The 142,632-nt window shown below is 46.4% G+C and overlaps 3 protein-coding genes across 3 annotated transcripts in view; all 3 read left to right on the top strand.

Moving 5' to 3' along the window:
- MYD88 (MYD88 innate immune signal transduction adaptor) overlaps positions 1-11,807 on the top strand; it is an 18,627-nt gene extending 6,820 nt beyond the window's left edge. Inside the window, exons 2-5 of the mRNA XM_036738635.1 lie at positions 3,638-3,772; positions 5,179-5,359; positions 6,364-6,455; positions 8,407-11,807. Coding sequence (XP_036594530.1) covers positions 3,638-3,772; positions 5,179-5,359; positions 6,364-6,455; positions 8,407-8,561 — 563 coding nt within the window. The 3' untranslated portion in view covers positions 8,562-11,807. The remainder of the gene's footprint in view (positions 1-3,637; positions 3,773-5,178; positions 5,360-6,363; positions 6,456-8,406) is intronic.
- Positions 11,808-34,834: 23,027 nt separating this feature from the next.
- Positions 34,835-138,077, top strand: OXSR1 (oxidative stress responsive kinase 1). Its single transcript, XM_036738489.1, has 18 exons — positions 34,835-35,078; positions 48,888-49,000; positions 53,965-54,073; positions 84,501-84,642; positions 86,722-86,777; positions 99,949-100,058; positions 103,992-104,093; positions 109,137-109,270; positions 111,408-111,456; positions 113,189-113,254; positions 118,203-118,325; positions 119,266-119,301; positions 120,376-120,537; positions 125,046-125,113; positions 128,443-128,495; positions 134,194-134,262; positions 134,895-134,959; positions 135,650-138,077. Exons 1-18 carry the CDS (start codon positions 35,009-35,011, stop codon positions 135,722-135,724), a joined length of 1,602 nt encoding a protein of 533 aa, XP_036594384.1. The 5' UTR covers positions 34,835-35,008; the 3' UTR covers positions 135,725-138,077.
- Positions 138,078-139,581: 1,504 nt separating this feature from the next.
- LOC118832328 (solute carrier family 22 member 13-like) overlaps positions 139,582-142,632 on the top strand; it is a 20,060-nt gene continuing 17,009 nt past the window's right edge. Inside the window, exon 1 of the mRNA XM_036739686.1 lies at positions 139,582-139,965. Coding sequence (XP_036595581.1) covers positions 139,582-139,965 — 384 coding nt within the window. The remainder of the gene's footprint in view (positions 139,966-142,632) is intronic.

Genomic DNA, 142,632 nt, shown 5'->3' with positions numbered 1-142,632 from the left:
CAGCAACCGTAAGACTAAAAATTCCAAAACAATTACTAGATCTTCCTTGGTAGAGGGAGTTTCCTCACTGAGAGTTGCCCACATCGATGTAATCTCAAGTCTAGTTAAATGATAATAATAAAGTAATACTAAGGTTGGCCTGCAGGGCTGGGAATTTGCCCAGGAATGGAGAGCCATTGAATATTGTTGACTAGGGGAGTATTTGAGGTGGATCAGTGTGAAGGATGGCCAACGGGCAGGAGACAAAGGTAGAGCTGACAGTGGCCTCAGAGACCACAGAATCCAGAGCCAAGTCCCGAAGACGATGAGATTGGGGAGAGAGATGAGAGGCAGCAAGACCAACAAAGTTGCCTCTGGCAAGAACCAGACAGAGAAGGTGGCAATCCCAGCTGTGAGAATTTGGGGCAGCTGGGGTAAGCAGCACCAACCAGGGCCAGCCCTCAGATCTCCTGTGTGATGTTATCATCGCTTAAAACCCAATAAGAAGTCATTGTCATTGAGTTACTTCAGTCATGTCCAATTCTTCAAGACCTCATTGGAGGTTTTCTTGGCAAAGATACTGCAGCGGTTTGCCGTTTCCTTCTCCAGCTCATTTTACAGATGAGGAAACTGAGGCAAACAGGGTGAAGTGACTCGCCCAGGGTCACACAGCTAGGAAGTGTCTGAGGTCAGATTTGAACTCAGGAAAAGGAGTCTTCCTGACTCCAGGCTTGGAGATCTATCTACTGTAGCAGCACCTAGCTTCCCATGAAGTAATTAAGACATAATCAAATAGTAATGAAGACAAATGCTATTGAGTGGGAGACAGTGATACCCAAGGGATCTTCTCCTTTATTTGTGACATGGGCTCTTTGGGCAACAGCCTAGTGAAGGTCATGGACCCCTTCTCAGAATCATGCATGCACAAAACACTTAGAATTACCAAGGAAAATAATTATATTGAAATATGGTGCTCAAAAGATTGTTTAAAAAACACAAGTTTGTGGATCCCGCCCCCAGTGAAGCAGGAGTTGATAACCACTTGGTGTTGGCTAGGCCCTTGGTGGTCATTTACCCAGTACACAGTATTTGGGGGCCCATGTTCCTTCTGCTCAGCCAGAGAGGCCTTGTCAAGAGAGAAGATAAATCACAGATAAATGCGCAGATAAATCAGAGCAGGGCTGCTGCTTCTGGGGAGGCGGGGAGAGAGGCTGGTCCACCTGAAGGGTCAGAAGCAAAGCCAGGCTTATCCCAGGCTCCTTAGAGCTCCCATATATGGCAGTAGTAACAGAGAAATGGAAATGAGGTTACTTTGAGAGGCCTTGCTGAGGCCCAAACAGCAGGACTTAGTTACTGGTTGCTTGCCTGGGGTGAAGGAGAAGCTTGAGTCACAATTGTCTCCCAGGTTCTGAACGAGGGCCTGGGAGGCTGGCTCCTGATTTCTCAGTAAAAATAAGGACTTTCCGAGGAGCAGTTGGGAGGGGCATGGGGCCTAGAGGCTGAGTTCAGTCTTCTTTATCACTGCCCACCAACTGCTGCCTGGGCTTAGAGGAAGAGAGATGAATCGATCCAGCCTGCCCACCCTCAGGGGGCCCCATCAGTCCTAGAGACCTGGAGTGGCACAAACAGGCATCTGGTCACATACACAATGGTTACCAGGGCAGCTCACACAGACGAAACAAAGCGGCAGACTGTGAATAGAGAAGGGTGAATGTCTCCATATAGGCAGAGGGAGGGCCTGGCGTGTGTGTGTGTGTGTGTGTGTGTGTGTGTGTGTGTGTGTGTGTGTGTGTGTGTGTGTGTGTGTGTCTGGGTTGGGAAAGCTAAGTAGGAGTCCCCTACCCTGGAGTGGGGGCCCCCCAGCTGCCTCAGGTTTTCATTAAGCTTCTTTCACTCTATGTAGAATTAACTTTTGATTATGCAGAGCAAAAAGAAAAGTTAACTGAAGTAATTAGAAAACTTCTGACAGATAAAAGCCTGGCCAAAAAGCTGATCTATGATTCTCCCCATTAGCTGAAGGGGATGTGGGTTTGTTCATTCCTCAAGTCACTGACTTCTTGTGCCTTTCAGTCCTCCCTTCCCCCATTCATTCGGCTTCCCCCCAGACCACCCTCTGTTTGCCGCTCCCCCCCATTCCAAATGGCCTTTGCCAGCTTGCCACACTCGCTCATTCAGTCACACTTATTAAGCCCCTTCCTCAGGCTAAGTTCTGTGTAGGCCCTTGATTTTCAAAGGCCAAAGCACAACAATCCTGCCTTCAGAGACCTTCCATTCTATGGTCCTATATATGGACCCATATGTAAGTTTAGGCAAAATCCATGGAAAGTGAATGGGAAAGGGGAAGAAGGAAATTCTTGAGCTGAGTCACAGAGGTGGGGAGGAGGTGGCAGGGGGGCAGGGGAGCAGGAGGCCATGGCCTCGTCCTGATTTGGCTACCCAATTGGCCCTGGCACTTTCCTGGGTTCCCTGCCCTCTCTTCTGTGGTCAGTTTCTCTTTCTGATTCTGGTCGATAGTAGCCCATCTGCCCTTTTGGAGTTGTGTCTGGGCAGTGACAGGAGACGTGTTTCAGGACCAGAGAAATGTAATCCAGGATTTTTATGAGAAATCCCGGTGAGAGGCTCATTCTGGGGCTCAGAATGTTAGAAGTGGAAAGATGCTTAGAGACTAGTGAATTCATTTTACAGCTCAGGCCCAGGGAGGGGAGGTGACTTGCCTAAGGTCTCACTGACATCTCTTTTCAAGAAGCCTCCTAGCCTCCCAATAGAGAGGTCACATCTCTGTCAGCTCTGCTGTGTCAATGTGTTTGTCCTGAGGCTGAGAGGAGGGCAGAATTAAGACCAGTGGGATCTGGAGCCAATCCTGCCTCTGACCCTTACCAACTGTGTGACAATAATGGATGAGTCATGGAACCTCTCCTTGTCTCAGGCAGTGGGGTAGTGCCAAAGCCACATTGCCTCTGGAACTGAAGATTAGAGATTTGCACCTCAGCCCTGCCACTTCCTGCCTCAGTAGACAGTTTGTCAAGAACCTCCCCAATGATGACATTCTGATAGGGCAAATTCATCCACTTGGTTCCAAAGCTTTCTGGAACCCTATGGACTTTCCCCGAACTACATTGTTAATGACCCAGGAGAGGGGTTGGTCATTTGTTCAATCCTATATGCCAGGCACTTGCTGGGAATACAAAGAAAGATAAAAACAGCCCTTGTCTTCCAGGAACGGAATGGGGGTAGACAGCATCCAAGTAACTGGGAACATCCAAGGTGGGTCCGGTGTAAATGGGAGGTGAGCTCAGAGTGCTATCTGTGAGGTGGAGGAGAGGCTGGGAGAAGTTTCCTGCAGGAGGTGGGGTTTGGGCTGAATCATGAAGCTTCAGTAACCTAGCACTGTGCTAAGGATACAAAGGAGGCAAAAACAAAACAAAACAAAAAATCCCAAACCAGCCTCTGCCCTCAGGAAGCGCGAATTCTCTTAGGGGAGACCACATGCAAACAGCTCTGTAAAAGTGAGATCATTGGACATAACCACCAGAGAAGGCACTAAGCTTAAGGAGGGCTGGGAAAGGAGTACTGCGTCGGGAGGGCCAGGATCCAGTCATGGAGTCCAAAGAGGGAAAAGCGGGGAAGTTGCAGTGTCCTGTTGTCTCTCTCCTCACAGACGAGGACTGCAAGAAGTACCTGAAGAAGCAGCGGGAGGAAGAAGCGGAGAAGCCTCTGCAGGTGCCCGCTGTGGATAGCAGCAACCCTCAAACACCTGAGCTGGCGGGCATCACCATTCTGGATGACCCACGGGGTAATGGGGCAGAGGGAAACAGGAGGAGAGGCAGGGAAGAAAGCCTTGGAGGATGCAGGGGGGCTTATATTTTTACAGCTGGGATGGCTGGGACTGGACCGTCCTAGCAACTGCCACTCAGTCACATGTGGTCTGCTGTCTTGGCACATAATCTTTGACAAAGCCAAGCCAACTTCTCCCCTCACCCTCCTCTGGCCACCATGTGTCCTCAGGGAATATAGACTTCTTTTAACAATGACCTGAACAGAATGGAATTAATGGATGAATCAGAAGAAGGGTTCCAGAACGAACATGATTCCTGGATTAGCTGCAGTTTTTAACTGGCTTTTTTCCATTTAGTATTTTAGTTTTCCACCATGTAAAAATAATTTTTAACATTTATTTTAAAATTTGGAGTTCCATTCCCTCTGTCCCTCCCCACCCCCCCTCATTGAGAAGGCAAGCAATTTGACATAGGTTATACATGTGTAGGCATGCAAAACGTATTTCCATATTAGTCATGTTATGAAAGAAAACATAGACTTAAAGAAAGTAAACAAAGTATGCTTCTATCTGCATTCAGACTTCTCCATCACTTTCTCTGGGGATGAATAGCAATTTTCATCATAACTCCTGCAGACTTGTCTGGATCATTGTATCGATTATCTTTTGATTGACCCATCATTGTATTGACTAGCTAAAGTTTTTAATTGACCCACCACTTATATATAATGGATAATTTATTTTCATTGTTTTTTTAAAGACGACTTTATCAAATTTTATTGTAGTAGATGTAAGGTCTGAGAATTCCCCCACCTAGGAAATCCTTTACCTCCCCCAAACAGTGGGGCAAGTGTGATGCTGAAGAAAGAGGCTTCCAGTATGATTTTATAAGAAGTTTTAATGATTATGTGGATACTTACAAACAGGCAGTCTGGGGAGGTGGCCAGACCAATGGTGGGTCCCCACAAAGATCCTGAAAAAGGCCCATGCTAATTATAGAAATCAGACAAAGGGAGGAGTCATAGAGGGCTTCACTGCAGATTGGGGGATATTTGGGGATTTTTGCTTAGTTAATATTTTAATCTATACCTAGTATTGAGGCAGCTCCCAGACATCTAGTATCATACCAGTGCTGTTGGGTAAATGCCCAGGAACTCAAAGTTGTGTGCTGCTCACAGTGTCGTTGTTATGGCTTTCACCAGTTGCTACCCTACAGTAGCTGATATTGAGAGAGATTAAAGATTTGCTTGAGGTCAAAAGGAATGTCTGTCTGCCTGTCTCTATCCCTGTGACCTCAGAAGCAGGGCTGACGGGAAGATGGCAGTGGGGATCTGGGTTTGCCTTCAACCTTCTCTGTTCACCACCTCCTGGGTTCCTGACCCTTGACCTCTGGCCTCCTCTCACTCCCACCCCCACTCCCTCAGGACAAATGCCAGAACTCTTTGATGCCTTCATCTGCTACTGTCCCAGTGACATCCAGTTTGTTCATGAGATGATCCAGCACTTGGAGCAAACCGACTGCCGGCTGAAGCTGTGTGTGTCGGATCGGGATGTCCTGCCTGGCACCTGTATCTGGTCCATCACCAGTGAGCTCATTGAGAAGAGGTCAGTGGGAAGGGGGAAGGATCTAGAAGATTGAAAAGAGCCCTGTTTCAGAAGTCAAGAGACTTACCTTCAGGTCTCTGCTCTGCCATGAACTCACTGTATGACTGTGAATACCATTATAGCCCCTCTGAGCCTCAGTATCCCTATCTGTAAAATGAGGACAGTCATACATGCCCCACCCATTTCAGATGGTCACAGAACATCACTTTTAGAAGAGACCTCAGGGGCCACGGAGTCCAACCCCTCCCCCTTGCCACAAAACCACTAAATGGCCTTTTAGCCTTGAGAAAAAGGGAATCCTTGATCCCCCAAGGCAGCTGCTTTGCTCCACTTTGGACAGCTCTAAACCTCCCGTTTTACAGTCTTTACGGTTTGTTCCTAGTTGTAAGGGTCATGAGAACATCTGTGGAGTTACAGATCAGATAAGCATAGAAAGCGGAGCCAAGAGGATTTGGAGGCAAACGAGTCAGATGCTTGTCTTGCTGCTAACACTGCTGTTAATGCATTAATGCTGTGTGCACATCACAGCCTGTCTTGGCCTAAGGGTCCTCCTCCATAAATAAAGGGGCTGGCCCAGATAACCACTGAGATTCCTTTCAGTTCTAAATCTGTGACTCTGAAGAAAGGCAGTGTGGCCTAGTGGCTAGAGAGCTGGTCTTGGAGTCAGGAAAACCCATACTGGCTGTGTGACTAGGGGAGAGTCACCGAACCTCTCAGTGCTAGGCAAAGACTTCAAAGCTGCAGGTCAGTTGGTTTTTATTTAACATTTAGTAAGCTCCTACTATGTGCTAAGCATTTTACAATTATTATCTCATTTAACCCTTGCAACAACCTTGTGACTTTTATTGTCCCCACTTTACAGTTAAGGAAACTGAGACAAACAAAGGTTCAGGGACTTGCCCAGGGTCACAGAACTAGTTTGTATCTGAGGCCAGATTTGACTAGGGTCTTCCTGAACACCTGGCTGCAATCGTTGCTTCCAAACTACCTCTGCCTCTCTCCAGGTGTCGACGGATGGTTGTTGTCATTTCTGATGAGTACCTGCAGAGCAATGAATGTGACTTCCAGACCAAATTTGCTCTTAGCCTATGTCCAGGTGAGCAGCCCCTGTGAGCAACCTGAAGGGTGGAGCTTTCTGGGCTCTGAGAGCCTGCGATTGGGTAGGGGCAGGGCACCAATATGGAAGACGAAGATGAAGGGAGGGAAGGAGGAAGGGAGGCAGAGGGGGGGAGGGAGGGAGGAGGAGGGGAGAGAGAGACAGAGACAGAGACAAAGAGACAGAGACAGACAGAGGGACAGAGACAAAGAGACAGAGGGGAGGAAGGGAGAGAGAGACACGGGGGGGGGAGGGGGGAGGGAGACGGGAGGGAGGGAGAGACAGACAGACAGAGACAGAGAGATAGAGACAGAGAGAAGGAGCAGAGGAAGAAGGACAATGGGAGACAGAGGTGGGGAGGAAGAGAGGAAAAGAGAGAAAGAGAGAGGTTGTCTGTTCCCCTCCATAAAAATGTCCTTGGGGATCCCCCCACACAGACCTCCCACCACCCTACTTTCCACCTCCCATTTTTATGTTGTCTTCCTCCATTAGAATCTAAGCACCTAGAGGGCACTTATAGGACTCTTTATTGGTCACATCTGGGTCCTCAGCTCTTAGCACAGTCCCTGGACCATCCTGTCGCATACAAGATCCTAGCCTAGGTGACAGCATTGACTGGCTGGCTGGAAGCCACGAGAATTAGCTTTTATGAAACAATGCCTTGTCCACATTCTCCTCTTGCACCTGATTCGGCCTCCGGCTGCCAGTCACCAGAGCGACCCTGTGGAGAGAGGAATGGGTTAGGTCAGGCCCCAAACAAGTGCATTCAGGTTTTTGAATGTCTCCAAATGCTGCCAAAAGCCAGACTGGGCTACTTTTCATACTTTCTTGGTTTGTATTCTTGATCTCCTGCTGCCTCACCTTCTCTAAACAGTGAATGAATGAAAGAATAAGTGAGTGAAAAAGCATTGATTGAGCCCCTCTTAGGGGAGAGCAGTACAGGTCCTAATAGAAAAGCAAGAGAGTGTCTCCCCTCATGGAGTTCTAATGGGGGACAGAGAGAAGACAGGTCTGGCCTGGGAAGACCAGAAGTCAGACCAGGAGCAATGGGAGCATTGATTTAGCTACTGTTCCCAGGGAAAGAGCTAGAAAGTGGTAGGTGGCAGGGTGGGTGGAGAATGCCTGGATTGGTCTGGACTTCCTGGTGGATGAATGGAGGAGACATGGACATGATGTAGGCTGGCCAGACACAGTGAGTTAGGCAAGTTGGTGCCTGGCATTTTGCCTTAGTGGTAGTGGTGGTGGCAGGAGCCGCAGCACCAGCAGTAGCAGCAGCAATAAAGTAGCAGTAAAAGCAGTAACAGTACCAGCGGCAGCAGCGGTGACACTAGCCTATGTGACAGCAGTAACAGTCCCAGCAATGTTAGCCGCCGCCGCGGTGCCCTTCTCTCTGCCAGGAGGGGCAGGGCGTCCTCGTGTGATCTCACGATCAATGATGCTCTCTGGCATCATTGCTGGTTTTTCATTACTTGGAGTCCAGCTTCATCTCCTAACTCTTCATTTGCTCACTCACTCTGGCCCGGCCAGCCCCAGGCTGAGGTCCTCCGTGGAGCACCTTAGCAACTCCCCCATGGAGGGAGGCATGATTTCTGGAGGTCTGGTCCAGGGGCTGCTATTCCATGGGAGAAGCAGGGCTGCAGAAGGGCAGATGTCAAGACTGCTGGGTGAAGCAATGGAAACAGAGGCCAAAGTCAGGGAGCCAGGGTTTGTATGTGCTTCCTCTCCCCTTTTGAGTCAGGATTCTGGTTGTGCCTGGCCACACCCACACATGGGCATGCCTGCCTTGAGTTGTGCCCACCCTCCGTTGCCTTTCAGACAGACGCATCTACAAGGGAACAACCGTTAGGCCCCTGCTGTATGCCAGTCCTGTAGGAGGTGCTGGGGGGAGGCACAGAACTGGAGGACCCTCAGCTCTGGTCCTCACAGTTTCCTGACCCTGCCTCTTTTGCAGGGGCTCGCCAGAAGCGTCTCATTCCTGTCAAGTACAAGGCAATGAAGAAGGAATTCCCCAGCATCCTGCGCTTCATCACAGTCTGTGACTACACCAACCCCTGCACCAAGAGCTGGTTTTGGCCACGACTCGCCAAAGCCCTCTCCCAGCCCTGAGGTGCTCTCTCTCAGATGTGATGTCACCTGCAGCCTCTCTCTTGGACCAAAGACTGCCTGATTCTATAGGGAAGGGGCAAAGCCAGGCTTCCCTCTTTAGCCAAAACGACCACCTACAGACACAGCTGACATCTGTATCGCATGCTATGTCATGTGTACAGCCTGTGTTGGGTTTCATACATGTAATACTTGAGATCTATCATGGCAGTAGGTAAGCCCTAGGGAGTCACATGAGTGTCAGAGGCAGGTTTTGAACCCAGGTCACCTTGGATTCAAACCCTGCACTCTCCCCACTACACCATGATGCCCACTGGTTGAATAGCCCTAAAGAGAACAGAAGTTCTGCATGACTTGTTTCAAAGAACAAGTCCTGTAGATACCTGGTGTGGAAATAATGGTGACTGGCTTTTTCTCTAAGTGCCTACAAACTACCCCTTTAATAGTCTCTTAGAGAACTTTACAGGAAATTGAGATCAAGCTCCCCAGTCCAGAGTTGGAAGCATCTATCTTCTTCCCCTTTCCTGAAAATCTCCAGGATGGCATCACCTCTCATTCCCCATGATTCTGCCAATTTTTTGCAATCATGTCCACAAATTATCTCATTGTCTTCGGCTACAGCTCATCTGGGCAGCTGGGGAGTGGCAGGGTGGGGAAGGGAGGTCACTCTCACTAGGTAGTTTCCTATTGTAAATAATTCTTCCTAACTAGGTCCAAAGCTCTGCTGTTTATAGCCTCACAAGGACTTCAAGTATTTATGTTTAAGTTCAGCATCCTGGGACAGAGTTCTGATCACCCCACCTTACTTACATGCTATAGGTTCAGTGTGTTGCATTTCAGTGCCTGAAGAGCTGTGATCCCTCAGGAACCCCTCATGTGAATATTTCACTACCCTATTATTGCTACCAACTGTCCTGTCTCAGCACTAAGATACTTACTTTTTCCTCTACTCCCTGGGTAAGTGGGCTCCAACTCAGGGAGTGTATCCCTTGCTTCTAGAACAAGCCTGGAGTCCACACTGGGGCAAACCAGACTTTTCTTTGGCTACTCCATTAAGAGCTAAGAGACAGAATGGTAACAAGAAATTTTTAACCAGGGCAAGTAGCAGAGAACAGGCCCAGAGCAGGAGACCCAAAATGTTTCTGCAAAAGCTGCTGGGGAAGCCAAAGAGAGGGAAGGGTCAGCTAGACCAATGGGTGGAGCAAGAGCCCACCTGTGACAGGGTGGCTGCTGGGGGAAAGGAAGCTTCTTTTTTAGTTACTTATTCTTACTAGCTAAGCTCAGTTGGTTCTATGCTGTTGAAGAACTAAAAGTGTTCTAATTTCATCACCACGGTAGAAAGCCCTTGTTGCCCTACCTTAGTTGTGGCTCTGGTGGAAGGTTTGTTGGGAGTGATTGGGTTCCACATTGAGAACATTCTGAAAGCCGTCAGGAGGAGGCCATGTCATCAGCAGCACTTGCTCTGAGGCACTCTCTGTATTTAAGCTGTTGGCTTCTGCCTCATGAGAGCTGCCTCATGGCTCACCAAGTCAGAAATGGGAGTTCGGGCTCCACCCTTGCCAGGAAGCTCAAAGGCTGGCTATACTGGTTTTTCTGATTAAGACTCTAGAACACAAGTGGACTGCAGATTTAAAAGAGACTATAGAAAGTAATGGAAAGAGCTCCAGACTAAGACTCAGGAGTGCAGTGTCCTAGCCTTGGCTTCATAGGCAACAAGTATTTATTAAGTACCAAGCATGTGCCAGGCACTGTGCTAAGCCCTGGGCATGTGAATACAAGCAAACAGAAAGACCATTTCCTGTTCTCAAGGACCTTGAATCCTAAGAGGGGAAGCCAACTCATAAAAGGGAGCTGGAAGGAGGGAAGGAAGGGAGAATAATGGCCACTCACATGGAGGATTGGGGGTGAAATCTAGAGAGTCAGCAACATAGCAAGAGGTGGGTGAGACATGGCCATCTTGGGCCATCCCCCAAATGCAGGCACTCACCAATGGAAGAAGGGAGCGTTGGTGGGAAAGGAACATTGCAGATGGAGAAGGACAGTTCTAGGGAAGGCAGAAACTGAGACATGGTGGTAAAGTCCTTATGAGTAAGAATTGGAGCTGCCTGCATCTTTGTCCCCAAAGTGGAGATGCTCAAAGGAACTCATCAATGGGAAAAGAGGGACTGACATGGCAGAGGGATATCAAAGGGTGAGAAACCTCCAGGCACTGATGTAAGCTCCAGGATGGAGGGCAGCTGAGTCACCAGGACTGGCCATGTCACTTTGAACAACTTACTTTTCCTCCCTGGGCCTCAGTTTCTCCATTTGTAAAATGACATAGCCTGTGTTAGCTAGTGCCTTGGGGAGACCTGTGTCTGTTTTTAGGGCTCTGTACAAATTGGGGAACCTTCAACTTGGTTCAAGCTGTGGTCACAAAAGCAGAAGGATATTGGTGGGACAGATATACCTAAGGTTTAGCTAGCTTGGACTCTCATCTTAAAAAAAAAAAACTACTTCTGTTTTTGTTTCCTACATCATAGTCATTTCTGGAAAGATCCACCTTTCATTTGCTCCTCCCCCTCCCCTCCAAAAGTAAAACCCCGTTCTAAGAAAAATGGTTAAGTAAAAGCCTCTCCCCCACCGAGCACATCTGGTAGTGTCCACAGCATTCTGTCCTAGTAGGTCCCACCTATCAGAGAAGGGAGGTATGTGTTCCCAGGTCTGGCTTCCTTATGGAAACACTTTCTTCTCCATTGTTGTAGTCACTTTCACCTGCTTTTATAAATAACAATAGATTCATTAAATGCTGGATGCCAACCAGAAGAGAAAAAGCTAAGGCCCCAAAAGTTGAAATAACTAATCGTTCCTTCTGTGTATAAATTGTTCTGTCTACTTCTCCAAAAACTTTCTCATTCTTTTCTCATTGGACAGGGAGGGGGCTGCTTAACTCTGCCCTTTCTATTCCCAGTGGCTACTAGAGCATTCAGTAGGCACTTAATAAGTGCTTGTTGGTTGATCTGTAAACAGCAGCAGGAGGTTGTCAGGGAAGACACTGTCACACTTATTTTATAGGTGAAGTCGAGTAGAAAGTGGTAAAGAATGTATTATATACTTAAAAAATAAAAGCTAAGCTGTACATTATGGCTATTTGGGGCTCCATGTACCAACCTCTTTGCCTGTTCTTTGTGTATGGAAATGCTCTTTTGAGCTGGTGTTTGTCAAAGTCATAATCAATTTTTAAAAAAAATAATAAATCATTTAAAAATATATAATGATAATAAAATGTAAGATGTGGCCTCGGTGTAAGGGTGAAAAACCAGCTGTTGTTCACATGGCACTTTAAGCAGTTTATGTCCTTATCGCATAGAATAGAGGAAGTTACACCGTTCCCATGTTGCAGATTTGATAAAGAGGCACAGGGAGAAGTGGCAGAAGCAGAACCTTTCCTGGGGTTCTCTGCCCCTCCCCCATGTCAGACGCCCCAGGCCTCCTGGCCTTGTTAACTCTGCTCTTGGGGGCTCTCAGTACCCATGTCCTCATGTACTGAGCAGGGGTTCTGGGGTGCTGGTTGTGAGCACTTTGTAACTTAATAGAAGGCCAAGTTAGTACTATTAAAGTTCCCACAATGCTGCATCTGCCTGCTGGGTGTGGCTTCTCACCAAGTCAAATCTGCTAGAGAACAGCACCTAGTGGGTCTGCTATGGAAAACAGACTGGATTTGGAGTCAAAGGAACAGGGCTCGAATCCTGACTCTTTGACTTCCTACCCACTTGTCCATGGGAGTTTTTGACCTTCTCTGCCCTCCATTTTCCTCACCATTAGTTGAAGGGGCTGAACCAGACAGATGACTCTGAGGTTTCATCCAGTTCCTGTTCTGGGACTCCATGAGCTGACCGGTTAAGCTGATGGGTCACCTGAAGGTTCTCTTGGTGGTGCAGGTGAAATAAGTTACTGAACTCCTTCCAGATAATATCTTCATGCCTCAGACTGGGCCTTTGCCCAGGAGTTGCTCTTCCTTGCAGATGGAATCATATATTAGAACTGGAAGGGACCTTGGATACTCTTGCGGTTAGATTCTCTTTTTACAGAAGATTAGAGAAGTTAAGTGATTTACCCAAGGTCACACAGCTTTTAAGTGGGAGAGCTGAGATTTGAACCAAGGCCCTTCTAATTACAAATCCAAGACTCTTTCCAATGGATCATGCCACTGCCACACAGTGATTTGCTGAGATCCACTGACTAGGGAAATACAAGTCTGTGGCAGAGTAGAGGGTGCCATGACCCCATGGGACAATGGTCTCTACTGTGATGTTGGCTACTTTGATCTCTATGATGAGGTCATTGTTTGTGAAGGTCTGGGCAGCTGAAGACAGGAGTCAGGATAAAGGATGTTTTGTGCTCCTAGATATATTGTCCACCTCCAGCAGCTCATGAGATGCCTTGGGATGCTGTGGCATGTCTCTGAAAGGTACTAGTGAGCTGAAAATCTGGAAACAAAGCAGGGATGAAATCCCACCCCACTGAGGACCTGCTGTAGGTCTTTCCCCAGTGTTGGAGAAGGCCCATGGTGGGCTGGTGTTCCCCTTGGGTCCTCCTCCCCACAACCATTCGTGTGGCTCAGGAATCTTGAACGGGTTCTTCTCTCATTTGGCAAATAGCCAATATTGGCAAATGTGTCAGACCAATTCATCATGCCAGTTGGGGCTCTGATACTGGATAGGAAAGTTACATAGTTCAGCAACTCTGTGATGATGGGATTTATGGATTCCCTAAAGACCACAGGAGCATTTCTACCTATTGCTTTCAGAACTGAAATCAAATTGCCTCCCTCATTGTCTCTGGGGTTTACTCAAGATCACAGAATTAGAACACAGCAGGGATTTGAACACAGGTCCTCTGACTTCAAATCTCAAGCACTTCACCCCATATTACATATGTGCAACATCAACCAACAGGCACAAACCATTGTGGGAAAACCCACTGAAGCATTTTGAACATTCTTATGTGCTTCATTGCCAGCTGTCAAGGTCCTCTTAGAACGTGGCTCTCTTCCCATCACCCAAGACTATGTCCAGATGACCTCAAACACAGAGAATTCTTTCCAAGACAGGTTCTTTCTTGAGGGACAGGGAAGTTGGCTAAGCCTGAGTGGACAAGTCTGGTGAACATGGTTGCTGGATAATCTTAGAGAGGTCAAGGAGAAGCTGGGTGACCACACAATTCTGAGCGGGAAAGGGCTTGGGGGGGTGTCACTTCACCTAAGCCCCTCTAGTCCTGCTTTTGACTAGGGTGTCTCCTAGATGGTTTTGTATATATTTGTGTGTATATGTACATAGATAAGGCACATATGGCTGTGTATATACACACAGATATATAGCCATACATTATGTCATATTTATTTTGTTTTTTCCCTAAATGGAATGTAAACGCCTTCAGAGGAGCTTGTATTTCCAGTGCCCAGCCCAGTGCCTGGCACATAGTAAGCACTTATTGAATGCTTGATTGGTTGACTTTAGTTTAATCAACCAAAGATCAGGGCCCTTTGGATCTGGCACTGATTTAACTTATGGATTGGATAAATGGCTGATGGTATTGGTCTCCAGTTAGAGAAGGATTACCTAACAATGCCCTGAGCCAGAAAGAAAGCTTCCCAGTCAATGTCCTTCTGTGTGGCTAAAACTACCAGCACCGTCTCCGCTGCACACTCACACCCCAAATAAAGGGACACAGTGACACAGTGAATATACATGTCTAAGTTGACTATACGTGTTTATGACAAATAAAAATGAGGTTAATTAAAAAACCAAACCAACAACAGATCACAGAGTAATGAGCTCAGAAAAGTGCTTCCATCATGTTCTTTCAAAAGGAGGTCAAGAGGAAAGGGATTCGGGAAATCAGTTTCTCCACATTCCCTGCCACATCTTTTTTCTCCTATGTACCAATGACACAGATGAGCCACAGCCATAAAGAGCAGTTTTTACAGCCCATCCATTACTCCTTTCCTGTCTTCTCCCTTTGGACCTGGGAGGGGCAAGTCAACAGCTACCCACAGCACTGCTGCTATTAGCATAGCTGGGTAGCTCAGTGGCTAGAGCTCTGGATCTTCATGGAGTTAGGAAGTTGTTGTTCAGTCTTGTCTGACTCTTCATGACCTCATTTGAGGTTTTCTTGGCAAAGATACTGCAGTGGTTTGCCATTTCCTTCTCCAGCTCATTTTACAGATGGGGAACTGAGGTAAACAGGGTTCAGTGACTTGCCCAGGGTCACACAGCTAGGAAGTGCAAAACCACTCCAGTATCTTTGCCAAGAAAACCCCAAATGAGGTCACAAGGAGTTGGATGCAACAAAATGACTGAACAACAACAAAGCCCTTCGCTTACTTACACTCATCACCTTAGTTCTTTCCCATCACAAGCTGGTTACACAAAAGATCACCATCAAGAGCAAACAAGTTCATCCAAGCAAATAGGCCACAAGAATTAGAGTAATTATACAGATTAGAATGCACCAAAGAACACACGAGAGTGAATGAGTTCTTCATCTTGGAGCAAGATGAATCTCAGACCAAGCCAAGAGAGAAAGAACAGTCTCTCTCAGAGGTCAGTTACAGCAGGCTTTAGAATTTCAAGTTCAGACATGATGGGAATGACTTCCCATGGGCATCTGCCATTTGGAAAGACTCTCCTCCCTAGAGTGTCCTTGGTTCACATCTGTCTCCTTCAAGAACCTCAGGAGCCTAATCAGTAAACTCGAAACACAGAGGCACATCCAGTATTCACTCCAACAACCAGGAGTCACATCTCTCTATCTATACGGCAGCAGGCAAAAATCCTCTGGCTTGTGTGGAAGCTGGATTATAAAAACCTCACTCCATAAATATAGTGTTTGAAGAACCATGAGGTAAGACTTGGCGTTTCGCAGTTGCCCTCTCAATTTTCACTATTGTTAAGTTTGAAAATGAAGGTGAACTGAGAGGCAATGGTTTGAGCATGGTCAATTTATTAGTTAGGCTAGCAGTAACCAATAAATTCAATCATGGAATCTCTCAATGACCAAAGACCCTGAGTGAGGGCTGACAGGGTCTTTTAAAGTCATTTAAAGTCTTAAAGTTACATGTGTTTTTCTTTTGATTGGCCTGACAGTACATCATCTGAACCTCCCCTGGCAAAAGTAAGACAATCCACATTGGTGGACATTTTAAAGAGGAGGCAGGTTAAGAGTTATTTCAGTTCCTTCCCATTACTTCCTCACTGCAAGATGGGAATAACCTTCAGGTATAGGATTAACCTCGATCCAGGAGTGTATTCTGCACCTACTTTGATTGAATGAACTTGAATTTGAATTAAATGGGTCATGGGTGAGGTTACAAAAGTGGACAATGCAAAGGATATGAACAGGCAAAGAATCAGACAAAGAAATCAAAGCTAGTCATAATCATATGAAAAAATACTCTAAAACTATTGATTAGAGAAAGGCAGATTAAAACAACTCTGAGGCACTATCTCACACCTATCAGATTGGCTAATATGACAAAAAAGGAAAATGTTGGATGTTGGAAGGGATATGGGAAAACTGGGACACTAATGCACTGTTGGTGGAGTTGTGAACTGATCCAACCATTCTCTAGAAGGCAATTTGGAACTATGCCCAAAGAGTTATAAAATTGTGCATACCTCTTGATTCAGGAATACCACTGCTAGTTTGATGTCTCAAAGACATCCAAAAATAGGGAAAAGGATGTATTTGCACAAAAATACTTATAGCAGTTCTTTTTGTGGTGGCTAAGAATTTGAAATTAAGGGGATACCCATCAACTGGGGAATGCCTAAACAAGCTGTGGTGTATGATTGCAATGGAATATTATTGTGCTATGAGAAATGACAAGCTGGATGACTTCAGAAAATCTGGAAAGACTTACATGAACTGATGCATAGTGGAGTGAACAGAACCAGGAGAATGTTGTACACAGTAACAGCAATGTTGTTCAACGAAGAATTGTGAATAACTCAGCTATACAACGATCCAAGTTAGTCCCAAAGGACTAATGATGAAGCATGCTATCCGACTCCAGAGAAAGAACTGGTATTGATTGAACTGAACTGAAGCATGCTATTTTTCACTTTCATTCTTTTCCATTTGTACCCTCCCCTCCCCTCTCTTAGTATAGTGCTTAGCACATAGTAAGCATTCAAGAAAAGCTTTTTTTATTCATTCATTCAAAAATAATGAAGTATATTAAATGGCATTGTTCTCACTAAAATACCATATTTTTTAATGAGAGCAAAAAAATTTTTGTATCATTAACAAATCAAATAAAAACTATGGAACTTTCTAAACGGGACCAGGAAAGGATTTTCTCAAAACCTAACACTTTTACAAAAATGGATCATGGATTAGGGCACCAGAGAAATTGCAAATAAATGTAAAATGTCAGAAACAGACACATCCTTTACAGATCATGAAGCAATAAAAATATTAACCAATTCAGGAAGCACAAGTAAAGCATACAAAATAAAATGAAGATGTCACAATGAAAGCAAAGATAGCTAGCGAGGGCCAAAGAATAAATCATAGAAACTACCAACAAACAAAAGAATACAATGATTATTGAAAGACAATAGAGATACATCAATAAAAAATTTTAAATTGTTTTAAAGTTACATTTATTCCATTTTCATCTCAGCTTTTTCATTTCTATTTTTGTGTGATTTTTAAAATGTACAACAGAACATGTACAAAATTTTGGGATTCTTTAAATGTACATGAAAAGGGGGGGTTGCATGTTCAAAATGTTCTGAGGATGAGGTATCTGATCCAAAAGCTTGGCATCCACAGGTTTAGGATACAAGTATTAATTTGTGTGGCATGGATTGGAAGCTCAATAAAAGTTCAAAGAAGGGATGTCGCCATGGGGAATGAAGTCACCCTTCCTTAGAGGAGGAGAAACTTGAAAGAGAATTGGAGAATTTGGATAGGCTTCTAGTTTCTTCTCCCAGGAGGTGCAAAAACCCCTGAGGCTTGGGCTCAATTTCTCCATTCCTCAGTTTCCTGAGTTGTAAAATGAAGAGATTGGCCGAGGTGGCTTCAGAGGTTCTTTCCAGCTCTAGATCTAGGCTCCCACAGCCTGTGGTTGTCTGGTGACTCATCTTCTGCTTTGGTTACCTGACCTCCATGGCTACTTCATTTGCTTCATTTTTTATTTTAATTTGGAAACAGTCTCCCCTCTTGCCCGAGAGTCTTCAGGAAAGGTTTAATCTTCAGAGCTACAAGAATGCAAAATCCTCGCTGTTCACTCCTGTCTCAGGGTCAAAAAGTGGCTATAATTAGTTGGTGGTTACTAGGTGGGAATCTGAGCCCAGGATGTGAGGGAGGCAAGCAGCCTGCAGGAGATAGGGCTGGGTGAGCCAGGGGTAGAAGGGTCCAAAGATCAAAGCTAGGGCTTGGGAAGCAAACTCCCCATTGGCTCCAAAGCAGCAGTCCAAAAGCTAAGGGAATCTTCGAGAGAGCTAAGGTCAGGAAAACGACATGGTGCCTCAGTACACTGAACAACATACTTTCCAGGAAAAGCCCAGCCACAAGCAGTATCATTTCATGGTGGACCCCCATCAGCTCCACTTCCCAAGCCGCTTCTTTGAACATAATGCAGTACCACAGTGCCAGACTAGCCCAATAGCTTTGCCACAAGGCCAATGGGCTGAATCCAAACCCAGAGACTTCCATCTTTTCCTACATAAAACCAGGGCCCTGAAATAAGGTCAGATATCTTCCCCTGTCCTATCACTCTCCTCCAGAACCCTGCTTGATCCAGGAATTCATTTGCCTAAAAATATAAATAGGAAAGAATGCAGGAAACTTAGGGAGAAATGAAAATGTCCAAGGTTAAAAATGCCAATGAGTTCCTAGCCCATTCAGGCTGATGGCAAAGGTGTTCATGGCTAAATCATGTAACTTCACAAGGCCTTAGTTTTCTTTTTTTTTATTTTTAGTTTACAATATTCAGTTCTACATAATTTTGAGTTCCAGATTTTCTTCCCCCTCTCCCCCCCCCTCCCCAAGATGGCATGGAATCCGATATACCTTCTATGTATGACTTCACACTGAACTTATTTCTATACTACTCAAGTTGTGAAGAATTGTGACCAATGGAATGAATCATGAGAAGGAAGAAACAGAACCAAAAAAACCCCCCCAAAAACAAAAACAAAAGAGAGAAAAAAAAAAGGGAAAAAAAGGCGAGCATAAAGCGTGCCTCAATCTGCATTCAGACTCCAGAGTTCTTTCTCTGGGTGTAGATAGCATTCTCCATCATGAGTCCTTTGGAGTTGTCTTTGCATCTTGTGTTGCTGAGAAGAGTGAAGTCTATCAGGATTAGTCCTCACAGAATCCATATGTCTGTGGTTGTGTACAATGTTCTCCTGACTCTGCTCCGCTCACTCAGTATTATGTCGTGTAGGCTCTTCCAGGTTGTTATGAAGTCTGTATCATCCCCATTTCTTACAGCACAATAGTATTCCATTACCTTCATATACCACAGCTTGTTCAGTCATTCCCCAATTGATGGGCATCCCCTTGATTTCCAATTCTTAGCTACTACAAACAGAGCCACTATAAATATTTTTGTACATATGGGTCCTTTTCCCACTTGTGTGATCTCTTTGGGATACAACCCTAGGAGTGGTATGGCTGGGTCAAAGGGTATGAACATTTTTACGGCCCTTTGGGCATAGTTCCAAATTGCACTCCAGAATGGCCGGGTCAGAAGGCCTCAGTTTTCAAGGTCAGTTTCCTCATCTGTAAAATGGGGACACTTGTACTATCTAATTTATTGTGAGGAAAACACTTTGTAAATCTTAAAGCACTATACAAAGGGAGTTATTATTAATTATAAAATAGCATTAATTACAGAAACTAATCCTTTTGTGGGGCAGCTACGTGGCATGGAGTGCAGAGTTCTAGACTTGGAATCGGGAAAACTCATCTTCCTGACTTCAAATCTGGCCTCAGACACTTACTAGCTGTGTGACCTTGGGCAAATCACTTAACCCTGTTTGCCTCAGTTTCCTCATTTGTAAAAATGAGCTGGAGAAGGAAATGGCAAACCTCTACAGTATCTTTGCTAAGAAAACCCACAATAGAGTCACGAAGAGTCAGACACGACTGAACAGCAAAATCTTTTGGTGGAGAGGGCTGCAGGAACAACAAAGCACCAGGAAATCTGAGCTCTGAGAATGATATTCATCATTATTCCCTTTAATTAGCCACTTTTAAAACTAAGGCTATCTATGAAGAGCATCATCAAGCCCATCCCCATCTGGAGAGAAAATCGAACTCCTTCCAATTTACTCCTAAGGGTGACTTTTTGGTAGTGAACCAAGCCTGCTCTCCCAAGGAATTGCCAATGTTCTTCAGTTTCTCATACTTGAAGCTTCGATTGCTGATTTAAAAGAAAACAGAAGGAGGATCTGGAAGGCAGTGAAGTTATTTTCCTCTTTGTTTGGAGTCAAAAAGAGGAAAGGAAAGGAAAGGAGGTGGCCATTCTACTCCCTGAATAAGTGGGCGAAATCGGGAACTGGCCACCAATCTGACCAAACCATGTGGTGACTGCTTGACTCCCAGATGACCTCGTAGGTAAATCTTTTGCAATGCTCAGCCAGATGGCAGGGAAGGCAGGTGGGGGCAGGGCTCCACCACAGCCCATTTCATGGGAACATTCCCGGCCCTACCGACATCCAGGTGGATACCTCCTAGGGCACAAGTGACTGTGCTCAGGACTAGAATCAGCTTCCAGATAACAACTACTCTTTTTTTCAATGCCTACAACTGTAGTCACATATTTAATCAAATAGTGGAGGTAGTATGGTGTGGTGGTTAGAGTCAGCCCTGGAGCCAGGAAGACCTGAGTTCAAGCCCTGTCTCTGACAGGCAGTGGCTAAGTGACCCTGAACAAGGTACCACATCTCTCAGGGCCTTCTGTGGTGAAGAGAGCTGCCTCATCTGGGAGCTCCCTGTACCAGCAAATCATAGATGGAGTCCCTACAGGAAAAAAACAAAATCATTTAGGTGAGGAATGCCTCACTCCAGCCATCCAAACGAGCAGATCCATTCATACATATAGCCTATACAGACATGAGGAACAGACAATGATGTAGGCCAAGAATTGAATAGGGAAGAGGGGCTTGGGGAAATTGCTTGGCTTCTCCCTGAAACACAGGCCCATCCTTTTAAAGCCATTCTTCTTCTGGTCATATTGAGACATGGAACTCTACAGTCTCTGATGGACTGAAATAGAAGTTCGTGGAGGGCAATGCAGAAGTGGATGGGAGAGCACACAAAGACCACAACACATTGCAAATGAGGAATTATGCAGGGATGGACATGGTGTAATCAAAGACATGGACAAAAAGAAGATGGAGTGGTCACGGGGTGACAGGGAGGGCTAACCAATGGACAGCCTACAGTCCCCCAGCATCCTCAGGATGCCAAGAGAACCTGAGAAAGGCCTCCAGCCCTTTGGGTGGACATGCTGTGGCATAGTCAGGACATGGACAAAGGTAGTGTAGGATAGGTAGGAATGGAAGGATTGTGATGCTATTATGTATGCCATGAGCCAATGGAGGGAGCGTCCCAACTGCTGAGGTCCCAGATACATTTGAGTAGTGGAGTGTACCTTGGATATACTTTCTATTTACATGTTCTCCAGTAGAATGGAAGCTCCTTGAGGGAAGGGACTATTTCATTTTTGCTTTTGTGTCCCCAGTGTCTGGCACAGTACCTGGTACACAGTAGGTGCTTAATAAATGTTTGACTATAAAGGCTGTGTGGGAGGGCACTGGGATGTAGATTCCTGTATACAGTTACCCGCAGGCCGGGGTTCAACGCTGCTGGCCAGAGACTGTGCCATGCTTGCCCCTTGCCCTGGTCTCAACCCTTTCTTCTATCTCTCCATTGCTTTTTCTCTTTCTTCCTTCCTTTTTTCCTTTCTTCCTTTTCTTTCTTCTTCCTTTCCTCCTTCCTTCCTTTCACTTTGTTTCCTTTCTTCCTTCCTTATTTCCTGCTGTATTTCCTTCTTTCCTTTCCATTCCTGTTTCTCTCTCTTACACACTCACTGAATTCACTCTTTCCAAGTTCCTAAGCTCTATACATTTTTCACACCTCCTATAGGACAACTGAATTGCTCCTGCTACTTTGTGCCAACCATGAACTCCCAAGCATCCAACACAAATGCTCTCTCTGTCTCTGTCTCCTCTCTGTCTGTCTGTCTCCTCTTCTCTTTCTCTTTCCCTCTCTCCTTCTCCTTCTTATTCTCCTCTCATCCCTCTTCCCTTCTTTATATCACAGTCAGACCAGTTTCCAGCCACCAGATGATCTGATCAATATCCCTGAGGCTAAATCCTGATGCCTTGCAATGGTTCTGGGGGACCCCAGATAGCTTTGCTCCTGCAGCTTTAGGCTCTTGACAATGCCTCTTTTCTGAGATGATCCTGTGACAACCTGAAATTCTAACAGGTGACATTCGAGCTGAGTTTTAGTGGGTAGGAATTCAGGAGGTCGGTTTTCGCAGGAGAGTGTGAGAGGACAGCAGGGTCTGGGGGCCCATGAGGAGACCAGTTTGGCCAAAGCCCAGTGTGAAAGGAAATAAAGTTGGGAAGGCAGTGTGATGCCAGACTGTGAAAGACTCTGAATGATGAGCAGAGAAGTTGGAGCTGTCCTCAGTAGACAGCTGCCACCAGAAGAGCTCCAGTCATGTTCTGCTTTGGGTAACGTCTTAACCTAATTACGGAATTTTTCCTAATGGGGAGGCCATGTGCCAGAATGATACCTCTCAGGGCTCTACGCATCTCCCTAAGACCCTAGTAAGAGTTAGCACTTATATAGCTCTGTACATAAGTTCTCTTATTTGTGCTACTATCCCCATTTCACGAATGAGAAGATTGAGGCACAGAGAGGTGATGTGACTTGCCAGGGGTCACACAGCTAGTAAATGTCTAAGGCTGGATTTGAACCCAGGTGTTTCTGACTCCCAGTTCAGTGCTCTATCCTCTGCACTGGGCTGATTGTAATTTAGAGAGAAGGTGCCAAGCTGCATTGGGAGAGGGAGGTTCCCTGTGGAAGGGTAACCCCAGGTTTAGCCCCTGTCCATTTTCCTTATGCAGAGAGGAGCTCTGCCACTCTGCCCCTTCCACCTCTTGGTCCTGGGTCTTCCCTCTGGGTCCAAGCAAAACAAACGAAATCCCTCTTCTTTATGGCCTCAGGAGAAGGAGCCTTGGAACTCAGGCTAAGTGGCTGGGAGGCGGCCAGGTGGCCTTTTCTGCCTTGCACAATGGAGGAAACAGAATGAGGAAGTGACGGGCCGTTTGCTGTTACTGAAGGAAATGGCAGCAGAGGCAGACTGAGGAATCGAGAGACCTTGGCTCCCAGGCTCTTGCTCTGGTTATTAGATCACGGCCCAGATTAGTTGCAGCTTCCAAGGCACAAAAGGACCATCAGTAACCAATCCAGGGCCTAAAGAGAGGTCAGAGGGAGTGACCCACCATTTGCCCTCCAGGGGCCTCTATGCCCTGGGGTTGGGGGAGGGGCCTCCTTATCTCTGCTGCCCACTAGTCAAGCCCTACCCACCAAGTCCTGCTCCTTAGAAGCCAGAGACTCTCTCCCCAATATCAATTAGCTTTTACTGAGGGATCTCTACCTCAGGGGCACAGCAAGAACAGCTCTAGCATCCCTCCATGCCTCCCTACCCTCCACCATCTTTGGGGTGAGGGCGCATCCGCCTAACTTAGCTCAGATATCATGGAATCTGCAAAGTTCATTTCTGAAGGACCTTGCCCCAGTGCCAGGGTCCAGAACGGCACCCCCAGCTCCTCAGGGCATGGATACTGCATGGGCTCTGGAACCCTCTGGACCTTTTGAATTCACAAGGGCACCTAGAAAGGGAAAAGAACAAACACTAAAGCCAAGGCCAAGGCCCTTTCACAGTCCAGATGGCCTCAGAGGGGAGGAGGCCCAACAGTCCCTCACCAGACCATGGAGTCACTTAGAAAGGAGAGGGCTAAAGCAGCAGTTGATTGACTGGAGGAAGTTTAGCTCAGTGCCTGGCACATAGTAGGCATGAGCTAAATAAATGCTGGTTGACTTCCTTTGACTCCAAGGTACTTCCATCCCATGTCATCACAACTCTCCCAGAAGCAAGCTTACTAGCCTGAAGAACTGCCATCTGGGACACTCAATGCTTGGGACAGATGTTGGTACAGATCCCCCTTACGTGAGCTAATAAGTATCAGGGACAGCTAGGGGTGTGCATAGTGCACAGAGCGCTGGTCCTGGAGTCAGAAGACTCACTTTCCTGAGTTCAAATGTGGCCTCAGACACTTACTAGCTGTGTGACCCTGGGCAAGTCATGTCACCTTGTTTGCCTCAGTTTCCTCATCTGTAAAATGAGCTGGAGAAGGAAATGGCAAACCATACCAGTATCTCTGCCAAGAAACCCCCAAATGGGGTCATGGAGAGTAGGACATGACTGAACAACAATAAATATCCAAAGGCATATTTGAATCCAAGTCATCTTAGTTTCAGGTCCACCACTGTCCAATACTATACCAGCTACCATTGCAAAGACTATACCAGTCACTTTGCATAAAGTATAACAACGTATAAAGTATCCAAATATAAGAAATAACAAGCAAGAAGCCTAACAGTGAGACTAGTTCATATTAGACGTGGTCTTTAGGGTTTCTCTAAGGTACCCAAGGTAAATAAAACCAAGGGGATGATATAGCCAAAAGGTGATTTTCCAAAGTGCAAACAAACCTCCTCAAATTTTATTGGAAACCAATGATTAAACTCCTTCATTCCCTTACATTAGCAATTGGACTGGGGAAAACTTTCAGAGTAAAAGTCAGCAATGACCCGGGTGCCTCACCTTTATGGTGTGTTCAGGCAGTTTTGGGAGGAGGATCTAAAGTGAAGGAAGGGTGGTGACTAACAGCCCAGCTATTGCCTCTGAGCAGATTTGGTTTCTAAATATAAAGAGTAAGCCAACCAAGACTTGAAAGTCCAGAGTCTAGCAGCATTGCATGAGAATCTAGGGCAGTTGTTTCTTATGTGGGCATTTCTATGTGTTTTGCTGGCAAGGCAGTCATGGGCAAGGAGGGGGAAGCGGTGAATTATGGTGTATCTGTCCCCCTTCCGGGTGTCTTATTTACCATAGGTATTTGCTAACTACCCCAGAGGAAGGGATCTGTTCCTTAGAAGGGAGAGTCTGTGATGATATGACAATTCAGATGCAGCCAGTGGTGTGTTGGTAAATGCTTAACAACCAACTTTCTCAGAAAAAACAAAAGGTACTCACTTTTAAGTTCAATGTTCATTAATATTTTTCTCCATCACTTTCTTAGGCCTAGACAATCAACAAAGCCTGATTCGCACAAAACACCAAGCCCTGATTTGTAGCATGTGCCGATTTCTGATGTGTAAATACTTACACTGAAAATTTAATAACTGACCCTCTAGTTGGGGCTGGCTCCCGTACACTCCTGGCTACAGCCCATGCCAAATTCTGCCACTAGCTCCAGGGACTCGTTTGTAAGCACCAGATGCTGCTCCTTCGTCACTAGGAGTTTGCACATTCCTTTCTTAATTAGAAATCATGCAATATCATGGTCAAAAATACTGCCGCAGAAGGGAATTCAGCTTGAGGTACGTGACAGAAGTCAGAAAATCAAGGCCCAAACTTGTTCGACTCAGTAAAAAGCAGTGACTCAAAGTTTTCCCAGGTGCGGGTTTGCTGAGAAGCCAGAGCCTGAGGTACTTTCTTACTGTCACTGCACTAACGGGGTTTGAGGTAGACACAAAGCAGAGATAACAGGTGATAGGAAGAGTTACCATCTCTCTAAACATGCAGACATCTTGCCCAACAGAAGGGAAACCAGAGCAGGGAAGCAGAACAGACAGGACTAGAGAGAGGTTTTCACCCACTCACAGCAAAATCCTGAAGCAGGTGAAGCCTGTCCTTGACGGTAAACCCCCATCTTTTACAAAAATCTCTACTCAGCCCTCCAGGGGATGATTCCCTGAACTGTTCCCCTAAAAAGAACTCAGCAATTGATACACTATCTCTAAGGCATTCATTGTAATTAAGGTATTACCTGCTCCTGAGTTCTCCTAATATTATTAAGGACTTCCTCTGATTTCATGATCCCCCTCAAACACCAATTGCCTTGGAATTTGGGGTTATAAAGATTTAAGGACCACAGAGTACCCCAATGAAGGCTTGAAAGGCTTCAGACACCTTCTGGTTCAGGGGTTGGCAGACCATGGTCTGAAAGCCAAATCTGGCCCTCCAGATCAGAGTACTAACAATCCTCAGCTCTCAGCAGGTGGAGGACAGATTTGACTCAAAAGTCATAGTTCGAAGCCTCTGCTCTAAGTCTGACCCTCTCTTCCCAAAGATGAACAGCATCGCACAATGGGAAGAACCCTCACTGCTCTAGAATCAGGAGACCTAGGTTCAAATCCTTTCTCTGATATTGTTACCTGTGTGAGTATGAGAAGGTCATTTAGCCTCCCTAGGTCTTAGTTCTCTCAGCTGTAACATGAAGATTGGACTAGGGGTGGGGAACCTGCAGCCTCGAGGCCACATGTGGCCCTCTAGGTCCTCAAGTGCAGCCTTTTGACTGAGACCAAACAGAACAGATTCTTTTATTAAGGGGATTTGTTCTGTGAAGTTTGGATTCAGTCAAAAGGCTGCACTTGAGGACCTAGAGGGCCACATGTAGCCTTGAGGCTGCAGGTTCCCTAACCCTGGTCACTAGATCATCCCTAAAGTCCCTTCTGACTCCAGAACTGTGAGCTTCTGATTCCATAAAACTGAGGCCCAAAGACTTGTCCAAGGTCACATAGAAAGCAAGGAATAGTCAGGATTCAAGGTCAGGGCCTCTGGCTCCTTCATTCTTTGCCCTGGAGTAGCTGTGAAAGCATTAATCTTAAGGAAATTTCTACCCAGCTGGGCAGAGCTGAAATATGCAGGAAAGGTCAAGCATAATATTAGGTTTCAAAGGCAGATCAAGTGACAAGCAAGTAGGATGGACAATAGCAGAGTTTCAAGGTGAAAATGGTCAACGGAGGTTTCAGGAAGCAGTTGAGTCTTGTTCTTCACTCATATCCAACTCTCAGTGACCCCGTCTGGGGTTTTCCTGGCAAAGATACTAGAGTGGTTTGCCATTTCCTTCTCCAACTCAGATGAGGAAATTGAGGCACATAGGGTGACATGACTTGCCCAGGATCACACAGCTAGGACCTTCCAGAGGCCAGATTTTAACTCAGGTCTTCTTGACTCTAGGACCAGTACTCTAGCCACTGTACTACCTAGCTGCCCAGTTGAGTCTTAGGGTAGAGTTTAAAGGATGACTGATTTTAGCTGATGGATAGAAGAGGAGAGAGCTTTTAGGGTTGGGAGACCAGACTATCAAAGATGTAGAGGTAGTAACTCACATGTTAACAACCCCAGTTTGGCTGAAATGAATGATTACAATTAGGTAATGAGAAAGAAAAACCAAAGAGGCAGAATCAGGTGTGGAAAGACCTCAAATACTAGACTTAGGAGTGCAGACCACATCATATAAGTCTATCAGCAAGTGTAAAGCAGTGTTTTAAGGTGATTTATCAAGAAGGAAAACACTGAGGGCAGGAACATTGCTGCAATGGTCACGCAGGACGTGATGAAGCTGGTTTGTTAGCTGTGGGAGTAAAATGGGAAGGGCGGGTACAAGAGATTCAGAAAGCCGTAAGTGCCCAGCACTGTGCTGCAGGCCCTGGGGAAACAAAGAAAAAGCCAAGCAAAGTAGCCCCTGACTTCAAGGGTCTTCCATTGCATTTAAGGGTGAGGGAGAGGAGATACAGTATGCACTCAGATGTGTAAGTATGAGGAAAGAGAGAAGGAAGGAAAGAAGAAATGATGGAAAAAAAGAAAGGGATAAGCGAAGAGAAGGAAAAGGAGGAGAGAAGAAGGAAAAGAGGGAAGAAGTAAAAAAGGGAGGATGAAAGGAGAAAGGAAGGAAAGAAGAAAGAAGAAAGGAGAGAGGGAGGGAAGGAAAGCAGAGCCCCAAGAACTGGGAGAACTGGAGAAGGCTTTGAATGGGAGAGAGCATCTGAACCTGCCTTGATGGAGGCTAAAGATGCAGGAGCTTGGAGGGAGAAGGGAGTCATCTGAGGCTCAAGGAGGCTGGTGCCAAAGCTAATTTTAGCCACTATCCTAGCCCTGTTCACAAGAAGGATAAGAAGTTGGGTGACCCTGTCCATTATGCCTATTCACCCCACTGGACAGAAACCTTTAGGAAGGGTTAAGCTTTCTACCCATCAGGTTAGTCTCTATTGGGGTGTGGGTTATTGTGGCTTAAGTGAATGGAATTGGTTGTTGAACTGTGCTTCCTCTCTGAGCTTGCTACATTCTAGGGATCCCTAGTTATGTGATCTTGCATACTTCCTGTATATTCATGGGGTCTTCATTCTAGAATAGAAACTCCTTGAAGGCAGAGAACACTTTGGTGGCTGTATCCCCAGCACCTCCTGGGCACATTGATTGATTATGGTTCCTCCTCCTAAGCTAAGACCCCAATAGACTTGGGAGAAAAGAGAGGTTTCCCTACAGCTGGTGCTATGTCATCTGTCCTGTCAAGAGCTGAGAGCTCCAACCTCTTTTTGCCACAGCTAGCTCATTCCTCTTGGAGCAGAGGGAATGGACCTAATGGCCAGCCCTACCACCACCATGAAGCATTGGCATCTCCTTTACCTGGACCATAGCACTCCTCAACTGCCCTGCCCATCATTTCTCAGGGCCCACCTCCCTTCTTATTCTTCCCCTACCCTCCAGCCAAAAGCCCTGCTAGTCCATGCTGAAGTAGGGAGGGGCAGAGAAGGGCAACATACTGGAGACAGACTAGCAAGCTAAGGGGAAAACTCATAGGCCAGTTTAGTTGGAACAGAGCATAAAAGGAAGTGATTGTAACAAAGAAAAACTTCAGGAGAAACAGAGACACACTGTTTGTATCCCACTGTGGACAGTCTTCTGGGAAGACAGTGTGGAAAAAACAGGCACCTCTGAACCCCGACCTTACTCCCTGTGGCCTTTCTCTGTTTGCAAGATGAGGAAGTCAGAGGTAATGACTCCTTCTAACCATAAGTCTAGGATCCTAAGATTCTCTTTTGTTGTTCAGTTGTGTCCGACTCTTTGTAATCCCATTTGGGGTTTTCTTAGCAAAGATTCCTTCTCCAAATTGTTAGACAGATGAAGAAACTGAGGCAAACAGGATTAAGTGACTTGCCCAGGGTCACACAGCTGGTCTGGGGTTGCATTTGAACTCATGAAGATGAGTCTTCCTAATTATTCCCAGCTCAGTGCTCTATCCACTGTGCCACCTAGCTGCCCTAGGATTTTCTACCTCCTTGCTTCAGGGAGGGGGGGTTTCACTACTTGTATGGGACCCAAATTAGTCACTGGGGCTCCTCCTCCTCTTGTTCTTTCTGCCTATGTGAGCTACCATCTCTCAGTATCAGTTGAGACGTCTTTCCCAGCATCTCTGGACTCCACACATTGGTCATCTTTTATTGCATACTCTTCTCTTACACTGACATTTCAATTTGTTCAGCCATTGTCTCAATCCATCAGCAGTACCCACAGGGCAGCCTGTGCTTGTTCAGAGATAACCTAGGCCCCCATGCCCTCTCTGCCATGAGGCTCCACTGGACAGACTGGCTGACTCCCACCAAGAGATTCAGCTCTGGTGTTCCTCTTTCCAAGTCCATTTTATGGGGAGACACCAAGTTGGCTGGTAGGGACATGTGGAAAAGACTAACAGGAGGAATTTAGTATCATCTAAGTCCTGCCATGACACAGACTGGCTGGGTGGCTGGAAGTCCCTTCAGCTCTCAGCTTAAGGCAAGGCTTTAACTCTTTCCTATGCCAAGGAAATCCCACCAGTCTGGGGCCTATTCTTTCCTGAGTATCTATTATCTGCAAGGTAACCACATACAACCACAACCACACACAATCTGCAAAGTTATTCATAACAATTGAGTCACTTGAGCAGTTAACAACCATTAGTTAAGCACCTGCTATGTTCCAGGCACTGTGCTAAGCTCCAGGGGATACAAAAAAGGCAAAACCAATCCCATTTCAGAGAGCATGGTCTAATGGGGAAGACCACATGCAAACAACTCTGTACAAAGAAGATACAGATAATATTGGAGATAATCAATAGAAGGAGACTAGAATTAAGAGGTGTTGGAAAAGGCTGTTTGTAGAAGGAATTTCATCTGGGACTTGAACGAAGTCAGGGAAGCTGGGAGGCAGAGTAAGGAGGACATTCAGGCATGAGGGACAGTCAGTGAAACTGTCCATAGCAGAGAGAGAGCGTCTTGTTCCAGGAACATCAAAGCCAGCAGTGCTGGATCATGTATTATGGGTGTCTGAAGACTGCAAAGGCAGAAAGAGGTCAGCTTACAGGAGGTTTTGAAAAGCAAACAGAAGATTTTCAAGTTGACCCTGGTGGTATTAGGGAGCCACTAGAGTTTACTGAATGGGGAGAGGGGACAGTCGTGACATGGTTGGACCCAAGCTTTAGGAAGATCATTTTGACAGCTGAGTACAGAATGGATTGGAGTGAGGAAGGATGGGAGGGCAGGGAGACTCAACAGCTGGCTACTGCAACAGTCTAGGCATGAGGTGACAAGGGGCTTGCCCCAGTGGGGAGGTGGTTGGAGGAAAGGGGCCTATACAAGAGATGCCATGAAGCTAGACTCAACAGGACTTGACAACAGATTGGATTTGGAACACAGGGTGGGTTGAGAGTATGAGGGGTTAAGGATGACACCTAGGTGAATGGTAGTGCCCTAGCAAGCAACAGAGAAGTCAAGAAGGGAGGATAGTTTTGGGGGAAAGACAATGAGTTGTTTTGGACTGTTCGAGTTTAAGATGTTTCGGGGATGTCCAGTTTGCATTGTCCTAGAGGCAGCTGAAGATGAGAGAACGGCTCAGGAGAGAAGTTAGGGCTGAGGATCATCTACAGAGAGATGGTAAGTGAATCCATGGGATGTAATGAGGTCACCAAGCTAAGAGATCATTGTTAACTTTGGGGGAATGGGGAGGTCAGAAGTCAGACAGCAGAGAATTAAGAGGAGAGTGTGAGGAAAGAAAGGAAAATGCCTCCTGTAGATGGTCTTCTCTCGAGGATGCTAGGCACCAAAGGGAGGAGGTATTGGATGAGAGCTAGCAGGGATGGATGATGGATCGAGTGAGGGCTTTTTGAGCATGGGCTCGTAGACAGTAGGGAAGCAGCCAGGAAACAAGGACAGATTGAATTAGTGAGGGAGGAGGAATGACAGGAGGGGCAACTGCCGGAGAAGACGGGATGGAATAGGGTCACATGTGACGGGTGGAGATGATGACGGAAGGCATCTGGGTGATCTGAGCCAAGGAGGAGGCAAGATGAGAAGTGGCAGGGAGCTCCCCACGAAGGACCTCCATTCTTCCTGGATATTTATATAACTAGAGTCCAGCCAAAGCTGGAGGGGCTTGCATGTGATTTGGGAAGAAAGGGGGTAGGAAAAAACATCCGGTGTTTGTCTTCTTAGAAGCATCACTATCAACCAATAGCAGACAAGAAAGTGCCTGCCCTCAAGGAATTTACCTCCTAGTTGGGGAGCTAGGAGATAAATGCATATTTATCTCTATGTGCTTAAATAACCATAGCAGGCAGTTTGTACTAGATATCAGAGATCTGGGCAACTGCCCCCTTAGCAGTTGGAGCAAGATGGGACAGTGAGGCCCTTGAGGGAGGCCCACAGCTTCAGGTGACTGTCACAGTATGGCCAGGTTATCTTGGGGAAAGATCCTGAATGATTGCCTTGGGTGGGCTGGAGGGCTGGGCTAGGACTGGGAAGCAGGTATTACAGACAGAGATACTTAGGGGGTGAGGCTGTTTGCTGTTCCTGTTCAGCTGACATGAACTAGACTTGGTCAGATGAGAAATCAGGACTCAGTGAAGGCAGACAGCAGGATTTGGACAAGAATGCAGCTGGGAATGAAGTCAGGTGCACCTTTTCAGAGCTGAGCAGAGAAGGTTGAAGGCTGTTGGAGACTATGCCAAGGTCTTCCCTGGTTTTAAAGAGAAGGGAGAGGAAGGACGGAAGGGAAAAGGAGGGGGGAAATGGGTAAGAGCCTAGTCAAACTTTGAGAGTTATGTCTTCATCCCAGGCAATGTCCTCAGAGGGACCAAAGCAGATTTATCTGACAGTGGTATAGGAGAGAGGTAGAAACTGGGGGTAGGAAAGCAGTGAGGGGGCTAGCACAATTTAGGCAGGAGATGAGTGCCTGGGAAAAAGGAGACAGCAGAGGCCAGAAGCTGGCCTGGCGCCTCTCCAGTCTAATGGTCCTTAACGGGCAGCCCCTCCTGGGTGGATGCTCACCCTGGATCTCTCCTTGACCCTTCTCTCCTTTGGTGTTCCTATCTTCAGTTACCACTTCCATGCAGATGAACTTCCAGCTCTACATGCTGAGCCTACATTTTTCTTCTAAGCTCTGCACTTACAACTCCTCCTGCTTACAGGACCATGTCTGCTTGGAATTTGCCACTGTAACCTAACGTTTAACAAGCCCCAGACTCTCAGAGGCAGCTATGTTGTGTAGTGGATAGTCAGGAAGACTTGAGTCATGTGACCCAGGGAAAGTCACTTAACTTCCTCAGTTTCCTCCCTTGTAAAATGGGGATAATAATAGAACCTATGTCACAGGAGGTATCTGTGAGGCGCTTTGCCACCCTTAAAGCACTTTATCGGTGCTTCCTCCTGATTTCAGGATAAAGCCCCAGGTAGTCTGTACTGGGATCAGTGTTAACATTTTCATCAGTGACTTAGATTGAGGAATAGTTAGCATGCTTTGCTAATTCAAAGATGACACAGACCTGCATGTCAAGTCAGGATCCAACGGGCTAGGACATCAACCCAAATCTAAAAAGATGAAACTTAATTGGAATAATGGATTCAATAAACTGACTTCCAAAGCAAGTACGAGTTAGTGGAGCCATGAGCAGCCAGCCAGCTCGAAGTGAGCCTGAGGCACGTGAGATGGCAGCCCTGAATCAGAGCAGTAGCATCCAGGACCAGGGAGGTAACTGGTCATACTCTGTCTGAAGAACTGCATTGCATCTTTGAGCAATGAGAAACTAGGGAGTGTCCAGAAGAGGGGACTAAGCATGAGGGAAGTGCCCCAGATGCCACCCTGCGAGAATCCCCTGAAGGGATAGGGGAACTTCCACCTGGAGAAGAGGATGGGGTCATGTCCTTAGGACAGTAACTTGCCTCACATCACCTTTTTTTCCAACGCCACCAGCTTACCCTTAGTCACTGATATTTGCCTATAATATTACAATAAACTCTTAAATTTTTCCACTTTATTTTTGTTTTTATTTCCAAATAGATTCTAGAACAAAAGAGGGCTATACAAGAAAAGGAAAGCAGTGATCAAGAATGCTTCCCACCTCCTGAGAGTTAACGGACTCCAGATACAGAATGAGACACACTTTTTTGAGACGGCCAATCTGGGAATTTCTTTTGTTTATATATATTTATTAGTTTTTCTTCTGTTATGTGAGGCAGAAAACTCTTGCTAACTTAACAAAAATTCCATGATATAGGGCTTGGATTTCCGTATAAAAATATGATTCAATACGTAGCTTTCACATGTTTCTTTTTGGGGGAAGGGGAGAACCTTATCCTATTTTACTCCTCCTTATTGGAGATAAGGCATAGTCAGAGTCAAGAAAACAGATTTCCACACTGGCCATAATGGATTACTGCCACGCAGACACTGGCCACGTCCACAAAAACATGACTCGCATTGCATCTTGGGTCTATCGTTGCTTCTTCACTGGTCCTTAGGGCTGTGGTTGGTCATTTCACTGGAGCTCAGTCTTTCAGGGCCACTTTGCTTCAAAGGTACAGTGATTTCCTGTGGCCCCTTTCTCCTGGTCCCTCGATCGATCGATGCTGGGCACGGCCGGTCCATGGACACTGAAGGTCCCCTGCCTTCCCCCGTATTCCTTCTCTCCTCCGCAGACTCATCCTCCGGCCGGGAGCCCCTGGTCCTGACCACCGTGGCCAGGGCCTCTGCTCCCCTTCCCTCTCAGGCCGCCTCCTGCAGGAGGGCTCTTCTTGGACCTCAGGCCTCGGACCCGGGCCGCTTTCTCCTGAGGTCACTGCGTGGGGCGGGCGTTCGAGTCCTCTCCTCCCACCCTGCAGAACCTAAGCCTCCCGGGGAAGGGCCCATTTCTCCGCAAAGGTGCGGAGCTCTGTATACAACAGGCACTCAATGCGTGCTGCGACAACCGAGCCTGAATCTACAGGGCTGAGCCGCGGGCGGGGCGGGGAGTGACGGTCCACGGCTACAGTCACAAAAGGATGGGGCTCCAAGGCCCTCGGGTCCCACCCTGTCCTCGTACCGCTGAGGATCACGTGGCCTCTGAGGGGCAGAGGCGGGATTCGAACCCAGGGCCCTCGCGGCCCTTCCACTTCTGAAGCGGGCGGGTTTCCTTCAGGGACCGGAGCCCCAGGGAACGCCGAGTCCCGGAGGGATGATCCCGGGCCGCCGCGGACACCCCACAGCGTCTCTCCCTTCCCCAGGTCACGAATCGCCGACCTGCCCAGAAGTGACGTCACGGGACCGGCGGGCGACTACTTCCTGCCCCGCCGTCATTTCCCCCTCCCTTTCCCCATTCCGCCGTCAGACTTTCCACCTCGTCCTCACAGCAGGCCTGCGGGAGGGGCCGCGGCGCTCTGACGTCACGCCGGAAGTCGCCAGGAGCCGGGTGTGGGCGGGGCTCTTCGTTTTGAAGGAGGAGCTCTTGGCGCTCCACGACGCGTGCCCGCCTCGGAGGCGGAGCTCTGCGTGACGGGCGGCCGGCGTGACCACGCCCCCCGCGCCCTTTGCGCTCGGAGGCTCAATGTGGGGGGCGGGGCTTCGCCGGCCGTCCTTGCGCCGGGCGTCATGTTGAGTGTGGCCATATTACGGTGCGCTTCCCAGCTATAATGGTAGGGCTGGTCTCGTCCTGCCCCGGTCACTCCTATATCCCATCAGTCATACATTAGGCTACGCCTCCCTGAGGTGAACGGAGTCTCCTCGGCCCCTCGAGCTCCAGTCTGCGGACGAGACACACTCAAGATGACGGTGTAGGCGATGAGGTGACGTCATCACGCCGCGCTTCGCCTCCGAGCGGCGGCGGCGGGCCTGGCAGTTGGGCGGGGCCGCGGGGCGGGGCGGGGCCGGGCGGAGGCGCGGAGTGAGGCGCCTGCTGGCTGCTGCTGTCACTCCTGCTCCGGCTCCGGCTCGGGCTCCGACTGCGGCCCCGCTCGACTTTCTATCCCCGGCGTGCCTGGGGGCGGGGGCAGGAGGAGGTCGAGGAGACCTGGGCGCAGCCGCCATGGCCGAGGATGCGGGCGCGCTGCCCTGGTCCATCAACAGGGACGACTATGAGCTGCAGGAGGTGATCGGTGAGTGCGCGTGCGCGGGAGCGGGCGCGCGCGCCCAGGGCTCGAGGGCGCGCGCGCCCCCAGGTGCTCCTCCGTCACCCCCCCCTCCCCCGAGGCACCTAGGAGGTGCTTAATAAAAGCTGGGGCCGGGCTAATTAGCCGGAATTGAAACTGACGTCTTGGGGGCGGGGCGCGAGCAAGCGTGGCAAAGACCCAGGGGGCATGATGCAGGCTCCTGCATCTATTAGGCGCTTGCTGTGTACTGGGGCCAATGAGAACCCTGGAGCTTTCGATCTAGAGGAGGAGACCACCGGGACCCACGTAGGCTAGTCATTCTCCAGAAGCATTTATTGAGCGCCTACTGTGTTCCAGGCACTATGGTAAATGCTGGGAATACAAAGAAAGAACAAAGGCAGCTCCTATCTTCCAGGAACTTACAATCTAATGGAGGGGACTACAGGCAAGCAGCTAGAGATAAACGAAGTATAGATTGGATGAGCTGGAGATAATCAATATAGGACAAAATAGAGAAGACTTGGGAGCTCCCGGAGGGCAGGTGCTGCTTTTGTCCTTTGTATCCTCAGAGCTTAGCACAGTGCACACAGTTGGTGCTTAATAAATGCTGGCTGAATGCCTTCCTTGGGATTTCAGGGAACTCCTCCTTTTGGGGCAAGCCCACCCACTGCTTTGCCACTTTTGTCTTTGAGAGCTGCCTAGGACCTGGAGGGGTTAAGTGACTTGTTGAGGGTAGTACAGCCTTTTACAGGTTTCTACAGCCCAGGGGGAATGGAGTGAGGTTTTAAGGAGAAGGAGGTTCCTGAGCAAAGGGAGCTAGGGATTCTGAGAGGAGTAGCTGCCAGGCATGAAGAACTGCCTCTGCAGAGGGAGCTTGGGGAGGGCAGAGAGGAATAGCCAGAAGGCCTGTCTGGCCGGACCATTGAGGGTCTGCAGGTGAGAGTGCAAACACAGATTAATTGGGGGGTGGGGGAAGCACTGGCAGGAAGGACTTGGGCAGGGCTGGCACCGGGGCTGAACTCTAAAGGAAAAGTGAAGGGTCTGGTGTCAGGCCCAGGTGGAAGGCCCATGTGCCTGGGGCCCCCAGGACATGAAGGAGTGTGGAGGAATAGGCTAGAGCCAGATTGTTAAGGACTTTAAATGTCAGATGGAGGACGACCCAGGTTACCTTTCAGATGGTTCAAGTGAGTGCCCCGGTCACCCCATGGCTGGATTAGAGAGGGGCATTGGGAGCCATCGGAATGGAGGACCTGGCTTTGAATGTGGCACTGCCACCCGCTCCTGTGTGTGCCTTGGCTTCCTCATCAGGGGGCTCTTCCCAGCTCCAGCTGCACCCTCTTAGGCTCCCTTTGCTAAGGTTGTAGCTGAGTCCCCTTGAGGAGGAAGTCCAAGTATTTTCTCTTTTGGTGTGTGCCTCCTGAACAACCCTTTTCTCATGCTGGAGAGGTAGTTTGCTGGATGTCTATCGAAGGGAAGCATCTGAGGAATCTTTGTGAAGCCCTTGCTATCAGGCATGCCTGGTCTCTGAGCTCTTACTCCACATGTGTAGGCCTTGTTCTAAAATAGCTTGCTTGGGTTTCCCTGACCTTGCTTCTTCCTTTCTCCTTTGATCTTTTCCTGGAGGCTGCAGAACGTGCTTTTGCCCTTGTGGCTTGGAGGGCCTGGCAGCCTCCTCTGAAGGGGCACAAAGGAAGCTGCCTGTTCTGACTGTCTCTGAGCAGCACCTCCGCAGGGAAGCCCACGGTGGATGGAAAGGAGCATTTGAAAGTGAGGATGGGAGGGCAGAAGAAAGGCAGAAGTTTTAGAGAAGGCTGGGGTAGGGATGGGCTGGTCCCTCTACAGAATGGCCCGGTAAAGACGATATTGCTGCTCTTTTAGAGGTTCTAGGCAATTGCTTGGTCTATCAAAATGACAGTCCTATTGTGAGGACCTTTCCCTCCCGGAGTGTAGCTCCTGGCATCATCCATGGTTTGGGGCCTGGGCTATGGGTCCAGGGTCTGCCTGGAGGTGGGACATAAAGCCGGGTTTTCCTGGCTCATAACAGCACATGGTCAAAAAGTAGCCTGGAATGAGAAACTCTGGGCAGCTCCTTCAGCTGCTGCCACGGTGCTCCTTCCCCTGGCCATCAAGCTTGATGACTAAGAGCTGATGAATGAGTTCTGGCGCTGGCACTCTGGGTCTTTTTTTCTATGGATGACAGAGCATTGAAAATTCATCTCATTTGTGCAGTTCAGAGTTAGTTCAGCAGGCATTTACTAAATGCCTACTGTGTGCCAGACACCGTGCCAGGCACCAAAAGTGAAATAGTCTTGCCCTCAAAGAGTTTACATTTGAATGGGGGAGACCATGGAATGTCAATAGACATGCCAGGGAATGCACGCCACTGCTGAGGGAGGGAGAAGGGTAAGGGGAGAGAGGGGAGCAGGAAGGATTCCTGGAGGAAATCAGGGCCTTGCAAGGGTCCGAGCTGAGGCAGAGGAGACCGCTCCGAACAGGCTTTCGGGCTGGAGCTGAAGTCTCAGGGGAGAGGCCCACCAGGGACCTGCAAAGGTAGGCAGGCGCCCGGCTGTGCAGAGCTGCTGGAATTCGCTGAAGGTGCTTGTGTGGTCATACACCTGCTGTGGTCTCCTTCTGTTCTGGCCCTTATCCTCTCCGTATCAGAGCCAACAAGAGATAGGAGAGCTGAAGAAAGTGTAGTTAATGAGCCCTATCCCCAAAGGGCCCTGGGATACTGGTTCTGAGGATTTGCTCTGCTGTGCAGCAGTGCAGCCCAGAGGACAGGCTTGTTTTCCCTTTGAAGGACTCTTTCTGGAGGAGTCATAGGATCATGGATCTGGAGCTCAAAGAAGGCCTCTCAGAGCCCATCTTGTGCAGCCCCCTTGGAATCCTCGTGTTGATCACAAGCGTCTATTTCAACAGTTTCCATTTCACATGCCTAGTGTAATACTGCTTGTGAAAGGCACTGTGGTGTCGTGGGATCTGCTGGATGGGAGGCAGGAGAAATCTACATGGAAGGTCTGGCTCCAGCCGCCAGCAGCACCTCAGTGGGGGCGGCCCTGGCACTACAGACCTCAGAGGGGTCGCTGGGGGAAATCGAGTCGTGTCTGCCTAGGCGGAGTTGGCATCTGTTCTGTATGTAGGTATTGCCTGAGTCTCCTTTCTAGTCTTTACTAGAAATTTTTTTCTTTTACCTTTTCCCACAATGAAAAGGAAAAATCACTTCTTAGGGAGCTGTTAAAAACAACTTTTAAAAGAAGTTTGAAGCACGTGAGTTGAAACAAGTTTTGGTGAGCCGGAGGCCCATTAAGCCAGTTGGGTCGAAGCTGCCATGTTAATGTTTTCCTCAGTCTCCTCTTCCACCACCCTTCGCATCTTGGTTGGGCTCCTGATTACATTGGAATTTGGGGGACAAATATTGGAATGTGCCTCTTGGTTGAACATATGTTAAAATATTATGGATCAGATGTGTTTCTGCACCTCAGATGGCTTTTTTTCTTTCTCTCTCTCCACCCCCCCATATTCCTCAAGACTTAATCTTGCCAGCAGATGCCTATGGCCATGTGGTTTAGCAATCTTGTAACACTCGCATATTTGGAGACTGTTAATGTGGATTGAAAAATTGCTAATTCGTTTTCTTTCCGTGTATGATTCTTTCTGATGGATTGAGGGATTTAGGTGGAGAGATGATGGTCCAGCTGTGTCAGGCGGGGCAGCTTGGGGCGGAGCCAACAACTTAGGCCTTCCAGGGAGCCTGGCTCATCATTCAGTCCGAGAGGAACCCATAGAAACACTGAGTGTTTACCTCAGCTGAGGATTAGAAAATTGTTCTCTCTGAAAACCTTTTCAGTAACCTGACTCACCTGGAGAAGCAATCCGCTGTTCTCTTCTTTAATAGGGGCTTAACACCTGCTTCTTCATTGATTGATTCACTACCCACAAATAGCCCTACTGAGACCTCACTTTGTTCTAATCCGTGGCCCTGAGGCGCGTCTGAGTGGTGGCAGTGATGCCCACAGAGGCACAGGGTGGTGACAGATGCCAACAGAAAGGGGGCTCTGATCTCAGTGTTCGAACATGTCATGTTGTCTCTGGGTTTTGGTGTTTTTGTTTAATGTTCTCCACTTACATTTTAGTGTGGCTTGGGCTATCTGCAGGCTGAGGACTGACCCTGTTGGCCAGTGGTCTGTGTATGCAGAGCGCCTGAATTATTTTTAGTGCTTTGAGGAATTTTTTTTCTACTTTTATTGTTCACACTCTGAGTAGGTTATATGAACTTGCTACTCAGCGTGAGTATTAAAAGTTGTCTTGTTGCAAAATGGTAACCTTTCAAATAATAGAAATGTAAATTACTTTGCTTTGTTAGGGTCAAGTAGAAGCAGCTGGTTGCGCAGTAGTTAGAGTGCTGGGTCTGGAGTCAGGAGGACCCGAGTTCAAATGTGGCTTCAGACACTTCCTAGCTGTGTGACCCTGGGTGAGTCACAATCTCTGGCTGGCTCAGTTTCCTCCACTATAATGTGCCTCATCAATGCCTACTTTCCAGTGTTGTTTTGAGTATCAGATAGCACATAGTAAATGTTTGTTTCCTCCCTTCTGTCCTTCAGGTAATATCTCAGGAGTCTTTAGGAATGGGGGGAAGGGTGGGTCTTTGCTACCCTTTTTCTTCATTGTAATACAGAACCTTGTTGCAAATATAAAAGTGATCCATGTGGAACTTGTTTTGGGGGGAGCGAGGAGGGGAATAATCTATGTCTCATTATTGGACTTGAAATTGGGTCCAAGGTTAGGAGTTTTGTTCATTTGGAAACCAAGGTGCCACTCCATGTCTTACAAGCCAAAACACAACTGTATTCTGGTGTTATCACTAATGGATGCCTTCGTGGTCTCCAAGAATCAGTCTAGAGCAGGAGGGCTCTGGCTGCTGCTGGTTGGGCATTCCTAAGAGTTTGGAACATGGAAAGGGATTGTAGGAATCCCATCAGGCCAGCTACATTTTTTAAAATTATTCTGTTATTGGTGAACAGATCCATGAAATTAAAATTATTTTCCTTTAGTAGCATGTTGACTTATTTTTAATCTAAAAATAATTCTTTCTCCATTACATCTCTTTCCTAAAGCCCTTCTTGGTGGCTGATTCACTGGGTTTCATAGACCTAGAGGAGCTTTTGCCAGTTTCCATGGTATGTCTGTCTGTCCTCTGGCTTTTTGCCAGCCACCCCAGCTAGTTAGAATGACTTAGCTTAATTGTGCTTTGCCCTCTCCCCCCTGCCCCCATCTTCTGGATGTTTCTTCTGGATCAAATAAAACATGCCAAGTAAAATTCACACAAAAGGGTAAGGGAACAGAGGTGATTCCACAAGACTGAGGTGGCTGAATTGGACTATGTCCTGAGAACTCTTCAAGATTTATGGCTCAGATTTTGAACTAGAGAGGACACTTAGATTGCTTTAAGTGCAGTACCCTTATTTTTCACATAAGAAAACTGAAGCCCAGAAAGGGGAGGTGGCTTTCCAAGATCCCCCAGGGAGTAAGTCCAGAACTGAGGTGCAAGCGGCCCTATGGGAAGGGCCCTTCCTGGGCTGGTCTCGCTACCTGAACCTGAGGCATTTCTGGTCATTGGTTCTCCGGTGCCTGCTAGAACTGGGTGGCCAGCCTCGAATAGCTCTGGCTGTTCTGATGTCTGTCCATATATTGAGTCAAAATCTCTTGCCAGAACGTCTGTCTTTTACTTCTGATTCTGGTCTCTGGGTGCAAGCACAATACCCATGAAAACATCTGGCCAGCCATCCTGCCCCTCCCCTGACTCACTCTTCTTGAGGCAAAGCATTCCTAGGTCCTTGGGTAGGACGGTTTTGAGCCCCTTGACATCCTGGTTTCTTTTCTCTGGATGTTTTCCAGCCTGTCAGTGTTCTTGCATGGAACATAATTCTCCAGATGTATTCTCACTAACCACCATCTCCCTGTCTTTCTGGAAATTGCCTGTTGTAACTCAAGTTGAGCCAACAGAATAGTTGACTCCTGATCCTTAGGAGATCTTGCTTTAGAGGATAGAATAAATGTGCTTTGTAATTAACACATTTCTAGAACTCTTGGTGTGTCAAAATCCCTGAGAATGAAATATTTTCAAACATTTTCCCCAGCAACATTATTTACATCATTTATTGCATTTGTTGAACAGATAAAGAAACACACTAATTTGAAATTCTGAGTGTATAAAGTTTTTCAAACTAGAATATTTTTCCCCTTTAGAAGAAGGAGAATATTTGCTTTGCAGCTTCTGAAAACAACTCTGACATTTACTTTTAAAGCAAAGTGTTGGCATTATTAGCATCCTGGGCAGAATCTTGATAGCCCCGGGTTTTCTCTTTAGTCTCAGTCATGGACCTTGGTTTAGATTTACATTCTTTTGGTCATTTTTTAATGGTAATAATGAGAAACCAGAGATCAGAGAGGAAGGAAATGGGAGAAAAAAATGATGCCCAGACAGAACTTTTCAACCAGACGTTAAAGGGAGCAACAAGTATGATATGTAAAGCATAGGGGTGGAGAGGTCACATACATTTTACTAGAGAAAAAGCTGGGAAGAGGGCTAGGAGCAAGAGTTGGAGCCACAATCTCCTTATGACAGCGGGCAGTTTTTAACAAAGTGATCTTGACATGTAACCAAGCATGGTAAATCACGGTGGTAAATTCACCTCCACATGTAGTTGTCCGTGACACTTGATGACTGCAGCCCAACCATAGGAGGTCAGCGCTTGCTCAGAATACAGTGGCTTATGGTCTCATATCCATTAGAAATCATCCCCTGTTTCTGGGGGGATGACTTTCCAGGATCCCACAGGGAGTAAGTCCAGAACCAAGATGCTGGCAGCCCTGTGGGAAGGGGATCCATTCAGCTAATGGCTTATGTCAAGCTAAATTTTGCCTTTCTGAAATTGAGGCATCATAACGTAGTGGATAATGTAGTGGACTTGGAGCTAGGAAGACCTGGGTTTGAATCCTGTATCAGATACTTGCTAGCTGTGTGACCCTTGTCAAGTCACTTACCTCTTATTGCTTCAGTTTTCTTATCTGAAAATGAGGTGATTGTGCTCAGTGGCCTTAGAGATTTCTTCCAGCTGTCACTGGTTCTCATTGTGCCTTCTTTGTCCAAGCAAAACAAGTCAGATCCCTCTTGTATGACAGTCCTTGAGACACGTGAAGATCATTCATCTGGTTTCCGGGCTAAGTATCTCTGACTCCTCTTGCTGACCTCCTGCTCCTCTGACCAGCTTAGTCACGCTTTTCCGGATGTGCCTGTTTGTCAGTGCCATACCTGGCAGCGGATTCGCATTCCAAATGGACTCTGAGCAGGACTGCTTCCTTCGAAACATTTGGTTTCTGTCACCTGCCCCGTCTAAGTCATCAGACTGATTTGAGGCTCACACGAGATGAGGCCTACAAAGTGCTTTGCAAACTTCAAAGCATCACACGCATGCCAGTCCATGATTATCATCTGAGTCATCCCTGACCTGGCCTCAGGTTGTTGGCTTGGCCTGGCTGGCTGCTCCTCTGGCCCCAGATTTAACCAGCAGGGAGGAAGGTTTGAAGTGAGAATCTGGAGGGCAGGGACTGCGTCATTTTACCATTCTTGAGAGCCAGGGCAGTGCCTGGTGTATTATAGGTGCTTAAATGCTTTTTTGAGTGATTGCTATGTCTTCCATTTTAGGAGAGGAAATTTTAAACAGCTCAGAGGACATGGTTTTCTTGTCCAGAGACTGGAAAAAGAAAGGTGTCCAAGAGAGGTGAAAGGTTCTCAATAATGAAATTAAGGTCAGATGCCTGACAGAGGGCTTGTGTGGATGAAAGGTACAGGCAGTGAGGTGGCCCAGGCCTGGAGTCAGGAAGACCTGAGTTCAAGTCTGGCTTCAGACACTTAATAGCCCTGCTGTCTGCCCCAGTTTCTTCAGCTATAAGATGGTGATAATAAGAGCGCCTACTTTCCCAGGGTAACAGTCCTGAGGATCAAGTGAGGTGCTGTTTATAAAGCCCTTTGCAGGCTGTAAGAGCACTAGATAAAATGCGAGCAGCCATTTTAACCAAGTGCTTGGCACATTCTTCAGTAGGAGGAATATCTTTTTGTTGAGGAATCAGGGAAGCCTAAATGGGGGAGCTGGCCTTCCTGGGCTTCATGGGAACCACCGGTTTAGAGGGATATTGACAAACTGCTGAACATTCAGAGGAAGTACAGGGATCATTGGGTTAGGGAGGGAGGGACCTCAGAATAGTGTACAACTTAAGGCCAGGCAGCGCCGAGTGTAAGGCTATCCAGGCAGTAAGGTGGCCAAGCAGCCATCTGACCAGGCCCTCTGCTCTGTCTACACTGTCTACACAGGCTGGGCTGCCATTCTCTGTTACACTTAAGGGAGGATGGCTGGAGGGTCCTTGTGTCTTCCTTCAACTTGAAAAGAGAGAAGGATCCAGGGCTAACTTCATTCAGAGACACAATGAGGTGGCTTAGAAAGGCTGGACCTGTGTGCCAGGCACTGTGCTGAGTGCTGGGGATACAAAGAAAAGGCACCAGTGCCTTCCCTTTGCATTGTGCTTATGGGCAGGCCAGCAGGACAGTGCATTTACTGGGCACTCCCTGGGTTCCAGCTCTTTGGCCAGGTTGGCCCATTGCCTGGAAGTCTTATCATATATGCAGTGTCTATAGGGAAGCAGTTGGGGCTGCACATCGCTGTCTGCCTGCAGGATGATGTGAGAACTTGTGTCCCCTCCAGGAAGATTGGGGACAGAGGCTGGAGACATTGACATCTCTTGGGCCGGTTCCCTGGGAGTGTGTACAGGGTGGCTTTCTCTCATCTTGGAGGGAAGGTCTCTAGTTGCAGTACCCTGGGGAATCTGTAGTTGGCCTTGTGTAGTTGAACATTTTTCCTCAATGGCTTGGATAAAAGTATTAAGGGCATGCTTGTCAAATTTACAGATGACAGAAAATTGGGAGGGAGAACTGACTAACACACCAGATGAAGCTTTAGGATTTAGAAAGCTCTTCACCACGTAGAATCAAGTAAAAGAAAATGCAACAGGAAGAGATGTAGAAGCCTGTATTTGTGTTTTTAAGTATAAGATTAGGCCAGCAGGAGGTAGACAGCAGTTGGTCGGGAAAAGGTGGAGGATTTTTGGTAGACTTTAAGTTCTATGTAATTTAGCAACAGACCTTTTTACTTAGTGCCTGTTGTGTGCCAGGCACAGTGCTAAATACTAGCAAGACCCAAGTGAAACTGATTTTTTGTTTCAGGAGATTTCGTTGAATGGGGGAGACAGCATGCACGCATGTGATTATGTGTGTTCTACATAAAAAATATCTCGCAGGTAGTTAGGGGAAGAAAGGTCCTAGTAGTTGGGGAGATCAGAAGGTTCCTTTTAGAAGGGGGTAGATGTGGTGATAAAAAGGGTGAGATTTGGCCACCCACTGGCTATGTTGGGTGTGTGAGAGTGGAGTGGAGGATACTGCTGAGGTTGTAAACCTGGGTGTGCCCTGGACACTGGTAGTGGGGGGTTGGACCGTGAAAGGTTTGGATCGAAACCGAAAAGCAAAACCAGGAAGGAAACCCCCAAGCCAAGTTCTTGAGCCTGGGACCAGAAGCCAGGGCTTTCTGGAAAGCGTGTGAGGTCCTCTCCTTCCATTTAGGAAATTGTGTGATTGGAGCTCTGTATGGATTGAAGCTTCCACTGAATTGATGGTGTGGCTCCTCTTTGTGGTTCCTTGTTGGACTTGATAGAAACACTTACATAACAGTAGCTCATAGTTTTATCTTGCTTTAGGTATGCAGAGCACTTCTCATTTGATCCCCGGGATCCCTAGGCCTTGGGCATTACTGTTATGAACTCCGCCTTATTGATGAGGAAACAAGCCCACGGGTTGAAGTCCTTGCTCGGGGTCACATGGCTCCTAAGGGGGTGTGGGGGGGGGGGCAGGAGGGGGATGAGGGCAGGTCCTGCTAACTCAGAGGCCATACCGTGCTATGCTTCCTCTAAACACCTAAAAGAAAGTTGAGATCTTCTGTTTAGGGGTGGGCATAAGGCCAGGCTGGTGTCCCTCCCACAAGTCACATTGGGTCTGGGGTGCCCAGCTCAGGAGAAGAGATGAGCTTCGATCACCAGATAGCCAAGTCTTGTGCTTATGGATGAAAGAGAGCAGCAGGATGGCCTGGATGGCATAAGGCCTGTGGTATTGGACAGGTGTAGCACCCTGATCCTCCATCTATCTGCCACCTGTGTCCACGTTAGTAAGTCGTAAACACTGTGTACATAATATATGCACTGGCCATGAAGATCTTGGAAAGGAATGGGTCTGTAAGCAGTATAAGTGTATCTTGTTCAGAAAAAAAGACCACCGGGGTGACATTTCTATCTGCAAATACTCGAAGAGTTGGCCTGTTTTTTTTGTTCAGTTCCAGAGTAATGGGTGAGGAGCCATGGTACAATAAGGTAGAGTGAGGGAGATTTCTGTTTGCTGATTAGAACTTTCTTAGAATTAGTCTTATCCCACCAGGGGAAGTGTACAAGCCCACTCGTACATGAGCACCAGCCCTGGGTTTTTGTGAGTTTCCTTTCTAACTTGGGGATTAGGTTTGGATCAGTCTTTTGTCTCTAGGGATGTTTGCTCAATATGTTAGTCTGAAAGAATGGTATCGTCCCTAAGTAACACTGAGTTAGAATACATCCCACTCAGCTTCATCACTTACAGAAATGGCAACCCCTGATTTACAGTGAATGGGAAGTAGTAAAGAGGAAGTCTATTATCTCTTCTCTCAAGGTAAAAAAAAAAACCCCTGCAGATTTGTGTTGTCATCATGCCCTGGTTATCCTTGTGATGGAGGAGGGAGGGGTTGCATAGTTAATCCTTGAATCATTTTTCTTTGGCTTTGGAATATATTATGATATTTCCACTCTTCATAATTATGTTTTGGCCAGTCTGTTATTAAAATCATTTTGCATTTTATGAGTAACAAATGGTTATTTTGTGTAACTGAAAGCCTGCTAAGTGTCAGGGGAAAACTGAGCTAGGTCTAAAACATTTTTATTGTGAATAATCCACAAAGTAGGTAAGCAAAAGTTTACTGTCCTTTCAAAAAGAACCAAACAGCAGGGCTCCACCCTTCAGGTTCCAAGGGATTTTAGGGTTGTTTGGTCCAAGGTGCCCTCTAAACTCTGCTGCTGGGGCTGGTGGCTGAAGGAAGGCCATCAGGCTGACTTGGAGGTGCCCACTGTATTTATTTTATTATATAAAAGCAGCTTTGCTTTGGGAAGAAAATTATTTCGGACCATCCTGGGAGAAGTACCTCTGCACATTGTTTCCTTCAAATTAATGGGGTTGGGGAGAAACTTAGATTTTTTTTTTTTTAAGGATCAGGATAAAAATATCATTGACAAAGATACACGAAATTTTTAATGATCTTAATCTATCCATTGACAAATATACATGCAAATACATAAACGAAAACAAAAGGAAGCATTGTACATGAAACCATATGTGTGAGCATATTTTAAAAGTCCTTCTTACTATTAAAGTAAGAATGACATTGACCTTCTTCTGTCTTAAGACTTACCTTTCTCTGTATTTCTCTGGGTTTTGGTTATTTTGTTATTTTCTGTATGTGTTTTTATTTCTTCTTCATTAATTCATGTTTGCCCATATTGATTTGTATTCTTTGTATTGGTCTTTTTTTTATGAAATGGTAATAGTGTATTGCATTAATATTACCATCTTTTGCTCTCCGCTTTCCCCAACACTCAGTCCCATAGATTGTTGCCAGTTACTTTGCTGTCATAGATAGTTAGTTGCACTGTGGTTCAGTGAGATGAGGAGTTAGTTGTGTGGCTCCCGGTGTCTAATTCGATATTGTCCCATCTTCCCCAAATTACACTGGTTTACAATTCCCCCAGAAAACGAGGGTGCAGATTCTTCCACAGGCATATCAAGTTTGAACTTTGAAGTATTTTTCCCGTTTGGTGAGCAAAAAGTGGCATCTCAGAGTTTGTTTTAATTTGCATTTTCTTTGATCACTTTGACCACTTTTTCATGTGGTGATTTACAACTTGTGTTTCTTCTTTTGAATGGGGTCTAGTGGAAGATGAGCCTGGGGGGTGGGTTGGAGTCAGGCTGTGCCAGATCTTGAGCATAAGGGCAAGTATTTGTGAAGGGCCTGCTCGGTGCCAAGGACTGTACTGTGTGCTGAGATACAAAGAAGAAAGGCCCTGAATAGGCCTGGCTCCCCAGGAGCTAATGGGGAAGACAGTAACCTCGGGGAGGTGGTTGGGAAGGCCCTCTGGTAGCAGGTGGAATTCTTAGGAGGAGCCCAAGAAGGAGCAGTTAGATGGGAGGAGAGGCAGGACAGAGCAGGATCCTGAAAGAAGCAGTGGAGGAATGGGCCCCCCTTAGCAGTCTTTGTGCATCTTTGTCCTTAATGGCTGAGATTTGGGAGGATCGATGAGGGAAGGCAGCATGTCTGCTTTAGAGCTGGTAAGAGATTTTTTTTTTTTTTTGGCCAGAACAATTCATTAACTCACCTTAAAGTGTGAAGGGATTGTGGTTTGCACCTAGCCAGCAAGTTACCTACCTAACATAATGGAGCTATTCGAGATAAATGGTTTTATTTTGTCATGTGGGCGCGGTGGCACAGTGGAAAGTCTGCAGGCCTCTCACTCTGCCAGTCCCTTAGCTGTGGGGGCCAGCTGATTTCCTCACCTATGAAAGGGCTTTTTTTGTGGAAAGTGTTCTACACAAACTTGAGCTCTCCCTCAGCACGTGGCAGGGAGCTCAGCCCGCAGTGGTTGCTTGATAAATGTTGGTTGAGTTGAATTGAAAATTGACCTACAGTTGTGTATCTACAGTAATTCGAGTAATGAGGAGCTGGTGATGTTATACGAGACGGCAGCCTGATTGGGGAGACAGCAATCCTTTCAGAGAGACATGCCTGATCACTAAGGAGATATTGAATATAGAAAGGCCTTGGGGAAGCGGGAAAGTAGCCCAGAGGACATCGGGTGTGGAAGGGCTCCTGCAGTGAATTTGGAGCTGTCCTTTTGAAGCCCTTTAGGGCCATGGAATGACAGAGAAGACGTTCTTGGCACAGAGAATGGGATTCCTAAATCCAAATTGGAAATCATCGACATCTAAGTTTTTTCTTCAAATAAGCTTTGTTGATGCTGATTTGTTTCATCATTAGGGTCTTGGTTTTTAATGCTTTTCATTTCCTGCCCTCCAGACTTCCAGATCAACTCAATTATCCATAATGAGAGTTTGCTGCAAAAATCTTGCAGTAAAAAAATAATAAACGACTCCCAAATTAAAACTAAATGGCTAAGGGCTGATTTTATATTTGTTCTCCTGAGACAGGCCAACAGCCCTCAGTTTGTGTGCATGTCCTGTAGTTGGTGGCACTTAGTGATTGAATCTAGACCGTTAATTAAGAGTCTAATGGTTAGTCACGTGGTCAGTTTTAATTAATATCCAATTATGTAACTGATACAGATGGTTCACTGTTACAGGTTTCTTTGTGGAGCTCCTTGTGATGTCACTTGTGTCTAACCCAGTTTAAGAAACACGGGGCTAGGGGACCTTTGTGTATCTTTCTGCTCTATGAATCTAGGGAATGTTTACTAACGGACTATTTCCAATATGCATCTCCTTTTTGTCACTTTATGTGGAATTTAGGCTGGAATTAAGTTATTCACTCCCCATTTGCTGAAATTCTCACTGAATGTACTGAATATTGGCTTCCAGAATCCTCATCCTTTTTTTTAACTACCTCTTTCTTACTGTTTTTTTAGGAAGTGGAGCGACTGCGGTGGTCCAAGCAGCATACTGTACCCCCAAGAAGGAGAAAGTGGCTATCAAACGGATAAACCTTGAAAAATGTCAGACCAGCATGGATGAGCTCCTGGTACACATGACTGCATTTGCTAGCCTGGGAACCTAGCAGAGGCACCAAAGTGGGGCTGGAAAGGAATTGAAAGCTTTGTTTGGGTGTTTGTTTCTCATTGATGTGGGCTTTGACTCTTTGTTCCATGATTAGGATCTCTCAGGTGTCAGCAGGCTACGGCCCATTAGCCAGTTTTCATTGGCACGCCAATTGCTTGGTGATGCCACACTTGCTGTCTCTGTGCTTAGAAAGGCTGCTGCTGCAGCTGCCACTGTCAGCTGCTGGCTTGGCTTCCCTTTCCATTTGAAAGGTGGCAACAGCATGTGATCGGCCCTTTTGGGGCTGATCTCCCCATCTCCCTCCCCTCCAAAAAACCTGAGGAAGAACACAGTAGAGATATTCTCAAAAGCATGGGGAAAAAAAAAGAACTCATTTGGATTTTTGGTCAGCAGTGTGTTCTGGGCAGCTTTGCCATCAGGAGAGAGAAAAGATTGTGTTGCCCTGCTTATGTGACTGTGAAGTTTGTATTGATTTTAAATATTTCATTCTGTTCCATTTTGACCAATGTAGACAATTTAGCCTCCAAAAAATGTTATGGGTATAATTCTCTTAACTTTTGCTTGAAATGCCTGAAATTTATAACATCAATACTGATGCTTTAGTTAGTCCCCCCAGTTCCAAGTAACAGCAGCTGAAATTTGTCCATTTTCAATAATTATAATAGTAATATTTATGATTATAATGAGCTAGCATTTATGTAGTGCCTACAAAGTGCCAGACTCTGTGCTAAACACTTTAGAAATATCTCATTTGATCCTCACAACGACCTATGAAGTAGGTGATATTATTATCCCCATACTACAGTTGAGGAAACTGAGGCAATAGGTTATGTGACTTGCCCAGAATCACACAGCTAGGCTGGATTTGAACTCAGATCTTCAGTCCGATGTACCACCTAGCTGCCTATGAATACATTCATTTTTAATAGATTGAGGAGAAAGAAAATTGAGAACCCAATAGGTGCAACCATATGTGCTCTTACTGGTGAGCTGGACAGGGAGCTGTAGCCTGGAGAGGAGAAGATACTCATCCTTACTGGTCTTCTCTTCCAACCTGGCAGGCCTGTGCTTAGCAGTGGGAAAGGAGATTGAAATGGCACACATTAATGGGGTGGGATGTGCTGAGTCAGGGCTCTTAGAGTTTTTGCAGCTGTCCATGGCAGCCTGTCCTGGCCCAGGATGCTTTGCACAAGTCTTGCAGGGTCAGCCTTGCGCTGCCAAAGAGGGGAAATCGACCACCTTGCAAGGAAGCTTACTCTAATCTTTAAGTTTTTTTTCATAGCATCTGGCATCAGCTGGCAGCTTCTTTTACCAGAGCAGAGAGCTCTGATCCCTTTAGCCGGGACCTCCTAAATGCTCTTTACCGCTTTCATTCTTCCCTCATGCTTCTCTTTTCCAGCCTACAAGTCCACCCTTGTGTGGTAAAGTCTCCAGTCCTGGAGATACTCCACCCAGCTAGCTGCTGTCCTTTCTAAAATGTATGACCTAATGAGAGCAGAGAACACAAAACCCAAATGGGAATCGAATAGTTTAACCTTCTACCATCAGGGCAGTTCCTGGCTTTTGGCTCTTTTTGTCCCCCAAATAGCTTTGGAGGAACTTGATTCTAAGGAATGCTTTCTGGAAGCGGGGAGGAGAGAGGAATACCTTGGGGAGTATAGGTGATGTAAAAACAAAGATAGCAAGACAAATTTATTTCCAAAAGAAAACCCCAAACTTTTTTGCCATCCTTGACATTCATCACAACCCAAGGCTTTTTTAGGGCTCTAGGCGTGCCTTTCCCTGTTGCCATTTTGCCTTTTCTCCATATTACATGTCCGTCCTCCCTCCTTGCAAGGAAAACCAACTGAACAGGCAGTTTGACCAGAGAGGAAAGACAGCATTCTGTTCCCAGAGTACTTTGCCACTCTGCTTAGAGGAGGGAGATTGGCCATTACAGTCATTCAGAATTTGGTGTTCTTTGGGTGTTTTCATTCCATTATTGTAGGCTTTATATATGTTACAGTTTTGGTTACATCACACTATGTCTCAATTTATGTAATTCCTCTCATGTTTCTCTGAATTCTTCAGTCAGCAACCATTTGTTAAGTGCCTACTATGTGCTAAGCACTGTGCTAGGGATACAAGGAAAGGCAGAAGCACTGTCGTTCCTGCCCCTCAAGGAGCTCACAGGCTAGTTGGGGGGAGGGGAAGGGAAGGCAACATGCAAAGAATTATGTATAAACAAGATAAGTTGGAGATAATCTCAGAGGGAAAGCACTAACCTTACCTGGGAGACTTCTTGCAAAAGAATGGATTTTAACTAAGCCTTGAAGGAAGCTAGAGAAGGCAGGAGGCAGAGATAGAGATTTTCAGGCTTGAAAATGCCTGGAATAGGAGATGGAGGAGTCTCTGGGAAGCCAGAATAGCTGGATGTAGATGGGGAGTTAGGTGTGAGGAGCAGCAAGTGGGTGAGGCTGGGTGAGAGGCCTCTAAAAGCCAGAGGACTTTACATTGGATCCTGGAAAGAGAGAATTAGCAGTATTACCATTTTTCTTACCACATAAGAACATCATATTATATCTGCATACCACAGTTCATTCGGCCATTTCCCAATAATTAGACCTCAATTTTGTTTCCAATTCCAGACCTGTTAGGAGGATTTTGGTAAATATGAAAGCAGCTCACTTCCTGGGTCAAAGGGTAGAAGCTGTGGGTTTTTTTTTTTTTTCGTTTTTCTTGACTAATCCTGAATGGTTTTCTAGACTGGCTGGGTGAATTCAGAGCTCCATAGCAGGGAATTAGCCTGCCCTCCCACAACCTCCTCAGTGCCATGTCTGTTTGGTGTCATCTTTACATTTGCTGGTTGTTTTAGTGGACATATCATTTATTTGTGACATAGAAAATTTTTCCACATGGTCATTGATGGTTTGCATTTCTTCTTTTGAAAACTGTTCATTTCCTCTGATGACACTCACCTGTCAGGAGATGTCTGTTTGGATTAGGTTTTTTCCATTAGTATTTGATTTCAATCTGTCCACTTTTCCACTTATGTTAGCCACATGGATTTTGTACGTGCAAAAGCTTTATAATTTTATGCAGTCAGAAAGGTCAGCTTTTGGGGTCAGTTTTTCTCTTGTCCTTTTTAAGTTAAGAAATCTCCCCTGATTGTTGTTGTGAAAGATCCTGACATTTGCAGAGAACCTGCTACTTTTGTTTAGTCATTGTCAGTTCCCTTCCCTTGCTTCCCCCTTTACAATCAGAATTTGTCGATGAGTTCTGTGTGCATCCACGTTGGTCTCTACTATTTCACCTTTTCTTCCTCTTTTTAGCATCTGCTTGTGTCTTCAGTGTTTCATTCTTGGGTACTCAGTATGTATCTCTCTTGTTTTAATCTTCTCCAGCAGAATATTAAGTTCTTGGATCCTTTTTCAGAACCCACTGAAATTTGTAGCTTTCCTTTCCTTCTTTATCAGTCAGTCAGTTAAAAGTCATTTATTAAGCCACCACTGTGTGTCAAGAACTGGCAAGGAAAAGATAAAATGAAAAATCCCTGCCTCAGAGAGCTTGCATTCTTTTGGGAAGAGGGAAAGGAAGAAGCACATACTGTGTGCCAGGAACGGCGCTAAGCACTTTTACAGATACGTTCAAATATATACACATAAAACATTTCTCTTATTTTTGTTTCTTTTTGCATTTTTTGAAGAAACTCTTAATTTCCCCAGTATCCCCGAAAGTAGATATTTTTTCTAGCCTTTTCACCTTCTCTGGGAGGAAACCAGACCACACCTTTTGTTCATGTAGAGGTGCTCTCTGGTGCTACAGGAAGCACAAACATTGGACGCTGCAAAGACTCTTTCTTGCCCATTGTCTTTGATTGAAGTGAGATTCTTGGGCCTGGGTTGTTCTTTTTGGTTATTTTCCTGACAAATGCTGTCTTTACCACATCTCTTGACCATGCCTAGGCTTCATCAGTAATGTAAGTGATTTATTCTAGAGAGCGGCACTGTCCCTTGTTAGTAGAAGGAGAGGTGGCTTCATTAGTAGATTGTTGATCTGGAGCCAGAGGCACCCTGCAGATCTCTCAGGGGATTTGAAATAGCAGTTGGGGGACTTGGTTGTTAACCTTCTCATTCTCACTGCAGTCTCTAGACATTTCTCTTCATCATCATCCCAAGATCTTGGTTAGGTAAAGACCCGGAATTGTTTAGACTTATGGAGCCAACAGTTTGATCTAAAAGAATTATCTGGTTATGTAATTATAATTACTCCTTAAATAACATGGCCTTTCATTATATTTTATTACTATTTCATAATCAGGAGAAAACTGTAGAATTTTCCTTTTTAAAATTTCATCCTAGAGGAGAGAAAACTTCATTTCAGGTGGAATCTTAAAATATCCTCACCTCATAAAACCTTGGTCACAGTAATGATTCTGTTGTTTTTAAATCTTTGGTTTAGAAACAAGAAGGGACTGCTGAAGTGGTATGTTCTTTGTCTGTGAGGTCCGTAAGTAGTGGGACTGGGAGGGCAATGGAAGCTGACCTGGGTCCCTCCACAAAATGAGGGGCCATTTGTCCAGATTCTTCTTGTGTGTGAGGCCGGATGGTTTGTTGAGGTCCTTTCCAACTTTAAAATTACATTAAGTCTAGACAAAGTTCTGTCAGAAATAGGGAGAACAAAAGCTCCATTTAAGCTGGGGCGCTAAGGGCAGACCCCCTGGAAGGCCTTCACTGTGGAGGGAAACAGAGCCTTCAGAAAGTGTGGAAGGAGCGTGTTCCCAGCAAGGCGGCCCATCTTAATGGGTGAAGGTGGGAGTGGTCGAGGAGAGGCTGGTCAGCCCATCCTCCTGCACTGCTGAATTGGGGAGCGAGCAGAAGCAGAGAAACAGAGCAGGGCATCTTCCCCATTTGTGCCTTACTGCTCACTTTGTCTTTCCTTTTACAGAAAGAAATTCAAGCCATGAGTCAGTGCCATCATCCTAACATTGTGTCTTACTACACGTCCTTTGTGGTGAAAGATGAGCTTTGGCTGGTGATGAGGCTGCTCAGTGGAGGTAAGGATGGCCCATCTTGTCATGACTTCACTTGTTTTTTAAATGTTACCAGCTTATGTTTGATAATGACACGAATGGATCAGAAAATGCCAGACTCTTTTATTTTTTTTCCGGGGGCTAACTCTTCTTTTATCATGTGCATACTTATTGTTTACTATTTGAGCCCCTGCCGTGTGTCAGGTAATTACTGTGTTCTGCATACAGGTGGCATCATTCTCCCTTTGGGACTTGGGGTTCAAGGCAGCACGTCTCCTGCACGTCTGCAGTCTAGTTTTGTGGGGATTGAGGAGATAGGCTCGAAGGCAGTACAGTTAGTTAGGTGGATATGAATTGGTTAAACAGTCCCCGAGGTGCTGCCTCAGGTCAGTCAGCCTGGGACATCTCACACAGGGCCCTGTTCTAGGGTACTGCTCTGCCATCTTTGTCAATAACCTGGAATGAAAGCAAAGATTCATGGCAGCAAATCTCTGTTAAGGGCATGGTGGTTTGAGGTCATGTAGGAAGCACTGGCTTGCCTGCTTATCCAATCTGCAAGTGACCTGAACTGGGAGGCATGGCACAATATGGACCCCAAAAGTGATAACAGCTTAGAGTGGATTCCCTGTAATAAAGTGAGGGATGAATGCAAAGTCCTATACCTGCTTCCCAAAATGAACTGCCCAAGTATGGGATTGAAAATGCATTATAAATGGCCAGCAGGACAAAAAACGCTAACCCGATGTATGGACTGAGGGAGGTGGCAGTGGTCTTGTTGTAGTAGGCCCCCTGGCCTGGTCAGAATACAGTTCAGAGCATTAGACTTTGGGAAGGCCTTTGAGAAGCGACAGTGCATCCAGCATCATAGCGCAACAAGGGAAATTCTCCAAACTATGTAATAAGAGGATCAGTTGAAAGAAAGCAGGGTGTTTAGCCTGAAGGAGGTAAGACTCCAGGAGGTTGTGACAGGCATCTTTGGAAAGGCTGGTGTGTAGAAACGGTACTACCCTTGTTGTACTCAGCCTGAGGGATGGCGCCGAGGCAGATTTCAATACAGAAATGGCCTTTCTAAGACTTTGTATTGTCCCAGAGCAAAGTTTACCTCATTGACAACAGAAGTCTTCAGTCCCAGAAGGAATGGCCTGTTGTCATGAATCTTTTTTGAGGGGATTCCTGCTTATGAGTGTGTTGGACCAGATGATTCAGCTCAAACTCTGATTCTCTAGACATCTCACCTGAAAGAAAATGAGTTAGAGAAAAGTGTGTGGAAGAACACTGAGTACGAGCAGGAGAGATCCTGTGTATTAAAGATATCTAACTCACCACCCAGAAATTAAATGACCTTCTGGATGTTAACATTGGCTTCTAGGCTGTCCCATCTACCTTTAGGCAGATTAACACTGAGGTAGGAAAAGACCGTATCTCAGTGAAGTGATGGGAGATCATTATTCTGGTCTAAATATATAAAAGGAGAAATGCTACTTTTATTGTATTATCTCAGTGCTGCCCAAATGTGGGTGCAATACTTGTTTCTTAAATGAGAACATCAGACAAGGTGCCTCATCGGGAGAGAACATTGATGGTGACAAGAATGAGCTAGGGAGACCTGCTTGGGGGAATCCCTAGTCCCAGTGTGCTGAACCCCTCTCTGCCATGACAGGCCTTGTCCACTGCTAAAGGCAGAGAGATGACCAAGATGGGCCTGACTGAAGTCCCGATTTTATGGCTTTAGATAAGGAGCTCCTAAGAATTTTTATTTATTAGACACTAGAAGAGTATGTTCAGACCTGTCTGTCTGAGTTCTGAGAGGCTCAACATCAGGCTGACCACAGACTTGTGAAATTTTTGGTCAGAGCCCCTGATTCAGACCATTTGTTAAGGCTTGAGGATTGCTGCAGTCTGTGTCAGTGGAGGGGATGCCTATATCGCTGAGATCATGGATCCTTGAGTTGCTGAAACAGTACCCAAGGCGCTGTTTGCCCAAGCAGGAAGTGTTGGGTAAGGCCATTTTACGTAGTGTACTAGTAACATGGCAGGTACGGGGTGGGGTGGGAGCATCTGTAGGCAGGGATGAAGCAGAGCTAAATGGATGCTGCCCTGTATTTGTGCCCTCCTGTATTCAGATGTGCATTTCTCATATGCTGTGCTTAGGCTGCTTTTGTTGGTGGAATTCAGTTCTGTAAACATGGTCAGTGAGTTGGCTGAGAGGTTTTCCGGATGTGTCATTTGCCTCCTTGTGACATGGCTGTAACTCAGAGTTCTCCAAAGCTGTGCCAACGGAATGTAAGCTTTGTCAGGTTCTACCAAGCTGGAAGGCTTTTGAGGGTGGGTGTGCTGCCAGACTGGGCTGGTAACTGCACCTCAGCAGCAGCACTGAGTGATGAATCCTTGGTTTGTGGCAACCCATGGAACAGATAAAAATGTGAAAAAATGGCCCCCTGTCCTTTATATGACAGTAAGCTGAAGATAGAATCACTTTTTTGGTTAGGTTCAAGAATCTTTTTACTATGGAGTGAGAGATTATCCCCACATCTAGTATGTATCCAGCCATCTGTTTTCTGAGAATGTTAGGGCTAGCTCATTTGACTTGAGGGTTGGTAAGGTAACTGGGCCAATTAGCTTCATTCACCCAGAGAGCTATACCCTGTGCCCCTAATTCTGGTCCATCCCATTTTGGGGAAGTACCTAAGGAGGGCCGGGTGAGAAAGTGTAGGTGACTCTGGGCTGTAGGGGAGTCTATTGCTAGAAAGACACAATTCAGAAAAAGCTTTGTAAGCAGTCTCTCTGCCAGGCTGTTTGTTCACACTGTGGCCTGAGTAACCTTCCTAAGGTACAGATAGATCTGATCAGCTGTTTGGGGGGCTTCAGAACCTCGCATGGCCTCTGTCTCTTCCAGGTTCATTCTGTTCTCATCTTTCTTAGCTTTTTCTAAGAGTGATCTATACACATTGAGGACGTAATTTATGAAAATACTAGAAGGGAGCAGACTTTCCTAAATGATCATTCATAGCAGCTGATGTCTTTGCAGTTGCAGATTTCACTTAAGGTGGAGAAAACACAGGCTCAAGTTTGTTTTGCCTGCTTGCTCATTCATTCATTCATTCTTTCTTTCATTTATATTTTTTTTGCTCTTTTATTTTTTAAAAAATTTTTTGGCCGAGTTGTGCAAAATGTAGCTTCGAGGCTGATGAAGTAAATGCAGTGACCAGGGTCAGTCTTGGAGGACATAGGATGAAAACATATTTCCCTTTCTTCCAGAATGTGCTTTCCTCAAGACTCCAGTAGTGCCCCTGGCCCTGGCCTTCTCATCTAACAACCCTCATCACCCTTTTCCTTCACTCGGGTCTTTGGTCATGTGGCGGCCCTTTCTCCATGGCCCCTTCACCCCACCCTTGCCCGTCTTTGCTGGCAGATTTGCCTCTCCTATCATCCCTTCACAGCTCTAATCTTCAGCCTCTCTCTATTTCCTGGTTATCTCCCTGCTCCCTAAAAAACGTGCCCAAACTTTCTGTCCTTAAAAACTTCAACTTAGGGGCTGGTGCAGTTGGAGGCTTTATTTATTTATTAAAGTTTAGAATCTACTCCTGGATAGAGAGACAGCTTCCTTTTCCTTTCTGGTGCCTAATATTGTCCCAATCAATCTGCCCCAGTGCTAGATTTTAAAAGTTTCTCCCAACTTGTTTTTCTTTTGTGATGTAGTAATTGTCTTGTGATTTTTTTCTCTTTCATAATTAGAACAAGGATATGGGCAGTTTCATGGTTTTTTTTCCCCCAGCTAAGTGGTTAGGCTCATAAGAGGGGTAATATTAGAGAGAATCTTCAGGAAGGCTGGAGGGCAAGGGCAGGGCAGTGTTTTTGATAGGAACAGTGTTTGGGGAGGAATTAAGGTTTGATTTTGGGGGCTAGTCAGGAGGATAGTGAGGCTTAGGATTACACATGTGTTTAGAGTGTGATTTATAGTTGGTGATAGGGTGTTGCAGGGGTGGTGTGGACCCTCTGGGTGATGGCATTGCTGTTTCCTTTGGCTCTGCAGGCAGAGGAGGCCTCAGGGACCCTGGAAAGCTGTACTTACTCAGTGCCAATGGCTCCATGTTCAGGGGTCTTTTTTTATCTGACAGTAGTGAAGAGTAAAGTGACAAAATTATGTTCCCTTCTGTTACATAAGGAAAGGGCTGTGTGCTGGGGAGCATCGGTTACTAGCTTAAAGTCTAGGAAGTCTCCTCCTTGCCCCACAGGATACCAGTTTTAAAATATGTCCTATTGATAGATGTTTTCAATTAGTGTAAAATTCTGAGACCAAGAGGAAGTCTTGGGGTCATCCAGCATTTTCAGAAACCTTCCTTTCAGTGGTTTCATCTCTGTTTTTCCAAGTCTCTAGTTTCCCTCTCCTGTTAGGTCTTAGGAATGAGGACTCATCTGTTAGCCACTTAGCTTAGTAGGAAAGATAGATGTTTATCCAGTATGCCAAGAGATTGGGATGAAGCTTTTCATAGCAAGATTCTTAATTTTGATGATAATCCATTAGTTTAGTTAGTGATCATTTTGGAAAGCAAAGGCTGCTTTAAAAATACCCCCTCTCTTCATGTTTACATGGCAAAGGCTCAGTTAGTTTTAAATGGCCAGACTTTTTAGCGATAGTATTGCCATCTGTTTCTTGCATAACTGAGAGTATGTGCAGGTACCAGGGTGTGTCGGTGTTCTTTACACACAGTAGACAGTGGATTCAAGTATAGTTCACCTTGAGGCGTGGACATCAGACTGGTTTTGAAATGTTATTTTCAACAAGGAGGCAGTGATGGGTTTTGGGTAGTAGCATATTGAGTGACTTGTCAGGGCTTCTGCTGAGAAGCCTGGGAGGTAAGAAGGGTGGGATTTGTTTGATTTTTGCCTGCACTACGTGGTTGTTTATACCTCTCTGGGGCACTTTTCTGGTAGCTAATGCCTGAGACCTTCCTTGTCTTCAGGGTAGCAACTTATTCAGCCCTTCTGAGCACTTGGCAGTTATGGCTTGTTTGAACCAAATAAAGGATTTCCTAAATTCCATGGAGGAGGCTGACCGTCACCTTAGTCAGGACGAGGATGAGAACGTCAGTTCTGAGCCCTAGGCTTCCATCCTTGCTCCGGCTCTTCTGGCCTTGAGCTGAAGCCAGTCAGTTTCCCATTCTCTGAGCCTGCTTCCATATCTCAGTAGTGGGGCTAATAATTCCACTTCCCACATCTGTCACAAGTTGTAGAAAGATCAGAATGAAGGGATGTACAGAAAGGGCCTTACAGGTGCTAAAGAGAATGATGTGAATCGGGAAGAGCAGCAAAGGTGAGAATCTTTCCAAGGAGAGCTCTTCTCTTCCTTTCGAGAGCATCCAGGGACTCCCACTGGACACATGGGCGCCCTGGAGCAGCCCTTTGGATGGGTACCTTGGCTTCTCAGCTCGTTTATGTGGCTTTTTCCAGCTTTATAAGTGCAGCTAAGAAACTGTTTGAGCAAAATGAAACTCAGGCCTGGTTGGCTTGCCCCACATGACTGTTTATCGTAGGTGAATTGTTACTGTAATTCCTCTTTTGAAAAGGGAGATAGAATTGGGCCCCACCTTCAGAATAGCCTTGGTGCCCAACTCCAAAGACACTCACCCTGGTCTGCCCGGATGTCTTGCTGGCAGTTTTGACAAAAGCTCTCGCAGGAAAGCTAAAGCCAACTCATGCTCTGCTATCTTGGCAGGTTACAGTTGACTGTGGACTTCAACAAAGTACCCAGGGCTTTCAAAGGAGAAGAATCATTTTAAAAAGAATTTTAGCATATGCCAGTTTATGCTCAAAAATAAGTAAGTGTTCAGAATGATAGGGTCCCCTGAACATTAATTTCAGGGGAAGTCATTACAATGTCAGCCGTGATCATCTCTCTCCTTGGTTTCAGGGGCCGCCTTTGTGTTGGTTTGGGCTTGTTCTGGTTATAGAACATAGGAGTACCACAGGTAAGCTGCATTTTGCTGAATTTAGCCTTTTGGTCAGCATTTCACTTTATTTTTTCTAGGACTCCTGACTTTCCAGGAGGCTCCAGCATTTAGGGTTACTGAGAGCTGGAATTGTCAGGATCTTGGGCTTAGCCTCAGTAAATTTCTTTTACTTATTTTTTGGTCAGATCCAGGCCTAGCCAAATGGCCACTGATTTCTATTATTGAAGCCTCCAGCTCATGTTAAGACCAGGTTCTGGAATTTGTCTGTATAAGCCATACAGAAGAAGCTCACGTTTATGGTATCAGTTTTAGCACTGTAGAGTCATGGTTGTGTAGTTGAGAGTGGACCTCAGAGTCAGGAAGCCACGAGTTCGAGGCCTTCCTCTGAAAGGTGCTGGTGGGGTCACGTCCCCTCATTAGGACCAGAAGTGGTCGACAAGGCGAAGACCTGTGCTTACTAGGAGTCTTTCCAGGGTTTCCAAAGTCCTTTACCTGGAATTTATAATGATCAGAGGGGTGAAAAGACCTCAGTACTCAGCTCCCATTCCAGGACCTTGATATACTCTCCTTTAGACCAGCTGTGGCTGCATGGAAAGGCTTCCAGAGCAGGAGAGAGCCACTGGAGGGTATGGGCCAACCTCTGCTCTGACTACTATGTGGATGAGTCCTAGGGTGCTGACTGTGTGAGGACAGAGCAGAGTCAGGTGGGAGAGATGCTGAAGAAGCATCATCTCCTGATTGGCCGAGGATGATTTGGGAAATGGAAGAGTTGGAGTTGAACCTAGTAGATAAAGAGTCAAGAAGAGCTGAGTTCAAACCCCAGCCTGAGACATTTCATGACTGCGTGACCTTGGGCAACTCACTTTACCTGTTCTAGTCTCAGTTTCCTCTTCCGTAAAATGGGGATTCGTACCTCCCAGGGTTATTGTGAGGATCAAAGACAATAATAATTGTAAACCACTTTGCAATAGGTATTAGCTGTTATTAGGGGATTGAGAGCAGAGGAAGGCTTCCTCTCCCTCCTCTCTGACCTAGGGTGGGAATGCTTGGGGCTTGCCTCCAGAGAAACTGGCTTGTGTGAGTTCCAGAAGATGGAGTCTGACGAGAAGAGGATATGGAGTGAACCCCAGCCATGGTTCCCAGTGTTGGTGACAGCGAGAGGCCAGAGCAGGATGGAGCCTTTCAAAACCTTAAGCCGATCATTCCTAACACTCAGTGTATGTAGGACCTTGATTTCCAGCGTTTGGGGGACTTGAAGTGGGCAGTTTGCCAGCCTTGGAATGGGGTGGCCCAATTGCTGAGGGTATTCATTTGTTCAGCAAAAGGAAGGGGACAATCCCATGAGTGGGGTCTCAACTTGGGGCCCATGAACTTATTTTTAAAATAGTTTCGTAACTGTTTTTTTCTTAGTATGTTTTGTTTCTTCTGCAATCCTACATATTTTATGCATATAAAAGCATTCTGAGAAGGAGTCCATAGGCTTCATGGATTGTTGGGAGACCCATGACCCACGAAAAGGCTAAGAACCCCAGGCCTCATGTAACAGAACATCATTGAGATTGTCTGACTGATCCTAGATATTGTGCAGCTGGGCTGGCCCTTTCTCTCTTGGGTCCTCTCCAGAAAAGCCCTTGTCGGGGTTGGGAAATACCAATGTAAATATAAAGTCCTGCAGCTGGGCTAAAAAAGTCAACCCCATAGGCACGAGGTGCAGGAAGAAAGGCTGGATGTCACAGTGCCTTAGAAAGATGGGGGTACTTCAGAGGCTGCAAACTCAGCACGTAATGATGATGGATGGTGCCAGGGAAGTAGAGTGTAGAAAAGAGAAGTAGAATGTGGGAGCCGGCCACATGTTTGACGGCCTCTCTGGCCTATTTTGCGTGGCTCTATGAAGTAGACCGAAGCAGTGGTGTGGAGCTGACAGACTCAGATTTCAGCTCAATCAAATGGAAACCTTCCTAATATTTGGAGCGATCCAAGAGTGGAGTGTTGGTTCCCCTTCATAGAGAGCTTCAAAGGAAGCTTGTTGAGGATAGTGAAGAAGGATGTTGTGAGTTGGACAGCACAGCCCTAGAGTGGGGCTTGAAATCACTGTGGGAATCGAGGTCAGTCAAAGGGAAGAGCAGGAGCAGAGGCCTAGATGCAGGGGAGCCCAGGGCAGCCACTGGTCTGGTTTTTTCTGCAGGTGAGTCTAAATGTTGAATATTTGTATGAGAGTGGAGTGACCTGGATTGTGGGGTGACCTGGAGGCCAAGCAGAGGATTTTAAACTTGACTTTGTAGACAGTATGGCACCACTGATGATTTTTGGCAGAGTTGTATGGCCCAAGCCATAGCTGAACATCAGCCAGGCTGTGTTCTGAAATTTGTGGGCCAGGCTGGTGAGAGAAGGAAGGCCTGCTTAATCAGTGCTCCCTCCAGAGTTCATGTGGGCAGTGGGCAGAGAGAGGTGGTGTGGAGAGGGCCTCTCATCTAGGTCTCTAGTGCCATTGGGCATCTGACAGGCGAGAGAGAAAGGGGCAGCAGAGGTGACGCTGAGATTTTGCACCCGATTGAATAGATGTGTCAGCAATAAATAATTAGGCCACAAAATGAAGGTGTAAAACTCTGTTTTGGATTTATGTTGCTAAAAGTTACGTCCAGCTGAAGAAAGAGAGCCACATACGTGATTCCATGACTAGACAGCTGCCATTATTACCAGGACCATTCTCCCTGAATATGACTTGAGAGTCTGTCACAAAAAGCATGGCTTGTAATTAAGCCTAAATTGGAATGTAGGGGATTTTGTCTTTACTGTTTAAGAAAGGGTTATATTTATAGGTCAAATCGTGAGTCTTTTTTTAAAAGTTACTTCTTAATCTTTTGTTTCATTTTAGAGTGAAGGGAAGTTTTCAGAGAATGGAAACTATTTAGCTTGACAGGTGTGTGTGCGTGTGTGTGTGTGTGTGTGTATATTTGCTTACAATATAAATATATATATGTATGTATCAAGATAAATAGTAATTTTGCTGTAAACAAATTTGACTTCTAATTTAATAATATTACTTTGAAATAGAACTTAGCCAACAAAATTCAGACGGGAAGAGTAGTCTCCTCCTTTTATCCTCGTCACGGAGGGAGTCCCTGGAGGGATAAAATCTTCTACGGTCTGTGGGGTCAGACAGATGAAATGACTTGGAGTAGATTTGTTGGTCTAGTAATTTGGTAACATTTCAGCTAAGCTGTAATAACATCATAATATCACAATAATAGCTTCTAAATAACAGCTACCATTCGTATAGTGCTTTGAGATTTGTAAAAAATGCTTTACAAAAATCCCATTTGCTCCTCGTAACAGTCCTGTGGAGTCGGTGTCCTGATTATCCCCATGTTGCAGATGAGGAAAGTGAAGCAGTAGGGGTCAAGTGACTTGCCTAGAGTTACACAGCTAGCATGTGTCTGAGGCCAGATTTGACCTCGAGTCTTCCTGACTCTACACCTAGTCTTTTCTGTAAACTACACCTTATTTTGGGCTACCCCAAAGCAAGGCACTTAGTGGTATCATTTAAGCTTAAGCCCTGTTGAACTGAGAGTCAAATAATCATTCGCAAGTTTTATTAGCTCCCAACTGTGATTAAAGACATTTTTAATCAGTAGTTTTAAAAATCTTGTTCTATTGAAAGAGGGAAATAGCTGGTAGGTGTTAAAAGGTAAGTCTCTGAAACACAGAATCACAAAATCAGAGTTGCAAGGACCTTCCGAGGTCATAGAATTCCAGAAACTTAATTCAAGAGTCTGTTTTGTTTCTGGTTCCTGTACTATGCTCTTTCTGGGGGACTCTCCAGTACCCTTGATCATCTTCTTTCCCAAGAAAGGAGGTGCAGCAGGGATTTGGCCAGAGGGCTGTGTCGGGCTGGCCTAGCTCTACCTTGTAGATAAGGTAAAAGAAAATTGCCAAATTGCTCTTGGTCAGTGGGGTCACAAAATGTACTTTAAAATAAGCTAATGAGTCTGAACTTGAATGTTTATTCATCTCTTTCACCCCAAAAGAGTTAAGTCTGCCAGTGAATTGCTAACCTCAGAAAAAGCGGAGTTCCCCCTTTGCTCAGCTGTCTTCCTCTTTCGCCCCCTCTGCTTGAAAACCTGAACAAACCAAGCCCAGAGTCTAGGATGTGCAGCTTGAGTCTCCTCCATCTCTGCCACTCTCATCCCTAAGCTTTCTTCCTTGCCCTTCTGTTTCTGCCTGGCCTGTAACTCATCCTTGTCTTTCCTAGAGGAACTACAGGCTATTCCTAAAGTCTGGACACATAGGCAAAAATGCATATTTTCAAGAAATGAAATGAATGAAATTTTCAACATTTTATTTCATTGGAATATTAACAAATAACATCTTCAATATGATTTCCCTCATTTGCTTTGCAAGATTCACGTGAACTCGATGCAATAACTCCATATCGTCGTCAATTTTAGCACATTCACTCTTTATGCGTTCAATTAAGTGTGTCTCATCTGTGATTTCCATTGAGTACATCTTCTTCTTTAGCATACCCCAGAAAAAGAAGTCCCTGAACACCATGGAGTCTTCGGCGAAACGGTTAATGAGATTTCCTATGTGTCTAGACTTTAGGGACACCCTGTAGAACATGGCGAACATGCTGAGGGTTTTCTAGAGACATTGGTTATTGGCTGGTCTTTATGTTGTGTTGTATTAATTGGTGTAAGGAAGATAAAATAATAAAACTATATAAACTATTACAGATAAGAATGGTGTGAAATCTTTATCATTTTGCAAAAACAAAATACAGTGCAGCTTTTCTAAACATTATATTCAAAGAATTTTAATAAATGATTCTTCTCCCTTAAGAGATGGCAGACTCTGGCCATAGTTATGTAGTTAAGAGCAAGCCTCGTGTTTTCATTTGGACCAGCTCATTGGGCAGTTTGTTACTTCCTTGGTGGGCTGTAGGTTAATCTGCACCATGTGCTATTCGGAGAGGAAGGGGAGCATCTGACTGTCCCTAAACCTGTTTGGTGGTCTTATGACCTGAGGATATGATGCACTTGTTTTAGGTAATTAATCTGGCTCTTTCAGTAGTGTAGCCTCTCTTTGCAGCCTAGTCCGTCTTGGTCTTTGGTGTGCTTTGGTAGCTGGCTTAGGAGGGTTTGGAGCCATTTTTAATGTAATGAAGCTTTAGTATATTTCTAGTCTGCTCCGCTGTTTGGCTTTGGCTCCTCTTGGTTGATAGTCACTATTAAGCACTGAAGATTTACTTTGTGTCTACACTAGGCATGCCTTTATTTGCTAATCTTTAAGTACCTACTGCATCTAGAATATTGTGTGAGAGCTATAAAAATTATGAGTTATGATACATACAGATAAGTAAAATATGGAGAAATTTCTGTCTGGTGCCTGGGGACACCCCCTCAGCTGCCCCAGGTACAAAGCAATCTGTGGGTCCACATCCCCTAAAACCATACCTTTGACTTTGCCACAGATGCAGTTATCCTTAATACTGAAAGGACACAGTTAATGTAAAGCAAAGGCCTTTAATCAAATGAGAGAGTAAGATAAAGAACAGTAAGACATTCCCTCCTCAGTTTTTACTGTCCCAGAAATACACCAAGTGGGAAGAGGCAGCTGGTGGTGTGGTGGGTGGCATGCTGAGCCTGGAGTCAGGAAAGCCAGAGTCTGGATAACTAGCCTTGGGCCCCTGGAGACACTGCTGACCTCTTGTGAGTGAACAAGCGTTTATTGGGAGCCAGCACCCTTTTAAGTGCTGGAGATACAGAGAAAGGCCAAAGACAGTACCTGCCCTCAAGGGGCTCCCAGTCAAATGGGGGACAGGGGACCACAGATAGGCTAAGACAGGACAAACTGAAGCTTGAGAAGGGATGAAAAGATTTGGAAGAGCTACTATGGTGAGTGAGTCAGGGAATTGACTGCCTTGCAGCAGTGAGGGCCTGCTTGAGATTATGTAACACATAGTGGGGCCCAGTCAGCTCCATTTCTTGATTTTTCCCTAGCTCTGTTCAGCAGCAGCAAGAGGAGGAGTAGATACAGTGGATGGTGGCATTAATTCAAAGCCAGGGCTCGGCAGAGCAAAATTGGTGATGGGATAATGGGGTGACGAACTTGAGAGAGGCCAGTGGAGAGGTGGACAGCTTCACTGAGTGTGAAGGGGTTTGGGTGAGGATGAAGAACAGGGTTAGGGGCTGCAAGGCAGAGGGAGAGGTGGAAGGAATTTCCAAGTTCGTGAACATGAAAATGGAGCCCATGGGGTGATGGTAAGACCAAGGATATCACCATCTCTTGGCGTGGCTGTGAGTTCAGGAGTTGGAGAGGAGAGAAAGAGTGTGAGAGGGTACTGACCTCATTGAAGACCGAAGGAGAGTATCCTAAGGAGCTGTAGACTGCAGCTGCCAGAATCATGATTGGGTGATAATTAGGTATTGGATAAACCTGAAACGAGGAAGTATTGTTGATTTGTGGTGGCTGAGGGAGAGCCTAGAGGTGTCAGTGGGGAGTGAGGAGCAGTAATGCCCCAGTCGTGACCACCTCTCAGGGGTTGTGAGTGAAAGGGTGACCAGGGAGTCTGGGTCCTCAGGAGGGAGCCAAGTTTCTTGGAGTACAAAATGCAAGGCAAAGAAATAAGATGAAAGTTATTTTGTTTTCCTGTGGCACAGGCATTCCAGAATTAGGTGTAGGGGGAGAGAGGAATAAGGGAACAATCTGTGTGGAATGCTGAATGGGGTTCAGAACCACCAAGCCAGGGAGGGTGTGATGGAGTGGGAGTATGTTAATCATTGAGGGATCCAGTTCGGGTAGATCGTCATAGTTCACCGAGGTTTAGCCTCAGGGTCCAGTTGGTCCTGGCAGGTGGTGGGGAGGGAGATTGTGGAGCCAAGTAACTGCTGCAGAGTCGTCCAGTGAGCTTAGGAAGCTTCCTCCTCTTTAAAGTGGGCACGATGATAATAGCACCCACCTTGAAGGGTTGTTGTGAAGGCCAAATACGACTCTAGATGGATGGGGCTTTGCAAACCTTCCCATGCTGTGGATGTGTGAGGCTTTGTTGTGAAGAGTAGCCATAAGCACACATGGAGGACATGCATGGGGAGCATACCAGCCTCCCATGCCCTCTGTTCTTCCGGGCCTTCTTTCCTGCTTGTCCTGACTTCTTCACTTCCAGCCGGCCCTCAGCTGAGCTCGATTTCTTCTCTTGCTGTTTCGTCAGGCCAGACCATTTGCCTCTAGTAGATGCTGCTCTGCTGCTCCCAGCTTCTGGCTCAGTTAAAAGCCTTGGATTTTTCTCCCTCAGGAGAAAAGTGGGTGTTACTCTCCTTTAGCTTAAAGCCCACAAGCCTTTTCTTCCCTTGGGTCTTTTCGAAAAGGAAGATGCTCTTGTCTGGCAGCAGCAGAAAGTCTGTGCTCTGCTTCTGCCCAGGCTGGAGGCCTCTCCTGTCTCTAGGCCCAGACTCTGAAGCCTTTCATACCAAGAGCAGGCCCCTTCTAACGTCCTCTGGCTCAATGTTTTCTTCAGACTGATAACTCAGGAGGAACATTCCCCATACTTGCCAGTTTGAATCTGTGATGGCTGTCCTGCAAACCAGGTATGGTTATTTGGCCAGTAATGAGCAAACAGTGTAGGGTTCCCCAGTTTTCAGACCTCAGCTCTCTTCAGATCTTTAATTGACCAACAAATATTTAAGCACCTGCTGAGTGTTGGGCCTTGTGTTCCGCAGTGGGACATACCAACACCAAAATTCCAGTCTCTACCTTAGGGAGCTTACTTGAGAGGCAATCAACATGGAAATGCATTTAATTCATGTAAAATAAGGAGAAAGTCATTTCAGGGGTTGAGAGGAGGCACAGGTAACTGGGGGTAGATGTAGGGCGCAGATTTATTGTCTGCTCAGCTGCATTCCTGACCTCTTCTGGTGCTGAGTCACTGACCCTAAAGCCCGGGAAGGGCCTCAAGGTACATCCGTATGTTCTTTCACAAGGTATGGGTGAACCAGGTTCTCTGACAGGGAGCTGATTAGCATCCATGTCATTAGGACTTGGAGGTGGGGCCAGGGAAGACTTTAGGGAAGCAGGCAGAGGGAGGGGAGATGGCAGGAGGCCTGTGTAGAGAAAATGATGAAGAGGCCTCACCAGTCCATCCATAAGCATTTATTAAGCTCCTACTGCCAAGCACCAGGCACTGCCAGCTGCTGGGACTACAAAGTGAAAAATCAAACAGTCCCTGCCTCAGGGAGCTTCCATTCTATTGGGGGACACAACAGTGTACAAAGATAAATAAGTATAAAATATGCCTAAAGTAAAAACAAGGTGATGATAGAGCCAGGGGGAAGTGCTGGGATCCGGAGAGGCTTCCTGTAAGAGACAGTGTTTGAATGGAGTTTAAGGACATCTGATGGGAGAGGAGGGAGTGCATTCCAGGCACGGGCTGGGGGCAGTCTGTTCACAGGCCCAGAAACTGGAGATGGACTGGCCTTGGAAGGAGCCAGGAGCCGCCAAGAGGCCAGTTTGGCTGGAGCTTAGAGTGAGGGAAGGGCAGGGAAGTAACAGCCACAAAGTCTGGCCATGTCAGCTGCAGCCAAATTGTGGAGAACTTGACTTGTCCCTTCGAGGGAGCCCCCAGAGCTTTTGAACAAAAGAGGCCTTGAAGTTCTCCCCAACTCACTGCCCTTTCTGTGCTACTGAGGGAACTGACTGTGGGGACTTTGTGACTTCCCCCAGTCACCCGGCTGGATTCAGCTTCGGCCTGAGAAGTCCAAGTCCTCCTGGGTGGGCTGGGGTGCTGTCACAGCCTGGCACAATCAGAAGGGGCACTTATTAGGGGAAGTGAGAGTGAGCTCGCAGGGAAAGTGGGGTGTCATTCTGTGGGGCTCTAGAAATACTCCTCCCACATATTTTGTTTAATAGGTTAAATGGCAAATTAGTACCTTTGATTGCAATAGACTTTACAAAATGTGCTTTTTCTGAAGTAAAGGAGCTTAGAATCTGTCTGTAATGGCTTTAGAAGTTAGAGGGAAACCAGTTAAGTCAACAAGCCTACCATGTGCCAGGCACTGTGCTAAGCACTGGGGATACAAAGAAAGGCCCAAAAGCCAGTCCCTACCTCAAAGGGCTCCCAGTCTAAGAGGGAGACCACATGGAAACAACTATGAGCTTGTCTAAGCTCTGTCCAGGCTGAACTGGAGGTAATCAGCAGAGGAAAGTCCCTAGCATTAATTAAGGGTGCTCAGGAAAGGCTTCTTGCAGAAACTGGGCCTTTAAATTGAGACTTGGAGGAAGCCAGGAAGTAGAGGCAAGGAGGAAGAACATTGCAACCCGGGAGGCGGCCAAAGAAAAGGCTCCGAGTCTGGAGGTGGAGAGTCAAGTGTGAGGAACAAGCATCTGTGGAATCCTGTTTAAAACAAGTGAAGCCTATGAAATTCCAAGAGAGTTTCTACTCCTAGCTTTAACTCTTACCAGTTCTTCTGATTCAGATGCTATTTAGTAGGGATTCTATTTTTATACTGGCCTTCAGTCAGTCAGCATTTATTAAGAGCCTCTGTGCCAGTCATGGTGCTAAGTTCTGGGGATTCAAAGACAGGCAGGAGCCAGGGGTTCCCAGTCTAATGGGGAGACAGCAAACGCATGTGTATGAACAAGCTAGATGCAGGTTCAGGAGGAGATAGTTAACAGAGGGAAGGCACTACCCTTAAGAAGTATTAGGAAAGGCTTCCTGTAGAAGGTGACATTTTAGTGGAGACAGAAAGGAAGGCCAGGAGGTCAGTGGGGGAGATGAGGTGGGAGTGTGCCCCAAGCCTGGGGGATGCCAGAAAATGCCTGGAGCCAAGAGATGGAACGTCTTGTTTGTGGAACAGCCAGGAGACCAGCGTCACTGGATTGAAGAGTCGGGGTTTGTGTTTGGGGCAGGGGAAGTGCAGGGGGGACTTTGAATGCCATACAGAGGATTTTGTGTTTGATCCTGGAGGTGATAGGGAGCCACTAGAGTTTATTGAGTAGGGGAAATGAAAGGGCAAGCCCTGTGCTTTAGGAAAATCACTTTAGTGGCTAGATGGAGAGTGGATTAGAGTGGGGAGAGACTTGGGGCAGGCAACATCCCCCCCCCCCCCCCCCCCCGCCCAGCAGCTAATGCAACAGTCCAGGCATGAGGTAATGAGGGCCTGCACCAGAGTGGGGGCATTGTCAGAGGAGAGAAGGGGGTGCTTTGGAGAAATGCTGCAAAGGTGAAATTGCCAGCCTTGGCCATAGCTATGGGGGTGGAGAGGGAGTGAGGAGTCCAGGATGATGCCAGGTTGGGAGCCTGAGGGACTGGGAAGACAGGGTTGCCCTCACAGTGAGTTTATTTTTGGACATGTTGGGTTTTTAAAAATAATAATATTTTATTTTTTCCCAGTTACATGTAAAGACAATTTTAAACATTCATTTTTAAAAAAATTTTGCATTCCAAAGTTTTTCTCTCCCTCCCTCATCTTCCCTTTCCCTGAGATGGTAAGCAATTTGATTATAGGTTATATATGTTCAGTAATGCAAAACATGTTGTGAAAGAAGACACAGACCCAGAGGGGGGAAAATACACAAAAAATGCAGAAAGTGAAAAATAGTCTGCTGTGATGTACATTCAGACTCTGTCAGTTCCTTCTCTGGAGGTGGAGAGCATTTTCATCATGAGTCCTTCGGAATTGTCTTGGATCATTGGATTGCTGAGAAAGCCAAGTCATTCACAGTGTTGCTATTATTGTGCACAGCATTCTCCCGGTTCTGCCCACTTCACTCTGCATTCTGAGATCAGCCTGCTCACCATTTCTTATGGCACAGTAGTATTTCATTACAATGATGTACCACAACTTGTTCGGCCATTTCCCAATTGATGGGCATCCCCTTAATTTCCACTTTTTTGCCACTACAGAAAGAGCTGCTACATGTATTTTTATATAGATACATCCTTCCCCCACACCCTCGCCCCACCTTTTTTTGTCCCTTTGGGTTACTGACCTGGCAGTGTTTCCATAGCCCTTTGGACCTAGTTCCATAATGGTTGGATCAGTTCACAACTCCACCAACTGTGGATTAGTTGGACATGTTGAGTTTAAGGTGTCTATTGGACATCCAGTTCATGATGTCTGAGAGGTAGTTGGAGATGTGAGATTGGAGATCAGTAGAGAGATTGGGGCAAGAAGGGTAGATTTGAGAATCATCAGCATAGAGATAAATCCATCTTAGCCTGTGTGATCAGCAAGTGAAGTAGTCTAGAGGGAGAAGAGAAGAGGGATGCCCATGGTTAGTGGATGTGACCTAGATGAGGATCCACCAAAGGAGACAAAGAAATGGTCTGATAGGTAGGAGGAAAACCAGGGGAGTGTGGTATCCTGAAAACATAGAGAGGATCGGAGAAGTGCGTGATTGGCGGAGAAGTGAGGAATGAGGAGTGAGAAAAGGCCATTGGAGTTGGCAGTTAGGAGATCATTGGTGACTTTGGATTGTGTGAGGGGGAGGTGCATTCAAGAAGAGAGCCAGGGAAGAGGTTGTTGTGGATGGCCTCAAGGGAGTTGGTGACGTGATAATAGAGCAACGTGTGGTTAAAATGACACATCGTAGAAAGTGAGTAGGGGCAGACTAGCCAAGAGGTGTCTGTCCTGTTGCCTTCCTCTAGGAGTGTTTGGGAAATAGAGATATTGTTACATTTTAAAGCTGCATCCATGTGCACATAGTGGTCACGTGATATATACGCTTATACATTCATTTGTTCTCTTCATGACTTCCAGGTGTTTCCTTTTTCCTTGTTCATTGGCCCATGAGCACCTCACCTGCCATCACAAGCTTGACTCTAAGGGCACTGATCACTGCCTTTATATTCCTTTTCTCTGTGTCAGCGTTCTGTCTTGGTAAGAATATTGGACTTACCCTTAGGAGAGACCTGGGTCCACATCCCCCCTCTGACACAAGAGTGTGACTCTGGGTGGATCCCTTAATCTCTCCCTCCTGTGTCTTCATCTGTCTGGTGGAGGTGATTGGCCTCACCTCCAGGACTAGTGTGGCCTTCCCTGTGGGTTAATGGCCCCTGGTTCTACTTGAGTTTGACACCCCTGGACTAAGATCAACTCTAAGGTCCCTTTTCCAAATCTAAATCATTGATTTCTAACTTTGTCCTGATGGAAAATGACTATTCAGTTGTCTTAAAATTCCTGTTTTACATGAAAGTGATATGGAATTATATAATTAAAGTTTTAAAATTGTTCCTCTCCATTCACTCAGTTACTAAATCTGTCCAGCCTGGGAGGGAGGGGCATTGGCCAACAAGAAAAGGCCCACTTCTGAAAATATTTATAGTAGCACTTTTTTGTCATGGAAAAGGTTGGAAGGCGTGTTGGTTCCTTTATGAACTGATTGAGTACTACAGCCGAGTAAAAGAAGACGACATTCCATGGTGACGAAGCTCAGATCCCATTCGAAGAGACCTGGAGCAAAGTCCAGAGAGCCAGAAAGACAATTTATACTTCCTGTCTTCAACATTATAGAAATGAAATTTTGCCAGCTCATTGAGAATGAAATGAGCAGAACCAGGAGAACAATTTCTATAAAGAAACACTGTAAAGACAAACAGCTTTGAAATCTGTAAGAATTACCATCAATACAGTGACTGTTCTTAATTCCAGATAACTGTTAATGAACCATTATAGAAAGGTAACGGAAGGATATTTTTAACACAACCAGTGAAGGAATTTATTTTGCCTATGTATATTTGTTACAAGGATTGGTTTTTCTTTTCTTTTTTCCAGTGAAGTGGAAGGTGGAAGGTCTAGAATATAGATTTCTGTTTATTTAAAAAAAATTCACATAAAGAGCTTTGTGTGGGGAGTAGTGTGACAGATGGGCTATAATACAAACTTTCAGATGAAGTCACTATATTGTTGGTTTTGCTTAATGGTATTACCTTGTTATAAGAGACCTCTCACAGAGTTGGGTTAATGCCTAGATGTTTGTAATGCAAAAACAAAACACATCAATAAAAATAAAAAAAAAAGCATTTAGCTTATGTTAGTACTGACTTAGAGCATATCAACCATCCTCCATCTTAAATGGAAAACTACTAAATTGTAAGGTGGTGTATACACTCCCAGTTCTTTTCAAGACTGGCATATATCGGGGGATCTAATTGGGAGGATGCTAAGGGTTTTTATGACATGCAAAAACCAAATTTATCAGTAAACTTTAAGTCTAGTTCCTGTCTCCACACCAACTCTCATTCTCTTCTGCTCAGAGAGTCCATTATGTGATTGATGCCCTCTTTCTTCTCAGTTCATCTTCCTTCAGTTCATCACCTTCCTTCCACTGCAGTTGTTCACAGAAGTATTTTCATATTTTAGGGCCTCACCATTTACCCAAACTGTATCACCCCTATAATTTTGAACTCTGAAATTGTTCTCAACACCATTTCCTGTTTCCATCTTTTTTACATCACCTCCGCAGGAAGGACATCTTGCTACCTGCCCTACTGAGACAACTCTCAGGGAGGTGATTCATTCCATTTTAGGGTCCCTCCCTGAATGAGGCTAACTAACACGACTAACCTTCTGGATCTACTCAGCTTCACATCACATCCAGCTTTCTGCCAGGAAACCCAGTGCACACACCCAGCCACTTACTCTGCCTCTTCTCCATCCCCAAACCTTCATTTTTGCTTCCCCGCTCTTGCTTCAGGAACAATCATTAAATCATTGCTACTGTTGCCAATGGAGAAGGCTTGCAGTCTCCTTCTCTATGGCTCCCCTGGCCATCCCTGTGACTGCCTAGACAAAACTCCCTTCCCCAGCTGCCACTCCCCCAAATAGGTTCCCAGAGCAGAAGGGAAGCTTTCTGAGGGTAAGGACTGTCTCCCCTTTGCCTTTGTATCCCCAGTGCTGGGCACAGGGTTTATGCACATAGTAGTCACATGATATATACGCTTATACATTAATTTGTTCTCTTCATGACTTCCAGGTGTTTCCTTTTTCCTTGTGTATTGGCCCATGAGCACCTTGCCTGCCATCACAAGTTTGACTCTAAGGGCACTGACCACTGCCTTTATATTCCTTTTCTCTGTGTCAGCATTCTGTCTTGGTAAGAACATTGAGCTTACCCTTAGGAGAGACCTGGGTCCATATCCCCCCTCTGACACAAGAGTGTGACTCTGAGTGGATCCCTTAATCTCTCCTTCCTGTGTCTTCATCTGCCTGGTGGCGGTGATTGGCCTCACCTCCAGGGCTAGTGTGGCTATCAAGTGAGATGCGTGTCCAGAGCTCTATCTAAATATAATTTGGGGTGATTTTGACCCCGCCCTGGGGCTTTATTGGTCATCGTGGTGTGGAAACTCCATCAGTGAAAATGAGCCACTGTCTGCCACTGGTAGTTTTCAGCATTGGTGGAGATTTGAGAACTTCAGTGATCTTGGGCTCCCCCATTCTTATCCGAGGCAGGATCAGAGGCTTACTTGCTATTCATTGTGTTGTGCTACCTTTAATGATTATCACTGCTGTTCCTCCCTTGTTAATCCCACACCCTGGCTCCTTCTATACTTCTACCTTTTTCACATTCTTTATCTTGCCTAAGTTCTTCAGCCCTCTCCAGAGTCTAGAGGAAGGTGTGTGTGTGGGGGGGGGGGTTGGGGGTGTCATTGTACTGTCCTACTGGGCCCCGTCAAACTAAATTGATGGTCATTCGGGTCCTTTGTTTTCTCGGGGCCTATGCTGAACAGGCCCACCGCAACTTGGTTATCAGATGAGTGCTCAGCAGGACAATCCCTAACTTCTTTTTCTGTCCCATTTCCTCAAGCCCCCCATGGCAGCCCTTCCCTCCGCCTTCTTGGCTGAGCACCTCATACTTTACTGAAAAGATTGAGGTCATCTGCCCTGACCCAGCTCTTATCTTACATCACCCCTCTTACCCTCCCCCTCTGTCTTACTCATGCCAGACTCTTAGGAAGAGAGGGCCCTTCTCCCTCTCTGTGCCCTTTGGTCTCATCCCCCGAGTCTTTACCTCATCCCCACTCTCCGATCTCTTCTGCTGGTGAACGTGTCTCCCCTCTCCTTAGAGCCCTCCCTCCTTCCTTGATCCTTCTGTCTCTGCTAACTATTGCCCTTTCTATCTGCTTCTTTCTTTGTTGACCTTGACAAAGTTGTCTATACTTGGTGCCTTCACTTCCTCTAAACTCCCTGCATTCTGGCAGTGACCTTTTAATGGCCAGATCTCATGACCTTCGTTCAGTCTTCATCCTTCTGAATCTTTGTGCAGGTCTCACACTGTGGTTTGCCTTTTCCTGCTGGATGCTTCTCCTCTTTGGGAGCTGGTGACATGGTTCTCTAGGATTCTCCTCCCAGCCAGTCTTCATGCTCCTCCTCAGTCTCTCTGCTGGATCTTTCTACTTGTTGTGTCCACTAACTGTGGATGTCCCTCAGGACTCCCCTTTTTCTGTGTATTATCTCATTAGCTCCCATGGATGCAATTGTCATCTGCGCAGATGATCCCCAGATCTGTATTTCCAACTCTAGTCTCCCCACTGAGATGCTCATTGGACCCTTCAGGTTGGATGTCTACTACATCTCTAACTCAGCATGTCTAAAGCAGATGTCAGTATTTTCCCAACTCCCCTGTCACTGTCAAGGGCCCCACCATTTTCCCAGGCCCACAACACCATAGTCATCCTTGGCCCTCATTCTCCCTCCCCCCACATATCTAGTCAGTTGTCAAACCTTATTTCTTTTACCTTCACATTTCTTGCACAGTTCAGGACATGATCTCTTTACTGGATTTTTCCAGAAGCTTCCTTCCTGACTAGCCTTTGTCCTTACCTCTGCCTCTCAACCCCTCTGGTTTCTTTCAAGACTCCTCTCCCATGCCACCTTCTGCAAAAGGTCTTTCTTGGTCCCTTATATCCTTTGGAGCTTTCTCTGAAGTTGCATTCCTTCTCCATATATTACCTGTATGTACCTATTCACATGATATATGGAAACTCCTTGAGGCCAGGGCCTGATTTTGTCTTCCTTTTATCCTTGCCTCTTAGCAGGTTGCCTGGCACAAAATAAGTACTTAGCAAATGCCTGATGATTGATGGATCTTGACAAAACCTCCCACTTAAAGTTATGACTCATTGCCCCAGCTCACTGTGACCTTGGGTTATCCAGAGCCCTGGCAGCCCCAGCCAAGCCGGGGAGGCTCCAACTGCTGGCCAGGGGATGGATGGGGGTCAGTGCGAGGCCCAGACCCTTGTATTTAGAGATTCAGAGCTGGTTTGGCTGAAGGCACGTGGCTCTTTGGCTGAAGTGGTTCTCTAGAACCATCTCCTAAGGCACAAAAGGGCCATAACCTGTGCCGGTGAAAGAAGTTCTCCAACCCAGGAAGTGACCAAAGTATTAAAGTTGATCAAGTCACATGTGCCTGTTGTTGCCACCAAATTAAGTGAAGGAAGCTAAGGATGCCTAGCCTAGAGAAGGCTTGGGCAGTGAAGGGACGGATCACTGTGAAATATCATTTTGCCCACCTCCCGTGGGCGCCGCCACTCTGCATGCTGGGTCAGAAGAAGGAAGGGCCACTGCTGTGTCTGTTCAGCTCTGCACCCGATGCTTTCACGCTGTCTGCTCAGCTGGGCTATTTCATTTCAGCCTGTTTCCTCATCTACCAAATGAGGATGGTATCTACTTTCCAGCCCTAGGAAACTTAAGTGATATAACTACATATGTGTGCACACGTGGGCCGCTTAGAAAATGTGAAAGCTTGATCTAAATGGCTGTTCCTGTCATGGTTGTTGTTGTTGAGAAGTGTTCTGGTGTCTCTGGGTTAGTGAGCGGGCCCTGGACACCTGAGTTCAAGGCCTGCCTCTGGACACCCCCTGGCTCAGTGCCTCACTTAACCACCCCGCCTCCCCCAGTGCCCTAGGTAGTTCTCTCAAACTATTGGAGAAGAGGCTCCGCCCTGTCTTAGTGGAGGGGGCTACCTCCGAGCTCCATCTGGGGAGGAGGAGGAGGAGGATGATGGACTCTCAGATGTTGCATTCGCTCTCCTGCTTTGGTAAGCGCATGTTTGGAGGGAAGGGGAGTCTCTGAGCTTGTGACACAGGCTCTATCTGGGAAAGATGGCCAGGAGTTTTGTATTACTGTTAATATGTACTCTCCTAAAAGCAATTTGGATCATGAATAGAACTTTATGATGACTTTTCCCTCATGATATCTGTGCTTTCCCTCGAAGGCAGTAAAACCTGGTTCCAGTGGAAAGAGCATTGGCTGGAGAAGGAGCTTGGTTTTACTCATGGACTGTAACTTTTGATCAAATGATGAAAGACTCGATCTCTTGTAAGGGCTCTTCCTGCTTCTCCTCTCATAAAATTGGGGGGAGGGGGCACATCTCCTTCTAGCACTTGTAACCTCAGGTTGCAGTCCCCTCATCAGCAGGCTTAACCCTTTCCCTCTGTGTAAACTCACTGCCTCAGAAAGAAGATGCCATCGAGCATGTTCCAAACTTGTTTTTGTTGCCAGTGTAGGGTGGGGAAAAGACTAAAATGGTGTGGGGCCATTGGCAAAGGATGGGCAGGTGATGGGGATGGTGTGAGGGCTGGGAACCATAGCCTGTCAAGACTTCAGAGAATCCGATTTCGGTCTTATGGTTGTCGTTCACTTGTGTCTGACTCTTCATAACCCCATTTGAGATTTTCTTGGCAAAGACACTGGAGTGGTTGGCCATTTCCAAACTGAAGCAAACTGGGTTAAATGACCTGCCCAGGGTCATACAGCTAGGCAGTGTTTGAGGCCAATCTTGAACTCAGGTCCTCCTGACTCCAGGCTCAGCGCTCTGCCCACTGTGCCCCCTAGCTGTCCTGGATTTAAGGTAAACATGATAGCTCCCTCACAATTACTTCAGGCGGGCTCTCACATCAAAGACATGGTAGATTTGTAAATGGTAGTATTGAAGACAGAACTCGACCAGGACAAAAGGTAGAGGGAGAATAAATGAAAGTCAACATTGAAAAGATATAAGCAATGCTTTGACCAAGTACATCCAGCAATGGAAGGGGCTGCATTTGGACGTGGGCAGTTCCTTGTCATGGGAGGTGTTTAAGCAGACTCTACTACTACGAGAGCTACTTTTTAAAAAAGTTTTTAAAACAAATATTTAATTTGTTTTAATCAGCCAATATCTGTCTTCTTACCCTCCCACTCCACCACCATCCCCAAATGAGGACATGAGAAAAACAAAACCTATCACCAACATATATAGTCCATCCAAACAAATTTCCCCTTGCCTATGTCCCAGAAAATCTGTCTCATTTTGCATTCACCTCTCTAGGAGGAGGTGGGCAGCATGTGTCTTGGTTGGTCATTACGCTGGATAAGAGTTAAGCGCGATAATGTTTCATCACTTTATATATTCTGATTCATCCATTCTCCAGTTAATGAGCACTCCTTCAGATTCCTATTCTTTGCCACCTCAGAAAGAGGTGTAAATATTTTTGTACATCCTTGCGTTTATTTTGCTTAGGACTAATTCCTCTCTTAATCTACTGTTCTTCTACTTTCCTCTCCTATTTTTTCCATTTTCTTCTTGAGTGAAGTAGGTTTTTGTATCCAACTCTGTGCATTTTCTTCTTTTGATCAGGTCTGATGAGAGTGAGGTTCAAGTGTGGGCCGTGTCCCTCACTTCCTCCTCCTCTTTGTTTATATAGACGTCTCCTTGTGCAGTCTGATTATGTGAGATAATTCCCCCAACCTTCCTTTCCTTCTCTCCTCCTCCCCTAGGTATTCCTCTGCCCCTCTCTTTTTATTCTTTTAAGATCAACAAGACATAAAAGAACCACTCCCTGGCCTTGCCTAGTGGGTTTTCTCTATCAGATGGATGATGATAGGGTTCAGAGGGATCATATGTATCTCCCCATATTTCATGGTAAGTACTTTCATTCGTCTTTACCTTTTTATGCTTCTCTTCACTCCTGTGTTTGAACTTCAGAGTTTCTCCACAGCTCAGGACTTTTCATCAGGGATGCTTGGAAGTCCTCTATGTCATTAAAGGCCTTTGTAGTATTATACTCATTGCTTGAATTTTTTCTTTCTGACTGCTTGCAGAATTTTTTTTCTTTGACAGGGAAGCTCTGGATTATGACTCTAATATTCTTGGGAGTTTTCATTTGGGAATTTCTTTCGGGAGCTGACTGGTGGATTCTGTTTCCCCTTTGCCCTAGAGTTCTGAGAGATCTAGGCAGTTTTCTTTTAGGATTTCTGTTTTATCTAGGCTCTTTTTTTGGTCATGGTGTTTAGCTAGTCCAGTGATTTTTAAATTTTTTCTCCTTGATCTGTTTTCCAGGTCAGTTGTTTCTGCTATAAGATAGCTTACATTTTCTTCTATTTTTTACTTTTAACTTGGTTTTAATATTTCTTGTTACTTTGTGAACTCATTGGCTTCTCTTTGGTCCATTCTAATTTTCAGGGAGTTTGTTGCTTTAGAAAGGTTTTGTACCTCTTGTACCAAGTTAATTCCCTTTCTGAATTGTATCCCATAGCTCTCATTTCTTTTCCAGTTTTTTCCTCAAGTATCCTTTAGTCCATTTATAAAAACATTTTTAACTCTTTTTTGTTAACTTTTGCTTCATTTCTTGGAGAAATTCTGCTTGAGTTTGTGTTTTTCTTTTAGGCTTTACTTGTAGGTGTTTGAGAATCATTCTCTTCTTCTGCATTTGTTTCTTGAGTGCCACCACCGTAATAGCTCACTAAGGTGCAGTTCTTTTTTTGTTTACCCATTCTCCAGCCTGTGTCCTGACTTTGGACTGGATATTAGGGCTGGGCTCTGCCATACTTCTGGAGGGAAGCCCTGGGCTAGTCCTGTTACTGCTTTTTTTGGGGGTGGGGTGGGAGGTATTAGGTATTGTGTTATTCAAGGATCTCAGGATCAGACTGGGGACCCACAAACTTTCAGTGCTCTAGAGTGGTGTGATCTAGGACAAAGTCTGATTGCTGCCCCCCCTCCCCATCTGAGCTCTTTAGGTTCTTAATCTGCATTTGGGTCTGAGCAAGAGTAGATGGTACTAGACTCTGCAGTCAGCCAGCTGGAAACTCTTGATTCTAAGTGGCCCAATTGTATATAGGCTCCCCTTTGGCCTGGGTATCCTGCCTTGCTTATTTAACTCTGTAGTCTGGGAGAGATGCTGGAAGTGAGACCCTGCTTTGAGCCTGGAGGCTAAGCCACAAGTGTTGCTGTTGCTGAATGAAGCTGGCTTCTGAACTTCCTCCTTTGTTTGGTACACTGCTCAGGACCTCCCTAAGTGGTGGCAGGTCCCCTTCTCACTGCCCTGGGACTGGGTAGTGGGCACCTGTCCTCACAGCGGTATCCTGGTGTGGGTTTGGAGGTGTCTCCCAAGGGTCTGGGCCTCCTTTTGTGCTGAAGCTAAACTCATGCTCAGTGTGCCTGCCCAGACCCTGTTCTCAATGTCTGCAGACCTCTCTGTCTCTCTCCCCATACTGACCTGAGCTGGACAAAGGACTTACTGTGACTTTTTCTGGATTTCTCCATCAGGCCTCAGTCTGCTACATTGTCTAGATCTGTTTTGAGGACTTGTGGCTGGAAGGTCAGCTGCATTGCTTCCTTTTACTCTACCATCTTGGCTCTGCCCCCTGTGTGACTCAGCAGTATTATAGAAATAAATCCTGTACTGAGGGACATTTAGATTGGAGCATTACTGTCAAACTCAAAGAGAAACAGATCTCTCCAGTGCATACTGAATTAGAAAACCACAAATTAATATTATCTGCACCGTACTGTATCCTTACTTATCTTGTTAAACATTTCTCAGTTACATTTTAATCTAGTTCTGCAGCCCTTGAGGGGCCTTGCGGATGTTTGACACTGAACTACAAGAGTGCTGAGATCTCCATCATATCTGAATTCTATGATCTTGTGGGACAGTCCAGAGAACACTTAATTTTGAGTCAAATGATTGAGTATGAATCCAGGCCAGCTGCCCACCCATTCACTACGTGCCGGACCCCAGGTGAGTTACCTGGCATTTCTGGGCCTCAGTTTACTCACCTGTAAAGTGAGGAAGTTGGATGATTATTGAGGCCCCTCTAGTTCTAGGTTTATTGTCCTTTGGGATTTCTCTTTTCAAGCAATTCTACTGAAGCAATTATTCCAGGTGCGTTTTCTGTATAACATTTCAACAAAGCCTCTGCTCTGGGGAGGGTTTTTAGCACTGGAAAAAATGAGAGTGTCTGCCCTCATGAATAAATGGTTTAGTAGGAGGTAAACCACATACGTAAATAGTTCCACAAGATGGTAGGGACCTTTGGGTCAAGGGCTGTGCTTAGGAGGGGACAAGCAGAGACAGCAGTCATCTGAAGAAAGTGACAGAATCCCCTCTACCTGGATTGTGGGGGAGGGGAAGAGGAAGAACAATTCTCTAGAAGAGATGGCATCGGCATCTAGGCCTTGAAGGATGGCAGAGATTTCAGCAGGTGGAACTGCAGTGAGAATCTGTTCCAGGAAAGCTTCACACAATGGAGAGCAGTCCCAGCTGTCTGGACCAAAGTGTGTATGAAGAGAGTTTGGATCTAGACTTTCAGGTTCAAGTTCTTGAATGCCAAAGATGAATCATAGATTTAGGGCTGATGGAGATCTCCAAGGTCAGCTAGACCAGCCACTGGGATCCAGAGAGAGAAGCTTATATTTATTCTGCAGGCAATAGGGACCCTCCAAAGGGGTCTGAGTTGGGAAAGGAGGTGGTTGGGCTGTTTGTTAGGAAGAGAACATTGGTAGAGAGGGAGGGACAGAGGAGACGTTTGAGAGGAGAGGCAGGAGGCCTTGAAAGGCTCAGTGTCTCCTCCTGGATGTAGATGAGAATCTCAAAGGTGAGGGCAAGTTTCACAAGGGAGTGTGACAGACATACAGCTAATGTTTGCATCTAGCAATTGGTTATTTCTTCAAGGTACATTCTCCTCCCTTAGCTTAGTTAATCTTCAGAATAACATGGAGTGAGGCCAGCATCATCCGGTAGTGTTATCTGGCTGGTAGATGGTGAAGCTAACACTGAAGCAGTTAGGTGGCAGCGACACGTAGTGAAAGGTGGGCTGGCCCTTGGGTGATTGACTTGACTTTTGTCTGCTTCAGTTTCCTGCTCTGGAAATGAAATATTTCTTCTTCTCTATGAACATAGGGCTTGTCTGAGGTTACATATTAGTAAGTGTTACACTTGGTCCCAGAAGCCAGGTCTTCTAAAGTTGGGCTCCCATTTAAAGACATTCGTTGGTGAGTGAGCGTGAGTGTGTGACAGCGTGAGTACCCTTGCTGGAATGTGTCTGATTTGCCCTTTTCCTTTCTAATCTGGCAGAGCATTTGTTCATCCCTTATGTTCCTTCACCAATGCCCTACTGCCTCCCATTTTCAATGTTGAAAATCTCATCTGAAACCCTTGAACATTTAGATAAATATTGTGTTTGTCTTTATATCACTTCTTTGGCAGCCTCTCAAAGGTCTTTGACTTTTTGGGGGTAAGAGAGAAATCACCCTGTTGCTTAATTTTTCTCTTCTCATCTGTAACTGTGAGGCTGAACATTTTTCCTGAAGTGACACTCCAGTCAAAGGATGAGAGGAGAGAGGAAAGCTAATGATGGAGCTCGTCAAGGGCCTGGGCCAGGGCCAGGGCTAGACCTTAGGCAAAACTTCTCTCCTATTTGCACGCAAGAGGCACGTCAGGAATGTTGAGAGAATAAAGTAGTTTCCAACAATTACAATTGTCAATGGAGAGACTTTGTTTAGTCCTTGGGGTCTATGTGGGGAGTAACCATCCTTGGGGTTCACTTAGCTGCCTTTGTTCATATGCTAATGTCATTAATTTTCTACTTAAGCATTTGCAGCGATAGCATTGTTCAAAAAGGTGGTTAGACGTTCAGACCTTATCCCTTGGGTTAGCCAGTGTTGTGCTTACCAGTGGAATATTGACCATTGTTTGGCAGGTGTGCATTTCTGACAGTGACTCCTAAGACTCACAGGCACATGTTTCTGCTGTAAAAAGGCTGCCCTGATGTTGTCCTAGTGGTCTGGTTTTTATGAGTGGGCATCTGGTTTTGCAAATATACCCTTCCCCAAGGAACTAGAATCTACCATCTGAGAAGTCCCACTTTCTCTGGCAGTTGGACAAGATGACATTAAAGGTCTTTGCCAAATGAAATTCTGTATTTGAGATTGCCCCTTATCATCTCTGTGACTTCATACAAGTCACTTTGCTTTTCTGGGCTATGGCCCTCCCTTCCAAAATGGGGGAACTGGATTATGCGGCTTCCAAGGTCCTTTCCTGCTGCAAATTTAGGGTCCTAGGAATTACTACAGTATTTGCTTTTCTTTCCTTAAAAAGAGCTGACAGTTTTCAGTTTTATTCTCTCCTGCTCTCCCCATCTACCCCACCCCAAGGCTTGCGTGTACCTTTCAGAGGTTAGAGATGCTTCTAAGACTTTAAATTCTTGGAGTCTTTTGCAGATGTAATTTTTACTTGCTAAGGTTCTTTGCTTTGACCCAGTCAGCATCCTTTGTTCTTTTTGTATATCAATCCTTACAACAGTGAGTTGTTGGGCAGTCGTTTTTCAGTCACACGTCTGACTCTTCATGACCCCATTTGGGGTTTTCTCAGCAAAGATACTGAAGCCATTTCCTTCTCTAGCTCATTTTACAGATGAGAAAACTGAAGCAACACCCTGCCCCCCCCCAAAAAAAAGAAAAAAGTTAAGTGATTTGTTCAGTGTCACACAGCTAGTAAGAGTCTGAGGCCAGATTTGAACTCTTTAAGATGAATCTTCCTGCCTCCAAGCCCAGCACTCTAGGCACTATGGCGCCACCTAGCGGCCCTTAGAACAACGAATCCTCCTACAAAACCATCCTTCAAGGGGTACGTTGATTTGGAGTGCTCTTAGTAGAAAGGTGTAGGGATTGTTTAAAGTTAAGTCTTTCTGAGGGTCGGATTCTTGTCTGTGGACACCAGGTACAAGCACATCTCTGTGGACAGCTTAAATCCAGGTTCACTTAGGCCTCATAGGTTCACACTTCTTAGGGATTGTTTTGTAACTGATCTCTGTCTACGCCACAGAATTATACTATAAAACTTCACTCATCATCGTTAGTCTTTGAGTATTTTTACTTAATTTGATATTCTCGAATGTGAGTCGTCAGCCCTCTCTCCTGAGCTCTAATCCCAACTGCCGGGCTTTTGGATAGCTCAGACTGGGTGTCCTGTAGACATTTCAGATTCCACATAAAAGCCATTATTTTTCCTCCCGAACTCTCTCCTCCTCCCAGCTTTCATATTTGTCTTCTGCAGCAGATTTCCTTTGAAAATATATTATTGATTTGGAGTGTCTGTACTTCCTTCTGTCATGGTCTCCTAACTCCTCAGGAATTGAAAAAGTAAAATAAAAATGATTTCAGCATGTCTTGACTGCAGATAGCTCTAAATTGTGCAGGGTAACTATGTTGAAAGCTAATGGTGAAATGTCTTCTGTCTTTAGGGTCTGTTCTGGATATTATTAAACACATTGTTGCCAAGGGGGAACACAAAAGTGGAGTCCTGGATGAGGCCTGCATTGCCACGATTCTCAAAGAGGTTCTGGAGGGCCTGGAATATCTGCATAAAAATGGACAAATCCACCGGTAAAGTAAAAGAGAAGGGGACGGCTGCTTCCCATCCTTCCTCTCCTGTGACTCCAAACAATGTCTCAACCAACATATTTCTACAATTATGTCTTAAAGCCAAACCTGTACCTCTTGGGGCCAAACTCACACCCCACTGTCACAGGTTGGCCTCCCCTGAGGCCATCCCTCTGCCCTCTAGTGGACAACAGCAAGTCTCTCCAGTCAGCCAACAGGGTGGTTGGGGGTGGGAGAGAGGTTCCCTTCTTCCCTTTCTTTTTCACCTCTTTTTGCCTACCTCTCCTACCCCCTTTTCTCTTGTTCCTCTTCTCCTTCTTCCTTACTACTTTATTTCTTTTCCTTATGCCTCTCCTCCAATTTTAAACTTTTGTAGGCCAGAGATTGGCCACCTAAAAGCATTTCTCTCCTTTGTTAAATTGTTTGAATAGAACTAATCCTCCAGGGTGATGTTTCACCTAGTTGTAGTTTCTGGGGCCAGTGAAGAATGTTAGGTGTGGTCTGTCTGAATCAGTGCTCCAGAAGGAGATTTCCAGCACACACTAATAAAAGATTAGGGTTAAGGCTGGCCCCTTTCCTGGGCTCAGTTTCTCCTTTTCATTAGCCACAAAGCCACCACAATTGTCATTAAATTAGGATGTGGAGCCATCTGTATGTGCATTCGTTCAAAGGAGACATTCTGGCGAAGCCAGCCCCTACTCCTGGATTCACAGGACTGTTTGCGAATTGCTTTGCAGTGGCTCTTCTTTACCTGCACTCCAGAAGTACTGTGAACCTTCATTAACATCATCTTTGAGTATTTCTACTTAATTGGATATTCTCAGATAGAAATCACCAGCCCCTGTCCTGAATTGCTAGTCCTACCCGCCTGGCTTTTGGAGAGCTCAGGCTGGGTGTAGACTCCAAACAGGATTTAATGTTCTTCCTCCCAACTCTCCTGTCACTTTGAAGGCCATCCCTAGCCTTCCAGGCTCACAGGCTCCTCACTCATTCCTGTACTTCCCGGCTTCCTGGACTTCTTTCAGGTCCCAGCTCAAACCTCAACTTCTGTAAGAAACCCCATCCTCTTTGGTGCTGGTGCCTTCACTCCATTGAGCATCTCAAATTTGTCCTGTTTATACCTTGAGTTTGACCATAATTGTTAACATGCTGTCTTCCCCATTAGATTCTGAGCTCCCTGAGAGCGTTTATTACATGCCTACTGTATGCCAGGCACTTTACATTTGATCCTCAGAACAACCCTGGGAAGCAGGTACTGTTATTATCCTCATTTTACAGTTGAATAAATGGAGGCAAAGAGAAGGTTAAGTGACTTACCCAAGGTCACACAACACTAACTGTGTCTGAGGCTGGATTTGAACTCAGGTCTTCCTGACTCTAGGCCCAGGGTATCACTGCACCACCTTAACTGCCAGTGCCTGGTACATAGTAGCTATGTAATAAAGGCTTATTGACTTGCCTGAACTTAAGTCGCTCCACAAATCCAATTTGTTGTTCAGGTGTTTGTTTGTCTGGTTGGTTTTTGCTCACCCTGTTGTACTCACATAAGCGTCCCCCAGGGCAGGCCCTCATCTCCCAACTGGCCAGTCGCAGTGGCCTTCTCCTTGTTCTCCCTGCTCCCTTCCCTCTCTCTCCAGCCTCTGCTTAGCTGCCAGAGTGATTTCCTTGTCTCACACCCTTCCCACTCTCATCCCCCTCAGTAAACTCCTCTGGCTCCTTGTCATCTACAGAATCTAACGTAATGTCCTCTGCTTGGCCTGGAAAGCCTTTGCCAGCCTGACCCCATGCTCCCTTTCCTTTCCCCTCCACACTCTGGGATCCAGCCGCACCAGCCACCATTTGCCATATCCTGGCAAACGGGACTGAAAACAGAATTTTCCCTTTTTTTTTTAGCCCTTTTGTCTTTGTGCAGAAAACCCCAAAAGACAGCAATTTCATGAGCTTTTAAGGGTAGAAATCACATGGGTCATTTAAAATATGGAATAATCTGAAAGACAGGGATGGATTGTTGGCAGGGGGGCAGGGGTTGGTTTGGGTTTTTTGAAGGGGTCACATACCATTTTTTTTTCTTTACTCATCTAGGGATGTCAAAGCTGGAAATATCCTTCTGGGTGAAGATGGCTCGGTGCAGATCGCAGGTAATGCATCATTCCTCCCTGGTGGAGAGGAGGTGCAGATAGAGTGCTCAGTGCTTGTGACCCAGCGTTGGCATGGGTGCTAACCAAACTGCTTTTATTATGACTCCATCACTCTTTGGATTGGGGTTGGCCTCCTGCTTCCCATGTGTTCCCATGTTTGTGGGGGGTCTGTTCTGTGTTTACCTGTGTCACTTGGAAGTTTGGGGAGAGTGGATGGATATTGGCAGCATGGTGCAGCGGTCAGAGGCTGGATGCCAGGCCTCAGCTCCTGGGTCTGATTCCCGCCTTGGGTCACCGTGGGCACATCGCCTCTCCTGATTGTCTGTGCCTTAGTTTCTTTTTGTCTGAGATAGCAGGAGTTACCCTGCATCACCTCTCTTCCAAGACTGTCATGTAGCAAACACCCTCTGGACCCGAAGGCACTAGGGGAGGCATGTTGCTGCTATTACTTTATCACTCGGGAAAGTATTTAAGTAATTACTCTTGGTAAATAGAGATGTAGAAAGCCGTAGGCAGTTCCCGTCACCACCACCTATGTCAGAGGACAAACTGGAATTAGATTCAGTCTCATTTTTTAGCTTTATAAAAACAGCTAATTGGCCCCCCTCTCTGGTTCAGAGTATCAAGTGAAGCATAAGACAGATAGTTGGGTGATCACCATGGATGCTTTCCACTGTGGTGGGGGATGGAGTTCCTGGACAGAACCAAGTGGAGGAGAGATACCCTTAGAGACAATGAGGCCTTCCAGGAGTTCCTTTGGGCCCAGGATGTCCCACCTCTGAATGTTGCAGAACCTCCTGAGTACCATCCATGCTCACTGAGAAGGAGTCAGTCTGATGATGCACATGGGAAGCCAAGTGTGAAAGCTTATTTTCTAGTCTGTGAGTTGGACTGTGGCAACTAGATGAGGAAACCCCTGAGCTTGTTTCTGTGTCTGTTTCTCTGGGGAAGATCCTGCAGGTGGGCAGCGTACTGGGAACAGAATTGAATGGGAAGGGGAGAGGTGGCTGGGGCCGCCTTTGGGAAATGGTGCTGAAACAAAGGGGGACCATATTGTTCTTGGGGTTCTCCCTGGCTGTGGCCAGCTATGAAATACCACTTCAGAAATCAAGGCTGATCTTAGAATTGTGGTCCTTGGAGAGTTGCTCTCTGGGGCTTTAAAAAGGTGTAACAGGTTAATGAGAAATTGTGCAGAAGAAGCAGTCACCAGGATGGCAGTGGTGGGCAAGGCCCTCCTGTTAGTTTGGAGAGCAACAGGTAGCTGAGGGTCATCGGTGTCCATGCATTATCAGGAAGTACAGAGGAGGATCAGGTTCGGGATTTATGGAAGCATGAGGACCAGGTTGTGATGTGCCCTGTGGAGGCAGGGCACCATGTGTGGCATTGCAGCTCAGTCAAGATGGAGGAGCCAGTTTACTCTGTAGTTCTCAAGTCACATGTTGTTAGACAAGATATAATACAATAATAGATAATAACAGTAATAACCAAAGCTGGCATTTCGATAGTGCTTTATAAATGTTTTGTTTTATACCTTTAAGAACCATTTGAGAAGGCATCCTTAGGCTTCAGCAATCTGCCAGTGAGTCCATCACACAAAAAGTTTTAAGAAAACCTGCAGTGGAGGGAGGACCAGAATTAGGCAAAGATGAAAGGCACCATCCTTGCCACCTTGTTGTAGGAAGAAGGATGTGCAGCAGAATGAAGGCTTTCTGGTAGCTAACAGTGTTCTGCTGGGGCAACATCTGACAGACTTGCTTTAGCAGTGAGCTCTAAATTTGTGCTGTGGTTTAAAATCCACTCCAATATTGCAGTCATGTGCTCGTCACATTTATTTCTGACTTTGAATCTTGGATCAAGGAGAATTGCATATCCTGAATTGGCTGATGACAAACTGCTTCCATCTCCCCTGGGCGCTTCCATTTCATCTTCCTCTGTAAGCAGAAGTAGCTGAGGAGTCTCCTGAGCAGTGAACTTTACCTGGGCCATTTGGTCAGTAAAATTGGACCAGGGTTACTGTTGGCCTCTTGAATGTTCAGCCTAGAATTCACTTTCATGTAGAATGTTGCCCACAGACACTTCTGAGGGGATTTCTAGGATTGTTGTTTTGTTCTTTCTGTTTTGTAGTTGAGGAAGCTGAGCTCTGAGAGGTTAGGGGACTTGCCAGTAATTGCCCAGATAACCAGTGTCTGAGCTGAGATTCTGTGCTCAGTTTGTGACACCAAGTCTGACTCCCTGGAGGCAGAGAAGGCGGCCTCTTGTTCTTTACACCTCTCTCTAGTTGATCACCCTCCCCCATTTTGTGGGTGAGGATCCCGAGTCTCCTGTGTAGTGACTCACTGAGTTACATGACCAGGGTGGCAGAGACAGGATGGGACTGTAGGGCAGAGGGGCAGGACCCACTGGCTTCATTTTCCACCACCTCTGTGAGCTTGGATGGTCAGGCCTCTGTGGAGCTGCCTCCAGGTACATGTTTACATGGACTGTAATCTTGCATAGGTCTTCTTGAGGGGAGTCAGCTTTATGCCCTAATCAGAAGGAAGTTTAAGATGCAAAATACACATCCTGCTGTAGCCACATGTGGCGCTTTCTTGAGTAGGTGACATTCTGATTTGTGGCCTTATCCACGAGCAGACCAAACACTGACAACTTCAGGGCCATTCTGTAGAGCTCCTCGTGTTTTGTAAGGTCCGGACATCCTCTGTGTCTGCGTAGGCATGCTCACATCTGCCAGTGTAAGCTTCTCAAGGGCAGGGATTGTTTGCTTTGTAATCTTTGTGATCCCAGGACCTTGTATAGTACTTATATATCGGAGGCTGTTACTTCTCAGTGCTTATTGGTTGATTGTGTTCATTCCACAAAGATTTTTAAGTACCTAGTAGGTGCCAGACACTGTATTGAACCCGAGGTATACAAAAGTGAAATAAAAACCAGTTCCTGCCTTCGAGGAGCTTATGTTCTTTTGGGACAAGGGAGGGACTAGAAACATACAAATGCATTGAATCCTTGGCAAGCTTAGCAACTTGGGAAGTACCTCCTGAGGTACATTGAAGTTCAGTACTTTTCCCAAGGTCATGTAGCTAATCGGTGTCAGAAGAGACATTTGAGCCTCAGCCTTCCTGACTGCAAACACGGCTCTTTTTCCACAAGGCCATATTGCCTGTCAGGTAGATTGTTGGGTAAATGGATGATTTTAAAAGCAGGTAGAGTCACTCGTGTAGTACCCATGACAGTTTGAGTGCTTCATTGGTTCCATCCCAGTATAGACAGAGCTTAAGAGAGTATATTTGGTTCTGCTGGGTGGGACGTCTGTGAGTGATCTGTAGAACAGTATGGAGGAGAGAAAGTATGAATAGGTTGTGGTCTGCATTGAAGGAGCTATTATCTACATTGGAGGTGCCCAGAAAACTCCCAGATGTGATTGGGAAAGGCTTAGCCAAATAAATCAAAAAAACAGAGCACAACACAGATAAAGTTAATTTGTGGTTTTCTGAGTCAATATGTAGCCCACAGGGATCCATCTTTCTAGGAGTTTATCATTCCTGGTCTACATCAATGATAGGACAGACCCAAGAGAGTGTTAGCTAGCAAAAGTGGGAGGAGCTGCTGCCCAGTGCAGGCAGTGAGTAGGTGTGTTGTCTACAGGGAATTAAAAATAATAAACATATTCTAACTCGGAGAACTCCCAATTATGCAGATGGCTCCTAACTCACATGGCTCCACAGATTCATTTTGAGAGTAAGTTTGTACCAGTTTGGCCTTGTTGGAGCCACAGTTCAGGCTTCCAACTGCTTTGGTACAACATTCCTGCATTTAAAGAGTGTATTAGAAATAGTGACTGTAAAGATGAAGAAACAGACCTGAAGTCATTCCAGTTCTGGCATTTGATGGGACCACTTGGAATCTTTATTTGTGTTTGAAATTTAAAATGGTGAAGCCCAGAGTGAACAGCGGGAGGGAATCTTTTGGTTTGGCAAGTGCAAATTGTGGATCATACTTTAGTTCGTATTTTACTGACTTTGAATAATACCTTCAGAATTGAAATTTGATTTTTTCTGTCAGGAGAAAGTTGAGATCCTTTGAGATCCAAGGAAGCTATCATCAGATAGAAGGGAGTCAGGAAATAAGTGACAAGGAAAATGGAGGGGGGAGGGGGCACTGAGAGTACTAAAGATTTCAGGAAGAAGAAGACTCAGAAGACTTTGAACATAAACAGATAAATCAAGAGGAAAAAAACAGTAACAGCAGAAGGAAATAGGGCCTCCAGAGCTAGTAAACAAGCTTTGGCATCTATGAATAAATACTGCAGATTAAAGGAAAATGATTCAGCACTTGATGAGACAGAGGACCTGTGGAATTTGAGGGGAACATGGAACCACAACTTGCTGTTCCTGGGTGATTTAAAAGAGGAATGAAAATTATGTGAGCAGAATTTATGGCCTGCGCAGCAAAAAAAAAAAAAAAGATGGTGAACAGAAGGACTTGAATCTGCAGTGGCCTCACCAAAAGAGATAAAAGAGAAAACAATACACTGAGAATGCAAATACACAGAAATGAAAGACAACCTAGAAAAAGAGAAGCAAAAAACAAGACCATTAAAAGAAAATCTGCTCACAATGCAGCAAAATCTATGAATCTCAAAAATAGGATGTGCAAAGACAATCTAAGGATCACAAGGCACCTAGAACAACCCAGTAGGACAAAAAACCTTAACACTGTAATGAAGGAAATAATGGAAGAGAATGCCCAGAATCCCTAACCACAGAAAATAAAATTCTAATGAAAAGAATTCACAGGTCACCTTGAGGAAAAAACCCAAGACTGCAAACTCCAAGACACATAGTGGTTAAATTTAACAATTCAGTTCAGAAGCAAGTTCTACAAGCCATCAGGAAAAAGACCTTTAAATGCCAAGGAAAGGACATTAGAATAATACAAGACTATCCCACACTCACTAGAAAATGTAGGAGGGAATGGAATAATGTGTTCTGAGGAACCCTGGAGCTCAGGATGTAGCCCAGGGTAACCTGACCTACAGAAGAGATTATTTGCCCCTTGAACACCCCAAACAACAGAAATGCAGGGACAACGAATAAATGCAGCAGGCAAGGACAGTAACAGCAACAGAAGGACAACAAGGAGACCAGGAAGAGGCTTCTTGTGCCCAAGGAGACAGGTTCTGAAGGCAGAAATCTAGGCTTGGAGCACATGTACAGAACCTGGAGTTACCCTGCCTGCAGGTGAATCTATATGTCTTTTGTGGGACAACTTTACAGTTTGGGGGAGGCAGAGCAGGGGGACAGAGAGGAGTGAGTGATGCAGCCGGCTTGAATCAAGGGCTAGCAATGAGGGGAAGGTGACCTCTGGTCACAGAAAGAGAAGAAACTGCAGGGGAGTTGGTAAGGAGGAAGAAGAGGGAAAGACTGAAAGGGGGAGGGAAAGGTGGCCTTACCCTGGAGGTAGGAGGGGGTTCCATTGATGCATGCTTCTGTGGGTGAAGGGAGATGAGGATCTTACACTGGAGGAGGCCTAGGGGATTTGGTGCTTGGAAAATCTGCTTGTCCTGGGAGCAGAAGAGTTGGAACCCCTGGGGCAACTGGAGGAGTGGGAGAGAATGGACACAAGGGGGAGATTTCCAGGCAAACAGAAAAAACCATCAACAAGAGGGCATAGGTTAGTGATGGGCTGCATAATAATCAAGGACCTGGTGGAGGAGGGGCCCTACCAGGGGAAGTGTCCTCTCAGACCCCTGCAGTAATTAGCATTGTTCTGGAAGTGAGAAACAATGGAAAAGGGGACTCCATGGGGCAAGTCCTAACAGCAGTGGCAGAAAGCGTCCAGAGGGGAGAGCCTAGAATGCACACCTTGGAAGCCTTGAGTGCAAGAAGAAAACATAATTTTTGGGGTTGTGAATCAGGAAATGAAGGTCTAGCATTAGCAGAAAGAGAAGATGGATAGTAAAGAGGAAGAGAGAAATCCTTTCTGGAAAGGGGAACTAAGAAACATGAAATTTAAAAACTAATGACCAGGATTGGCTGAAGGGGAGGAGAGGAAGGAAGGATTATTATATGAGGAGAGGGGATCAGGAGTGAGGGAAGAGAGCCAGTGGGAATGGGGCCACCTTCAAACAAGATTAAAGGAAAATAAACACAGAACAGAATGGTGTGTCTATAGCAGAAAAGGCAATTTGAAACTGGAGATCGTTTGCACAGACAGCATTAATACTTCTAGGATCAGAAGGGAAGTGGTTTAACGGGGAAAAAACATCTTTGTTATTCAGTTTCTCTGATAAGAGTTTGGTGTCCCAGATAAACAGTTAATACATAGATTATGCATATGTACATGTGTGTATGTATGTGTGTTGGTATGTGATATGATATGAATCAAACAGTTCTCAAAAGAAGAATTGCAGAGTGTTCACAGCCATGTGAAAAAATGGTCCACACTATGAATATGAGAAATGCACCTGAAAACAATCCTGAAGTTTTCCTCACTCCCTACACATTACCAAAAAATGCAACAGTGGAAAGACAGGCACACTGATACGTTATTGGTAGAGCTGTGAAATGGTCCAACCATTTTGCAAAACAATTTGGAATTGACCAAATAAAGTGACTGATATGTCCATACCCTTTGAACCACAAACTCCATCACTGGGCTTATGACCCAAGGAAGCCACTGATAAGAAAAAATAAATCCCCACATACTCCATCATATTTATGGTGAAAACAAAGAAGTGGCCTGTCGGTTTGGGAATGGCTACACGAATTGTGGCATGTGAATGTAACGCACTGTTACTGTGCTGCAGGGGGTGATGTGTGTGTGAGATAAATACAGAGATGCCTGAAAAGATTTCTGAGAATTGATACAGAGTGAAGTAAGCAGGACCAAGAAGGCCACATACACAGTCACTTTAGCAACACAAATGAGAAGAACGGCTACGCACCCCCCAAGTCAAAAGGAAATATAACAAAATAAGAGAGAGCAAGTGGGACTCAATGAGTAGATGTGAGCAGACGGTTCCCCCAGCCCAGCCCTCCGTGGAGGGGGTGGTCTACAGATGCTACACTGTGCGCATGGTTTAGGAGTTTTTTGGTTTGCTGATCAGTTGTGCTGACTTTTTTTTCCCTCTTCCCAAAATACTATTTGTCATGTAGGACGGCTCCCTGGGAAAGAGTAAGAGAGGAAGATGTGAGGGATACCGTGATGATAAAAGAAACAGAAAATAGCAACAAAAACTTACTTTAAAAGTTTTTTTTAAAGTGAAAACATTTGTGTAGCTGTGGCTTCATGTGATAGAAACTTTTCAGAGGTAAAATGAATAAAAAATTCTTTGATCAGATGAGCAGACGGACAGATCTTGCTCTCCTGCCTGTTTACCGTGAATGAAGATTAATTTTGGTGATGTAATCGATAAGTTTGTGGAAGTTAAGCTTCAGAACCGAAGCAGCCATGTTGTTATTCATCACTGGTAAACCAACTTGGAGGTATAAGGTTTTCCCCTTCTTTTCAAAAAATAAATTAATGGACTTAAAAGAATTAATCAATTACTTTTTTCTTCTTTGTGCAGATGTTTAATTTTTTATTTAAAATTTTAGTGGTATTTTATATGTATATACATATGTACATATATAAACATATGTGTGTGAAATTCATTAAGACAGTTCTGGCCATTATGATCATTTATTTCATTTGATAATTTTTAATAAAATTAATTTTGTTCTGTTGAAAAAAATGATCCATTGCAGATCACCAACGTGCCACATAAGCCGTGGTTTCACTTGATAGTGGTTCAGGTTGGATTATGCTCGAGTCTTCGTCTTCATTTGCTTCATTGGATTACAAAGATGTGGATAGGGAGAGAATTAATCTGGCCTAATTGTTAAGAATTAATAGTCTCCTTTCCTTTCCCTTAGCTTTCTATCACCATGAAATCACAGATGTGGGTCAGAATGTGTGTGTGTACATGTACGCAATGCATGTATACACATGTGTATACATGCACATATGCGCGTGACTGACCATCTGTTTATTTAGCTACCTTAGTCCCCCGTACCTCAGCTTCACGTCGCCTCTCACCTAAGCAATCGCACTGGCCTCCTCATTGGTCTCACTGCCTCAAGTCTCTCCCTACTCCTTCCTCCACACAGTGGTCGACGTGGTTTTCCTTAAGTGCGTCTCTGACCTTGTCGTTCCTACTCAGAAAACTCTTTGCCCCTCATTGCTTTTATGAGCTCCTCTGTTTAGTTTTTAAAAGCCTTTACAACTTTCCCTCCCTCCACGTGCTTTGTGGCCTGATCAGACCCTGGCCCCTTGTCTCCGTGCCTTCACGCTAGCTGTGCCCCATGATGGATGCGTCCCTTTGTCACCTGTAGGTAGCACTGAATCCCTGTCTTCCTAAAAATGTCTGCTTGCATGCCCCTTCTGCACCAGGATCTTCCTGCTTTCCCCAGCTCCTGGTGCCCTCCCTCAGCCACCCTCCTCCCCAGTTATCTGGTATTTATTTTGTGCTCATCTATGTGCATGTTGGCTCCCCTCATGGAATGGAAGCTTCTCCAGAATAGGGATTAGTTTGTTCTGTGTATTTGTCTGCCTGAGGCCTGGCACAGTGCCTGGCACCGAGGCACATAGTAAATGCTTGTGGTTTGGTTAGGAACACCTCGCAGCATCGCAGATGGACGACTCATCTGTTATCAGGTCCATTGAGCAATCATGGAGCTCTGTATGGGGGTCCCCAAAGTCTCGGTGCGGTTTGGCGGTTGGCTTGTAAATATTATCCTATCTACCATCTCACTCTGTTTTCACAGAGCAAAGGATCTTTTTCGTGACATGTTGTCGTTAGTAAAGCTGGAGTTCTTCTTCCACATATGGGAGCAAATTTCCCAGCACTCTCTCTGATGGTCCTTTCCCCTCCCTGGCCACCATGCTACTTTGCTTTATATATGTTCTTTCCCACTCACTACGTCCATTTCTTTCTTTATTAAGTTCTTCATTAAGTTCCCAGCTTTGTGGCACAGTAGGCCCCGTTCTCTGCACTAGGGATGGGCTTTCAAGGCCAACCCAGATGCAAGTCCCCATAGTTCCTGAGTTACTCAGCATTTCTCCTTTTTTGATATTTATCCTTCATTTTAGAGGCCCCTGATGGCTCAGTCAACAGAGAGCTGGGCCTGGAGTCACTGAGACCTGGTTCAGATCTGGCTTTAGATACTTAATAAATATGTGACCCTGGGCCAGCCACTTCACTCCTGGCTGTCTCAGTTTCCTCAGCTGTCAAATGGGATAAGAATAACACCTGCCCCCACAGTTCTTGTGAGGATCAAATGAGGGAATGATTATAAGGTGCTTAGAGCAGCCCCAGCATGTAGTAGGTGCTTAATAAATCCTTGTTCCCTTCCTTTGCAGTCTCCACGCCCCCCCCAAGAAAGTACTTATGTCTCAATCAACATAACACGTGTCTATTTTCATTGACTGCCTTAGTATCTTGTAAGTCATGTTTTTAGCCAGTCATCATTAAACATTCTATACTTTCTGGAAGTTTACCATTCTAGGTTCATTGTGTAGATAAAAATAGCAACCCAGAGTAAAAAAGTCTTAGGAATAGATTACAACGCTAAGCCTAGTTATTTTTGACAGTCGTATGTTAAAACATCATGATACCATTAAACTTCTCACTTAGTCATTTTTGTGTAGAAACATGTTACATTTTTTTGTGATTTAGTCAAAAATGTTTAGACATGAGTTGTGGCTGAATATCTTCCTTATTTGCACTAATTTTGTGAGTATTTTTTTCCCTTAAAAAGCTTCAATTTATCCAAACTGTCATGGTGATTTAAAATAATTCGGCTCGTCAGAATCTGGTAGAAGTGGCAGCAACACAACCAGCCAAGTCTTTCTGGTGAGATTAAAATAATCACAGGCTGTGAATTCACCTCCCAGTGGAGAAGAAACTACATTTGAGTCAAATCCACACAACTGAGTTTTTCTTTTCCAACCTTCCTCTCACACAAGGAAGCTTTGAACTCAGGTGTTCCTGACAAAGGCTCAGCACTTTGTCCCCTGCCTTGCCACCTGTCTCATCAGTCAGATGGAAGCTCTGGGAGCCTTGCCAGCCTTAGGGAGCCCCTGTGCCATCTGGACTTTGCACAGCTATCTCTCATGACCCTGAGCAGGTGCCTTATTTGATCTTACCACTCAGACCAGCTAGCAAAGTCCAGGGTCTTCACATCTGTCACAGAATCTTGTGTACACTTTCTAAGTCTCTGCTTGGAAAATGAGGGATTTCACAGCTGGGTTTTGCTCATTTGGGTCATTCTTTCTTCTTGTAGTTCCTTGTTAAGACATAGACAGATCCTGTGTTCTCTCCATGTCTCAGTCAGCTGCGTGACTCAGTGGGTAGTCTGCTGCCTTCTCAGAGATTTCCTGATGGTGACAATAGACATCATTCCCATGCATTGCTCTCTCTCTCTTCACCCCTGCATTTCTCCTCTCAGTGAATTGGAGCCGCCTTTGACGTGGTTGTTAATTGCTTATAGTTGACAGTTCTTCTATTGAGCAGTCTTTGTTCTGTCCTCAGAGGGCTTCACTTTCAATTCAGTCATGGTCATGGGAAGGATTTTTAGCAATGGAAGCGATCCGAAGCCGGTTGTTCTGTGACTCGGTGCTAATCATGTCTATATTATCGTTACTCTAAGACTCTCCAAACTTTAGGCATGTGTATTAAGCTGCGTGTTCGTTTTCATGTCTATATTTTTGACTTTGAAGTAATGAGACTGAAAGGCACTCTATCTTCTTCATGGAATTGAGGACAAGAGTATCGATGTACCAAATTTTGTTGTTCAAAGTAACAACTTAAAAAAACTCTACATAATGACAATACAATATTACCGTCTCGATTTTTCTATGGGCTTTCAGTGTGCAACAGTTAAGTGTTCATTAGACTTGGGAGACCTGGGTTTGATCTCCAGCTTAACACAGTGTGACCCCGGCAAATCACACAGCTGCTCTATTCCTCAGTTTCCTTATCTATAAAATGGGGGTGATATTATTACTTAGCCTGGGGTTGTGGTCAGAGTGTTCTGTAAACATTACAGCAGAGCTCCCCTCCCCTATGTCATGATCACTTTCTGTGAGATTATGCCAACTGCTTTTTTCAGTGTTCCTAGTTATTTGATTTCCTAAATACTAATTTTATATCTAATTACATTTTCATTTATTTGGGGGGGAAGGCAGGGCAATTAGGGTTAAGTGACTTGCCCAAGGTCACACAACTAGTAAGTGTGTCAAGGCTGGATTTGAACTCAGGTCCTCCTGACTCCAGGGTCGGTTCTCTACCCACTGTGCCACCTAGCTGTCCCCCTCCCCATTACATTTTCATTATTATTAAAGCTGTCCTTGCTGGAACTAGATGGTGTTGTTATTGTGGTAAATGCTGTTTCCCAGTTACACATAGACAAGGCACAGGGCCTGGCACATAGTAGGCACTTAAATGTTTTTTGATTGATTGGTTCATATCATAACTATTTCGAGTTTCAGATGATTAGTGGTTATTTTTGAGGCTATTCTATAGACACCTAATAGAGTCGAAGGGAGATTTCAGATGAGAGGACGATTGGAATTTGCCAATGTCTTTCAAGCTTTCATTCTTTAAGTAATGGGTTTTTTTTTTTTTAGGTTTTGTGCTTTTATTGGCATAGGGAGCTCCTTCGAAGGAAACCCCTGCTCTACCATTCAGATTGATACAAGTAGCCATTCCCTGGCCCCCCAGTTGCTCATTGGCATGGCCGCTTTCCCTCTGTTTCTGATGTGGGCCACTTGCCCTCCCTTAGGCATCCTGGCACACACTTGATGGGCAGAACAAGCTAAAACCACAGGGCAAGAAATAGACTTGGGAATTTTTGCCAATTTTAACTTTGTTCCGGGTTGCCTTCTTTTGATTATAGTAAAACTTCTTTTGAACCTTGTTCTAAAATGTAAAATGCAGTGAGGGGAGAAAGAGATCGGCTTCAGTGCTTTGTTTTGTCTGTCCTGTAGTTAATCGTCTCATGGCCAAAGCCAGTGTTGCGAGTCGTTGAGTGGGTGAGATGGAGGATCTGATCTTGTCAGTAAACATTGCTTTAATTTCTGAAGCCAGGTGGGCTGTTTTCTCCTCGTGTTTCATGTGAGCAGAATATCTGGGGTGACGGGGATCCTGAGAAGAGGCAGCATCTGCTTTGGGGCCAAGCATGGGCAAGAGAGCAGGACTGGGATGACTTGGTCGTAGTGATGCCGTCCTTCTAACTCTATAAACACTTTTCAGTATTAGAAGCATATTTTTGTTCACACTTTGATTATGTTGCTATTTTCTTTGGGAGCAAAATCGTTCTTTATTCTCTCTCTTTTTAAGTTGTTGAAGGTTTTATTAGTGTTTTAAGACTCACTGGAAAATCTCTTTGGTTTCTTCATTTATGAAGAGAGGCTCGAGTCCCTGCTGGGTGCTTGTCTTGGCTCGATGCTATGGGAGACCACAGATCATGAGGCACTGGCTCTGTTCCCCTGGAATTAGCAGAATAGTGGAGGAGAGGGAAACATTGCAGCCACGATACAGGATGAAGTCCCCAGCTTGAGTGGTACTAATAGCTAGTGTATTAGAGGGTCAGTGGAGGGGGTAGGAAGTGGTGCTTTAGAAAGGGCTTCTCTGAGGAAATGGGCCTGAGCCGAGCTTTTAGGGATGATTAGAATTTGATTGGGTAAAAAGAAGCAAAGCTTCAAATGAAAGGTTGAACTAGATGTGGTTGTGAGAGCAGGATTCCTGTTGGGGAGGTGATGGTGGGTGGAGCGAGATTTCCAGGGGTCCTGCTGGCAGGCTGGAGAGTTTGGCCTCGATCCTATAGGTAACGGGGAGCTACAGATGACACGTTTGGGGAATTGAAGCTGGTGGTAGTGTTCAAGACAGAGCTAAAGGGGCAAGCAGGCAGAAAGTAGAAGGTGACTCAGGAGCTGAGTGACTTCTAAAGTATTACAGTATTCATTTCTGGCTGTTTTTAAAACTAATGCATCCAGCGTAGATATTTGACAGATTCTCTTGAAGTCCCACATTTAGAAAGTGTGGCACTCCGATTTGTGGTTTGGGTTTTCTCTCCATGCCTGGATTATTCAGTGGTCTCTCTCAACATGCTGTGGTTTTTTTCTATTTCAGATTTTGGGGTTAGTGCTTTTTTAGCAACTGGTGGTGACATTACCCGAAATAAAGTGAGGAAGACCTTTGTGGGCACTCCTTGCTGGATGGCACCAGAAGTCATGGAACAGGTAAAGTATATGGTTTGTAATTTGGAAAAAGCAAGCTATTGTTTTCTTAATGTGGCTAAGTCAACATGCACATAATGCGTATTTCAAACAGTTTGGTGTCCTGAGATGGCTTCATAGACTTTCTAGCCATCTGAGGTATCTGGGTGGTGGCACTCTGGGCCACATTTTTACAAATTCAGCTACAACAAGCATTTCTTAAGTGTCTGCTGTGCCTAAGGCACTGCTGGAAACACTGGACACATCACACACAGAGATAAATCTATAAGGACAGCAGAGGAAGGAGAATGCATTGGCGAGTCAGGAGACAGCCACGTCACAGGGTCTCAGAGGTCTTTGGGATCCAGTGCAAACTTGAACAGGATTCCTTGTGTAACATCCCTGAGGAGTGTCCTCTAACGTTTGCTTAAAGACCTTGAAGAAGAAGGAAGCCGCCACCCCGAAAAGCAGCTGAGTCCGCTCTGGGGCAGCTCTTCTTAGAAAGTTCTTCTTGCCCCCCAGCCACGGTTTGCAGCCTCTCTCCAGCCACAGTGCAGTGCTGCCAGCTCCTCTGGGGCTCAAAGTCCAGCCCTTCTTCTCCAGTAGAGCCTTCCAGATTCTTAACAACAGCTCTCAGCTCCCCTAGGGCTTCTCCAGGCCAAACATCTCCATTTTTTTCAGGTGATCTCATGTGGCAGGGTCCTCCACCATCCTGCTGGGCCTTCTACAGAGGCCCTCCAGCTCTTTTTAGTGACCTTTCCAAACTCTGGCAGCCAGAGAGGAGCAGAGTTGTTCACTCGGAGTCCAACAAGGCCCAAGAGGCAGCTAGCTGGTGGAGTGGGAGAAGGGCCCCATTTGGAGGTTCACGTTCTCACTCTACCATCCGTCATCTTTTTGTAAACTTTGTATTTGTTTTTCTTTCCCAGTCTTTGTTGCTGTCTCTCTTTTTATGCCGTCCTTGTTTCCCAGTCTAGTGCTTCTCCCTCCTCTCCCAGTGACCATCTCTTATAGTAAATAAAAAAAGAAAGAGGGAGATCTTAGCAAAACTAACCAATGCGTAAACTAAGTCTACCGTGATGTTCAGTATTCTACTTCCATAGGTCCTCACCTTTACAAGCAGGGGAGGGGAAGTATATTCTGATACTGATAATTTGAGGCGAGAAAAAATAAAGAACACTCTGAGAAGGCTTCAATGGACCAACCAGTTAACCAACATTTATCACACACCTACTATATGCCAGACACTGCTAGGAGCTGGAGATACAAAGAGAGGCAAAAGGCAGTGCCCTCAAGAAGCTTACAGTCTAATGGGGGAGACAACAAACAAAGAGATACAGACATGTTATATACAGGATAAACAGGAAATAACTAACAGAGGGAAGGAGCTAGAAGTAAGAGGGGTTGGGAAGGGCTTTCTGTGGAACATGGGCTTTTAGCTGAGACTTAAAGGAAGCCAGGGAATGCACCGGTCAGCATGGAGAAGGGAGAGCATTGCAGGCCTGGGGGACAGCCAGAGCCAAGAGATGAGGATCTTCCCTGTGGAACAGACAAGAAACCGGTGTTACTGGATCAAAGAGCATGCGGTGAGGGGGAAGGTGTGAGAAGACTGGAAGGGCTTTGAAGGCCAAACAGAGCATTCTGTATTTGTTCCTGGAGGTGATAGGGAGCCAGTGGAATTTATTGAGTAGGGAAGTGATGTGCTTTTTAGTGGCTGGATGGAAGATGAACTGGAGTGGGGAGAGACTTGAGGCAGGCAGATACCCCCCTCTCCCCCCAAGCAGCTAGTGCAATAGTCCAAGGGGACTGTGTGTTCAAGAGATGCTGCGGAGGTGAAATGGACAGGCCTTGGCTTCGATCTGGGGGGTGAGAGGAAGGAGGCCAGGAGAAGAAGCAGAGATGAGGAGGCAGTGAATTCCAGGCATGGCCCAAAGGCATGACATTGGCAGTTGTCTTGTGTGACAGACTGATAAAGGCCAGCTTTTCTGGGATGCAGAGGGCACCAGGAATAACATCCAGTGTGAATGGAAAGAGAGACTGGGGTCAGGTCCTAATGGTCCTGTAAAACCATACTGTGATGTGTGAAATCTGAAATCACTGAGGAAGCAACAGTTCCAGCTTCCGAGCATCTTGATTTATTAAGTTATGCATGCCAATTGCATAACAAATCACCACCAGGCCTCCTCAGCTTGGCACTGGACCCTGACTACAGGGGGAGACAGATGTTTGTGCATTAAAAGAAAACAATTAGCAGGATAGAAACTAGGATACAAGATTGGGTCATCTAATCTCTAATTGGAGAAAAGATTAGAAACTTTCTAAGTTGGGAGGAGGAAAGTGAACAGACACAGTTCCTTGAAATCAGAAAAAGAGGTGTCCCACCCCCCCCAAGTGTCTGTGTTTAATCAGACAAACAAGAAAACAGTAACTGATTGACCAATATGGGACCAGGTTTCAGGTTAGACCTATAAGTTGCTCGAGACGTATAATTGTGAGAAAACTTGCATCAGTCTTCAGATCTGAGGGGCTTTGTGGTCAGCATAACCTGGGTCCTTAGTTAAGGGTCTCTAAACAACAGTTAGAGGTGGTACAGCTTCCCAGCCATGCAGGGAAAGGTTCAAATAACGCAATAAAGTTTTCTCACAATTCCCATAATTGGATGAAGTTTTCTGACAAGATGGACATTGGACTAGACTCATAATTGACTAGAAAGGGAACTGAGCTGGGTTCAGAGTTGAATCACAGGTTGGAGTCAGTGTGATTCACTTCCCACTATACTGAGGAGATTGTTTGATCATAGAAGCAAAAGGGAACCTCTGGAACTGATTTAGTGGGCAACAGAAATGGTCAGATCTTTGTTTAAGGAAAATCACTTTGGCAGCAAGTGTATAAGATGGGCTGGGATCGGAAGATGTTTGAGGCAGACGACCGTCTAAGAAGCTGTTGCTGTGATGTAGAGGAGAGGAGAGGAGGGGTCGCTTATGACAGATGGACAGAGGAAGAAACAGTAGGATTTGGCAGCTGGTTGGGATGAGTCAAAGATGGAAGCCTGGGGGCTGAGAACGGTGGTGAGGCCTTTGACAGAAAGAGGAGGCTTGGAAGAAAGATGGCTTTGTAGCTTCTGAGATTCTTTCCAGCTCCAAAGTCTTCAGATTCCAGATATACAAGAGAGACATAATTGCCAAAGAATGAGGCTGCAGAGTTGGTCGTAGCTATAGTGACCTGTCTATTTGGTACGGGTCAGAGGAGGAAGAACCTCTTAGCGTTTCTGAAGCCTCACAAAGTGATTGCCCATGTTCTTTTTCTTTTTTTTCAAGTCCTAATGATTCTTTAATTCTTTTTTTTTTTTAGTATTTTATTTTTCCCCAGTTGCATGTAATACCATAAGCAGCCAGAAAGAAACAATTTGAGTATTGTGGAAACACAATCAGGATAACACAAGATCTAGCAGCTTCTACATTAAGGGATCAGAGGTCTTGGAATATGATATTCCAGAGGTCAAAGGAGCTAGGATTAAAACCAAGAGTCACCTACCCAGCAAGATTGAGCATAATGGAGTATACAAGGGGACCCCAACAGGGGACTCTCTAAACCAAGGCTGGGGGGTAGAACTCAGAAAGAATGTTCTCTCTCTCCCTCTTTCACTCTCTTGTTCTCCCTCGCTCTCCCCCACTGCCCATTTCTTCTCTCCTTCTGCCCTTCTTCCTGCCCCCAGCTTGTTGGGTTTATTTTTATCCTTTTTTGAACAGGAGTTGAGGGACTCTTGCTCCCAGTTCATGCCTCTTTTAAGTTATTAAAGGGTGTAGACAATATCCCCAAAAGGAAGCTTACATTGTCTCCAGTTCATTTCTACCCTTATTTTGCAGTGTTCCAATGAAAGGCCTCTGAAGAAACCTTTGACTTGCTTCATCTGGTTCCATCATGATCTTTTTCCAGTGACGTTCCTCTTCTTATCTTTAGGTCCGTGGTTATGACTTCAAGGCCGACATCTGGAGTTTTGGAATTACTGCCATTGAGCTAGCCACGGGGGCCGCTCCCTATCACAAGTATCCGCCCATGAAGGTGAGGCCTCTTTCTTTGGAGTCATAGCCATTCTTAAGAAACACAGAAACAGAGAGAGCCCTGGTCCTAAACCTCACGTTCAGCTAGCAGAGAGCTGACTGAAGGTCAGTATCAACTGGTCAGGGTCAGACATTCTGAGTCACCTTCATGTCAGGAGAAGCACGCCCATTGACTTGTGCTCTTGGCACGTGGAATTGCTCCTCTTAAATAATTCATCCCACAGTTTAGCTCTCAGATACTCCTCAGCGAAGATCCTTGCTTGCTCTGATTTGTGGGCTTTCTTGAGGATGGAGTCCACTCTGAAGCCCGTCCCATGTTGCACGCCTGAGGAGTGTGCTCTTTGGTTTGGGGCTGGAGGCCACCCTTTGCCTGGTTTCTCATGAGTGGCCTTGGGATGGACGGTTATTTGCCACAAGGTCAGGTTGACTCCCAGCCCTCCCACAGTGACATCATTTTGATGTCGTCTTCCCTGCACTTGATGGAAAATATGGTCCCTGCCCTTGAGAATCTTACACAGAAGTGGCCACAGAGGGGGCAGTTTGAAAGCCAGTAAACCAGTTCACAAGCCTGTAGATGCAAACAAACAATGGGATCATACCCGTTATTTGGGGTAAAGATGACCAGGAACATGACATTTGCTGGAGCGTCTGGGAGGGCGGGCATCTGATACATTGTTGTAGCTGTGAGCTGGTCTGACTGTGTGCAGAGTCACTTGGAAGTCTGCCCGAAAGGTCACTGGACTGTGCCCCCAGCTTGATGGAGTGCTCCTGCTGCGCAGGCAGGACCCACATGGACAGATGCATCAGCAGCATCTCCCCTGCTTGTAGCTGAGAGAGATGGAGGAACAAAGTAGGAGCCTGGCAGTTACATGGCTGTGATGAGATGCCATCTTCCCCCTCCCTGGCAGCTGGTTGGTTCAGTGGCTGCAGTGTTGGGCCTGAAGTCAGGAAGACCTAAGTGCAAAGCCTGTGATTTCATTGATGAAGGGAGTTTCCAGTGCGAAGTGGCTCTGGCCATGCAGACTGTTCTCAGCTTAAAGTCTTATAAGCAAGACCCCCTGAGGCACAGACAGCAGGGAGCAGGTTCACTTTTCACCTGGCTGCCTCCTCCCCCTTCTCCAGCCTGATTTATGGCCTCAGACCCTGCCTTCAATTTCCTGTTGCTCATAGCACTTGAAGGAAGGCCACTAGAGGCCTGTGGAGTGACTTCCATCTGGGCCAGCACCAAGCACCTCCCACTTCCTGCTGCCAGCTTGATTTTCCAACCGAGATGTGGAGAAGCTCTGGTGCAAGGAGGAGCAGCTTTCCCTCTGACCTCAGGCCTCCCATCTCTAGCTGCACCTGTCACTTGAGGGAAGAGGAAGAGGAAAGTCAGTGGAGAAAAAGACTTCCTTCTCATGCTGTGCTGGTCCTCCATCCATCGCCTGCTGCACCTGTTTTGCTTAATCCCTAGCCTTCAGAGGGATGAGGAGTAGTGAAGCAGGGCCTCCCATCTGTGCTCATTGTGCCCATTGTGCTCCCCTTGTGCCCAGTCCCATCTTCAAAGGAGTGACCCTTTCCACCTGCTGACCATTCTCACACCTAGTCATACCCTACACATTCCAGGGATTCTCAGCCCCTGTAGATCATCATCCAAAGTCCATCATCTTTTCCTTACGCCCCAATTCCTCATTCCCATTCCCCCAACCCTCCCATGCCAAAGATCTAACCACATACCACCCAGCCCTTCCACTGTGCCCTCTGGAATGCCTGTTCCATAAGCAGCAGACTTCTCTTCATCTTAAATCTTTTCTTCTCCCCACTCTTTCCATCTTCTAGCTATTATGGAAACCTGGCTCCCTCTGATGACCCAGCTTTGCTGGCCACCCTTTCCAGTACTGGCTATAGTTTCATTCATTCTTCTTGGCTCACTGGTCAAAGCGGGAGAGTTGGACTGCTCTTGTTTCCTATTGCCACTTTAGGGTTCTCCCACTTACTTCTATCACTCAGCCACCTTTCCTTTGAAATTCATGCTATTCATCTCCTACCATCTATTCAAAATCCTGGTAGCAATTGTCTATCGACCTTCAGGTCACTCCCTTTCCTCAGTGAGTACTATCCCAGGCTCACGTTTTTCTCTCCAACTCTTCCCCTCACACTTGCAGACTTCAGCATACATATTGAGACTCCCTCAAACACCATAACATCACTCCTTCACCCCACATCAGCCATACGCAAAGATGGACATACCCTTGATCTTGCCATCACCTACAGATGTACCACCTCCATGTTTAAGAATGTAGAGGGTGGCACCATCGTCCCAGGCCCTCAGGCTCTCAGCCTAGGTGTCATCCTGGACTTCTCACTGTCGCCCACCCCCCAGATCCAAGCTGGTGCCAACAACTGTCAATTTCACCTCCATAGCATCTCTTGAGTACGCCCCTTTTCTCTTCTGACTCTGCCACCCCCTGGTGCAGACCCCCCCATCATCTCACTCCTGGACTCCTGTTGTAGCTGTTGGTGGGTTTGCCTGCCTCAAGTCTCTCCCCACACCAATCCCTCTTCCACTCAGCCACTAAAGTGATTTCCTGAAGCTGGAGTCTAATTGTGTCACCCTACGCCCCCACTCAATAAACACCAGCAGCTCCCTTTCCTCTCTAGGATCAAATAGAAAATTCTCTGTTTCACATTCATAGTCCTTCATAACCTGCCCCTTCCTACCTTTCCATGCTTCTTATGCCTTACTCTTGGACACATACACTTCAATCCAGTGACATTGGCCTCCTGGCTGTTCTGCTAACAAAACCCTTCCTTGTAGGGGGTGGTTAGGAGGGAGGGAAGAAGTAGCAAGGGACAAGGGAAAGGCAAGGGAGAGGGCTGATAGAAGGGAGAGAAGACTGAGGGAGGTGGTGGTCAAACGCTAACAAAACTCTTCCCCTCTCAGCCCTGGGCATCTTATCTGGTTGTGCCCCAGGCAGACCTGGAATGTTCTCCTTCCAGCTGCTGACCTCCCAGGCTTCCTTTAAGTCCCAACTAAAATCCCAGCTTCTACAAGAAGCTCCATGCCTTCCCTCATTTAATCATTTCCTATTTAATCTATACATGGTTTGTCTGTACACGCATATTGGCTCGTTGCTTTCCTGTTCCGTTGTAAATTCCTTGAGGGCCAGTGCTGTTTTTTGCCATTTTTTTTATCCCCAGCACTTAGCACAGAGCCTGGCACATAGTAGGTGCTTAATGAGTGTTTATTCCTGAATGAATGTGCCAGGTGAGTCAAACCACTACCCAGCACCTTAACCACCAACTTTCCTCTGACCCTGATGGAAAGAGCCCAGGACTCTGAACCCCAAAGCCTGGGGAATAGCAGTATTTCAGAGACCTGCTTCCAGCCCCCAGCCCTTGCAGACACCACTGAAGGGAGAAATCATTGTGAAGAAGGGGCCCACCTTTCTCAACACCAGCAACTACTACTCTTAGCAGACAGCTAAGTGCAGGAGCCTTTAGAGTGGTGGCCCTCTCCTCTCCTCCCCTCCGACATCCCTCCCAGCCTTGGTTCAGGGACACCACTCCTGTGGACAAGGCTCCAGCCATCCTCCCCAGCTGCTGATTTCCAAAGTCAAGCTAATGTCTCTGAGGGAGAGAATGGGAGGCAGGGCCAACCAGGTGGAACAGCCCAGGAGCCTGGGAAAGAGCGGTGCTTCCAGCCCAGCGTCCAAAAACAGTGTGGTTTTATCCGTGGAAATGGCAGTAGTGACCATCAGCTTTGCTGCTGCACCCAAAGCATGGAGGGACCTTCCATCCGACCGGCAGCTGAAGTCTTCTGGCATCTTGGTGGTGATTCTAAACCCTTCCCCATGAGAATGTGACTGCCCTCCTTGTGTGTTCATACCCCCAGTGCTTGGCACAGAACTTCAGCATGCCCTGAAAAATGCTTTGCTCATTCATTCGTTCCTAGAGACTTGTCTGGGGGCACTAAGGGATTAAGTGATGAGCCCCACTTCAGAGACAGAACTTGAACCCATGTTTTTCTGACTCTAAGATAGCTCTCCATCTAATACTCCATGCTTCCCCCTAGGGCGGCATTAAGAGAATCTTATTGTCCAGAATAAGGGACATCCCAGTGCCCTGCCCTCTGCCCTGGTCACAGCACAGCTAGAGGAATGTGTCTAGTTCTGGACATTGCCATTTAGGAATGACATTGAAAAGCCAGTGTGCGTCCATGGAGGGGGACCAGGATGGCAAGGAGACCAGAAACCTTGCTTATAGGCCACTGAAGGAACTGGAAATGTTGAGGTTGGAAAAGAGAAGATTTCAAATATTTGAAGAGTTGTCCTGGGAAAGGGGGCTTGGATAGATCTTGTTTGACACCAGCAGACCTGGGGTCTATGGGTAGAAAATCTCAGGAAGATAAATTTTGTCCCAGTGAAAGGAGCTTTCTAAGAGGGCATCGGAGTTCCCTATAACCAAAGGCCTCCAACTGAAGGCTGAACAGCAGCCTATGGGATGGACTAGAAATAAGAAATGGCCCAGTCTGGGAAAGGTGAGGCTTACAAAGATGTCAGAAAATGTAGTTAGTTAAAATTTGAGGGCCGTGTTGACTTGTCAGCCAGGATTGGCCTTGCCTAGTAAAATCCCTTCTTTTGAGATCTTGCCCCTCTGGCCCAACAGATGACTGAAACCATACCTTATTTTGAGCTGCCTGAGCACTGCCCAATTTCCCTTCCCCCATCCTCGAAGCCATGCTGTGAAGACTACATGGGCCCCCAGAGCCTCTTCCCAGTCTTTGGCTCATACTCCCCCAGACTCCAGGAACCAGGCTCCCCTTGGTGCTGCAGTTAACCCCCTTTGGGAATTAGAAATTTGCAGGGTTTGGGGCAAGGGGGTGGTATTGATGGACTGGCAGGAAAACCTGACATCACTTGTGTGGGAGAATTTATTCAGAAGAACTTTGGGAAACTAATCCATTGGCAAGTTGGTGACAGCTTAAATGGAATGTGCTATTTCTTAAGTGTTACTGAAAATTGGTTGGTCCTCTAGCAATTTATAATGGATTCGATTCTTTCAGGTATTAATGCTGACATTACAGAATGATCCTCCTTCTTTGGAAACTGGTGTTCAAGATAAAGAGATGCTAAAGAAATATGGAAAATCATTTAGGAAAATGATTTCATTGTGCCTTCAAAAAGATCCTGAGAAAAGGTAAAAGAAAGGACCAGGAGGTTTTCTCTTCATGTAATACTTTTTAAGGTTGTTTGTAAAGTGAGATCACACATACACACACATGCACACGCACACACTCGCACACACATATACTCACACACAGGCACATATGCACACATGCTTGCACACACATATACTCACACACACACACAGGTTCATTGTGCACATTACACAGCTCCCCTACACCAGAGTCCATCCTCGGTGTCTCATCATGTCAGGGAGCTGAGCCGGAGTACTCAAAGACTCCAGTGGTTTCTGGAGCTGGAGAAGCTGTGAGCCGGGGCTAAGTCAGTTGGCCTCAAGGGATGGCCTTTTTTTTGGCCACAGTGATTCTCCAAGGCTGCTTCCTATGTTATGGGGTGACTGTGATCTATGTCAGTGGAGGGGAGTGTGTGCCCCAAGGATAACAGATATCTTTGAAGGGCAGAAATACCCTGGGGGCCCCCAAGACTGACCATCTCATCAAGCTAGGAGAAGACCACCACCCTGAGCTGCCTGGTCTCTAGAGACATAGTCGTCATTTGGTACACGTGGAAACATAACTTGGTTTTGAATACAAGCATCAAAAACATTAGGTGCAATGAGTTCTGTATAATTAATATGACTATTTATCAAGTCCTTCCCTCCTTCTCTCACTCTGGGGGCTCGGTGTGCCTGTCACGTCCCCAGTACCCATGACTGTACCTTGTGTGGCCGGGTCTCAAGCTGTGGCAGGCAGCGGAGGAGACAGGCAGGACAGGAGTGGGCAGGATGTGAGGCCTGGTCTTGGGCATGCAGCTTGAAGGTTGGCAGTTGCAGAAAGATCTTGTGGACATTTAAAATCTTGATGAAAGGAATCCATACTCCAAAGGGACGTTTAGCATGTGTGGCTGCTCGCTAACGTTTTAACAGAGTGGGAGGCCAGACTAAGTGAGCAGCAACAGTGTTTCCTTTTCCGCAGCAATTGTGCTATCTCCTTGGACTAATTCATGGTGTAATAACCCAGACACGTGCTGTTGCGTGGTAAACAACATATGTGTATCTCCACCATATGTTCTGCATTGCTTCAGTTCCATACAATCACAGTATGTTTATTTGGTTTGCACCAAAGTCCCGTCAGAGATGCCTGTGTCTGTGAGTGTTTTCTAGTTAGAACTCTGTAAGGTGGATTTGTTTTTAAACCAAGACACATCATGTTCTTTTCTGAACCTGTCAGCTCAGTGACTGTTGCTTCCCCAGCGCTCGGCCCACCCTCATCAAAATAACCACGATGATAATGGTCGTAGCAGTCACTTGCATTACAGTGGCGCTTTAAGGTTTGCAAGGCGCTTCCCTGTGTTAACTCATTTGGGCCTCACAACAGCCCTGGGATGTAGGTACTACTGTTCACATTCTCACTTTACAGATGACGAAGCAGAGGCAAACAGGGTTAAGTGACTTGCCCAGGGTCACACAGCTAGGAAGTAAGTGTCTGAGGTTCGATTCCAACTCTTCACGACATGTGGTTCAGCACACTCTCCACGGAGCCGCCTTTGAAAGCCCGAACAACAAATATTCACCATTGTTCGCAAACGTTTTCTTTTTATGCCAATCGGTAACTCCTGCTGAGTGTTGTCCCAGCATGCTTACCTGGTTCTTAGCGAAGTAAAACATTTAGTGTTTAGGTGCCAGAAAAGTAAAAAGTAACTTTAGGAACAAAGGGCAGAAGGCAGTTAATTGGCCTGGGTTCTCAGTGCCCAGAGAAAGAGAGTATGTATGGTCACATGAATCGGAGAGAAAAGGAAAGATTGGCTCAGTCATTTCCACTTATTCAACAGAAAAGACCCATTTGTTCTTGCTGGGTGTTGGGTCTGGTGGGAGCAACCCCCTGCCCCTTCCTACACAGGGCCCAGCCTCAGGTTTCCTTAAGGGTAGCTCGATTCAGAGGGAAGGGCAGCGCTGGGATTGTGGCTGAGCCACGATCCAGAGAAGATTGCTCTGCTCCCTGAGTCCTGTCCTTTGTCCTGCTTTCCTCCTGGGGTGGGTGGGGGAGCAGAAGGGCCTTGGGCCCAGCTTTGTTGGGACACAAGTGGCCCTTTTCTTTTGGCCGCAGAATGGGGATTTACTTAAAAAATTTAACCTTTCGTCTTGTTTTTAGACCAACGGCAGCTGAACTGTTAAGACACAAATTTTTCCAGAAAGCAAAGGTATGAAAAACTCGCTCTTGATCGTGAGTGTGTGTTAGCCCTCATTTAATCGGGTGGGTTTGCGGCTTTTTTAGGTTTTTGTGGACGTACTTTGTTTTTACATTGAGAATGAGCCTTTCTCAAATGTGTCCATCCCCCCTACTTTCCCCCAGCAAGCCAGACCTCGGAACAGCAAATTTTAAAATGAAGGAAAGCTATCCAGCCCGAAGCAGCAGTGCATTGGGCAGCAGCCTGGGCAGCACCCCACTCCCACACCCCTGGAGGATGTTGTCTCGTCTTTTCTTCCCTGGCAGGAAGCTTGATATTTATAAAATATTGAGTTTCATTTTTATGTTGAATTAATCATCCAGCCTTTTTAGGTGCCTCTCCTGTGCCAGGCAATGCTGGACTCTGGTGATGCAGAGCCCAAAGTGAGACAATCCTACCTTTGGGGAGTTTGCCTTCTAATGGTGGCATCAACATGTGCGTGTGCCCGTTGGGACAGACACTACCTCAGAGGCAGTGAAAGAGCAGAAGCGTAGGTATGCAGTAGTGAGGGCCTCATTAGTACTCGTCTGTAAAATGGGGAGAGGATAATGGCGCCCACCTCACAACACTCAAATGAGAGAACAGTGTTAGACGCTTTGCAAACCTTAGAGTACTCTGTAAATGCTGGCTGTCATCCTCGTCATTCCCAGCCCCATCATCATCATTGTCAGTAGTGTTAAGACTAGGTATGGAAATGTGTCGTGGCCCCACTTGCGGGGTTGTGTGAGTGAGTGGCAGCCAAGGAGACGGGGTAGGAATTTTGCCATGAAGTTAAGGCCCCCAAAGTGATGAGCAGAAATAGGATGGGAGCAAAGAGCTCAAGGGTCAAAGACAGCGGAAAGTGGAGCTAGTTGACTTAAAGGGTCAAGACTGAAAAGGAAGGAAAGTGAGTGCAGAGCAGGGGTCACAGACTGAGACAGTAGATGAAGGGGCATGCCCAAAGTGTCAGTGAGGATAAAGAATGGGGGTAGTGGAGGGATGAGGCAGAGGGAGAAGAGGGAAGGCAGTGATGGGGACATTTCAGGAGCCTCAGCAATCTAGTACATCCTCATTTTTACAGTTGGGGAAACTGAAACCCAGGGAGGTTAAGGTCACAGGAAGTACATGTTAAAGGGGGAACTCTCTGCTGGACCAGCTTGCTTCCCAGGAAACGTATCTCCCAAAACGTGCTGGGTTTTTATTTTTCTCATTGGTGGGAATGACTGCCCCAATAAAATTGCCAATCCTTTGGGTTATTGGCATATACTTTGTACTTTTCTGTGTTCGTGTCCTGTCTTTCCCCTTCCACTTCCAGCTCCCCCCAGGAGAATGTAAGTTCCTTGGGTGCAGGAACTTATTGTCTTTTATGAACCCAACACTACTGAAGAGCCTTGCATATAGTCCACTCTACTGTGGGTGCCTGATAAATGTTGTTGACATGAAAAGTGAGTTTGTAATTCCCTGGACTTCTCTTGGGTGTTGGCGTATCCCATAATAATCATCTCAGCATGACAGATTTCTACAGGTGTAAGACTGGAGATGAGCCAGTCAATCTCAAATAATTAGTAAGAGGAGAAAGCTGAAAGTCCTCTTATATATTGATAAATAGATGAACACATCATGCTCTAATAATATAAAATGCTTTAATAACAACTTCCTGATTCAGTAAGAAGGGTTGTTTTTTAAAAAATAAGAATTATAAAAACCCTCTCTTTTCCCCTTCTAGAATAAAGAATTTCTCCAAGAAAAAATGCTTCAGAGGGCGCCAACCATTACTGAGAGAGCTAAAAAGGTAACCACACCCTTTACTTGCTCCACACATCCTTTATCACTTTGAAAATAGCTTGGAATGTATCAGCCTTTGCAGCATTCTGTTGCAGTGACGAGTTACTTTGCACATTTATTTCTAGCAATCTGTGGATTGAAATGGTTTCCTCCTTGTGAGCTGAGACCTTTCCATAGCATAGTGAAAAGTCAAGTTAGAAACTGTCTTCTAACGTCAAACCAAAACATTGATTGAAAGCCAAAGAGTAACTCATGACTTCATCTGGAGCCTATAGGCTTGGGAAAATGGCACCTTCTCTTGGGCCGCTCCAGATAGCGCCTTGTGATCACAGGACCTGGAGGAATCTCTTTGACGTTGGAACTCAGTAGAAAGTGTGTGAGCCTGAGCTCAGAGTTGGCTCTGAAGGGGGCCCGATGGGGCAAGGCTTCCATGTACATTGCACTCCCTTTTTGGCATGTTTATAGAACCCTTTGAGAGAGCAAGGAACAGAAAATCCTCTCTTTGAGAATTCTAATTTCTTTTCTCAAACTAAGCAGTGCTGTATGGTAGAGTAGGGGAGCTAAAGTCAGAGCAACTCTGAATAGCTTTGTGACATCAGGAAGACTCTTTGGCCTCTGTGAGCCTCCATCTTCTCTGGGAAGAAAGCCTTTAGCAAACTGAAAGGTCCTACTACAGAAGGGAGTGAGATTTTTCCCACAAGGAGAAAGATTGCTTGGTTGCAACCCCAGCAGTGAACCAGAAAGCAGAACACTGGAACCTTTGGGAATGTGACTGGATGTAAGGAGAGTGAGGTAGGTCCAAGAGATTCAGGGCGGGGATGGAGTGAGAGTGGGAGGAGGCCATGACAGTGATCCAAGCAGTGGACCATGGTGGAATGAGAAATGGGTTAGAAGGTTATTGGGGCAAGGAGCTCACGGGTTTACTATCCACTCATTCTGTGGTTGGTTGGAAAGGCTGATAGTTCTGTTACTCTAATAGTCTCTCTAAAACAAACCAGCGCTCTAGAGATAGGTCCTCATGGCCCAGACTCTGGCAGGATGGCATCTTGTTCATTCAGCCTGTGCCACAAAGGCCAGAATGGAAGGATCCAAGAGTTCCAGGAGTCTGGGTTGTTCCTTTACAGAAATTCAAGTGTTTGGAAAACCCAACTGATTGTCCAAAGGCAGTCTAATGAGTAGAAATACCTGAGAGATGGGGGCAGCTAGGTGGCGCAGTGAGTAGAGCACCAGCCCTGGAATCAGGAGGACCTGAGTTCAAATCCAGCCTCAGACACTTGACACACTTACTAGCTCTGTGACCTTGGGCAAGTCACTTAACCCCAATTGCCTTGCCTTCTCCCCTCAAAACAAAACAAAACAAAAGAAATACCTGAGAGATTTTAATTGAGATGTCACCTATTCTTTACTAATGTCCTACTTTGATGCCTGATCTTGGCCTAGGGGCAACTCCATTTACAGAATCTCAGAATGTGAAAGTAGTCCAACCCTTTCAGTTTTTTCAGTCACATCCGACTCTTTGTGACTGCGTTTGGGTTTTCTTGGCAAAGATGCTGGAGTGGTTTTCCATTTCCTTCTCCAGCTCATTATACAGATGAGGAAACTGAGGCAAACAGGGTTAAGGGATTTGCCCAGGGTCACACAGCTGGTAAGTGTCTGAGGCCAGATTTGAATTCAGGAAGAGGAGTCTTCCTGCCTGCACCACCACATGGTAAGCACTTAATAAATGTTCATTGATTGATCTCATATTCTATAATTTGCCCAGTGTTCTAGCCTATCAAGCAAGATCTTTGTTTAATCCTGACTCCATTAGATTTCCCTCATGTCTCTGTGAAATCTGCACTCTTTCTGGCCTTTGACCAAGCAATTGATAAATAGAGTAACCCTGGGATCAGTGCAGGTCCCAGGAGAACTCCACTGTTCACTCCCTTCTTGGTTAAGTTTGAACCATTAATTACTGCTCTTGGGGTGTGACCATTCAGTCCCAGTCCACTTGATCTTACTTGTGTCCAGCCTGCATTTCTTTATCTTTTCTCCAAAAATACTGTGAGAAACTCAGATGCTTTGCTAAGAGCTAAATAAACTCCTATCTTTGGCATTTCTCTAATCTCCTGGTTGAATGACCTTATCCAAACAAAGGACAGCTGAGGTCCTCTGGCCTGGCCTCTTCTTGAGGAAACCAGGCTGGCTCTTGTGGCCCCTGCGTCCTTCTCATTGTTCACTGACCATCCCTTTAATGGCATCTGTTAAACTCACTGACTTATAGCTCACAGGCTGCATTGTGGTCCATTTTGTGAAAATCAGGGCAGTATTGGCCTTTGTGGAGCCCTTCAGAACCTCCCCAGTCCTACTGAGGAGGGCAGCAGTCAGTGTTACAGCATCCAAAGATGGCATTCACCTGGGCCCAAAGCAGAGCAGCAGCGGCAGCAGCTTCTGTGCTGCTTGAAGGCTTTTTCACCCACAGGTCTTCATCTGGTCCTCCTAACGGTTCCGTCAGGGCACATACATATTGTAGGGATTGTTATCCCCATTCTCTAGATTAGAGATCTGAGTTCAAAGACGTGGTTTGGACTTGGCTGTGGTCCTTAAATTAATCAAGGGGAGCAAAGCTTTGAATGCTCCAAGCCAGCAGGTGATGGACTGAAATGTATCTGTTAGTGCGAAAGACTTAGCATCAGGGGGATTAATTTTTTTCAAATATAGTAATTCATGAAGACAGTCTGCTTGGAGAGGATGCATTCTGCATCAAGAGACTAAATGCCCGGAACAATCAGATTCTGGGGCTGAATTCTAAGGAAGAGGAAGTGGTGACCTGGGTTACTTAACTGAGCCAGTAGGGGAAGACTGAACCATTTGGGAAAGAATGCAGTATCACAATCTCAAACTTCACTTCTCCAGAAAATTTTTTCTTGAACATCAGTATTCTCCCTCTCTCGTGCTACTTGGATGCAAAATATGGATTAATAACAGCTGGTGTTGATGTAATACCTTAAGGTTTTCCAAGGACATTACATATGTGTATATATATGTACTCCATGAGGTATAGATAGGTACTACAGGGATTACTGTGAATGAAATGTTCGAGATGAGGCAGCTGAGGCGCAGAGAAATTAAACGGCTTGTCTGTTAACAATTGAGTATATCAATAACCAAAATCATATGAATATATCAACAGATGCAGAAAAAACTTTCGAATACAACATCCATTCCTATTAAAAACACTTAAAAGCATAGATATAAATGGATTTTTCCTTAAAATGATAAGAAGCATTTACCTAAAACCATCAGCAAGAATTATTTGTAATGGGGGTGAGTTAAGCCTTCTCAATAAAATCAGAAGTGAAGAAAGGATGCCCATTGTCACTAATATTATTCAGTATCATATTAGAAATACTAGCAATAGCAATAAGAGAAGAAAAAATTTGAAGGAATCGGAATGAGCAATGGGGTAATAAAATGGTCTCTTTTTGCAGATTGGAAAAATCCTTGGAAAATCCTAAGGATTTAATTAAAAAGTTAGTGCAAACAATAATTTTAGCTAAGTAGCAGGTTGTAAAATGAACCCACATAAATCATCAACATTTCTATATATCCTGCCCTCAAGGAGCTTATAATAGGGGAGACAACATGCAAACAAATATGTACAAACAAGTTATCTACAGGATAAATAGGAAATAACTAAGAGAGGAAAGACAAAAGGGGGAGGGTGGTAGGAAAGGCTTCCTGTATCAGATGAGATTTTTGGCTGGGACTGGAGAGGGGAGGGAGAGCATTCTAGGCATGAAGGACAACCAGAAAAAAATGCCCAGGGCCAAGAGATGGAGAAGCCAACAGACCAGTGTCACTGTCTTAAAGAGTACATTTTGGGCAGTAAGAAGACTGGAAAGGTAGGAGGAGACTGAGTTGTGAAGGGCTTTAAATGCTGAAGAGCATTTTATATTTGGTCCTCAAGGGGATAGGAAGCCACTGAACTTAATAGAGTAGGGGAGAGACAGGTGTTGACACAGACAGACTTGCATTTTAGGAAAGTCACCTTACTGACTGAATGGAGGGGAGAATGAAGTAGGAAAACACTTGAGGCAGGCAGACACCGCCCTCCCCCCACCAGCAGACTATTGCATTAGAAATTTAAATTTAATTTAATTATTGAAAATTTCAAACAATTATAACCATTCTCAAATTATTCCATTTTTTATAAAATTAGAGTAGTCTGTATCTACCAAAATAAATTACAATGAGAAATATGGCACACTATGGTACTTTTAACTTGGACACAAAAATCGTTTACGTTTAAACACCTCATGTTCACATGTAGCAAGTAGTGCAGTAAGAGCTCATCTGCACCATGAGCCCCCAGTGACTGGCAGGATGGTGGCTGGTGACCTCCTTGTAGAGGCTCGCTGTGTGTTAGTTCCACTTGGCCCTCATTTATGCACAGACTCATTGAAGAGTGATTGCACTGATGAAAGCCCTGTTGTTGGAACAAAAGGAACATTTTGCTTTTACTTTTGTAGACTTTGCTTTGCATTTCATGGTCATTTTTTAGACGAATGGCTATATTTATGCAGGAATTGTAGTTGGAAACATCTCCTGCTTGGGGACTGTTGCTTTATATCCTTTTTCCCATCCTCCCTGAGGTCTCCAGGGTCCTCCTCCTTTCCCTGTGGTGGGAGACAAATACCTGAAGATGGAGAGTGCTGGCTTCATGGATGGTCCCTCCCCAGGGCTCTACTCAGAGCACTTCCAGTTTGATAGTAATAAGCAGCCTAGCTTCTGAGGACCCAGGCTCCCTGTCATAGCAGGAGAAGGCCATGCAGGGAGACTTTGATGGAGGCAGGGAAAGTAACTACCTAAAGAAGAAGTTAGGAAGAATCGCTTGGATCTTGACCTCTCTTGGAGGACATTTCAGTAAATATTCATCAGTAACAGAAAGAACATCTTGTTTTTCTGCTGAGCAGGTTCGGAGGGTGCCGGGCTCCAGTGGCCGACTTCATAAAACAGAGGATGGTGGCTGGGAGTGGAGCGATGACGAGTTTGATGAAGAAAGCGAGGAAGGGAAGGCAGCCATTTCACAACTCAGGGTTAGTAGATACCATCTTTGGGTCTCACAGATGTGACTTCTTAGCTAAAGAATACAACTTTGAGAATGAAAATACATTTTACTTCCTTATTCAGCCTCACAGTGTAAAATGGGGTACAAGTATTCTTTTTTTAGTAATATTTTATATTTTTCCTCAATTATATGTAGACACTTTTTAACATTCATTTTTTAAAAAAAATTGTTCCAAATGTTCTCCATTCTTCTACTCTTCTCTCTCTGAGATGGTAAGCAATTTGGTATAGTTTATGCATGCGCACTCATGCAAAACATGTTTCTATATCAGTCATGTTATGAGAGATGACATAGATCAAAAGAAAAAAGACAAGAAAGAAAGTGAAAATGGTATGCTTTGATCTGCATTCAGACTCCATCAGTTCTTTCTCTAAGAGGTGGAGAGCATTTTTTATCATGAGCCCTTTGGAATTGGCTTGGATCATTGTATTGCTGAGAAGAGTTAAGGCCTTCCCTGTTGATCATCATACATACAATTGCTATTACTGTGGGGTACAAGTATTCTTGAGCAAGTAATTTCTCAGTCAATTATTAGAATCAGAATTTTAGTTCATACTGTTTAAAATTGAGTTAGCCCATCTATTGAAGCATCTCGTCTAGGCTGTTGTTGAATGCTGTACCTGAAGGAGCAAATGGCACCTAAGACTATGCTGGAAGAGTCCCATCGGCCAGCACAGATCTTTCCTCAAATGTGAGGCAAACTGGATCACTTGATTTGGGCCAAAGTTCATCTAGATGTTCCATATCTAACTTAATATTTCAGAAGCCCTTATCTTTCTGTTTCCAATACTGACATCTTAGTGATGGAGCTGGCTCCTGTATTTTAAGGTGGTACTTTGGGGCTGAAGGTAAATGGCCTTCCTTGTTCCAGCTTCTGAAATAAGGTTTATTTTTTGTCTCTCTTTTAGTCTCCTCGAGTAAAGGAACCGTTAACAAATTCTGAGGTAAGTTGGCTTGGTCAAATGTAACCAAAAACATCATGTTCCAAGTCTGTGTTTGCCATGTTTTCCAAACTGGTTTTGTGCTTTAAAGGGGGCATTTGTGGAGAGCTGTCATAGAAGCCACTGCTGAATTACAGTGGAGACCCTTGAGATTTCAGTTTAGACCAAGAAAATCCTTGCTGTAGATCGGAGCCATCGCACCGCTTGTCTGAAAGTGTCTCTGGGGGCCGCAGAATTCTGTCCCTTGGGCCACCCGGAGTGGGGAGCATCTCCCCAGCTTTAATCAGCCTAAGCAGCTGCTGTACTTTCACTCTTGCGTAGGCATCTTACGTCTCCTAACTACTGCCCTGTTGTGCTCAGTGACTATGTCTGTACGTCACTCACTTAGGGACGGAGCCGTGTCACACCAGACGTTCTGTCTCGGCTTCATTTCTAGGTCTTGGCATGTTGTTTCATGTCACAAAAAGCTGGTCTTCAGGCCCCTATCTCCGTCCAGTTGCCTTTTTTCCCTTTTAAAAACTTAGTAATTGTCTCTATTCCTACATTGCTTTATTTCACTGTAATAAATCTGTGTGATTAGAAGCTATACTGCTGGAATGAGATCTAAATGTCTAATACTGTTGACAAGATAGGATCTAATCATGTGGTTCCCACATTCTCTCAGGTCCCCCCCTCCTTGCCTTCTATCTGCCCTGGCCCCACCATTTGGCCCCAGCCTCTGTGCCATGCGTATCACCATGTCAGATCAGCTGAGAGGCAAGGTGGCTTCTGAGTCAGGGCGGGAGGTGAGGTGGGCCTCAGTGCCATTGGAATAAAGAGAATGTAGCTTCTCAGGCAAAGCTGCATGTAGAAGACATGGTTGCTCATTTGTCTTTTTTGAATTCCTGTTTTAGCGGTCTGTTCATTTCCTTGCGGTAAGGGGAGGTGAGTGATGGCTGAGAAGTGCCTTAGCCTCCCTTGGGGCTTCCGTAATGAGGTAGAAGCTGGGAGATGCCCAAGGCAAAATCCCCATTCCGAGGCTCATGTACTTCTGTAGGCCCTTCACTGAAGCTGTGTGTCCACATTTCTGTGTTACAGCTCTTTCCTCCATCTGATCCCATGGGTACTTTACTCCAAATTCCTGGACCTTCTCCTGCTCAACTACCTCAACCAGCAGGACAGACTCCTGCCCAGTCAGCTCACATCCCTGTCCCTCTGCCTGTCCAGGCACCTGCAGCTCCAGCAGGAGGAGCAGGGCAGGTAAAGATGAACAGTGTTTGTTTGGGGGGAATCTTTTCAGGAAGAGACGGCATCCAGAGCAGCTCCAGCAGAGTGAGGAAGGAGCCACCAGGTAGGCTTCCCTGGAGGAGAGGAGGCCGGGGGAAAGGGTGACAGCAGCCTTTGCGGGCCATGGAGCCAGTACCTGGGCAGACACTGCAGGGAGGCAGGTTTGCCGTCCAGCCTCTACAGTGAGATTGGGAACCTCTCTCACTGAAAACATCTGGGTTCACACCTGTCTGAGGGATTCCCGTTCTGATATAAGGTGGCCCTTGTCACCCTCTGGTTCTGGCAAATTAAAGGGCTCTCTGGAGGGTTTGGGGGGCGTACCCATTTGTGAAATTGATAGTGGTATAGAAGAGGGATGCTTCTGTGGAAAGGACATGGAGTTTGGAGTCAGAGGGATATGGGAATCCCAGCTGTGCTCCTTGCTGCCATTGTGACTGTGGGCAAGTCTCTGGCCCTTTCTGCACCTCTGTCCAGTGAAAGCATTGGCCTAACTTATCCCTGAGCTCTAAGTGCAAGACCCTGCGAAAGGAACTCTCCGAGGTCCCTGAGCTGGGAATGACTTCAATTCCTAATCCTAATTCTGAGCTGCCTGCTCCCTCTAGGGAAGCCAGGAACAGCTGCTTCCCTCCTGCTGGAGGCCATTCACACCTAGTTCAAGAGCCCAGCTCAGGAGAATTTGCTGAACTGAATTTTCACTTGTTAAAAATTACCTTGGCCAAAATGATACCCATGCCTCTGGAGTGGGCGTGCTCTTGTTCCCTTTGGCTAGTTTATACCACGAAGTTTCTAATGACGTTTCTCAGGAAGCCAGCGAGGAAGCAAGATGCTCCTGATTAGGGGGAGAGGAGTAAGGGAGGTCAGGAAGTGAGGGCACTCAAGGAGCCAGGGGCGCAAGGGCGCAGCAATGATTTCTGCAACCTGAGAACGCAAATAAAAGGGGAAGAAAGTACTGGCAGAGAGCTGGACCATGAGAGCCAGGGGAGGCTTCCCAAGATGCCATCTGTCCGCACAGACAGGTGTCTGCCAAGAACAAGAGCAGCAGTAGATGAGAACATCTAATATTGTCCCTCCAGCTTCACCCAGCGTGCTGAGGCAGGGCTAAGCAATCCGAATTTCCAGTGTCCATATTCGAGCAGCGCAGGGATAGACCCTCTTGGAGAAATCAGGCAGCAGAGCAAGGTTTTGACTGGCCTGGGAAGTGAGGCCTCTTGTCTCGAATCTGAGGAAACTCTGCTGCCCCATCCGTGTCATCTTTAAAACAGCACCATGTTATTGTTGGTGGATACAGATGGAGTGGATGGAGTAGAAGCAATATAAATAAAGAGCATTAGAGGTTACCTGGTCTGGCTGCCTCCTTTTGCAGATGAGGACCCTGAAGCCCAGAGAGGGGATGGGAACTTTCAGGTAGCAAATAGGAGAACCAAGATTCGAACCCAGGTCCATGGATTCCATCCAAATCTAGTGCTCTTTCTAAAGTGCTATGAAGCCTTTTTTATTTTTTAGAGACTAGACAGCCCTAGCTCCCAAAGACCGGAATTGCAGCAGGCACTCATAGGCCCCATGAAAACTTAAACCTCCTTCATTTTCTAACCTGGACTGGTTCCCGCCTCTGCTCCAGGAGATTCGCCATACTGGGGGATTCAGCAGACTTAGTGTAGATACCTAATCAGTGTGAGCCAGACTGCAACTCAGCACACCTGCCTCAGCCTCCCCTGCAGCAGGGACCCAGGTGTGCATTTCCATACCCACTTACACTTTTCAGTTTAAAATAACACCAACAAAATTGCCACCCTTGATTTTCTTTTTTCTTTTTTTTAACTTTTTTTTATATTTTTTTTCCTCCAATTACAAGTAAAACCAATTTTTAACATTTGTTTTTTAAACAAATTCCCTGAGATGGCAAAACAGTCTGATACAGGTTATATATATGCAATCATGTAAAACATTTTCTTATTAGTTTGTGGAAGAGAAGTCAAACAGATAAATAAATGATGTAGAAAAAGTTGTTTGCTTCAGTCTGTATCCAGACTCCATTAGTCCTTTCTCTGGAGGTGGCTAGCATTTTTCATCATGAGTCCTTTGAGATTGTCTTGGATCATTGTATTGATGAGAAGAACTTATTCACAGTTGTTCATTGTATGATATTACTGTTACTGTGTACAGTGTTCTCGTGGTTCTACTCACTTCACTTTGCATCAGTTCATGTAAGTCTGCCCAGGTTCTTCTGAAATCATCTTGTCATTTCTTAGAGCACAATAATATTCCTTCACAATCATATACCACAACTCGTTTAGCCATTCCCCAACTGACAGACATCCTTTCAGTTTCTAATTCTTTGTCACCAAAAAAAGAGCTGCTCTAAATATTTTTGCACAAGTAGGTCCTTTTCCCCTTTTTTGTTTTTGATGTTTTTAGGATGTAGACCTAGCAGTGGTATTGCTGCATCAAAAGGTATGCACAGCCCTTTGGGCTTACCAGAATGGTCGCCACCCTAGACTTTCTTCACCAGTTTGTGTATTTTTTCCCAATTATAAATTAATCTGGTGGTAATATTCCCCCCAAAATATAACAGTAGGCTTTGACTTATATTCTGAATTCTAAGCTTTGCTTTTAAAAAATTTAAAATTCCAGTTTCTTGTCCTTCAAGCAGTGGCTCTGTGGTCTCAGGCCATGTTACTTGTGTTTTCAGGGCCTGATAACCTTGTCTTTTTTGTCTCACTGTTCCCTCTTTCCTGCACATAAAAGTTCAGTGTTTTGTGTGTTTTCTGAATTGCCACTGTGTTCAGTTTGAACTAATTTCTCTCCTTTGAGGGTCACTTGCATAGTAGACGTTGCTACCACCTTCAGGAGGCTTTTCCCGCTTCCCCAGGGTTGTCAGGGGCCCTCTCCCCACCAGTAAAGTACTTTACACTTCTTGTGTTTCTAGACTTAGAAAGCTGTTGTGTTCCCCCAGGATCCTGGTGAGTGAAGCAGGTTTCATTTTGGTATCCGCTGTGGCTAGCATAGAGCCTGGCACAGGTGAAGTACTTAGTAAAGGCTTTTTGATTGATTGATTCCCTCATGCTGAAAACCACACCACACTGCCCACCTCAGCAGTATCCACCAGCCCAGAACGATTCATCTGCTAGTTTGGTTTTTTAGCGTTTATTACTTTTATGAATAATAACTGTTATTTACCAGTCTGTGATACTTTTCATTTACTAGAGATCGACCTTAAAATCCCTACTTATGCAAATGAAATTTGTGCCCTATTTTAAGTAAACTCAGTTATGAATTTTGAATTGATAGAAATGACAAAGTAAAGCATGTTATGAACATACTACCTGCCTGTGATATTGACTGCTTGATTTCATTAGAGAGAAGTGTACCCAAACAGAGGAAGATCTCCCTGGGCACAGAGGGCCTGGTCTGAGGAAGATCTGGGCCAAAGATGGAGCCCACAGAGGGGATATGGGGAGGGAGACTCTGAGCACTTCCCAGCACAGCAGAGGCTTGGCCATATCTTAACCTCTTCTTCATCAAAAGTTTTCAGTTGTGTTTTAAAATTTTGTTTCCCTTTTAGTCAGTGGAAAGACAGATTTTATCTTGTAGCCAGTTTTCCTGGAATATGTACACATACACACACACACCACAAAATGAGACTATCCAGAGAGATCTTTAGGACTTATTTGTTTCTCCAGTATATAGTCCAAAGTCACAGATAAATCTCGCAATTACTCTTCCCGTCCTCCTCTGTTGTATGGGTGACTTGACGAGAGTTGTCTGTCTGTTATGTAAGGTGAATGTGTACTCCGCCTGCCATATTAGCCAGTAGTCAGTCCATCATTTCCTGAACATAACTTCACTATTCTGTCTGTCATTCCCATCTCCTCCTCCCACCCCTGGGCCATATCTTCTCTCCTCCCCACCCCCATCTCTGGCCATCTGGCTGAAATCCTGCCTCTTCTTCAAAGCTTCAGTCCAGGGATGGAGGCTCCATGGTGACTTCCTGCTCCCTACCTTGCTCTCTGTCTCCCTCAAGTGATCCCTTCTCTTACCTTTCAAGCCCCCTTTTTATAGCACTGATCACATTCTGCCTTATGTTGGAATTACTGTCTACATGGCCTATTGGCATGACCAGAATAGAGATTCTTTGAAGGCAGCCAAGGCATCCTGTTCATCCTTGCCCCTTCCACAGCCTCATCATCAGTGTCCCTTTGAAACTTTAGACTCTGTGGCTTGATTTTTTTTTTCTTTTCCTAGGCAAAGTGCTTCCCTAATTATGTTTGGCTTACTTTAGATTCCTTTAAGTTCCCACCTACACCCCCCCACCAAAGCCATAGGAGGAGGTCCAGAAGAGTGTTAGGTGAATGAGGAGCCATCCTGAAACTAACCACTGGGCTGTTGCTCATTAGCCAGAGAGCTCCCCTGCGCCCTAGACTTGTGTGAGTGCTTGAGGCTTGGCAGGAAGTGACACTCTTCTTTTGAATGTGGTTTCCTAGGCTCCACCATCCGAAGGGGTAGGTTCCCAAGAGACCAAGGTCCCCATCAGTCTGGTACTAAGGTTAAGGTAAGTAGATCTCTGTTTCTTCAAAGACCCTGACTGACCTGCCTTTAGCTCCTAGAGGCTCATGTTTCTCCAAAGGCTTTCGAGTGGAGGCAGGTGGGAGCCCCTCTCTCATAGAACGTGCTTTCTTGTTCGACAGCTTTATTTACATCCCAGAAATAAGTCATCACAGCATGCTGCCTGTTGTACAGAAGGAAGATCATTCCAGGCCTGACCTGGGATCAGCAGGATGTGCTTGGAGGAGTGACTCCTCCATGGGCGTCTCCTCTGCTCCCCAGGACCACCAGACGGGTGCATACTATCTGCAGGAGAGCTCAGTGGGGCAGAAGTGGCCCAAGCAGATACACAGGTGGACTGGACAACCTTGGCTTCACTGACACCAAGGAGCCTATGAATAGAGAGGGGTTGGTCCTAGGGACATAGACAGGGAATATCCCATTGGTCAGAGATGACCGGGGTTGTGTGTCTTTCACCCTTTTCACCACAAATAACCCCAGGAATTTGGAAGAGCCCCAAACCTGGCTCTGGAGCAGTCCAGGAAGCCTCATGGACACATAGACAGAGGTGCGAGGGTGGCAGGGGGTGACAGCGTAGGCTCCCCTTTTAGTTTGTTTAGTGTCCAAGGACCACTCTGCTCTTTGTTTATTCATGTGGAGTAAAAAAATACATTTGTAGTGTATTGAGCCTCAGTGACTGACTGAAAAATTGAACTTAGCCAAATGTGATTTGAGTCCTTTTTGTTTTTGCCTGAGTGAAGTCCCCACAAGTGTTCCTCTATCCCAAAGATCGCCAGCTTGGCCTTGTTTTTGCTGTCAGGTCAGGGCCTTCTCTTTCCCAGCAATGCTGCTTTCCTGCCCCAAGCTCCCCAGCAGCAACTCTTTGACACTTTAATTCTGTTCTACGGGAATGCCTTGTTTTAGATTGGAAACACCTGGAGAGCAGGGAGGAGGACTTTTGGTCTGTGTATAACTGGAAATGCCATAGAAGCCAGCCCCTTGGCAGGCTTGCAGGGCTGTGTGCTTCCCTTGGAATTGGCATTGAAGCATCCAGTCCTAGGACTGAGAGATGGAAAGGCCTCCAGAGGTCATCTAATCCAACCCCCTCCTATGGAGAAGGAAGCAGAGCCCCAGAGAAGAGAAGCAGTTGCCCCAGCATAGCAGAGCTGAAGATCCAAATTCAAGTCCTCGGACACCAAAGTCCTTGTTCTTCCCACTGGCCCACTCTGCTTCCTCCCTGCTGCCCACTGTGGAGGGAGAGGCCAGCAGGGAGCCCACCCAGGCTCATTTGGTAGCTGACTCCTCCCACCCCATGAAGGAAGCCTCTTACTAGAGCTTTCTGTAATGATGGCACCTTCCCTAGACAATTCGTCCTATAGTTGCTGCAGAAAAAACATTCAAGATGCCACAAAAGATGGATAAAGAAAGTCTCACCTGTTGGTGACATTTTAATAATACATTTAATAGAAGTGCCCTTTCTTCTTGGTCAGGCTTTAGCGAGCCTAGCAGAGAGTTAGCAACAAAAGCTCCTAGAGAACATCCATGATCTGTACCAGTAGGAGCAGAGCTGCCCCTTACACAGCCTGCGATAATCCCGATTCCCAACATTTGGCGCCATCTCCGCTCTTGTTACTTTGAAATGTTTTTCTGTCTACTTCTCTTTTGTCCCCTCATGGGCTGGACCTCTGTAGTAGTTAGGAAGTATTACATTTGAGCTTTGTGGGGAGAAGATACTCAAAGAGATAGGATTTGATTTTCCAGGCGTTGGGTGCTGGGAGAAGCCGGGTCCCAGAGGAGCCTGTTGTGGGGAGGCCTTACTGTCCCATGTTAACATCTCCGCTGGGGTTTACACATTGGACATTCTGATGAATTTTCTATTGACCAAACAGCTGTAGCCAGCCCTACTTACCAGTGAAGGATACAATGAAACTGGCAGATCTGGTCTTTGCCCCTGGGGTCTTACAGTGTAGATGAGAAAACGAGGTTGTCCTCCATGGAAACCCCTTTAAATCAAGGCAGGGCCAGAAGAGTCATGTGTTCAAGAGCAGAGCACAGAAATTCAGAGGGAAAGGTCATTGTGGAGGGAAGTTGGGCAAGGAATGTTTGTTCCAAGTCTTGAGTGGGTCAGCCTATCTTCACTCACATTTCCAGAACATTGATTGTCTGGTGTGTTATTTGGCAGGCCTGCCTCAACCCGGGGTGCTTTAGGGAGCCATGGGGGCCTTCTAATTCTTTGCCCTCAGGCTAGCTAATCCTAGGACGCCTTGTGGTGGTCACTGGGAATGATCCTTGGCCAGAAGTTGCCAATTCTTGTGATAATTGGCCTGAGTTACCTTAACTTTCGTGCTCATTTTGATATATAACTGTTCATAAACAGTAAAGTAAGTAAATAGTACAAATATTATCCCTGTTTTCCAGGGAGAAACTGAGTTTCAGAGAAATTATGGGGTTTGCCTGGAGTTAGGGAACTAGTAAATATCAGAGCTGGAACCTGAACTCAGAGCTTCTGAATCTGACTCTATGACAACTCCATGGAAAGAGAGATTAAAAGGAACCCTTCACACTAGGACTGGAACCTGGTCATCTGGCCTCGAGGGTCTGGTCTGGACATGCCTTGGCAGGGGGTCAGGGAACCTGGTGTGTTGGGCTCTCGTGAAATGGGACTGAGCCTTTCATTCTCCTGCTGAAGCACTGGCATGTTTTCTCTCAGATTTTCCCCTTAGTCCCAACTCCCAATCACACCAGCTCCAGATGTGGCATCAGATTGTTCCCCTAGAGGAGACTTGATGTATACATCAGACTCGCCACTTGAGAAAGAGACCCTGGGTCTGCTTGAGCTGTGTACTTGATCTTTCTCTTGCCACAAGGTTCACTGTCTACAAATGAACCAGGCTTCTCAGTCTATCAATTTTTGTATTTCTGAAGGCTGACGGTCTCCCATCACAGGCTAGTCTAGGTAATTGGGTGTGGAGCATGCCTATGACCAGAACATGCAGATGACATTAAGGTTAAGTTTAATTGAATAGAAATCCTCTAGAAAGTCACCTAGAGAGGCTGCTGGCATTCCTGCCCAGTGACAGACTAATAGGAGTCTCATGGCTCATATAGCATGTTCCCCCTTGCTTCATAAAAATGACCCCACCCCCAACTGAATGGAAGGCTGAAAGTGATGGGAATGAGCCTGCTCTCCCCCAGCAGCAGACCTGGGGCTGTTTGGCAGCCACAGGAAGAAAGCGGAGCTTGGGAGGGAGAGAGGGCTGTTCTGGGCAAAGCTGACTGCCTTTCAGCCAGAGGTAGACATTCTGGTTTTAATGCATTTTCTGTTCTCTTTCACAGGAATTCAAAGAAAGAACTTAACGATATCCGATTCGAATTTACTCCAGGAAGAGGTGAGGTAACAGTCTAATGAAGGAAAATGATCTCTAATGAACCCTGTCATTGCTTGTCTAAGAAGCAGAAAGGCCCATGTTCCTTTAGGGACCATGCGCTCAAATCCTGAAATGCCAGGGACTTTATATTTAAGCTTCAACAAGTATTGACTGCTTGGTGAGGTAGGGGAGAGTTTCTAGGTTCATAGTTTCCTTCTGATTAATAGCAACCACAAGGTGGATAATAAAATCTGCCAGATGGTAGATCAGACCCTGCCTGTGGGATCCATCTGTAAAATGGGGGTAACGAGGTGGTCATTAGCTGCTCTACAGGGTTGTTGTGAGATTCGACCTCCTTTCAGATAGCCATCTAAATGCGAGTCCCGTGTGAAGGACCTGGGCCGGGCCTTTCCTGGGCGGGTGCTTCTCTCCCACCTCTTTCAGGTTGTGAGAACTGTTCTCTGACCACGAAAGGAGTGATGGACCAGGCAGGAGGATTACAAGCAAAGGAAGACAATGCTGAGCCAGCTTCAGGAGGAGAGAACAATTATTGTCCGTGGTCAACCTGCATGACTCTTGTTTTCATTTCCTTTCAAACCATCAGCTTCTGGCTGGGCGGAAGCAGGGCCGTATCTTGTTTGAGTGTATAAGGGCCTGGGCTGGCAGAGGGTATTTCGTCATTCCCATCTTGGTCTCAAAGTCTGCAGCTTGTAAGGGACCCTGGAGAGAAGACACATATGCTTCTGTAGGCATAAGGCGCCTTAGCCTGAAGCTCAGCATTAATCCTGCCCACAGCATCTCCTCCAGGAGGAGAAGCCCACTCTATCTCCGCATAGCTCTGATCAGTGGGAAGCTTTTCTTTATGTCTTTAGTCTGGAGTAAAATCTGCTTCTCTGCACCCTTCCTTTGACTACTGATGCTGCGTTCTGTGACCAAGGAGAGCAAGTGTAATCCCTCGTCCACATCTTTGCTCACAGCCATCCCAATGCTTCTTCCCCTCCTCACAAGTCTTCACTTTAACTTGTCCTTGGAATGAAAGCGGTCTAGACTTCTCACCATCCTGCTCCCCTCTTCTAGATATCAGTAGCCAGAGGACAGTCACTCCATATCACAAGAGAAATGCAAATTAAAATGGCTCTGGAGGGTGGCCTCACCCCCCACATGAATGGCAAAGATGATTAACAGTGGAAATAGTCGATGTTGTAAGAGGGGGTAGAAGCCAGGTGGACTGAGAGACTCATGATGGTGCCATGGTTGGGCCAACCATTCTGGAGGACGCTTTGGAGCAAGTTACTGAACTGTTCCGACCCTGTTACTTTGTCATCCCAAAATATTGGGAGCAGAGAGAAAAGCTCCATATGTATGGAAATATTCATAATGATAACTTTATGGAAGCAAAAAGCTGGAAATAGAATGATCATAAATTGGGGTGGCTGAACAAATTGTGGTATAGTAATGTAACGGAACATTAGCGTGCCGTAAGAAATGACATACGAGGAATTCAAAGAAATATGAAAACCTGCGTCCAGAGCAGGCAGGGAGGAGACCCAGCAACTGTAGCAGGGCACTTAAAGACAACACTAAAAACAAGAAAGTGCAGAGGAATTAGAAAGATGAGATCTTTTTTTCCAGATGCTTGATGTTAAAAAAGAAAAAATCCACTTCCTCTCTGTTACTAATGGTAAACCACAAGTGTCCCATTCTTTACCAGTCACAATCTTTTTATCAGATGGTTTTGCTAAACCAATGTTTTTGGTAAAGAAAGATCAGTGGAGATGGGGGGGGGGGGGCATATTCCTGAGGTGTGATTATTGTGTGAAAAGAAAAATGCATCAGCAAAACATTTTTTAAAAGTAACTGGGGGGAAAAAGATACTGAACAGCGCAGGGCCGAAAACAGACTCTGGGGCACTCTGCCTCTCATCCTTTGGGATCTAGTCCTACGGCCAGTTCTCCAGATCCAGCTGACTGTCTCCTCAGCTGCTTCCCTACAAGTTTATGGGAGACTTGCTTGAGAACTTGGCTGAAATCTAAGTGTACTTTGTCTGCCAGAGTTTCCTCATCTAGTTGCTGGTTTCGAAGGAAGGCATTTGGTTTGATGGGTTCTGTTCCTGCGGAGGCCGTGCTTGCTTTCAGAGACCCCTGCCTCCCCTTCTCAGAGCTGAGATGGCTTCGTCTTCCCTTTGTGTTAGCAATTAAGCTCACTTGTCTGATCATCTGGTTCTGGAGCCCCTCTCCAGGGTGTTTCAAAGATCACCAGCAATCACGTCAGCCCCCCACAGGGTCTGACGTATGGTAGATGTTTAATCAAAGCTTGTTGACTTCACCTGACTGCCTGCTGCTTCTTTATGTGCTCAAGGATGTAGTTCAGCCTGTTGTGGTGGCCTGATGCTGCCTGAGAGTCTCCGCTTATCTGCTGTTTCCCGGCTCTGACATGTGTTGGGCCTGATGCTGCCTGAGAGTCTCCACTTATCTGCTGTTTCCCTGCTCTGACATACATCGGGCCTGATGCTGCCTGAGAGTCTCCACTTATCTGCTGTTTCCCGGCTCTGACAAACATTCTGTGTTTTCTCCTTCCCAGTTCAAAGAGCATTTTCTTTGAAGAGAGAAAACAAGTGGAGAAGCTTCTGTGCAGAGGGGCTCCAGGGGAAAAACATGGCCTGCTGTCTGAGAGTGTTGGTGGTGGGGGATTTGGGGGGCTTCATTCCCCTTTACTTCTCATTCCCTCGTTGCTCAGCTGCTTTGTGCCTTTTGGTCCCGTCACTCAGCTAAAGCTGGTCTTTCCAGGGTTACCAAGGACTGATCTCTTAATGGCTTCTTTTCTCCCTTCCCTTCTCTGGATTCTAATGCTGTTGACCACTTCCTCTCCTAGTGTGTCTTCCCTGGATTTCCCCAACACCCTGCTCTCCTGGTTCTTCTCCTCACTGTCTGACCAGTCTTTCTCCGGCTCTTTGGTCCCACAATCCCCTTCCCATCCCTTTACATAGCTGTGTCCTTGGGCTTTGTTCTGGGCCCTCTCTCTGTGTCCTCTCCTTTGTTGACTCTCAGTGCCCATAGATACAGTTCTCACCTCCAGCCAGGCAGTTTCCACATTCCTATATCTAGCCCCTATCTGTCTTCTGAGCTATAATTCTGTCTCAGCAGCCTGCTAGATCTTCCTACCTTGCTGCCCCATAGCTATCTCAATCTCAGTGAATTCAAAGTGGAAATCATTATCTCAAGCCCCACCATCCCCACCAAAAAAAAAAAAAAAAGCCCAAACCACTCTTTTTGCTAACTTCACTTCCTCCGTGGAGGATACCACTGTCTTTTCCAGTCACAAGGGTTCACAAGCTGGGAGGCATCCTCTGTTCTTGGCTTTCCCTCACGCCTCCATATCCAGTCATTTGCTAGGTCCTACTGAACACCTCAGCTCTGTCTACTTCCCTCCACTCTCACATCCCCCAGGTTTAGCCTCTGTGACTCTCCCCTCCAGTCCACCTTCCACACAGCTCCTCAGTTTATTTGACAACCCTGCTGAGTCAGCCTGGAGCCAGCACTGCCTTGCTCAGGAAGCACCAGCGAGTGCCTGTTACCTCTGGGACCAAGTCTGTACTCTGTTTAGCATGGAAACCCTCCCCAGCCTGAGCCCACCTGTCTTTCTAAACTGGCCTCCCTTTCCTCTCCTTCACTCAGCACACTGACCTTGGAGCCATTCCCTGTCGATGGTGGTCCAGTTTTAGACCTGCCCCCTCCCCGCCCCGCCCCCCCCCCCCCCCCCCCCCCCCCCGCTGAAGTTACCGTTTGCTTTGTGTAGGGTGGCCACTGAGTTGGCACACAGTTTCCCCATGTAGAACATCAGCTCATCAAAGCCAGGCTGGAGTCGTTTTGGTGCCCTGCGCAATACCTGGCACACAGCAGGGCTTTGATAAATGCTGCCAAAATTGAATGAATCTGAGAGGCAGCCATAGAGCCAATTGTCTTAAGAAGTTGTGAGATTTTGCTTCCTTCACATCACCCTTTGCCATCATCCCTTGGTCCTGAGCCCTGCCGGCCTCTGCATGCTTTGGTTATTCTCTTGCCTCAAGATCATTCTGAAAAACCTTTTTGTGGCTGTCAGCATTCCCAATGCTCGCTCGTTCTGGGCCTCAGCCTAAACTCTGGATATGGGGCCAGCAGGACCGGCAGCTCTTGGGAGACTGGCTGTCCCTGCTTTCCCCTCCATGCGCACGTTGGCATTAGCTGCTCTGATTCTGTGTCCAGGAGTTTGTCCTTAGGAGCCTTCTCCTTCCCAAGCAGACTTCTCCTTTAAAGTGCTCTGTTATGGGAGAGCTACTTCCTGTCCCTTCTCTGAACCTTTGGACACCCCCTGCCCCCAAGTCTAGGCTGCACATTAGAGCACACATCACTGTCACAGAGTTCCTGGCTCCTGCGTGTGCCTCGGTGGAGGTCCGGTCCCAGAGGAGCTGCCCCTGACCACTTCTTCCACAGACATCCAAATACTGGTGGCTTCCTGTCCCTCCTGAATCCCATTTCCGGGCCAGATTGGTGCTGTGTTCCCTGCATTCTTCATCTAAATCCCCCTGGAGGCAGGTGCCTACCCCTACCCCAGCTAGAACAATATCCTTGCTAGGTCTTTCCTGTTGCTGTTTCCTTTGCTCTCAATTCAGATGCTCTCTGCCATGCTTTCCTCCAGCACATTCCTCATCTGTAACCCTCTGGAAGGAATGTTTGACATTTAAAGAGGGAAGGGGTCTGCGGTGCTTGACCAGGCCCTACGCAGAGACATCCAAATGCCTGCCTCTGCTTCTCCTTGTGTCATTCCTGCAGCGTCGTTCCAAGGTGCTGTTGCATACTTCCACCCTCTAGCCCCAGAACTAGCTTGTCACATTGTCCGTCAGCCCTCCAGCCCGCAACCCAGCCCTGCTGGGGCTTCTGCTGCTCTCCTCTTCAGTTTCTGATCCTTGGGGCTGGAGCCCAGGACCCTTTGCCAGCATCGCCACAAGGTCACACATCCCCAGGAGATTTAGAGTTACCAAGAGAAGAGCACCAGAGATCACCTGGCCCCATTCATCCTACAGAGGGGGAAGCCCAGGGCCCAGCAAGAGGGGTGATGGCCCAAAGTTGAAGAACAACATTGTAGCCGAATTTGAAAAAGAATCCGGTTCCTTTGGCTTTGAATCCAGTGTTGGTCTCACTTCAAAATAGAAGAAGCTTTCTTATCTTCAGGCTTGCATGTTTTTCGTTGGTTTAGAAAGTGCTTTGGCATGTGCTGTCTGGACAGAAGGTGGCGATTCTTCCACTTTACAGATGAAGGAAGAGGCCCAGAGGGGACGTGGTGGGGAGCAAAGCCGGGACCGACACCCCTAGTTACTGACTTGGTCATTCAGAGCCACCGCTGTTCTGCCACCTGCCTCTCCCTGGAAGCACCGTTGGTAGCAGGAGGGGGTCTTGGTGGGCCTCCAGGTCAGATTCCCAAGGAACGCAGCTTCCCCATGAGGTGGAATGTTCTTAGCATCCCATCACTGCTCCTCCGCTGAGCTTTAGAGTTTTCTCCTTTTTAATGACCTGGAATATGCCTTTCTGACTGGAGCTTATTTTGCCTCTGGAGAATCCATGGTACGTGAGCTCCTGGGCAGAGCAGCTTCTGCCCAGGCTCATACAGGGACTGCTCTGCCCCTGCCCCAGAAGCTGTGCTGGGGCAGTCAGCAGGGCACTGTGTCCTTCTCTTGTCTTCACAGATACAGCTGATGGTGTGTCACAGGAACTCATCTCTGCTGGCCTCGTGGATGGCAGAGACCTAGTCATAGGTAACTTTGTCCTGCTCTGCCCACCTGCTCGTGTGTGCGTTTGCGTGTGCGTGTGTGCACATGCGCATGTGCGTGTGTGTGTTTGCCTACATGTCTGGGAGGAAGTAGACAGCTGGCCTGGAAATTGGCATAGCCCTCACTGGGTGCTTGGGGGACAGTTGCAAACAGATGCTGTTACGGCTGTGTATGCTAAGCCATCCATACTATTACATGAATACAGCCCTCAGGGCCTATGGGAACCTGGCTGAGCCAAATACTGGCAAAGTCACAGAAAAAAATGAGTCTGGAAACATCTGGGTCATGGTAGAGGAGGTCTGACATGAGGCCCAAATGCAGTCACCATTGTAATTCTGCAAGTGAATCAGAACCAGCAGAGACATGGTCTAGAAAATGGGACAGGGAGAGGGTGGGCCAGAGGCCTCTCCACCCCCACTGGGAGCACGCTCTGGCTTTTCAGAGGTGAGACTAAGACCTTCTGCATGTGCCTCGACACCATTTAGGAATGCCTCAACTTTGGTGGGTACCACTCCAGGAGGGGGTCGAGGACAGTGAAGTCTGGCTTCATGACTGAGTCTGGTTCTGTGTTGGGCATGGGATTGCTTGGCCTAATGTTCTTCTTTGTGTGATTACAGTGGCAGCTAATTTGCAGAAAATTGTGGAAGAACCTCAGTCAAATCGCTCTGTCACTTTCAAACTGGTATACCTTCTCCCTCCCTGTTCCCTTCCTCCTCCCCTCCTTCCTCCTCTTTTCATCTTCCCTCCTCCTCCCTCCCTCTTCCCTTTCTCCTCCTTCCCTCTCTGCCTCTTTCCTTCCTCCCTCCTCTTTTTATTTTCCCTCCTTTTTCCCTCTTCCCTTTCTCCTCTCTCCCTCCTCCCTCTTCCCTTCTTCCTCCCTCCTCCCTTTTCCATCCCTCCTCCCTCCCTCTGTGTAAAATTGTCTTGCTTCATACACACTGCCCCTGTAGTCCTGCAGCCACCCTCCCCAGTGGGGTTGTGAGAATACCAAATTCCTTCTGAGGACAGGGATTCCCTCATGGAGGCCTCTGCTCTTCCTCCCCAGAGCCCACTTCCCCAAACCGTTTTTCCCTGCTGCTCTCAGGGAAGAGGCCTGAGTGACTCTGCAGAGCTCAGTTACTTGCCTTGGTTTCCTCAAAGCCTTCCCTGCTGGTCTCTTCCCCATCAGTTTCCTCTTTTCCTGGTCTCATAAGCCTTATGTTCTGCCTCCATCTGTCTTTGAAGAGACTGTTGCATTAGATTCCCTTCCATTCCCTCAGCATCCTGCCCCGTAGCTGAACTTCTCTCCAGTCCCCAGGTTAGTTCTCATTGCTTCCTAGAGTCCAATGATGGTGACCTCCAGTACCCAGACTCTCTTCTGTTCCATCTTCAGGCATCTGGTGTTGAAGGCTCAGATATTCCCGACGACGGCAAACTTATAGGATTTGCACAGCTCAGCATCAGCTAAACCACAGTTGCAGAGGAAGCTTCCCCATGGAGAACCCACTCATCATATTTCTATTGCTCTGTTGGCCTAAAATCCACTACTGCCAAAGAACCCAGGCCTGCCCTTCCCCCTGCCCCGGTTGGATCACCACTTTCTGGCATCAGCTCACCAGAGTGGCCATGACACGCTCCGTTTGTAAGCTGATTGCTGCACAAGCCGCGTTGTTCCCTTTGTCTCAGACACTTGGACTGGTTGCCCCCAGCCTGTGGGCCCATCGATCTATTATTGCCTTACTTGACATATGCCACGGAGCACGAGGCCCTGTTTCTTCCAGCACCATGGGGTGCCCAGCTGGTGTGGGCGCCACTGGTGTTCCTTGTCATCAGGCACATCTGCACCAGATGCGGGGGCTGAGACTTCTTGTTGCCGCACTATAGCCATGAAAGATTGGTCAACTGGATGCCAGAGGACTTAATTGCATATTATTTCCTTTGGTCCTGGTGTAACTCCTAGCAACCAACATAAGGACATAATAAGCACAGTTTCTAATGTCATTGGCCTGAAATTTTCCAGTTTTATTAATCACGTTCTTGAAAATTTTACTGAGGCTCATCCGCCACATCCTCCTGGGCGGCTGCTTCCTGAGGATGCTTCCTGGAGGTCTGCTTACCTTGCCCTGGGCCTCCTGTCCAGCATCAGGTTGGGTGGGTGAGGTTGGGCAGAGTGGGAAGGACCTCTTGCCCAGTGCCCAGAGACCCTCGGCTTACTTTTCCCCAGAATGACTACAAGCAAGTTATTACTTACATCATTGGAAAAGTGGTGATTTTCACCACTTAAATAAAATTAAAAGAAACTTCCCCTTGATCCCAACATCTTTCCTCCCATGAGATTGACCCTCTCCATGGTGAGGGAAAGGGTCTGTGTGGAGCAAGGCTGAGGCTTTCGCAGCAATAACGGAGGGTCATGATTGCCTGGCCTGCCTCCAGCCCCCTCTCCTGTACCCAGACACCTCCACCAACGCAGCCTGCTTCGAGATGTGCCCAGGACACTGAGGGTTTAGGAGGAGACGGTGTGGATTCAGATCTCTACAGAAATCATAAATGAGACACGTGTAATACAATATGGGAGGAATCTATGGGTTTGGGGTTTTTTCTACAATTTCACAACTGGCCTTCATATCCTGCTGTTGGCTGTGGGGGAGTTTTCCCTGCATTCGCCAGCCCAGCCTCGCCTTTTTCCCAGACAGGGAGAACCCAGGGCAGGCTGCTTCCCACAGGTGACCAGAGATCATCTTGGCATTCAGATTACCAAGCCTTCTGACTACCAAGCTGGAGCTCTCTGTGTCCTCTCTGAAGGTTCCCCATCTCTAATGATTTCTTCCAGCATGTTCCTATCAGCCTTGGAGTTCCTTTGCCCCCTTTCAGCCATTGCCAAGTTGGGGTGGGGGGGTGGGAGTGGGGAAGGGGCAGATCTGACAAGAGTCAGAGACCCCAGCAAAAGTGGTGAAAGGGTGGGACTCACAAGGGGTTGGGGTGGAGGGAATCTAGATGAGTTTGAGGTGTGGGGGAGGGCAGAGAATGAGGTTCTTTGGTCCAGGCATGTGGTTTGGCTTCCAATGGTCCCATAGTGACCTCCTCCTTGTAAAGCCAGCTGAGTGGTGCTCTCTCTCTAGTTAGCTTTCTGTTGAGGAGTGTGCTTGGGGAAGGTAGGAGGCCAGCTGGCCACTGCTCCCTCTGCCCCTACATCCCCAGAAGCCTCACGCCGGGATAGAAATTCTAGGTAGTGAGTTGAGAAGGTAGGAAATGGGCTATTTTTGTCTCTTTTATTTAATGATTTTTTTCCCACTGAGATCTAGGGGGACAGCTAGCAAGCCCCAGGACAGTATTATTCTGCTTATTTCTCTTTGGGCATGTACTCATGCCTCCGTTGATTTGTTTGTGTGGTGGTGCTGAGAAACTCGAGGGTAGAAAGTGCACAATAGGACAGTGGGCTGCCCAGAGCCCAGCTGGCTGGGAAGAGCCCTCCTCTGTGGGTCTGTGGGGCTCTGGGCGCCATCCCCGAGGGCGCCGGGCAGAGCTGGGGGACAGCATGAGGCCCAGAATAAGTGCCAAGGCTAATCATGGAATGTAGGGTCTGTCTGCCACGGCTAAGGGGCTTGTTTGGGGAATCCAGCATAGAGCCAGCTCATCGTCACTTAGTGACTACTCGGAGAAGTAGAACAGCTCTGTAGGAGCACACGGGGCTTCTCTGCACAGGTTTGCATGGTGAACAACAAAAGATGTAAAATATTCAGCCGTCCCCTTTTTTTTTTTTGACTTTGTATTTTCCTGCACGTTCCCCTCATTTTTAATCAATAAAGAACAAATTGTCCGTGGCCGTGGCTGGAGCTCTTTCTTTAGCAGAGCCCTGCTTGAGGCAGGTGGGGAGAGGCCCAGGCTGCAGGTCTGTGGGTCCCTCAGCTGCTCAAGGGAGGAGCAGGCTCTCATACTGGCCTGAAGGGTCTAGCTTGTGGTCGCCCTCAGGGACTGATGGGGGGGGAGGGCAGTAGGAGCAGCTTCATCTGTCCAGAGCCACATTTAAGGTTTGAGCCAGAATTCTTGCTTGCTCTGCCCCAAATGAGGGCTAAATTGGGAAGTGGAGGACCCACGTTCAAATTCTGCCACTTGCTACCTTGGTGGCTTTGGCTTAGGACCTGCACTTGTCTGGGCTTCCAATTTCCTCATCTGCAAAAAGTTGGGGTTGGACTCCACCTCTGAAGTTCCTTCCTACTCTCGATCCAGGATGTCCGGCGCCAGTGCTCGTAGGGTGGGCAGGAAGTCTGGAGGGTCATGGGCCTGAGGAAGCAAGGGGTATCAAGCTAGTACTTAGTACAGAAGTGAGGAGGTCCCTGGTCCAGGTCTCAGCTCTGCCTTCGGCCTCTCTGGGCATCAGCTTGCTCGTGTGTTGGGGAAGGCATTGGATGGCTCAGTGGCAACCAGCACAGTGGACATCCCTTGGGCCTTAGTCTCCTCAGCTGTAACATCCTTCAAGGTCCCTTCTTGCTCCTAGACTGTGTTCTTAGGGTGTCTCTCTCAGCCTCCTTCCGCGTCAGCCATTCTCTGTTTCTATTAAATGGGACTTTGGTCTCCATCACTTTGGCCCAGGGAGGCCCCTATGCTTCAGACGTGATGAAGGGTTGGAGAAATGTCAGCATCTAGGAACACCAGACATTGGAATTAGCGTGGAGGGCTCTGAAAGACTGAACAGCAAGTGCCTTTGCTTTCAAGATTAATGGGATTATAAATTCTGCCACTGGTGTTGGTGAGGGTGGATGAGGTCACGGATGGGGGCTGACTTCCTGGTAAAGTGGAGGGCATAGTCTAAAGTGACAGCCAGGGAGTCTTGAAGGCCTTAGTCAACAATCAAATTGTGAGTCCTTAATCTGTTCATGCAGATGTCCTCTGGTCTTTCCAAAAGCCACTTGGTGTTTGTGGGTAACATGTTCCCCTTGTGGCTTCTTTGCTGAGGCACCCACCCCCAACATTCATCCCAGTAGTAGGGTATTGTTGCTGGGACTGTGATCACTGCATTTGGGGCTTAATGTATTTTTCTTACCTTCCCACCTCCCCTCCCTTCCACACTGCGCTTCATTGTACCCAGGAACTGTTTCCCTCCTCTGCCCTAGCTTGACCCCCTTGGCTCTAAGCTCTGCCTCCCCCATCACTCTCTCCAGTTCCCATCCCTGGCCGTTCCACCGAGGCCACCAGTTTTATACGTGGGTGCTGATAAGGCTTAACCCAGTCCAGATTAAACATTAAAGGCAGCCACTGTTGCCAATATGAACAGACATGTTCATGGGCTGGCCCCAGAGTGTCTAGTGGAGCAGGTCAGAGCTGACAATGGCTGTTGACTTTACCCAGGTCCTGGCTGAGATCGGGGGCTTTGGTGCCTTCCAGATCTGGCTCATTGTCCTTTTGTGCATCCCCAACTTCTTGTCAGCCTACTACATGTTTGCCCAGCCCTTCATGGTTTTGGATGAGCCCCACCACTGCATCCGTGCTCTCTGGGTCCAGAACTATGGGCCAAATCTGACTGCTGAGGAGAAGCTGAATCTCAGTGTGCCTAGGACTGAGGCTGGTGATTTCGAGTCGTGCCTTGTGTATGCACCACCCCCAGAAGGCTGGAGCCTTGATGACATCTACCAGTATGGCCTCAATGGCACGCAGGCTTGCAAGGAGGGCTGGGAGTACCCGGAGAAGAAGCCGCTGTCCCTGGTGAATGAGGTGAAGTGTCCTGCTGTCTGCCCCCTCTCTGTCTGTCCCTGTCTCTGCGTCCCTGGACTTGAGTCCTGGCCCTGCTGTTTACTGCCCTTGGGCAAAGCCTCCTGTCTGGGTTTTACTTTCTTCATCTGTAAAATGGGAGAGGATTGGACTTTATCTAAAATCACTTAGGCACTCTAAATACTGTGATTCTTGAAGTCCTTCCCCTGCGGTAGTTTGGGTTGGGAGTCTGACCCAAATCACTGACCCTTCCTTGGGCCCTTCCTTAGGGAGAGGGACCAGCTGTGGGTCTGAACACCTAGATCCTTGGGCTTGGGTCCAGTCAGTTTGGGGGCACAGCCCCAGGATCTCCTTTCTCCTATGAAGGAGCTGTCTTACCTTGGACTCTTCCCCAAATTTATTAATTAACCTTAGCTCAAGCACCAGTTGTCCCTCTGCTCCCTCCCCAGCCTCGCTTTTCTGTCCTCAGCAATCCTTCGTCCTGCTTTTCTGACCAACCAACTTTACCCCAGACCAGAGGCAGAAGCTTCCTTTCTCCTGTGACTGTGGGTCCCTCCTTAGATCACGGTTAATGCTTAGTTAGCGGCATGTACAGAGTCCTAGAGGAGCAGAACTTTAGTGATGCTTTAGTCCAGCCCCAATCTCCCGCGCAGAGAAGCTGCTGCTCTTTACAAGCATGCCCCAACCTGTGCTTGGTTCCCTTTGCTCATGCCAGCAATGCAGTGTGGAGAAGGGGTCCTGGGCTGCAGGGAGGTAGAAAACTTTCAGAGATCAAACATTCACGTTGGTCTGGATGATGTTGGTGCTTCCTGTCTGTCTTGAGCCTTTATCTTGTGTGTCCTGTGGGGGCCTCTTTTCCTCTTTTCTCTAGTACACCATAGCCCAGCATGAGGTCGGGTTTACCATTTGAGTTGACTTGAATTCTGTGATGGTCAGGGCCACAAGCCAATCCAACAAGGCAGCCTTAAACTGGTTGTGGCCCTGTGAGGATCCACCTGAGAGGACAAGACTTCCTGGCAGCCCCAACAGGTGATCCTCAGAGCCGGAAGGACCATCTCATCCAAATCCCTCACAGAGGACAGCAAGGCCATCGAGATGATGTGACTTAACAAGGAGAGCTGGCGTTGACCCATTACCTCCTCCTCCTCCCTACCTCCTGTCACCTCAGAGGCTTCCCAGGGTGGATGACTGCCATCCCACCATGGGTTAAGTGCCCTGAGTCCCAAATACAGTCTTAGAGGGACCAGAATTAGCAGGTCCCAAGGATGCCTTCTCTCCCCATGCCTGAGGATTGTGGCTTTTTGTAAATCCCCCAAGCACCGAGGTGCTACCTGGGGTCAGCCAGGCATTCTGAAGCTTCTGGAAATGTCTGGCTGGATCTGCCTGGCCGGATCTGCCTCACCCTCCCAACTCAGCCCCATTCATATTCCCACCCCTCCGACTCTCCCTTCCTTAGTCTTTCCACTTGTGTACTGGGCAGCTCAGTGGCTTGTACCTGGAGTCAGGAAGGCCTAGGTTCAGATATGGACTCAGACACTTAACCAGCAGTGTGACCCTGCGAAAGTCACCTAACCTCTATTTGTCTCAGTTTCCTCTGCTGAGGAACTGTGAGGATAACAGCATTTACCTTGCAGGATTGTTATGGGGACCAAATGAGATGGTATTTGTAGAGTATGGGCACTTAGCAGTCTTTTCCCCTCTGATTAGATGAAAATGTTCATGTGGCAGAGACCTGGCGCAAGGTCCCAATCGAACCTCATTTTTCTTAGTTTTTAATTCTGGAATACCAGGGACCAGTCCTGCAATATTGGAGCTAGAAAGTCCTCCAAGAAAGGCACATCTTGGAGTGTGCCTGCTCTCTGAGACAAGCTGCCATCTGGTTGCTGCCCAGAGGACCTGGATTCAAATCCCAGTCCTGCCACTGGTCACCTGTGTGACCTTGGACCAGTCATTTTATTTCTCTGGGTCTATTTCTTAATCTGGAAAGTGAGGGGGTAGACTAGACGGTCTTTGAGGCCCCTGCCAGCACTGGAGTGAGGATGCCTCAAGACTCAACTGGGGAGACTTTAGGCAGACGAATGATTATTAGAAGTTCTTTTTCTAGTGATTTAATACAAATCTGCCCCCCTCCCCTGGGGTCCCATAAGACCTAGCTTTTCCACTTGCTAGTATTCCAACTACTTCTATATGGCCAGAGGCATCCAGGATACAAAGGAGGCCAAGACCCTTGCAGGAAGACCATGTGTATACCAAAGGCAGATGCCTCTGGGGCAGCTGCTCTGGAGACCTAAGAATGTAAAGCTTATCTTTCATTGGGCCCAACTAAGCTCAGGGAGGGGAACCAGGGAATCTGCTCAAATAGAGAAAACAAAACAGGATCAAAATTTAGCTGATGGGGAAGCCAGATAAGATTGGGAGGAACTCTCAGCAGGATTTCTTACGAGTGTGGTTCCATCAATTCAACAAACATTTGTTAAACACCTACTCTGGGCCAGGGTGATTACATCATCCCACAACTCCTTTCTCTCCCTGCTTCACCAAGAGGCAAGGAGACCCAAGCTAACACATCAGAAAAGGAAGAGACCCTGAGGGGAGGTTGCAGCCTAAGGGCTGGACCATGAGAAGTACCGGGAGCATAGTCTGCCAAGCTAGAGACTGGAGTTAGGTACA

The sequence above is a fragment of the Trichosurus vulpecula genome, chromosome 9 (genome assembly GCF_011100635.1).
Source record: "Trichosurus vulpecula isolate mTriVul1 chromosome 9, mTriVul1.pri, whole genome shotgun sequence".
Classification (NCBI taxonomy): domain Eukaryota; kingdom Metazoa; phylum Chordata; class Mammalia; order Diprotodontia; family Phalangeridae; genus Trichosurus; species Trichosurus vulpecula.
The sequence above is the reverse complement of the archived record's forward strand: the minus strand, read 5'-3'. Positions and strand labels throughout refer to the sequence as shown.

Coding starts and splice junctions, on each gene's coding strand:
- OXSR1 (XM_036738489.1), top strand. CDS start 35,009: ATGGCCGAGGATGCGGGCGCGCTGCCCTGGTCCATCAACAGGGACGAC. Junction 49,001..53,964: donor CCAGCATGGATGAGCTCCTG/GTACACATGACT, acceptor TTCCTTTTACAG/AAAGAAATTCAAGCCATGAG. Junction 118,326..119,265: donor CAGCCATTTCACAACTCAGG/GTTAGTAGATAC, acceptor TCTCTCTTTTAG/TCTCCTCGAGTAAAGGAACC.